Source organism: Hemitrygon akajei, chromosome 1, assembly GCF_048418815.1.
Source record: "Hemitrygon akajei chromosome 1, sHemAka1.3, whole genome shotgun sequence".
Taxonomy (NCBI): Eukaryota; Metazoa; Chordata; class Chondrichthyes; order Myliobatiformes; family Dasyatidae; genus Hemitrygon; species Hemitrygon akajei.
This window is the reverse complement of record NC_133124.1, coordinates 82788586-82914583: the sequence shown is the minus strand read 5'-3', so window position 1 is coordinate 82914583 and position 125998 is coordinate 82788586. Positions and strand designations below refer to the sequence as shown.

Sequence of the window (125998 nt, the reverse complement as noted above, 5' to 3'; positions counted from 1 at the left end):
CAGCAGGTCGGGCAGCATCCGTGGAAACGAAAAGTCAACGTTTCGGGCCGAGACCCTTCGTCAGTCTTTGTGTGCAGAGGGGAGCGGGTACTGGAAAACAAACCAAAACCGCTCAGAGAGTAAGCACAGGGGTTGACACTCAGTGATGCACTACCCACAATAAGGAAGTTCTAAGTCGAAGAAAGTACCTTTGATCCTTTATTAATAAACCAGCAAAGACGAACAAATGATAACAAACTAATGAAACTAAAACTAGCGATATAACAAAATAAGCGATAGCGTCAGCGATCTTGATCTATTTAAGCATCTTTAAGGGGTTAACAAAAATATAATTCCGGCTGCCTCTCTGGTTCTACCTAGACTAAACTGAACTTAGACAAAGCGTAAAAATGTAACTATACTCATTCGCTTCTACCGTGCCCCAACCCACGTGACAAATTACCCATAATAAACATGCCACACAAAAAAACAATACAATACAGACACACAACAAACAGGGCCCTACACTGTGTTTGGGTCATCTTTACCTCGTTCGTACTTGTAGCTTAGGTAAATCTTTGTAGAATTCGCTGTCTTTCAATAGAGTTATAGAGAACTACAGCACAGAAGCAAGTCCTTCGGCTCTTCTAGTCTGAGCCAAACTTTTTCTGCCTAGTCCCATTGACCTGTACCAGAACAATAGCTCGCCACCTACTCATCCAAATTTCTCTTAAATGCTGAAATTAAACCGCATCCACCACTTCTGCTGGCAACTAGTTCCATACTTGCACCACCCTCAGAGTCAGTTCCCCCTCCCGCTCCCCTCAAATATTTCGCCTTTGACCTCTAGTTCCAGTCTCATCCAGCCTTGGTGGAAAAAGTCTGCTCACCTTCTCTCAACTCTGACTTCACCAATAAGATCTGCAGGAAGCTTATGTCTGATATCCTGAGTTGGACACAGAGAAGGATGCAGAAGGTGCAGGGCGATATTAACAAGTAAGTTAGAAATACAGAATGCATGAGGAAAATACCGGCACCACATAAGCATACATGTAATTGCTAAGACAATAGCATACTTAAAGGCCATATCTAGGCCCACAACACAGGTTATTCCCAGCAGAATATTGTATTCATTTGGTGTAGTGTAGCTCACAGACCATTAACACAGGTACACTTCAGGCTGTGTGCTTAGCTCCCTGCTCTGTGCCCTCTACACATATAACTGTGTGGCTAAGAACGGCTACAATGCCATTTTCAAATCCCCCCAGACTCTGCTGTATCACAGATGGTGGTGGTGAGATAGGTCTGGTTGAGTGATGCTACAACACCAAGGTCTCACTCTACATCAGCAAAACTAAAGGGCTGGTTGTTAACTTCTGGAAGTGGAAGGTGGGCAAACATACACCAGTCTACATAGGGGAATCAGCAATGAAAGGGTCAGCAGCTTCAAATTCCTGGGTGTTAACATATTGGATGACCTGTCCTTGACCCAGCACTAAGACACAATCATAAGGCAAATACATTAGTGTCTTCTTTCCTTGCTTAAAACATTAAGGAGGCTTTTACCAATACTCTAACAAACTTCTACAGATGAACTATTGAAAGAGTCCTAACTGGATGCATTACAGTTGCATTTTCCCTATAACTCAGGTTTTCAAGTTCTAGCAACATCCTTGTAAAATTTCTTTGTGCTCTTTCAAGCTCCTTGCTATCTTTTCTGTAGGTACTGCACACTTTTCTCCAAATTCAGCCTCACCAACATCTTATACAACTTCAACATAACATCCCAATTCCTGTACTCAGTGCTCTGATTTATGAAGGCAAATTCCAGAGTCAGAATCAGCTTTATTATCACCAGCATGTGATGTGAAATTTGATTGTACAATGCAATGCAGTACAATGCAATGCATAACATAAAAGAAAAAAACAAAATAATAATAATAAAAAAAAATAACTAAATCAATTACAGTATACATATATTGAATAGATTAAAACTAGTGCAAAAAACAGAAATACTATATATTTAAAAAGTGTGTAGTGTCCAAGGGTTCAATGTCCATTTAGGAATCGGATGGCAGAAGGGAAGAAGCTGTTCCTGAATTGCTGAGTGTGTGCCTTCAGGCTTCTGTACCTCCTATCTGACTGATGGTAACAGTAAGAAAAGGGCATGCTCTGGGTGCTGGAGGTCCTTAATAATGAATGCTGCCTTTCAGAGTAACTGCTCCTTGAAGATGTCCTGGGTACCTTGTAGGCTAGTATCCAAGATGGAGCCAACTATATTTACAACCCTCTTCAGCTTCTTTCAGTCCTGTTCAGTAGCCCCCTCCCCATACCAGACAGTGATACAGCTTGTCAGAATGCTCTCCACGGTACATCTATAGAAGTTTTTGAGTGTATTTGTTGCCATGCCAAATCTCTTCAAACTCCTTATAAAGTATAGCTGCTGTCTTGCCTTCTTTATAACTGCATCAATATGCTGGGATCAGGTTAGATCCTCAGAGATCTTGACACCCAGGAACTTGAAACTGCTCACTCTCTTCACTTCTGATCCTTCTATGAGGATTGGTATGTGTTCCTTCGTCTTACCCTTCCTGAAGTCCACAATCAGCTCTTTCATCTTACTGACATTGAGTGCAAGGTTGTGCTGTGACACCACTCCACTAGTTGGTATATCTCGTTCCTGTACGCCCTCTTGTCACCATCTGAGAGTCTACCAACAATGGTTGTATCATCAGCACATTTGTAGATGGTATTTGAGCTATGTCTAGCCACACAGTCATGGTATATTGAGAGTAGAGCAGTGGGCTGAACACACACCCACACCTCTGAGATGCACCAGTGTTGATTGTCAGCAAGGAGGAGATGTCAAAAGCTCTTCGTCGGGACGAAGGGTCTCGGCCTGAAACGTTGACTGCTCATTTTAACGGATGCTGCCCAACCTGCTGAGTTCATCCTGCTTGTTCGTACGTGTTGATTTGACCACAGCATCTGCAGTGTACTTTGTGGTTAGATGTCAAAAGCTGTCTTTATGACCCTATCTACCAGTGACTTATATCCTTCAGGAAAGGAAATCTGTTACCCTGACCTATATGAAACTACAAATGTACTCAATGCGGTTAACTATTAAATTCCCTCATGAGTATGACACTTCAATGTATACAGACTGCTATATCCTTCACACGGACTGTTGCAATTCAAGAAGGTGGCTCAACAGTGCCCTTTCAAGGGCATTCAGAGTCTGGGCCTGGACAATATCACTCACAGCCCATGAGTGAATAATAAAAAGCAAGAGCTGTACCTATCTGAAATGATCTCTTTCGCACAGAGTGGGCTTGTCATATCGTTGCTTCCCCATTTTACTTCCATTTATAACAGGTGGTAATTGAAGTACTGGCTGTCATACAGAAAGCCTACTGAGCAAAGTGATCCCTAGATTATGGTGGGGTTGTGTTCCCAAAGAAAGGTCTGTGTATTGATTTTCTGCAATATAAAGCTATTTTATTTGTGTCAAGAAATGTGAGTGTATTTTTTTACACTAATTCCATGAGAACAACTTTAGTCTGTACTTTAAATCTTTGGATTGTAAATTGTGAACTTTGTAAGAGTGAATTTCTGTAACCCAATTCTCATAACACGGGGTCACCTATAAATAACAATAGTCTGAAATAGTTTTATTCAAGGCTGAGAGATGACAATAGTCTAATCTGACAGCTGACAGGGAGAGATGCCTTTCCTTTCCTCTGGATCCTCAGAAACATCAGCTTAAATCTAAAAACAATTTGATGAGGTCAACCTTCCCCAACTGCTCTGCCCTCTTGCTCAGAAGTCTTAGATTTTTTAGGTGAAATTACATCGGCTAGTAGCATTGAAAATTGCAAGGGAATGTGACTGCTGGGATAGCTCTGCTCGGAGTCAGTGTGAACCTGTGGGCTGAGTGGCCTCATTCTGTGTCCTGCTGAAGGGTTTCGGCCCGAAACATCACCTGCTCTGCTGAGCTCCTCCAGCATTTTGTGTGTGTTGCTTGAATTTCTCATGTTTGTCATTCTATGTTATGTTAATGAACATCTTAGTTTTAAAACTACCAAAGAGTTAAACAAAAAATGAATCCGTAATTGATGAGTTTTCTAATGTGTTTATAAACAGAATGGTTACTAGTCATTTGCATCTGATATTTGAGATATACTATCCCTTCTTTTGCTATAGAACATGTTAGCAAATCCAACATTTAATAGGATATAAGCAGAAACAGCTTTTTCCCCTCCGACATCAGATTTCAAGAACTAATGAACACTGCCTCATTATTTCTTTATTTTTGAACTATTTATTTTGTAATTTTATATTTTTATACTATACTGCTGCCCCAGAACAATAAATTGATATTGTATCTGATAATGATAGTGTATCTGATTTGGGTTTTTATTCAGCATTGGAACAGGCCCTTTGGGTCACCTTGTCTTTGCTGACCATGATGTCAAAAGACCCTTTAAGTCTTTGATGATGATCAGCTGCCTCTCTGAACCATTGTAGTGAAGGTAATCCCACTGTAGGGAGACTCAGATTTTGTCTCGTCAACATTGAATCAGGATCTAAGTTCTGTACCAGATCAGAATGGTATATGATTTAGAGGTGTGTCACCAAAATGGTGGAGAGGCTTTATGCTTCCAACTTTTGTCCTTCCAAGAGGTAATGGCTTTGGAAAGGTGAAGTTGTTGCAGTGCATTTGTCAATGATGCATGTTGGTGTTTGAATATGGTGCCAATCAAATGGGCTGCTTTACCCTTACCTTCTTGAATGTAATTGGAGTTGTACCCATCTGGAGACATGGAGATTCATTATCTTCCTGTCTCGGGCCTTGAGGTGGTAGAGGGAGAGTCAGGACCCAAGTTCCTAGGTTGGTTATGTTTCTAGTCAGTGATGACTTCAGGGTGTAGATTGTACTCTATTGTTGGAAATGGTCATTGCTTGGCAGTAAAATGACAGTAACATTTGCATCATACAACACCTTATACCCGAACCTTGTTCAGGAAGCACTGCATGCAAAGAATGGTTCAGTGTAGAATTCTGTTATTAACTTGATGCGGATGAGATTCCGAGTTAAAGAGAACTGGTGCAACTCCACATAACTTCCCTTCCACGTTCAAGGGCATTGGAAAAGCCTATATGGAACACTGTTGCAGTAAAGCAGTATCCATCATCAGGGACCCCCACCACTCAGGACATGCTCTCTTTTTGTTGCTGCTGACAGGAAGAAGATTGAGGAGCCTCAGGACTCAAACCACCAGGTTCAGGAACAGTTACTACCCTTCAACCATTAGGCTCTTGAACCAAAGGGGATAACTTCATTTGCCCCATCATTGAAATGTTCCCACAACCAATGGGCTCACTTTCAAGGACTCTTCATCTCATGTTCTTTTATTTAATGCTTATTTATTATATCTTTCTTTTTGTATTTGCAGAGTTTGTTCTCTTCTGTACTTTGATTGAACACCCATGTTGGGTGGTCTTTCATTGATTTTGTTCTGGTTATTATTCTACAGATTTGAGTATGCCCACAAGGAAATGAATCTTAAATATGGTGACATATACGTACTTTGATAATAAATTTACTTTGAACTTTCCTCAAAAGTTAACATGGGTGGTTAGATTTTATTTCAAGCAGAGTTTGCATTTCAATGCATGTAGATTGTTAAAATACACACTTATTTACAACAGTTATCTTCAACTGAATGAGCAAATGAATAAATAGATCACACCTTACACTAGCCGCTCCAGCCATGTCAAAGCCATTTTGAAAGTCTGCATATTTCTATAATGTAATGAAGATATAATGAAGACAAACCAGAATTTGAGTGTTTTGGCAACTGATCAGTGACAATCAATTTTTGCACTTCTCACAGAACTTGTTTTTGGCAATGTTAGGATTTGTCTTTTACTACATAATGCATGTTTATTTCTATTAAAGTGGAATAGTGTTCTTTTTAAAACAATCATTGGTACAGATCAACTTAATCATTTGATTGTAAAATGAGGTGTATCAGATATGTTTGGACTGATTACAAAGACTTGAGTTTGAATAATTAACACGAAGATCATGTAATTATTTAAACTTTTAAAAAATGTCAGTTTTTGGGATCACTGGAAACTCTGTATTTATTACCCAAACCCAATGGTTAAGGAAAGGGTGACAGTGAGCCAATTTTCTTGAATCATTGCCTAGTGAACATTGGCTGGGGAATTCCAGAATGTATTGACAGTAAAGAACTGACAATTCCAAACTCGCAAAGTGTGTGACTTCGATGGGAATCTGCAGATAGTGGTGTTCCCAGGTGCCTTAGTACCCTGGACCTTCTTGGTGGTAGAGTTTGTGGGTTTTGGAGGAACTGTTGGAATAACTGATTGCTGGTACAAACTGTCGTCACTTTGCACTGACATCAGAGTGAATGAATATCTCGTGTTGATAATAAAAGGGCTGATTAAGTGGGCAGCTTTATCCTGCTGTTGAGCTGCTTCTGAGTTGGTGAATCTGGTATTCATGTAGGCAAGGAGAAAGTATGTCATCACACTGGAGACTTGTGCCTTGCAGATGGTGGGAAGGCTTGGGGTGCGTGGAGGTGAACCATTCACACGAGATAGGCAGCCTTTGATCTGCTCCTCTTGCCATCATATTGATAGAGCTAGTCCAGTTGAGGTTCTGGTGAATGGTGACCCCCACCCCCCCCCCCCAATTTATTGATGGTGGGTGAGGGGACTCAGTGATAGTAAAGCCATTGAAGATCAAAGGGAGGTGATTAGATATTCCCCTACTAGAGAAAGGCATTTTCTAAAACATTTTATGATAAATGTTTCTTGCCACTCCTCAGCCTATTATTGGAAGCAATCTGGGTATTAGTGCATGTAGACGTGGACTACATCATTTGCTTACGAGCTGTAAATGTAATTCAACATTGAGCAAGCAGCCCCACCTCCAAGCTTATGATAAGAGAGTCATTAGTGAAGCAGCATCAAGATGATTAGCCCAAGGGCACTGCCCTTAGGAACTTATATAATAGCCTCAGACTAGGAAAATGGACCAGGAACAATCAAAACTTTATACCTTCTTGTGAGCTATAACCCTAATCACTGGAGACAGAGTTACGCTTATGTTCATTGCCTAATTTTTGGTAGTGTTGTAATGGCAAAGGCAATTACTTTCACCTCAGCTAATCAGATCATAGTATTTAAATTTCTTAGCTATGTTTGGTCCAAAGCTCTGATGACAGATGGACAGTGATCCAAGCAAAATGCAAACTGAGATCTATGAGCAGGTTACTTTTAAGTGCCTATCAAACATCTGCAGATGCTGAAAATCTGAAATAAAAACTTGAACTGTTAGAAACACTCAGCATGCTAGAAATAGTAATTCTGCATCTGTCCACAGATGTTGCCTGACCTGCTGAATGTTTCTGGCCTTTCATGTTTACATAACTATTTGCTGCTGGATAGCACTGATATACTGCACTTCATATTACAAGTGTTTGCATTTTATTTAGCTTGAAGGTGTCACAATACACAAAGTTTCAGCTAAAACATATGATAATCAGTGACTAAAACTCAAGTCTTGAAATAGTTAATGTAAACCATTCCTTTTATAACCACTACAAAACTCAAGAATTTTGTTTACACCACTGAATGTAGGACTATTTGTTGAACCATTTGGCAACTTCTCCACATAAGTTATTAAAAAAAGAAAAAAACCCAAAAATCGCACTGCAGAAAAGTACTCGACTATTTGGAAATGGTTTCAGAAATACCATTGGCATTCTTCAATAGCAGCAGTTTTCAGAGTTTGTCACAAAATATAGAGCATTTTTACTTTACAGGAGACGATGGAAGTTCTTAGATTATTTAATACAATTAAAAGTTTTTAGTGTGTCCTCTACATTTTTATTCTTTTTTCTTCCTAAAAGAGACCATGTCTTTGGTTTCCTGGATTTTCTCGGATAGCAGTTCCTTTGTTTCTTCCATTTTTTCAGAGAATCGCTCTCTGGTTTCCTCCATTCTGTCCTGTATATAAACCCTCATCGGAGGTGGTGTCGACAAGTAACCATGAGAGCGAAGATACTTAACAGCGAGGGAGGTTCCTCCGAGGGTCACTGTGTACCTAGCTGGTGTGGCAAGCTATGAAACAGAAAAGTAAAAGTAATCAGTTTGAAGAATGATAAAATTTATAATGTAAGATATCATCGCAGCCTCTACACCCAACAAATGCTGCTTTCACTGTCAACTGATCTACAATGTAGCAGTGTTTGTTAAGATACACATTACTCCTATTAAGCACTCTCAGGATTGCTCTCCAAGTCGAGGTTACTGTCACACGAACAAGGTCATGTATGTATAGCTGCAATTAAAAACCTACTTGCAGCAGCATCACAGAAACATACCAGATACACAACATTCACAAGAAAAACAAATTGTACACAATTTTTAAAAGAGAGAACACAATTAGAACAAAAGTTGTCCATTGTAGTATACAAAGTGATCAAAATATTGCTATGCTGAGGTAGTGATTAGGAAAGGCAGGATGGGTTAGGGATCTCTAAGTCCATTGAAAACATCTTCAAAAGGTGGTGCCTCAAGAAGGTTCACTCATCAATAAGGGCCTTCACCATCCAGGACATTACTACCATCAGGGAAAAGGTACAGGAGCCTGGAAACACACCCAACATTTTAGAAAGAGCTCCTCCGCCATCAGATTTCTGAATGGTCCATGAACACTATCTCACTATTTTGCTCTCTTTTTGTACTTTTTAAAAATATATACAGTGGATTCTGGTTAATTGGGACACATCAGGATCAGTACATTTTGGACCAATTAAGCGGCTATTCATGGAAATAGTTAAAAAGGTATAAAAAGAAACTACTGGTTAACTAAGTAACACGTGAATGAAATACTTATTATAACACTACCAATGCTACTATAGTACCATAAAACTATATTTGCACCTAATAGTTTTCCACAGAGAAATTCATCTCGTGTATGCTGCCGTGTATAGGGTGGTATCATGGAGGGGGAATCACCTCCGGTGAATGGGCTTGTGCTCATTCTGGGGCAGTTCACTCACCTTTGGTCCAGCCCACCTGAGGCTCTTAGTAGCTACTTGCAGGCAACTGTAACCACATACCGGTACACACTTTGATAGGCAGGCTAAATCAAGTGAGGGTAGCCGGTGAGTCTCATACACTGGTGAGATAGAGACATGCCTGTCCTAACATGTGAAGTCACTGAGATGCAACAGCCAAGAAGGCAGTTCTGCAACGCTTCATGGAGAGTAAAGTCACGATTAGGCACAGAAGTTATCATAGTTGTCCACTACAAACTTGGGAGACTCCAGCTGTGATGACTACTCATACTACTGGATCCAGACATCCAAAGTCAAGAGAGTGGACTGTCCCGGTGCATCAGCTCCCACCCAGTTTCACTGTCATTGTCAGATACGACAGACAACTAACATACTGTGTTCTTTTGATTGACTGCAAATGAACAAAATTAGCGCGAACACTTCATGCAGATAATCAACTGGCTTTTATACAATGCTTTTGATGATTGCATCCTCCAAATCCTCATTTTCATAAACATTCAAGATGACTGTTGACACCTTCAAATTCTTCGTAGTTCCTATCTTGTTTAGGTAGTGAAATAGTTTCATTTTTATTCCTGGCCATTTCTGGCATCCCCAAGCCCGAATGCTTAAAACTGCAGTGAGCAAAACAGTTTGGCGTTGTCTTAACGCTTATTTCTTGTCAACTACTAGTGACAAAAGTCACTGCTTTTTGAACACAAACACATGCAACTGTCACTATTTAAATATTGTTCACTCTAACCATGTCTAATGGCCATACTTGTTCAGGTGACTGATGCTAGTTGGAAACTATTCGGTAACCTGTCCCAAGTAAGTGGCATGTTTTCCCAAATAAATGAAGGGAATCCGAGCCGCCTTCTTGACTAGTTTTTGTTCTCAAATTTGTCCCAGGTAAGTGGCTGCCCTGGTCAACTGATGGAGCAATTAACCACAATCCACTGTATTTCTTACTATGTGTAGTTTTTATGTATTGCACTGTACTGATATTGCAAAACAGTATACAGTATGTCAATGAAAATGGACGATACTGATTTTGATCTTGAGAAGACATTATCAAAGGGATGCCACAGTAGCACAGTGTTTAGCGCACTGCTATCACAGCTTGAGGCATCAGAGTCTGAAGTTCAAATCCAGCACTGTTTGTAAGGAGTTTGTTCTTCCTGTGAACAGGTGGGTTTCCTGAGTGCTCCAGATTCCTCCCACACTTCAAAGACATACCAGTTAGTACGCTAATTAGTCATTGTACATTTTTTTAAGATTAGGCTAAGATTAAATAGGCTCATTAGCCTGGAAGGGCCTATTCCATGCTGTATCTCTAAAAAAAGACTCCTTTTCCCTACAAAAACAATTTGGCAACAAAAATAGACAACCTTATCTGGCAAACGACAATGTACTTTAATAAACAGATTCATAACTGAGGAAGGTACCTGTGCATATAAATTCAAACCTCTGGAGAACTGGTTAGCTGTTGTGTACACCCTGGGGCACTTTGGATTTAAACAGTATCTTAATGGACTTATTGCACTATGGCAGACAAGGGTCAATGAACAGGTGTAGTAATGTCAACCTCAAGCTGGAAGCTGGTCTGTGATACACAAAAGAGTGCAAGGTTACAGGGAGAGGGGTTGGGAAAAGTGGAAGGGAGAGGGGAATAGGAAGCATTAGAGAGATATTCTGTAATGATCAATAAACCAATTGTTGGCAATCAAATGACCTTTGCCTGGTGTCTCAGGGCTGGCTGGCATCCTCACCACACCCACTCTGGCACTCCTTCTCTGCTACCTGTCCCACACACCTCCCATAGCATTCCACTCGCCATTCCCAACATCCCTTGCTCCCACCGGATATACAACTCGCTTTCCACCCCACGTTGCCGAATACAGAACAGTGCAAAAGTCTTAGGCACCCTAGCTCTATACATGTGCTGAAGACTTTTGCACAGTACTGTAATTACATGGGCAAGAGAGATTTAGAGAGCTCTGGATCAAATGTAGGCAGATGGGACAACACATGGACGAGCTGGACTGAAGAGCCTGCTTCTATGTTGTATGACTCTGATTCTGGTCCCAGATTGGTCACAATCTGGTTGCCCTTCTCTGCACTGGATTTTGAAACTAACAACATTTCTAAGAATCTCTGATACTCTTCATGTTTTTGTACATTGGTTTCTTACAACAATACACTTGCTGCAATTATACAGCGTGCTGGTGAAACCACACCGATTTTTATCTCCTTAATTAAGAGTACACTATCCTATAGGGAGTTCAGAACAGGTCCACCAAGTAGATTCCTGAACGGAAGGGCTTCTCCATGAGGAACAATCCACCAGGCAAATCTCTACCCATCGGAGTGACAGATAATGTAATTGAAACCAAATTAAATTCAGAGGGTCGATTCCCCTGGAGAGATTATATTGAATTAAAAAGGGAGCTTCATTCATTTAAAACAACAATAAGGAAGAATCTCATCACAGAGGATCATGGATCTTTGACATTCTCCGCTGCAATGAACTGCCAGGAAAAGTGGTTGAGGCTGATAAAGTAAAGTTAGACAGGGACAGGGATAGGAAATATTTAGAGGGATATGGGCCAAATATAAGCAATAGGGACTAGCTTAGGTGGATACCTTGATCAACATGGACGAGTTGGGCTGAGGCGCATATTTTCATGCAGCATTGCTCTAAGACTATATAAGGTTGATATTGATAGTTTGGTTCAAAAGTGAGTCTTGGATTCTGAGGAACAAGCAAGAACTTGGGGCCAAGGTCCAGTTTAGATCAGCACAGCAGACATGAGATGATTCAGATCTTCCTGCTTCTGCTTATGTTCTTGCATGAGATGTAATATCCACCAGAGAAGGCTGAACAAATTAGGAATGGACTCATGTCTCTTAATATGAAAGATTTGAGAAAAAATTCTTTTTTGACAAGAATTTATGGCCAGAAAAATTATATACATTAATAAATCCATGCAAGAATTCAAAATAAATTTGCTTACCCTTGATATATACAAAGGAACTGAGGTGAATAACTTGGAGGCTTTTTAGGACAAGATCAGGAGACTCAAACTCACAAAAACAATGTATCAATGTTAACTTCCAATAGTCCCATGGTGAAACTGGTACCTGTACCTGGTTACTTTGGGCTTGACTCCTAATTAAAATCACATTATAACCAATTCAACCTGACTAATATAGTGTATATCCTAACTCAATCACTTTTTATTGAATTTGTATTATGGTAGCATAGTTTAGCAGAACCACTTGCACTTGTATAATAATGGAAACACTGATCAATGCAACACTTAACTCACCTTATACAATGCATAAGCAGTGAGTGCATTTCCACCTGTAGAATGGTTCAGAATTTGTATTATTCCTTTAGGTGCTCCTATATACTCAAGAAACGGGACCACGTTAACACCTCTGAAAGTAAAATGAAAATCAGCATTTAGTGTTTTTATCAAAAGCTGTTTTACCAATGCTTTCACTAATTAGGGTTGGAAGATTCTGTATTTTACCTTTACTATAATTATGTACGAGTTAAAAAAACTTAAGGCAACTGCTTAAGTTTTTAGTTTCTACGGCAATTTACAACTAAGATACTGACGCCAATAAATAAACACCCATGCATTGCAAGTCTTGCACAGATGCCTCAGGTTGAATGTTACAGAAATTGAAGAGAAAATTTTGTCCTAGTTAGGAAAATGGCTGAGTCTATAAACATGGATAATGGCAGGCTCACAAACTGGCTTTTAATGGCATCTCACAAGGATGTGTTTGAGGTCTTGACTATTAACTGTATTTATAACAATTCACACATTGGGGTCAAAAGTCAGGGAACTGTTTTCTGATGACACAACAGGAGAGTAGATGGAAGCACTAAATTAGAAGGAGAGAGGACCATATCAAGTGGACAGATTAAAATGTGGTAAATGCAATACATACAACCAAGGTTAACAAGACAACCATATTTTGCAAATTCTGAAAAACAAAGCAACTAAAGCTCTAAAGAAAACTTGTGATTCTTTCATATGGATCATTAAACCTTTGTGGACACAGAAATAATTTACAAATCTTATTAACCTTTTTTAATACATCAAGCGAAGCAGGATATAATCAGAGTACCAGTTTTGCTACAGTAATAAAAGAATAAATTAACCATATTGGGAACACACTTTAAGATACTGACTTTGAAAGGTATGCAGAAAAGATTGCCAATAAGGAGAGATTATACAAAAAAGGGTTGTATTCCCTGGAGTTTAGGGAGTCATGATTCAAGTTTACAGGACTCTAGACACAGAACTTCAACTATCCCTTTGCCTCCACAGATGCTGCCACTCTTGCCGAGTTCCTCCAACAACCTGATTTTTTGCTCCAGATTCTAACATCTGCAGTCTCATGGCTGGTGTGCCTTTAAACTGATAAATCCTAAGAAACTGACCATCCGCACCTGAGATTTGTAAGAGATGGCTATAAGGATAGTGAACACTTTGGTTATCATCTTCCAGATTAGAGAGGGAGCTGATGTAACTAAACTGTTTAAGGAAAGAAGAACAGAGAAAAGATGGTATTACTCTGCTTGTTCTGATAATTGTTAGATGAGCAACTGTGCGCTATATAAATGAAGGATGTGATATGAAGACACTTTGAAAAGAATATGATTGAGCAGAGTCAATCCAGATTTATAAACTGGAAAATGCTATTGACTATTTGAAGACTGAGTCTTGGAGGATGGAATCAGGCTCTTTGGTTCAATGTTAGGCCCATACCCCTCTAAACCTCTCCTGTCTAGAAGGCTTTTCAATCAAATTCAAAGTAAAATTTATCATCACAGGTACACAATTACCATATACTACATTGAGATTCATTTTCTTGCAGGAATTTACAAGAAAATAAATACAATAAATTTTATGAAAAGCTATACAAAACAAAGACTAAATCAATGTGCAAAAGACAACAAATTGTGCAAATAAAAAAAAAGAACTTGAGTTGTAAGGAGTCCTTGAAAGTGAGTCTGTAGGTTGTAAAATCAGTTCAGAATTGTGGTGAGTGAAGTTAGTCATGTTGGTTTAATAGTCTGATAGTTGTAGGGTAATAACTGTTCCTCAAAATTGGGAGCTTTCCAGTGGTCCAATCGAATTGGCAGAGGTGGCTCCACATAAGTAAGGGTGAAAGATTTAAAAAGCATCATTCACAGGCTTTTGACTTTTTCTGGCAACCCAATCAAATCTAAAAATAAGGCAGCGACAAGCAGAGCAACTATTGTTGGCGGGGACCAGTGTTAAGAGTGGAGAGGCTTTGACTCAACAGGGTTTGACAAGAACAGAGTTGGGCAAGGAAAATTTGTTGTAAGTTTCTTCTTCATTCTTCATCTGTTAGTGCTGTGAGATTGGTTCCAGGGGCTGTGTTGTGTTCTGTTTGTGGAGGAGGGTTTAAACTAATCTGGTAGAGCGGATGGGAACCAGAATGATAGGGCTAAGGATGGGGCAGTTGGTATACAAGCAGATGCAGAATGCAGTGAGACTGCCAAGAAGGACAGGCAGATGATAGGGCAAAATTGCAGTCAGTGGGACGAGTTGCAGTGTATCATGGGGATAAAATTGAAAAGAGTAAAGAATGCAGACCTGAAGGTCTTGTATTTGAACACACACAGTATATGGAATAAGGTAGATGATCTAGTAGTGCAGTTAGATAATGGCAAGTATGACTTTGTGAGTATCACTGAGTGGAGGCTGAAAGAGATTATAGTTGGATACACATTGTATTAAAAGGACAGACAGGTAAGTAGAGGGGGTGGTGTGGCTCTGTTGGTAAAAAATGAAACAAATCCTTAGAAAGAGGTGACATAGGATCAAAAGTTGTAGAATCCTTTAGAAGTTATAGAAATTGCAAGGATAAGACCCTGATGGGAGGTATATACCAGCTCTTGATCAGTAGTCAGGATGTGGGCCACAAATTGATTGGAAAGGGACACTAGCAGGGATGACGGCAGAGCAGTAATGGCTGGAGTTTCTGGGAGCAATCAGAAGGTGCAGGATATCCTTAAGAAATAGTATTCTAAAGACAGGATGACGTAACCATGGCTGGCAAAGAAATTCAAAGACAACATAAAAGCAAGAGAGAGGGCATATCATACAGTAAAAGTTAGTGGGAGGTTAGAGGATTGGGAAGCTTTTAAAAACCAACAGAAACAAGAGAAAATCTACAGTTGCTGGAAATCCAAGCAACACAAAATGCTGGAGGAACTCAGCAGGTCAGGGAGCATCTATGGAAAAGAGTACTGTCGATGTTTCAGGCCAAGACCCTTCAGCAGAGCCAACAGAAGGCAAGTAAAAAAGCCCTAAGGAGGGCAAAGAGGAAATATGAAGGCAAGAGGATACCAAAGGTTTTTCATTATATAAAAGAGTCATTCAGGTACCTGCTTCCTGCAACTTGTGTGTGACTACCTGCCTGTAATTCCTGTCTCACCTCATTCTCCCGTATCAGCCAAAGGTCAGAGTTGTAACTCTAGTTCTTTATCACATTCTCTGAAGAGCTGCACCTCAGTGCACCTGGTGTAGTTATGGTTATCCAGGAGGCTGGAGGTCCCCCAGAATTCCCAAATCTCACAAACAGAATGCAACATAGTCCCTGGAACCTATGCTGTGTCAATTAAAGTTGGTGAGGGTCAAAGGGACATGTCAAATTTCTCTAGCCTCTGAAGAAGTAGAGACACCAGGAAGCTTTCTTGTTCATGGCATCAATGTGGTTGGCAGTATTCACTCCTAGGAAATTGAAACTCTGAATCGTTTTGACCTGAGCACCATTGATGTAAACAGGACTGTGTGCACCACTCCTTTTCCTGAAGTCAATGACCAGCATTTTTGTTTTGATGACACCTCAATCATTATTTCTGGCAGCTCACTCCAAATGTGCACTATGCTTTGCATGAAGGGACTGCCTCTGATGTCTCTTGAATTTCTTGCCTCTAATCTTAACCTATGCCCTGATGAAAAGGCTATGTGTCCTTTCACCTCATGTCCCTCAACATCTTATACAACTTTATTTACTTAGTAGATTAAATGAGGAAAAAGCAAGTGGATGTGTGCATTTTACTTTTGGAAGGCTTTTGAAAAGGTGCTGCACAGGTGGGTAGTGACCAAGGTTAGAGCACATGGAGTTATGGGTAATCTACTAACGTGCCTTGAAAATTGGTTAACATGGCATGTCGCTACAGTAAGGTAGATTCTTCTCAAGTTGCCAGGCTGTTACCAATGTGCTCAGGCCCAATTATATTTATTTAAATCAATGATTTTTCCAAATTCCAAAATTAAAATGAATCTCCTTACCAATATACTTGCTATAGAAGGAACACATTGAAGAATCACTGACTGCTATTTGGAAAGGCCGTTCTGTCATACAAGGAGAAATTAAAAAGGCTGGGCCTCTTATTCTCTGGAATTTAGAATTAGAGGTAACCTCACTGAAAAATAAAAGATTCAGAGAGGGCTTGACAGGGTGGATTTTCCTCTGAGGAATCTGAAGAATCTAAAGAATCTAAAATTAGATTAAAGTTGCTTTACTGAGATTAATAAACATTTGGAATTCTGTGTCCTGGACCTCAATCAGGCTGTGTCACTAACTGCATTCAAAATTGAGATTAACAGTTTTCTGGACATCGAAGCAATATACAATTTGGGAATAGGACATAATAATGGTACTTAATAGAGAAGACTGGTCATGATCTTTGAATGGTGGAGTAGACTTGGAAGGAGAAGAGAAACCAGCCTATTCTAGCTTCCATTTTTTGTGCATCCTGTCACGAATCAACAACCAGTGGAAAATCTTTGTTTTCCATTGAAAATACTGGGAAGCAAGGTTGGGGGTGTAGAAAGTAAAGTACATGCAACTTAAGCCTTTTTTGGTACCTGGGATGGCCTTTTATTCATAGGGATCAGCATGAAGAGGTGGAACACTATTCAGAATGGCTTTGACAATCAGTGGGGCCCCATCTCTAGTTGTTGATGCTGCTAAAGTGACTATAGCTTGTGCATCTCTTCAGAATCACAAACATTATGAATTTCACAAAAGAACAACCTCACTGAACCACGATGCTGTTTATATTAAGAGTATTATGTTTCTTTGTTAAGTAATATTTCTCTATGGTAAACTAAAATGCTGGAAGCATGACATGCAACAGAAAATTCTATATGGTTACATCAGGAGCATTGTATTCCATTTTAAACTTTATAGCAAACTGAACATCAGTAGAATTAAAACAGCTCTGTAGCCAGTAGGATAAGTGAATTATGAATTTAATGCTCAACACCAATGAAAGATCTTTTGCAAATATTCAGGGTTTGCTTGGCCTTCAATTGATTGCTGAATTAAATTTGCCATTAAATCTGATAGATGCTCAGTAGAAATTGCATTATATTTGATTTTCAGAATAAATCAGTTTTGGGTTTTCAGACAGTAATACATGTTGCAATCTAATAGCTCATCAAATTGTTTTGCACTCCTATTTTTAGTTACATGGACTTTTAATTGATGATTGATTTAGGTCAGTCACAGTACAAATAATGACTGGGACCACTACGATAACACCAGGTAGTATGTGGACAGGTCAGTCAGCTCGGAAAGCTGTATCAGTCTATGTAACTCATTTGGATTCTATAAAGTGCTCACCAGTACAGGTTAGGTGTTTACGTAGCCAGGACTTAACTCTAAAGGGAAGGCTGCAATTCAGACTGATGAGGAACATCCCAGCTGCCTGCCCAGTGAGGTCTGAGGCAGATGATATACATCATTGAACTACTACTGTGGGATGATAAGACTAGAAAGAAGTGAGGTAGAGCTAAGGCTTGAGTTTTGAAATGATGAAATGTTTCAGTCATAGTGTTAAGTGTTTGGAATTCTACTTCACAAACTAAAAAGGAACAGGTGGTCAGGATTTAACTTTGAATCTGAGGTAAGGATTTTTATTCTAAGACGGTAAAGGGAAGCAAGCCAAAAGTTGGTATTAGGAGTTATGTCACAGATCAGCTGTGATCTCACAAAGAGCTAAATAGTTTCATTCTCAATTCAGTGCCCCTTCATAGTGGATGCTAATTTTATTGCTGTCAGTTACATAGTAGAACATATTACAATTCTGTCTGATACAGTGGAAAACGAAGGAAGAAGATTTCAAAATCAATTTATATCCCACTGTTAATTTTAACTTGATTTGGTAGCCTATATATGTATTTTAATGATCTTTGGCATGGAATAGGTATCCCCGTAACAAAACTAATTTATGGTCACACAAGCAAGTTTTCAAAGTATAATTACTGCTATTTTATTTTTAGTTGCCAATATTCAACGTCACATTTGCTGGACTTGTCAAATTAATGAATTTTAAATAAAATCAAAAATAAGGCTTTAATTTAAAGAAGCCATAATAATTGGAATCTAAGTAACATTCTTCACGTTCTTCAGTACTTACTCTTGGACTGCATCAAGTCTTAAAACTTAGGCATGTTCTGACCATTTTGAATCCAATATTTCATTCAGCTAAAGCATAAAGACTTGCCCAGCACATAACCTGTGCATTAATACAAGCTAAAGCGTAGCAGACATGCATTACTTAAAATCCTCAGCAGATGAGGAGCTATGTTTTATTTACAAACAAAATCACAAATCTAAACTGGAGATTGAGTGTCATACATTACTTAGAATGACTCCTTGCTATAATCACCTTAAGTAGTGGCAGAATATGACAATTCAGAATAATTTGTTTTGACTTCATAACTCAGTAACTGTGGTATAAAAATGGGAAGCCCATATAAATTTGAAGAAGGCGGCACATTACTAGAGGTAGAAAGTATAAGAGCTTGGAAGACTTGCTAAACTTTTAATAAAATACTAGTGAGACCTCAAGTGGAATTTGGTAGCCAATTCTGGCACCATATTTATAAAAGGCTCAGATTTAGTCCACAAGACACAGGAACAGAATTAGGCTATTCGGCCCACCAAGTCTGCTCCATCATTTGATCATGGCTGATCCATTTCTCTCTCAATCCCATTCTCCTGCCTTCTCCTCACAATCCCTGACATCCACCTGGTCTCAGAGGCATCAAAATACATCATCCTACTAGAGGTGACAGTGCCTTTGGAGGAGCATATGGAAGCTTGCCAGATACGAGAATTGGTCAGTGACAGTTGGAGGCGGGGATGGAAGACAAAGTGCATCCCTATTGAAGGCTGCTTTGGCTTCACTGGACAGTGACCTCACAGAGCCCTCAGCACATTGGGCATTGCTAGTTGAAGGAGGCAGAGCACCATTGGCAACAACACTGAGGCAGCAGAGAAAGCCTCAACACAAAGTACACTGCAGATGCTGTGGTCAAATCAACACGTACAAACACGCTGGATGAACTCAGCAGGTCGGGCAGCATCCGTTGAAATGAGCAGTCAATGTTTCGGGCTGAGACCCTTCGTCAGGACATGTCCTCAAGATGGCTCTGGATGAAGAGAGCAAGTCCATGGGGATCTGCAGCACATGCTATATGAATACAAGTCGCCTGGGTGACGGTGTCTGATGTTGAAAGACCTGAAACACCCAATGACCCCAGACTACATCACTGATGATGTGTTCAGAGCATAGTGAAGTGTATTCTTCAAAACAAGAATCTATCAATCTCTGCCTTAAATATACTCATGACCTGGCCTCCACAGCTGCTTGTGGCAATGAATTCCAGATGCACCACCCTCTGGATAAAGAAATTCCTCCTCATCTCTGTTCTAAATGGATGACCCTCTATACTGAGGTTCTACACTCTGCTCCTAGACTCTCTCACTATTGGAAACATCCTCTCCACATCCACATTTTCCAAAATGGTTCAAAGTTTCAAAAAGAAAAGATTTATTATCAAAGTATACAACTCTGAAATTCTTCTTCTCCTAAAGCTTTCAACATTTGATAGGTTTTGATGAGATCACCCCACTCATTCTTTTGAATTCCAGTGAGTAGAGGCCCAGAGCCATCAAACACCCTTAACATACAAGGCCTCTGAATTCCAAAATCATTTTCGTGAACCTCTCTTGAACCTTCTCCAATGTCAACACATCCTTTCTTATATAAGGGGCCCAAGACTGCTCACAATACTCCAAGTGAGGCCTCACAAGTGCTTTACAAATTATCAGCATTACATCCTTGTTTTTATATTCTAGTTCTCTCAAAATGAACGCTAACATTGCATTTGCCTTCAACACCACCAAGTCAACCTGCAAGTTGACCTTTAGGGAATCCTGCACAATGACTCATAAGTCCTTTTGCGCCTCGTATTTTGGAATTTTATCTCTGTTTAGAAAATACTCTATGCTTTTATTCCTTCAACTGAAGTGCATGACCATATACCTCCCTGCACCGCATTCCATCTGCCACTTCTTTGCCCATTCTTGTAACCCAAGTCCTTCTGCAGCCTCCCTGCTTCAACACTACCTGCCCCTCAACCTATCTTCAATTTACATCAATGGTACCAGGGATGAGTGGCTTCCACTGTGAAACAAGGCATGTTTTCCTTTAAATTTGAAGGACATCTTCATTCTGATAAAGGCAGGTGAAGTTATTTCTGTTAAAAGTAGCTAACTACAAATCACGTATAGCACAGAAGAAGTGGGATTAGGAAGCTAACTCTTTGGAAGAGTTTGTACGGGCATCATTAGACATGCATCCTTGCTGTACCATTCACTCTATGGTTAAAATCATTATCCTACGGTGCAGATATATGTATCACTATTCTATCTGCTCCTCAATCGACTTCTTTACCAGGCAGCTTGGCCAAGAAAACATGCGCCCCAATATCTCTTTTCAGAGATGCAGTCTTGTACAAACCTGGCTATTGCACTGAAGCCAATTTTGGAACGATTTAGGCTTCACTGAAGAGTGTTTACCATTGTGACTTTGGCCAAAGAAAATGTAACTTTTTAAACAGCTTTGAAAAAAAAACTCAGCAATGATGCAAAATTTTAAATTTAGATTTAGTAGCAATGTTCTACAAAGGAGGATTCAACTTAAGTTTTGTTACCTTAAGACATGTTATTGTAAGCACATGACATACTTACTTTAACGCTGCATAATAAAATGTACCAAACCATATGCTTGATGTCAACAAATGCACTGGGATCATCACCTTCCCATATTGCTTGAATGTCTTTTTGAATCGTTGATATAGACCAATTGAGTGGTCGTGGAGAGGATCCTTTTCCACATCTGCTACTTCTCGATTTGGGGTCGTCTCAGAAAAGTATGTTTCTTGAACTGAATCTGACAAAGTGTCTTGATCAGGATCACTTCTTGGTATAGACTTAGGGTCATCTGACTTGGCTTTCTCAGTGTCCTTGTGCTTTGCGGATGATGGTTCTGCTTGGAAATTTGGCTTTCGCTGTTCCAAGGCAACAACTGGGCGAGATGTGTGTAGGAGCTGTCCCTGATGAGGGATAAGAAAAGGCATCTTCCCACATGTAGCTGGAAGTATGCGAGAGACACACTGTCGGACATTACAAGCTTGCTTTGAGTGCAGTTTGAGGATAGTTTGAAGGAAATAACTCTGCATGTTTAAGTTTCCAGTTTGATGATTTCTAATCTAATGACAGAAGAACTGGAAGGAAAACAAAATGTTACAAATGCAGTTTCCAATCAGTTTAATCATTGCACATAATAAGACTCATTTTGCCCTTAAAATGCCAGACGATTTTACAATTGCTATCTCTTCAATATAACCTTTAACATTGAATTTACTGCCAATGATCAATTCTGAAATGGAATCATTGTTTCATGGTTATCTGTGGCAGCCAACTTGTGCTGCTATTTTTGTGAGACTTAAGCTAAGCAATCAGTCCATCCACTGTGTTGTTCTTCCAAAGGTGAATGGGGAGGGGGTCTTCCCAGAAAGGGACATTTTAAATTAGGTTATCGTAACTCCTGCTTGCACCTTATAATAGTTTAATATTTTGCCAGCAAGATGAAATCTGTGTGAATATTTTCTTAAGACTTAAATCACTTATACAAATTGAACCAGTGGCATTGATCAGAATGCAAGATTTTATTTTGGAAAGCTGGTACTTTTTATCTTGGTTGCTATTAATTTTCTCTCCTTACACTATTTTTTTAATCCATTTCTCAGTTTGCTGTGTTCTCATTATTTTCAGTTTCTTCTCTCCAGTCTTGCTATCTACCTGGCTTCACCATTTTATAAACAAGAAACAAAAAATCTGCAGATGCTGGAAATCCAAGCAACACACACAAAATGCTGGAGGAACTCAGCAGGCCAGACAACATTTACAGAAAAGAGTACAGTTGATGTTTCAGGCTGAAACCTGAAACATCGACTATACTCTTCTCCACAGATGCTGCCTGCACTGCTGAGTTCCTCCAGCATTTTGTGTGTGTTCCACCGTTTTATGAGTTTTTTCCCCACTTCACTATTAACAATGCTGATATACTTTCAATATGGGAATTGTTCTGTTAAACTGGCAGATTATGCATGTTACTCTGTTGCTTGAGAAAGATGTGATAGGTAACCTAGAGAAGAAAACTGACTGGATATCATGAAAATTTTCAGCTAAACAGACAGCAAGCATGGATTGTAAACTGTAGGTTATGCTTAAGTAGCCTGAATGAAATTTAAGGATGGATGTTTTGTAGGCAGTATTGATATGTACTTCCAAATGTATCTGAAAATCTCTAAGCCAAAGTTTTAAAAAAAAAATCACAGAATTAATGGCAAATTTCTGATTTACTGGAAGTGTAGGCTAGTAACAGGAGAGTAAGATGAGAAATATGGCCAGGTATTCAAACTAACAAGATGTAACCTGTGGCAGAGTCCAAAGAAATGTTAGGGTATTAGCTGCTCTCCTTAATTCTAAATAATTTACACAGTGGATTAGAAATCCAGATATCCAAATCTGGATATGCCAATTGATGCATTTCCAGTTTAGCTGGAAGAGTTACATTGCCAATACACATTAATAGATTCAAAGTACTGCTATTACACTTTAAACTCACCCTACATGGTTGCTACTTAACAGGTGAAGTAACTTTTTATTTGGAGGCATATGTTTGAGCCTGACTAAATTACTTGAGCCAAGCAAATGATATTTATCAAATTCAGATCAAGTTGGCTGTTTTTTTTAAAAGAACATTTGGTTAAGGTCTGGTTGGCTGAGCTGGCTTGGCTCTGTATTTTATTCATGCCAGTTCTTGATCAAAAACAATCCATTTTGCAGCATAACAATGCCTTTCTTTTTGTTTTTATACATACCCCTGGGTCAGGTCATAGGATGAAAAAAAATGAGGTTCAGGCTTGGAGTGGCCATGATCTCCTTAATTTCAGATAGATTTTAATTTGAATCCAAGCAAACTGCAAATTTGTCTCCTGTCTCAGTGCCCAGAAAACAAATAATTAAAAATTTCAATCTTTTTATTTAAAGTTTCCTATAATCACATTTTCTTATAATTTAATGTTTCTTCTCAATGCGTTAGTTTGGATTTTAATGCATCCTGTTTCTTTTATCATTCCTTTCTCAATTCTGAAATCTCAAAGCTAGGCTACTGATCTCATTTCAAAGTTCAAAGTCAGATTTATTATCAAAGTATATATATGTTACCGTACACTTCCCTGAGATTCATTTTCTTGCAGGCATTTACAGGAAAAAAATACAATAGAACTTTATGAAGAACTTTTCATGAACAAACAACCAGAGCACAAAAGACAAGTTGTGTAAATAAAAATAATATTGATAACCAGTTGCAAAGAGTCCTTGAAAGTGAGTCTGTAGGTCATATAATCAGTTCAGAGCAGTGGTGTGTGAAGTTATCCACATCAGTTCAGGAGCCTGATAGTTATAGGGTAATGGGTGCACCTGAACTTGGTGGTGTGGGACCCAAGGCTTCTGTGATGGTATTACCAAAAGAGGGCATAGCCTTGCTAGTGAGCATCTTTGATGATGGATACTGTTTTCTCATGGCAGCATTCCATGTAAGTGTTCTCAGTGGTGAGGTGGGCGTTGCCAGTGATAAAAACTGGGCTGTTTTGTCACCATTTTCTGTAGTCTTGTCCATAACAAACTGTGACACAACCAATTAGGGTACTCTCTAATGTGCATCTATAGAAGTTTGTCAGTCTTTGGTGACATGCTATATCTGTGCAAACCTCTAAAACAGCATTGCCTTCTTTGTGAAGACTGGTTCTAGGCCAGATCCTCTGATTTATTAACACCAAGGAACTTTATACGACTGACACTCTCCACCGCCATTTCTCTAATGAGGACCGGTTCATTTGGCACCAAAGTCCCAGTTAACAATTTGATTTTGTTTGAAGTTGCATTTTCAGCAAACTGTAGGACATGTTTTGTTTTCAAGGTAAAGATCTGCTGGAAGAACTTTGGAGGTGGGGGTGGGAAGACGGCATCGACGACTTTCCGAGTCGAAACGCTACCTCAGGACCTTGAAAAGGTTCTTCCAGCAGACTAACTGCTGCATAAGATTATAGCACCTGCAGAATCTTGTATTCCCTCTGGGGTTTATAACCTGATTGCTTCAATGGTCTCTATCACTACGACCCTTTAATCCAACTTAATTACTTTAAATTCCTCCGACTGAAGTGAATGAAGGAGGTCGGTATTTGGGCAGAAAAGCTCGGACTGCAGCCTCTTGCCACCTCAGGAGGGGACATACCACCCCTACCCTGGATCCCCTTTAAAAGCCCTTCAAAGGCCGCAGCCACAGTACCACAGCCATCGCATCCCTCAGGCCTTCGCCTCCTATTTGGGCGCTACCGCCTGACCACAGGCAGTTTCCCCCCTCCTCCCTTCCCCACTGCTAATTAACGCCACCTTACCTTCCACGGGGCAGTTTTCCTTGTTATTTTGTTTGCTTTCCCCCACAACCGCCTGTCTTCCACTCACTGCGCTCGCCAGCAGGTTTACTGTTAGCTACCGCGCATGTGCCGGCTGTGAGTTACGGAACTCTGGTTATTGTAGTCTTCTCGCCAGGGAGGCTGCCAGGATTGCTGTAAACGGACTGCAAGTTCCAGGATGCACCACGCCTGCTCTCATCAACGCGTTGCCCCCGACTGGGTGCACGTGTTTGCAGGATGGGAGATGTATCGCGGACCGTAGTAGAAGGAAGTGGGGAGGGCGGAACTCACGGAGATAAAACAATCTAATTCTTCAGTTAAAACTAAACGAAAGCAAGGTTTAAGAGTGACTGCAGATACTGGAAATCTGGAGTAAAACACAAATTCTGGAGGAACTCAGTAGTACATGTAGATCAGGCACCATCAATGGAGGAGCAGTTGGGCCGAGACCTTTTATCGGGATTGGAAAGGAAGAAAATAGAAGCTAAAATAAAGGGGGCGGGGGAAGGGGGAAAGAGTAAACACAAAGTACACTGCAAAAGCTGGGGTCAAAGCAACACGTACAACAAGTTGAAGGAACTCAGCAGGTCGGGCAGCATCCGTGGAAACGAGTAGTCAACGTTTCGGGCCGAGACCCTTCATCAGGACTGAAGAGGGAGGGGGCAGGGGTCCTATAAACCACCCTTGATCTTTCCTCTTACTGGTTTTTCACCTGGCACCTACCAGCCTTCTCCTTCCCCTCTTCTTTTTAGGGTCCCTGCCCCCTCCCTCTTTAGTCCTGTCGAAGGGTCTCGGCCCAAAACGTTGACTGCTGTTTCTACGGATGATATCTGACCTGCTGAGTTCCTCCAGCTCGTTGTAGGGGGGTAGAGAGTTGGCAGGAGTCAGGCGAGAGGCAGATTTGGTGCTGTTTGTTAATACAGTGGTAGTTTACGCAGGCGAGTTTTGGACTAGTCAGTCATTGCAGACATTTAAATGTTTATGTGTGATACCTGTTCTAGACCTGGAATTTTGTTGTAATCTAGTTGAATTCGATCCATAAATCTGGGACAGTCCAAATGTGTATTTCCATGTACTAACTTATGCCAGCACCCATACATGCTGATATGCAGTGGGTCCTAGTTCAGCTAAAATTTTGATCTTTGAATTTTCAGTCATTTTAAACTCCATCTCACCCATTCTCAGTAATCTCTTCAGCTTCACAACCTTTCATAATGTGGTTATCCACATCCCAGGGAATCTATCCTGAATCCAACATATTGATGTAATCATGAAGAAGGCACGCCATTGGTTCTACTTTGAGGAATTTGAGGAGATTTGGTACATCACTAAAGGCTAGCAAATTTCGACAGAGGTATTGTGGAGAGCATTCTGACTGGTATGGAACCTCCAATGCACAAGATGACAAGAGGCTGCAGAGGGTTGTAGGCTCAGACAGCTACATTAAAGCATCACCCTCTCTTCTGTCGAGGACATCTTCAAAAGGTGGTTCCTCGAGAAGATGGCATCCATCATTAAGGACCCTTACCATCTGGAGTATGCCCTTTTCCAATTATTACCATCAGGGAGGAAATATAGGAGCATGAAGGTGGACACATAATATTTTAGGAACAGCTTCTTTCCTCCGCCATCAAATATCTGAACAGTCTAAACACTATCTCATTATTAATTTTTTGCACTATTTATTTGTTTTATTTCTTATAAATTATAATGTTTTATGCCTTGCACTGTACTGCTGCCACAAAACAAATTTCATGACATATGTCAGTGACAATGTACTTAATTCTAATGTCTATGAGTCCTTGTTATTTGATCATCTTAAATCTCTATCCTTCAACTGTCATAGATCTTAATAGAAATTACTATTACTTAAAAACTTGTCGATCATCTCTTCTAATTTATAAACTCCCATTTGAGCAACTGCTGTGGTTGGTGTACCATCCAATGTAAGGTTATATAATACGCTCCCTGCTAATTATAAAAATAAGTGATATATTCCTAAATGGTTTTGCATAAATAGTTTGTTATATTGGAAATTGAACAATTCAGTTTAAATTGTATGAAAAGGCTTTGAATAGTAATTTGAGATTAGCTAAATTGAACTGAAGTGTTTCTGTCTACTTAAATTTAATTCCAGATGCCTCAACAAAACAAACTTAATTGTTAAAAGATAATTTTAAATATTTATTGAATATTAACTGCTCTGTAATTTTGTGGTACATAAACATCAAGGAAAATGGCAAGGTTAAAATTTGGTTTGAAAGTTTTAACTAGATTACTAAGTGATTTACTCAATGGTTGCTTGTGTAATTAATCTGAATTCAACTGAGCTGTGGTGGTAGTAGGAACTTTATATTAGAAGTTCAGTGCTTTTTGATATTTGTCTCAGGGATTCATTTTGCATTAGATTTAAGCTTCCTTACTATTGTTTGTGAACATTGGATTGAATTATTACAAGAAAAATATTTAAAGTAAAATTTTATCTGACAAATTTAGACGATTTTAATATTTGTAATCTCAATGAGCTGTGAAGAGTGGGATGAACTCTGGAGAGCTTCTGGCAGGGTGTCAATGGAAGTTTTAAGATCTTAGAAGTTTTAAGATAATGGAAACTTAGAAGTTTTAAGATCTTAAAATGATAAGCTGGAATAAAGTAATAGATAAACTGCAATAACATTTCTTATATAAAGTAAGATTCAGAATGATTTCATTTTCAGTGTTAATGATGTTGTTTTGGCTTAATGTATCCTTTTCCCTTTCTCCTTACCTTTATCGTTCATTAACAGAATCAGAATCAGGTTTATTATCACTGGCATGTCTCGTGAAATTTGTTATCTTACTAGCAGCAGCAGTTCAATGCAATACATAATGTAGAAGAAAGAAAAAAAGATAAAATAATAATACTAATAAATAACTAAGTAAATCAATTACAGTATATGCATATTGAATAGATTAAAAATCATGCAAAAAAACAAATAATATATATTTAAAAAGTGAAGTAGTGTTCAAGGGTTCAATGTCTGGGAATCAGATGGCAGGGGGCAAGAAGCTGTTCCTGAATCGCTGAGTGTGTGCCTTCAGGCTTCTGTACCTCCTATCTGATGGTAACAGTGAGAAGAGGGCATGCCCTGCATGCTGCTGGTGCTTAATAATATTTCTTGTCTTCTGGCCTTTCCCTTTTGTCCTTTCTTCCCCCTCCTCCAGATATCAATGGCACTCTGTGTGTGGGGGGAAAAAGATACTTCCCCTCAGATCTCCTTCCTGTCATCATGTTTTCCTTTGCACATTAGTTTTTAGTCAGTCTCTGTTTTATATAGAGTTTTTCATAAATCTATTGTGTTTCTTTTCTTTCCCATAAATGCCTGCAGGTAAATGAATCCTAAGGTAGTATATAATAACATACGAGTACTTCGATAATACTTTTACTTTGAATTTTGATGGAGTTGTTGATAGTGTAAAGGGTGGAACAAGATACAGATCAGTTACAGATATTGACAGAATGGCAGATGAAGATTTACCTGAGCAAGTATGAAGTGTTGCACGTTGACAGCCCAATTGCAAGGGGAAAGTTTGTACGCAGCTAATGTTATAGCCCTCATCAGCAATAAGGTACATATGATATTTGAAAGTGGCTACCCAAGGTGATAGGGTGGTAAATATGGCAAATGGCATGATTGCCTTCATTATGTTGCAGCCATAACTTTGGTGAGCCTGCATATGGAGTATAATGTGCAATTCAAGTCACTCCATTACAGGAAGAATATGGAGGCTTGGGAAAAGCTGCAGAAGAGGTTTACCAGGCTGCTTCCTGGATTAGAGAATGTTAGCCATAAGGAGAGGTTGAATGAACTTGCATTGTTTTCTCTGGACTGTCAGAGGCTGATGGAAGATGTGATGGAAATTTGTAAAATTAGGTATAGATAGGATAGACTGAATCCTTTCCCATTGTATGATTGTCACATACTTAACAACATGCGTTTAAGGTGAAAAGGAGAAAGTTTTTTACATATGGAAGGGTGGGTGCCTGGAATGCACTGCTAGGAGTTGTGGTGAAGACAGATACGGTAGTGAAGTTTAATGACCTTTTAGATAGACGTGTGAACATGCAGGAATATGGATCATGTGTTGGTAAAAGAGATTTATTTTAATTTGTCGCCTTTTTTCAAAATTAAACTTTATATACAATAAAAATATATAAAGGAACAAAGGAACAAACAATGCATTCATAGTTGCTATATTCAGTCGTGTAAACTTAAAAAAAAAATCAAATGAACATTAATCCCTGCCACTCATTGGTTTCCCTGAGATGTCTTGCCCTTTACATCGTTCATTGTTCGAGGGGATGCCCCACTCAACTCTGCCCTTCCACGTACAGTGGTGGAAGGAACCTAGATGTCCTTCCGCACAGAGACTTGGCAATATTCCCTTTCAGACATCTTGTTCTGCTGGAAGACTGACAAGTTTCGGGCAGATCAAACAAGTTGATAAAGGTTACAGCAACACTTGATGTCTGTCTCAATGGTAATAGCCCATAGAACAGATGGTGCTGTGGTACACAGCTGCTGGGGATGAATTGGGACATTGGCCCTGGTGTCCGTCTCCACACCCTCTTTGTAAATCCAGTCTGTGAAGAAGTGGGTGACTTCTCTCACCACATCATGTTCAGCAGAGACATTGTGGGCTGAAGGGCCTGTTCCTGTGCAGCACTCTTCTATGTTCTCTGTTCCTTTTTGTCACTGCATCTTAGAATGTCTTCTGCATTTCTCAGTTCAGTTCAGTAACCTGAAACATCAAGTGAGCAACTCTCTCCTCATGCCTGACCTGCTGAGTATTTCTAATGTTTTCTGTTTCAGAATCAGGTTTATTATCACTGATATAGGTTATAATGTTTGTTGTTTTGCAGCAGCAGTACAATTCAATATGTAAAAAAATCACCACAAGTTACAATAGAAAAAATAAATAAGTTGTGCAAAAAGAGAGCAAAACAGTGAAGTAGTGTTCATGGGTTCCTGGACTGTTCATAAATCTGATGGTGGAGGGGATGAAGCTGTTTCTAAAATGTTGAGTGTGTGTCTTTAGGCTTCTGTACCTCCTGTCTGATGGTAGCAATAAGAAAAAGGCATGTCCTGGATTGTAAAGGTCCTGAATAATGGATGCCACATTTTTGAGGTATTGTCTTTTGAAGCTAGTGCCCATGAAGAAGTTGGCCAAGTCAACAACCCTTTGCAGCTCTTTTTGATCCTGTGTCAGATCTGATTACTACAGTATAAAAATGACTTGAGGCTTTGACAGAGGGAAGTGTTCAACAGGAGAAATAGATGGGTTTAATGATTTGTCATTAAGTTTTCTTGCTGAAAATGTGTAAAATCTCGTTGGCCTAGTTTTCTGAAGCAACACACTCAAAATGTTGGAGGAACTCAGCAGGCTAGGCAGCACCATCAGCAGGTCACGATGAAGGGTCTTGGCCTTGTTATGTACCCCGTAACTGGGTCACTTACCAGCAAAGATAGAGAGGTCCATTGAAGTCTGATGGTACTATTTTTAAAAGTCTTTATTTATAAAGGGGCACAAAAATAAGATTAATACAAACATTCAGATAATATATGTCGTCAATACTCAATCTAAAAGCGCAGGTACAGTAATAATCATCAATAAGAAATAGCTCTATTGTTTGTCTAGTGGATAATACATTGTCTGATGGAAATATAAAAGTCACTCAGTTCCTGTAGGCTTCAGCCTTTGGGGACCGCTGGGTTTTCACTTGTTGGAGAGAGAGAGAGTTTGTGAGAAAAGAAACTTGCCCGGGTCTTTTGACGAGGCCAATCCATTGAGTCGGGGGAGTTGGTTCCCCATTGTTAGTTCAAGAAAATCGTTTCTGTGGTACCCGCCACCGGATCCCAGGCAAGGGAATCGAACGCACGTGGCTTCCTTCACATGGCTTCCCGCTATTACGGGATTGCTAGCGTTTCTTCTGGAGCGTCTGAGGGGCCGTCTCTACAGCCCCTCTTTTATCTTGACTCGCAGGGTAGTAGATGTCAATCAGGATAGGGGTGATGCAATCTCTCTCTCAACCAGCCCACTTTGCCCGAGGGCTTGCACGTAGCCTAGTCCCCAATCCACAAATGTGTCTCCAAGAGACAATGGCCAATGTCGCGTTATTTTGCATCGCCGGGGAACGAGGCATCCTGCACGTCTCTCTCCCATTTCCTGGGTCCTCTGACCCAACCCACTAGTGCTCTTGCGATTCTCACAAAGGAGGGGGCTGCGGGCATAACAGCCTGAAAAGTCAACTATTTAATCTTTTCCATTGATGCTGCCTGGCCTGCTGAGTTCCTCCAGCATTTTGTGTGTGTTGCTCTGGATTTCCAACATCTCTAGATTTTCCTTTGTGGACTAGATTTCTGATTGGCTGCTTAAGTGTGGACATACAGTTTGGCCAATTGTCACAACAGAGCTTCTGTGGTGAACTAATTTCACTGTTGCTAAGCAGGAAAATGGCTGTCTTGACACCGGCAATCATATACCTATGCTGTGAAGCCTGGAAAATAATTGGAAAGGAGACTCTTAGGAAAGTAGTATATGGGATTTTAAGCTTAAATTGTTTAAAAATAATTAGCAAGCTCCAATCTGGAATCTAGGATCCAACCAAGTACAGGCATGGGGGAGGTGAATAAGCTCAAAGCCTGTGCCCCCCAGCTATGTGGAGCACTTCACCATGTCTTCAACGTGAGCCTGAGTCTCCAGAGGGTTCCTGTGCTGTGAAAGATGTCCTGCCTCGTCCCTGTACCGAAGACGCTGCGCCCCAATGGCTCCAATGACTACGGACTGGTGGCACTGACCTCCCACATCATGAAGACCCTGGAGAGATTTGTTCTAGAGCAGCTCCGGCCTGTGGTTAGGCCACACTTAGACCCCCTCCAGTTCGCCTACCAGCCCCGACTAGGAGTTGAGGATGCCATCGTCTACCTGCTGAACCGTGTCTACGCCCACCTGGACAAGCCGGTGAGCACTGTGAGGATCATGTTTTTTGACTTCTCCAGTGCGTTCAACATCAACCGCCCTGCTCTGCTGGGTGAGAAGCTGACAGTGATGCAGGTGGATGCTTCCCTGGTGTTATGGATTATTGATTACCTGACTGGCAGACCACAGTACGTGCGCTTGTAACACTGTGTGTCAGACAGAGTGGTCAGCAGCACTGGAGCTCCACAGGGGACTGTCCTGTCTCCCTTTCTCTTCACCATCTACACCTCGGACTTCAACTACAACACAGAGTCTTGCCATCTTCAGAAGTTTTCTGATGACTCTGCCATAGTTGGATGCATCAGCAAGGGAGATGAGGCTGAGTACAGGGCTATGGTGGGAAACTTTGTCACATAGTGTGAGCAGAATCATCTGCAGCTTAATGTGAAAAAGACTAAGGAGCTGGTGGTGGACATGAGGAGGGCTAAGGCACCGGTGTCCCCTGTTTCCATCCAAGGAGTCAGTGTGGACATGGTGGAGGATTACAAATACCTGGGGATACGAATTGACAATAAACTGGACTGGTCAAAGAACTCTGAGGTTGTCTACAAGAAGGGTCAGAGCCGTCTCTATTTTCTGAGGAGACTGAGGTCCTTTAACATCTGCCGGACGATGCTGAGAATGTTCTACGAGTCTGTGGTGGCCAGTGCTATCATGTTTGCTGTTGTGTGATGGGGCAGCAGACACCAACAGAATCAACAAACTTATTCATAAGGCCAGTGATGTTGTGGGGGTGGAACTGAACTCTCTGGCGGTGGTGTCTGAAAAGAGGATGCTGTCCAAGTTGCATGCCATCTTGGACAATGACTCCCATCCACTCCATAATGTACTGGTTAGGCACAGGGGTACATTCAGCCAGAGACTCATTCCACTGAGATGCAATACTGAATGTCATAGGAAGTCATTCCTGCCTGTGGCCATCAAACTTTACAACTCCTCCCTCGGAGTGTCAGACACCCCGAGCCAATAGGCTGGTCCTGGACTTATTTCCACTTGGCATAATTAACTTATTATTATTTAATTATTTATGGTTTTATATTGCTATCTTTCTACACTGTTCTTGGTTGGTGTGACTGTAACAAAACTCAATTTCCCTTGGGATCAATAAAGTATGTCTGTCTGTCTGTATTGGAATTGGGTGGTAAAGGAAACACAAGTATATCACCTAGGAGTATGTGGAAATGTTATGGTTAGTGAGCAGTAAATCTGCCTTGCCCCTAATGCTCTCATTCCCACTGCATCCCTCTCTAAATCTCTCTCTCTCTTAGGTAACATAGGCAGCACAGTCGCGTAGCAGTTAGCATAATGCTTTACACTGCCAGCAATCCGAGTTCAAATCCCACCACTGTCAGTAAGGAGTTTGTGCATTTTTCCGTAACCTTGTGGATCTTCTTTGGGTGCTCTGATATCCTTAGCACCTTCCAAAGACGTATGGGTTAGCAAGTTGTTGGTGCCATAAATGTGACAACACTTCTGGGCTGCCCTTAGAACATCTGGTTTGTGTAGGCTGTTGATGCAAATGATGCATTTCACTGTATGTTTTGATGTACATGTGACAAATAAATCTTTAATCTTTTGTCCATGTCTTTGTGTACAGGAGGACAAGCTACACTGTCTGCATTCCTAATGCCTTACTGAACTCTGTTATAACAAGTTAAGTCAAATTTATTGTCATATGCACAATGGGGGTGAGGATGAGTTACAAGGAAAATCTTGCTTGCAGCAGCATGTTGATTTAGACAATGCAGACTATAAATTATACAAGACTGTGCAAAACCAGACATTAGTGCAAACAAAAATACACAACCAGAGAAACGTCCATTGCAGTGCAAGAGGTGGTTACGGTAGGTTACGGTGGTACAGGTCAGTTCAAGAACTTGATTGCTCTAGAAAAGCAGTTGCTCTTGGACCTAGTGGTGTAGGACTTGAGGCTTCTGTACCCCCTGTCTCATCAAAGCAGTGACAAGAGGGCATGACCCAGATTGTAGGATCCTTGATGACAGATGCTGCCCTCTTGAGGAAGTACCTCCTGTATATCGGGACAGTTGTGCCCATGATGGGCCACAACTCTCCACAACCTCGTGTCTTTGTGAATTACAATTGCTGTACCAAGCTATGATGCGACCAGTCAGGATGCTTTCAACTGTGCATCTGTAGAAATTTGTTAGAGTATTTGGCGACAAGCCTAATCCTCTTTAACCTTTTAAGAAATTGGAAATGCTGGCCCATCTCCTTGGTAATTACAGCTATTTGTTGGTCCCAGGACAGGTAATCTAAGAAGTTAATGTTAAGGAATTTGAAGCTGATAATTCCAGGGAGACAGGATGCTTTTAACGCCTTCTTAAAAGTATATAAAAAGACTCATTCATGGGGGTTCCTGGTTTAAGGCTTCTCAAACAGTCAAAAACTGCTTAGGAAAAGATGCATCTGGGAAGGTGCAAAGCACAGTCTCTCTGTAGGGAGCACAGGCAGGCCAAGATTAAATATCAGAAGGAATTCACAGCAACTCAATTAACCACCCCATCATAGTGTGATCACTCGAATCAAGTAAGATGTTCTGCTGGATGCTGTCTGTTGGAGAGTCCTCAGGTGACTGTAGAGGCTGATCTGGGATCCACATTTTCTGGTGCAGTGTAGACAGAAGTAAGGTCGCTTGGTTGGTTGTTCGCTCCTTTCGCAGCTGCCTCTTGTTCTATGCAGCATAGTGGAAGTCACTTTCATGTAGCGCAGCTCGCTCTTGAACAGATTTCTTTCAGGCACATCTGTAGAGTACAATGTCTTCCTAGTTTTTAGACGTAATATTGGATTTTTTTTTCAGGTTGACATCATCTTTGAAGCATTTCCATTTCTTACCGGGGTTGGCTCACCATCCTTCAACTGGGAGTAAAGATTCTGTTTGGGGAGATTTGAGTTAGGCATCTGTATGACATGACTTATCCATCTGAGTTGGTGTTGCTTTATCATGGTGGAAATATTATTCACATTGGCCTCCTCCAGTACACTGGTGTTAGTGTTCTCTCCTTCCAGCTGATCCTCATGATCTTTTGTAAGGTTCTTTGATGATGTTGTTCCAGGGCTTCCAGGTTTCTATTGTAGGTGGTCTATGATATAGCTTCATAAAGCAATGTAGAACAGACGACTGCTCTACGACCAAAAGTTCTGTTTGGGACTGTAAGGCATGATCTTCAAAGACTCTTTTCCTTAAGCTTGCATAGGGTCCACTAGCACAACTCAGGTGGTGGATGATCTCTGTGTCGATGTCTGTCTTTGCTGCCAAGATAGGGAAAGTGCTTTATCATGGTGGAAATACCATTCACGTTGGCCTCCTCCAGTACACTGGTGTTAGTGTGACTGTCCTTCCATTTGATCCTCAAAATCTTTTGTAAGATTCTTTGACAATATTATTCCAGGGCTTCCAGCTGTCTATCATAAAACAAGAATTTGTATGCCTTGGCAAAGTCATTCAGGATAAATTGTGGAGGGCTTCTTCAGACTGTGCTATGATGGCGTTGCAATTTTCATACTGAAGTTGCATGATAGTGGTTGTGCTGACCTTGTTCTTTGCTTTGAACTACTTTGGGTTGAAAAGCCCATTGTCCATTCTATACACAATTGGGATTCCCTGTGGCAGGTCTTCTCAATGAGATGAAGGATGTCAGCAATAATGCAGCCCTGTTCAACCCCTGTCTTGACAGTGAAAGGTTCTGATTCAGCATCACTGTTGCTGAGTACTGTGGCTGACATGTTATCATTCAGTAGCCTCAGTGTTCATAAGTACTTGTCCATAAAGACCATAAGATATAGATGCAGAATTAGGCCATTTGGCCCATTGAATCTGCTCCGTCATTTCATCACGGCTGATCCAATTTTCCTCTCAGCCCCAATTCTCCTCACATCCCTTCATGCTTGACCAATCAAGAATCTATCAACCTTTACTTTAAATATATGCAAAGTCTTGGCCTCCACAGCTGCCTATGGCAAAGAATTCCACATTCACCACTCACTGGCTAAAGAAATTCCTCCTCATCTCCATTCTAAAAGGACACCCCCCTCTATTCTGAGGCTGTCCCCTCTTGTCTTAGACTCTCCCACCATAGGAAACATCCTTTCCACATTCACTCTATCAAGGCCTTTCACCATTTGATAGGTATCAATGAAGTCACCCCTCATTCTTCTGAATTATATTGAATAAAGGCTCAGAACCATCAAATTCTCTTCCTCTGACAAACTGTTCAATCCTGTAATCATTTTTGTGAACCTCCTTTGAATCCTCTTTAGTTTCAGCACATCCTTCCTAAGATAAGGGGCCCAAACCTGCTCACAATACTCCAAGTGAGACCTCACCAGTGGTTTATAAAATTTCAACATTACATCCTTGCTTTTATATTCTAATCCTCTTGAAATGAATGCCAACTTTGCATTTGCCTGCCTCACCACAGATTCAACCTGTAAATTAACTTTTAGGGAATCCTGCACACACACCCCAAGTCCCTTTGCACCTCAGCTTTTTGTATTTTCTTTCTATTTAGAAAATAGTCAACCCTTTTATTTCTTCTACCAAAGTGCAGGACCATGCACTTCCTGACACTGTATTCCACCTGCCATTTCTTTGCCTATTCCCCTAATCTGTCTAGGTCCTTCTGTAGCCTCTCTACTTCCTCAAAACTACCTGCCCCTCCACCTATCTTCATATCACCTGCAAACTTCACAACAAAGCCATCTATTCCATCATCCAAATCATTGGATTTGGACTAGATCACCAATAGTCACCGGCAGCCAGCCAGAAAAGGCTCCTTTTATTCCCACTCTTTGCCTCTTGGCAATCAGCTACTGCTTTATCCATGCTGGAATCCTTCCTGTTATACTATGGGCTTGTCACTTGTGTCAGGGGTCAGCCTAGTTTGAAAAGGGGTCCAGAATAGACCCTATGAACTGTGCTGCTATTAAGAGAGAGAGAGAGAGAGAGAGAGAGAGGGAGGTGTCCAGTGCAAGGAGAGAGAGAGAGACAGAAACTGCTCGAAAGATTAGTGTTATGGTTTCTCTGAAAGTTGTTTACCTTTCCGCAAGGACACTTGCTAAAGTTCCTGCAGAAAGCAGAGGGCGGAGCAGGTTGATGGACAGCTGGTGTCCAACATGTGGAGATAAAAAGCAGATCCGCTGGGACACAGACAGACACACCACAAGACACGCACACTTTCTGACACTGAGTGAGACTTGTGCACCCACATGAAGGTGGATTTTTGGAGGATCGATACAGGGAAATTGATCAGTGGCTCACAGTGTGAAAAGATGCGACCAGTGGGGAATTATTTGCGAGTCCATCCTTGCCTGGGTGATAATTCCACCACTGAAGAATGGTCGTACGTGTCATGGTCATAGTTGGTGACTACAACAGGATTTCGGAAGACAACGGGAAGATCGACGGCATCACCTCTCACCTCTCTCTCTCTCTCTCTCTCCAATGTTACTCAACTAACTACCTCAAACTGAACTGAACTCTCTTCATCATATCGTAAGACTGTACCCATTTACCCCTAGATTTGAAAGACCTAGTTTTGTTCCTATTTCCACACTTATGTATATATATATATCATTGCTAACCTGTTTAATATATTTGCATTTATATTACTGTATTGCTTAGTTACTAATAAACACTATTAGTTTATAACAATACCAGACTCCAGAGTGTTTTCCATTTCTGCTGGTTTGTTAACCCGGTCACAGGGTACATGACACTTGTTAAGCAGCCTCTTATGTGGCACCTTGTGTTAGGTACCCAACATCAACTGATTCTCCTTTGTCTATCCTTTTTGTTATTTCTTCAAAGAATTTCAAAAGATTTTTTCAGGCAAATTTTTCCCTTTAGTAAACAATGCTGTCTAAGGCCAATTTTATCATGTGCCTCCAAGTATCCTGAAATCTCATCCTTAACAATCAACTCCAACCACTGAAGTCAGACTGACTAACTAGCCTATAATTTCCTTTCTTCAGCCTCTCTTCCTTCTTGAAGAGTGGAGTGGCATTTGCAATTTTCCAGTCTTGCTGAACCATTCCAGAATCTAGTGATTCTTGAAAGATAATTGCTAATGCCTCCACAATCTCTTCATCTACCTCTTTCAGAACTCTGGTGTGTACACCATCTGGTCCAGGTGACTTATCTACTTTTGAACCTTTTAGTTCCCTATGAACCTTCTCTCTAGTTCTGGTAACTTTACACACTTCAAGATCCCTGACACCTGGTCACTATTACGGCATCCCTGAGCTCTTAGGGCAGTTGTTCCATGTTCCTTTTCCAAGACCTTCAGAAGCAAGGCATGTGTGTGGTTCAGAAGTGCTAGTCCACATGTAAGGATCTCTGCTGGAATTCTGTCAGGACCAGATACTTTGTTGCTTTTTAAGCTCCTGATGGCATCATGGACCTCTTTCAGGCTTTCCTCTTCTTGGAGATGAGTTGTTCTATCTCCATATTGTTGCCATCTAACCAATCCTGATGTTTTCTAGACTTGTCCCCAAGGATGTTTTTGCAGGTATTGTGGATGATGAATTTAAGCAGACCCAAATGTTCTTCAGTATCCTCCAGATATCCCTGTTGGAGGTTCCCCCCTCCCCCCAACAAGGCCTGAAGGTGCTGTTGGATGGCAGGATCAAGCAGGTTCTTGAGTTTTAGTGATGGCCTGGACCGCTTCTTATGAGTCCTCCTCTTTTATTTGAATCTGATGGACGTGGTGGAGTGGATCAGGCGATGATCTGTCCAGTAGTCATCTGTGCCCTTATGATATTCATATCACAGTGATCCCTAGCTTAGATTATGACATAGTCAATGTGATACCACTGTTTAGATTGGGGGTGCCGCCAAACGTTTTCTGGCAGAAGAGAATGCTTAAAATGATAAGACTGCACTCAGCATATATAGTGAGAAACGGTCCTCCAACTGTGCTCGACAGTGTCGCATCTAGGCAAGCGTAGAAGACCACTTTTTCATCCTCAAGTGAGTCAAGAGTTGGTGCTTAAGCACTCATGACGGTTGCCATCTGGTTGTTGGCAATCACCAAACGGATGATCATGAGACATTTACGGATCCCCATGAAAGCCAACTAACGGAGGAGAAGAGTGATTACACCTTCTTCGGGAAAGGGAAGGTAACTGACAAGCCCAGGATCCATGGTGCTGGGTTTGCAATAAAAGCCACCCTATCAAGATCAACCTGACCCACTTGAGGGTGTGGGGATCCCACAATGGACTTAGCAGACCTGTTAAACTGTGGTTGAAGCTAGTTATCCTCAACTCTTAAAAGGCTTGCATATGAAATAAGACGTGACTGAAAATACAAAGCATTTTACATAGCACACCAGGCAGCATCTATTGAGGGAAAATAAGCAGTTGGTATTTCATGCTGAGCCCTTCATAGCCCCAATCAGTCCTGATGAAGGGTCTCAGCTCAAAATGTCGACTATTTATTCCTCTCCATAGATCCTGCCTGACATGTTGAGTTCCTCCAGCATTTTGTGTATATTGCTCAAGATTTCTAACATCTACAGAATCTCTTGAGTTTACATAAGGCATTTTACTTGTCTATATTGTGCATGCAATCTACCAAATAATGCATTAAGTTTAGATAAGCAAGTGTAAGTACAGAATAAAATTAAGACAGACTTTTTCTATGTAAATCTATATGTAGCTTTAAAGATACAGAGCTGGATGTCTGCAGGCTATAATCTCTGACAGTAATTTACGGTGAATTATTTAAATGTTCCCAAGGACTGAATGCCTATCATCCCACAAATAGCAGTAGATATATTCAAGGACTCTGGTTCGATCTGAGCTAATACTGTAGGTAAACGCCCTTCCAACAAAATATATCAGAATGCAGGCAGAGAGAAGAGGGTTAAAGGGGATCTGAAAGATAAAATTTTCACACCAAGAGTAGTTGGTGTCCAGAATGAGCTGCCAGAGGATGTGGTGGAAGCAGGAACAGTAATAGCATTTAAGAAGCATCTGCACAGTTACCTGAATGATTAGGGTATGGAGGATGTGGAATTGCCCCTATGCAGATGTGTGAGTAGCACAGATAGGCTTGATGGTCACCATAGATATGGTGGGCTGAAGGGCCTGTTTCTATGCTGTACGGTAAGAATATATTGAATATTTCAAGGTGAATCAATACACTTGAATTTGTCATCTTAGACTGTGTAATGCTATCAAGTGTTAGACGAACATAATCAATTCTATTGAATGGGAGTCTCCAGTCACTTAGCCAATCGCAATTTTAAGTGATACTCCGTTTAATTTTGTTGACTCCCTCTGGAGATGCAACCGATGATGAGCCATGTATCCCTGCAACTTACTTCCTCTTCATTTATTTCCCTGAGGACCAGCATGTTCCATTTCATCGCAAAGGGTCCATCCGGATATTTTGCCAACACAAAAATGTATAAAGCAATTAAAGAACAGACTTCCCAGCTTCGATAAAGGAAAAGCAGAAATGAGGAATTAAAATGCAAATTAAAAAAGTATTTACGGTTCTGCATTGCCACCGCGAACAATTTATTGGGCTAAGATGAAATGGAAGGAGACGAGGCACCGAGGAGCTTTGCAGCACCAGTGAACACAGTTCAGTTGCAGTTCCACTGTGCTGTTAAGCAGGAGAGAGTTTCAGCTTCAGACAAGAAGGGGGTTACGGCTCAAACCAGTTCATGAGCTGGGATATCATTTGGCGCGATTGCCATCAAGTGTGTATAGAAGAATGGGAAATCGAAATAGAAACGCAAAATGGTGTTCCTTGCTCCTGTGGATGATCTACTTATGGCTCTTAATTGAAGCAAAGAAGGCGGTAAAATGTCCTGCAGGATGCACTTGCTCGAAGGACAATGCTTTGTGTGAAAATAGAAAATCTATTCCCCGCAGTTTTCCCTCTGGTGTGGTCTCCTTGTGAGTATTCTATCTATGGTATGCAATGTAACTGTTATTTAACAGTAATGGAAGCGGAAACGCCTTGAGATGCTGGTTATATAATGGTGCATGAACACTGTACGGTAAGGTACGGAACCAATAAATAGACACAAGGATGTTACCTATGTTGCAGCTCAGTCACTCATTAGCTAAAAATAGACTATCGTGAATACTGATAGCCTGATTTACAAAATACTTAGGTTTTGTGGCCAAATTGGAGTGTATGCGTTTGCCAACAATGTCCGCTGATTGAAGCATTCGCAATTCTGGCATTTTAATGCATTTATTTTGTTTACAGATCATTTGTGAAGTCTGGATTCAGTGAAATCCCAGAAGGCAGCTTCTTACTCATGCCGTCTCTGCAGCTGCTGTAAGATTCCACTGTTTATTCGCGTAGGCTACCGTGTCCTTAGTGTTTTTTTTAAACATAATTTCCCTTCGTATTTTGCGTGGAAGCGACGAATATGTTGACCCAGAACATTTATGATTGCAGCGGTCATGGTGTATGCTAAAATTAGCAGTCAACAAGTCTGTCTTAAATCATCAGGCTATTATGACAGTGAGGAAAAATTATCGTTTTATGAAATCTCTAACGCAACGCGGGTCATTTGCCATGTTTCTGAACCAAATTATTCAGGATTTTCTCAAAACCTTGTTTATTATTCTTCGCACTGGGTTCTGTAACAACAGAGGTTTGGACTTAGATGTAGATACAGCGGAGAAATGAATCCTTTCCAATAATAGGAAGGAAATTAACCATTTAAAAAGCGCTTGCCGCATCTAAACTCGAGAAAGGAATCAGATATTTTTGGCACCTCAGCCCTACGGAACTGCAAAGGCATTGACTGCAGCAAAATTTCTAAAGGGGTAAAATTATAATTTATTTTAAATTATGTTAAACTTCTTACTGGGGAAGAGGATAAAGCACATTGTATACACTCAAATTATTTTAAAGCGTTAAACCTCATCAGGCAGCTTTTAAATAGATTTGTGCATAGCAGCATTTCAAAGTTCAAAGTAAATTTATTATCAAAGTACATATATTTCACTATATACAACCCCGAGATTCGTTTTCTTGCAAGCATACACAGTAAATCCAAGAAACACTATAGAATAACTGAAAGACCACACCCAACAGGACAATGTGCAAAAGGGAGCAAACAGTGCAAATACAAAAAAACCCATATAATTAAATAAATAAATAATATATATTGAGAATTTGAGATGAAGAGTCTTTGAAAGTGATTCCATAGGTTGAGGAAACAGTTCAGTAATGGGATGAGTGAAGTTGAGTGAAGTTATCCACCCCCCCCCCCCCCCACAAGAGCCCAATGGTTGAGGAATAGTAAATTTCCTGGCCTGGTGGGGTGGGTACTCAGGCTCCTTTACTACCCTCCTGGTGGCAGCAGCAAGAAAAGAGCAGGGCCTGGCTGGTGGGGTCCTTGATGGATGCTGCTTTCCTGCAACAGCACTCTCAATGTGTTCAATGCTTGAGAGGGCTTTATCTGTGATGGACTGGGCTGTATCCACTACTTTTTGTAGGATTTTTCGTTCAAGGGCATTGATATTTCCATACCTGGCTGTGAAGCAACCAGTCAATATACTCTCCCCCACACATTAACAGAAATTTGTCAAAGCTCAAGATAAGATGCTGAATCTTTGCAGACTTCAAAGAAAGTAGAGGCAATGCAGTGCTCTCTTCATAATGACACTTACACGCTGAGCACAGGAGAGAGCCTCTGAAATGATAACACTGAGGAATTTAAAGTTGCTGACTCTCTTCACCTCCAATCTCCCAATGAGGACTGGCTTATGGACCTCCGGTTTCCTATCCTGAAGTCAATGAGCTGAAGCCAGCTCCTTGGTCTTACTGACATTGAGTGGGAGATTTTTTTTATGGCATTGCTCAGACACATTGTCGGTTTCCCTCCTATATGCTGATTCGTCACTGCCTTTGATCTGGTTAATGATAGTGGTGGTGTCAACAAACTTAAATATGGCACTGGAGCTATGCTTCGCCTCACAATCATAAGTGTAAAGTGAGTAGAGCAGGGGGTTAGGTACACAGCCCTGTGGTGTAGCTGTGCTGTTGGAGATTATTGAGGAGATGTTCTTGCCAATATGAACTAACTGGGGTCTTCCAGTGAGGAAATAGAAGATCCAGTTGCACAAGGAGGTAGTGAGGCTAAGATCTTGAAGTTTATTGATTAGTTCAGAGGAGATTATAGTATTGAATGCTGAGCTGTAATCAATGAAGAGCATCCTTATTGTATGCATCTTCGCTTTACAGATGTTCCATGACTGAATGAGGAGCCAATGAAATGACATTTGCTGGTGACCTGTTGTGATGGTAGGAAAATTGGAATGGACTAAAATTGCTTCTCAGGCAGGGGTTGATGTGTTTCATTATCAACCTCTCAAAGCACTTCATTACTGTGGATGGAAGTGCTACTGGCTGATAGTCACAGAGGCAGGTTACCACATTCTTCTTAAGTACAGGTATAATTGAAGCCTACTTGAGGCAGAGGTTAAACTTATCAGTGAACACTCCAGCCAGTTGATCAGTATAGGTCTTTAGTACTCGGCCAGGTGCCCTGTCCGGTCAAGATGCTTTTCATGGGTTCATTCTCCTGAAGGATGTTCTCTCATCAGCCTCAGAGACTGAAATCACAGGGTCATTGGGGGCTGTGGGAGTTTGTGAAGGTGCCTCCTTGCTTTCATGGTCAAAGTGAGCATAAAAGGCATTGAGCTCATTTGGGAGCAAAGCTTTGTTGTCACCTATGTCTCTTGGTTTCACTTTGTGGGAGGTGATGGCATTCAAGTCCTGCCACAACTGTTGAACATCTTTCAGTGATTTAAGTTTGGGCTGAATTGCTACTTTGCATGAGATGGCTTTCCGGAGATCATACCTGGACCTCTTGTATTTAACTTGGTCACCAGACCTCAATGCCACTGAGCTGGCCCTCAGAAGATTGTGGATCTAGTGGTTCATCCAGGGCTTCTGGTTGGGGAAGACTGGATGATTTTGTAGGGGCACATTGGTCTATGACTGTTTTTATAAAATCTGTGACAATCATGGTGTATTTCCTCTATGAACACAATCAAGTCTACCAACTCAAAGCAATCCTGTAGCCACTCCTCTGCACCCGCAACCACCTCTTTGATGTCCTTTTCTCTAAAGTCTTGCTCTTTAGCCTCTGCCTGTATGTAGGTCGGAGGAGGTCAGCTAAGTGATCAGATTTCCTGAAACGTGGTCTAGGCATAGAATGGTAGGTATTTCTAATCATGGTGTAACAGTGGTCAAGAGTGCTGCAGGTGATATGTTGATGATAATTGGCCAGAGATTTCTTCAAGCAAACCTGATGAAGTCCCTAACTATGGTTTGAAAAGCATCAGGTTAGGCTGTTTCTTGTTTGCTAATCGTGGCATTCATTTAACATCTGCTTCTGGTGGTATGTAAAATGCGATCAGGATCATGGAGGAGAATTCTTTTGGTAAGTAGAATGGTCAGAACTTCATCATTAGATGTTCTAGGTTGCTGCGACTGAGCACCACAGAGAGTTTATCATGAAGCACAACCCCCCCCCCCCCCCCACCATCTTTTGCCTTCTCTGAATCAGCAGTCCAGGTCAGCCAGTGTATTGAGAAGCCCATGATTCTTTACCCATGCATTTGGCATGTCTGGAGTGAGCCACGTTTCTGTGAAACACAGAACACAGCAATTCCTCATTTCCCACCAATAGAGCAATCTTGCCCTTAGGTCCTCAATCTTGTTCTCCAGTGACTGTACACTTGTTAACAAGATGCTGGAGTTTCATTCCTTTGCTTTTCATCCTAGTTTCATCCTAGTTTTCACTCCTCCCTTTCTTCCAGCCATGGCAATACACCTTTGTTCACTTAAAAGGTGCCATTTCTGCATGTTAGAGAGTTAAATCTGCCGAGACCTTCAGAAGATTGTGAAATTGCTAGTTCATGAAGATGGTTCAAAAGTAATGTTGTTTAAAGGGAAATTACAGGCTGCAGATCGCAGGAAGAATAATTCAGAAATATATGTAGAAGTTTTGTAAGCAGCCTGTAACACATTGCAGTGATTCACCCGCGCCATCTTGGAAAGAGCCATAAGGGCGTTGACTTGAATACCAATGTGCAAAAGACAACCTGTGCAAATAAAAGTAATCGTGAGAACATGAGATGTAAAGAGTCCTGGAAAGTAAATCAATTCAGAATAGTGGTGAATGAAGTTGTGGTGAATAAAGATTTTTTTGATGGTTCAGGAGTCTGACAGTTGTGGGGTAATAACTGTTACTGGACCTGGTGATATTGGTGGTCTCCTTCTTTGCCTAACAGTTCTGTCATTCTACATGAAAGGGTTATTCAGTGAGTTTTTCCATTTATCTACTGTTAAACTGTTTTGACCCTGATGCTAATGGAAAGGTTCTAAATTTCTTTTGCCTTTCACAATATCAGTATCTTCCAAAGTGCTTGTAGACAGGAGACTAGAGATAACTCTAGGTGGAAGATGGGACTTCAGTGTAACATGTCTGGAAAGAACCTCCAATACACCCCTAATGGGCCATATTTATTCCTTACTATTGTAAACTCCTTGGACTGATTTCTATTGTCTTATAAGTAAAAGGGAACATCTGTAAAAATATAAAATATAGAAATAATCTTACAATTGTGGTATCACTACAGCCACATGAAGGAAGTGAAGGTCCCTACTGCAGCTACAAATCCATAACACAGGAACACAAGAAAATAGGATCAGGAGTAGGCCACTCTGCCCCTCAAGCCTCCCCATCATTCCACACATCATGGCTGATCTATGCTAGCCTCAACTTTTCTTCACTGATAGATGCCCATGGCTTCAATCCCCCAGTTTTTCAATAATGCATTTTTCTCCATTTTAAATATGTTTAAATTACAATCTTTGATTAGGGTTGCTTTGAAGTTTGCTCTCTAAAGGGAGCATGGAAGCACTTAGTTTACCTTAATGCTTGCAGGGTGTTTAATGACCTGTGGTGGCCAAGTTACTTTTAAATTGAATTTGCCTGAGCTGGCAATATTAGGCAAATAACCATTCCTTCTTCCAAGTCTACTGTTTAGGGGAGAGAAAACAGAATATTCATTAACTTGGCACCAGCTAGGCAGCACCATCTTGACCCAGGAAATGGCAAGTGTTCAGTAAGAATGGACAGCTAATGTTACTTTAGAGTGAAATTATGTCAAAAGATAGAGACTTTTAGGTGTCTGTTTTAAACAGAGCATATTACCTTGACCTACATGAATATTGTCGGCAACAATAATGATGTAATATACCACCTGAAAAGAAAAATGCTCTCCTTTTATTTTCCTAACAGCTTGTTCACTTCCAACTCATTTGATACTGTTGGTGATGATGCCTTCCTTGGTCTCTCTCAGCTTGAGTATTTGTAAGTAGATGACAACTGTGGACACATTCTCACTGAATAGTAATCGGGTGCTACCAAAATGATACTGAAATGCTCATCTTTCTTTTAGGTTTGTAGAAAACAATAAAATCCAGTTCATCTCCAGGTATGCTTTTAGAGGACTTAAATCTCTTATTCACCTGTAAGTATATCTCTTCTCATTCAGTACAATCTTTACGTTATATTTTGTGCCATTATTATAAATGTTTGAGAAAGTGAAGCAATCCTTGTGCATTAATAACAGGAAATAATGTGCTGTTCAGTTAGAGTGAAATCAATGTATTACTTCCACATCTCTTTGAATAGTTGGTTTATTGCTGTAATACAGGCAAAGTACAAAATAGAAATACTGTAATCCATTATCATGTAACATGCTATCTAAGTGTATTTAGAAATAAATACACAAATAGCATAATAATAGTCCATTTGGTTAAAATAATCAATTCCACTGTTCGTGCTTCATTCCATTTCACCCCACTCTGAGCTCAAGTTCCAAGTTCAAGTTTGTTGTTCTCTTCTAGTTCATCTGTTGATTATTAAAGCTGTTCATCTGGAATTTTCTCTGTGGTCAGATCAGTGGAACATGTGGTGAGATGACATCGTGGGTGAAAGACATCAGTTTCTCTGAAACTTCTGTTAGCTTGCAGTCTAACACAATATGACAGTAAACATAAACAGTACAGTACATGAATAGGCCCTTTGGCCCACAATGTCAGTGCCAACCATGGTGCCAATCCGAATTAATCCCATCTTCCTGCACACGGTCTATATTCCTTCATCTCCAGCTATAGTATCTGATTCTGCCATTTCCTGGTAAGATGTCCCAGCACCTACTACTCTCTGTGTTTAAAAAAATACTAGCCTCATATATCTCCTTTAAACCTCCCCCTCTCACATTAAACCTGTGTCCTCTAGGGGAAAAGTCTGACTGCCTACCCTATTTATGGTTTTCATAATTTTGGGCTTCTCTGTGTCCAAAGCTCCAGAGAAAACAATCCAAGTTTGTCCAAATGCTCTTTATAGCTCATACACTCCAATTCAAGTCACATTCACATGGAGACACAAGGGACTGCCGCTGCTGGAATCTGGAGCAAAAGAAAAATTCCTGGAACAAGTCAATGGTTCAACAGTATTTGTGGAAGCAAAGGAATGGTTGACATTTTGGGCTAATACCTGCAACAGTGTTAGAGTGGCGTTTTTGAGGCTTTAGCTCTTTCGAGGCTTCAGCGAGAAGTTTGAGTGAGAGAAGGCAAAAAACATCAGATAGATTTTTTTTCAGTTATTTATTGTTTCCTTCTTTAGGGGGAGGGGGTTTCAGGGTTCTGATAGTTTTTATCATTCATTCTTTGAGGTAGCTAGGAAGAGGCAACACACAGAAAATGCTAGAAGAACTCAGCAGGCCAGGCAGCATCTATGGAAAAGAGTACAGTTGACGTTTCGGGCTGAGACACTTCAGCAGGACCAGACCAGACCAGATTTTCAGCATCTGCAGATTTTCTCATTTGTGGTTAGGTAGGAAGAGGGACAAGATTTTGCAAAGTGAGTTCAGGGAGTTAGGTACTAAGCTAAAGGACAGAACGTCCAGGGTTGTGTTCTCAGGCCACAGGCTAGTGAGGCCAGGGATAGGAAGATCATACAGTTTAATACATGGCTAAGGAGTTGATCTTGGAGGGAGGGTTTCAGAGTTTTGGATCACTGGGCTTTCTTCCAGGCAAGGTGGAATCTGTACAGATGTTGGTTTGCACTTAAACTGGAGGGGTACTAATATCCTAGCAGGAATGTTTGCTAGTACTGCACGGGGGGGGGGGGGGGGAGGTGGTGTTGAACTAGATTTGTATAGGGATGGGAACCAGAGTGCCAGAACAGGTAGTGGAGTGGTTGTGGAGACAGTTGTTGTTAAGACCTCAGACAAGGACAAGGATCAAAAGATTGAGCACGGTGGGACTAAAGTTCTGAGTTGTGTATATTTCAATGAAAGAAGTATTATAGGAAAGGCAGATGAGCTCAGGGCTTGGATCAACATATGGTGTTATAATTTTATAGCCATTAATGAGACTTGGTTGCAGGAGAGGCAGGACTGGTCGCTTAATATACGTGATAGAGTAGGAGGAGAGGTGTTACTAGTCAGGGAAAATATGATGGCAGTGCTCAGTTAGGACATACTGGAGAACTCATCTAGTGAGGTTTTATGGGTGGAACTGAGAATTAAGAAAGATATGGCCATGTTAATGGGATTATGTTACAGACCACCTGTGGGATTTAGAGGAAGAAATTTGTAGAGAGATTGCAGGCTGTTGCAAGAAACATAAGGTTGTTATAGTAGGTGATTTTAACTTTCCACATATTGACTGGGACTCCCATGGTGTAAGAGAACAAGATGGGATAGAATTTGTCAAACGCGTTCAGGAAAGATTCCATAATCATATGCAAGAGTCCCAATGAGAGATTGTGCGGTACTTGATCTGCTATTAGGGAATGAGGCTGGGTAGATGACAGAAGTTTGAGTAGGGGTACACTTTCCATTTTGTGATCATAATGCCATTAGTTTGAAGGTAATTATGGAAAAGGATAGGTCTGGTCCTTGGGTTGAAATTTTGATCTTATCAGAAAGGATATGGCAGCTGTAGATTGGGACAGGTTGTTTTCTGGCAAAGGTGTACTTGGTAAGTGGGAGGCCTTCAAAAGTGAAATTTTGAGAGTACAAAGCTTGTATGTGCCTGTCAGAGTAAAAGGTAAAGATAACAGGTTTAGATACCACTTGGTGTTCAGGAAATATTGAGGCCCTGGTTAAGAAAAAAAGAGGAGGTGCATTGCAGCTATAGACAGGTAGGAACTAATGAGGTACTTGAGGAGTATAAGAAATGCAAGAGAACACTTAAGGATATCAGGAGGATTAAAAGAAGGCATGAGATTGCTCTACCAGACAAAGTGAAGGAGAACCCTAAGGGCTTCTACAGATAAGTTAAGAGCAGAAGGATTGCAAAGGACAAAATTGATCCTCTGGAAGACCAGAATGGTAATCTATGCATGGAGCCAAAAGAGATGGGGGAGATTTCAAAATGATTTTTTTTTTGCATCTGTATTTACTTGGGAGACAGACACAGAGTCTATAGAAGTGAGGCAAAGCAGCAGAGAGGTCATGGACCTTATACAGAGAAGGAGGTGTTTGCTGTCTTAAGGCAAATTAGGTTGGATAAATCCCCAGGGCCTGACAAGGTGTTCCCTCAGACCCTGTGGAAGGCTAGTGCAGAAATTGCAGGAGCCCTAACAGAGATATTTAAAACATCCTTAGCCACAGGTGAGGTGCCAGAGAACTGGATTATAACTAATGTTGTTGCACTGTTTGACAAAGTCTCCAAGAATAAGCCAGAAAATTATAGACAGGTGAGCCTGTCATCAGTAGTGGGAAAGTTAGTGGAAGTTCTAAGGCACTGGATATATATGTATTTGAATCTCAGAGTCACTGCTTTATTTGAATGTGACCTTCTCAAATTTAGTGTGAGACTCTCAGCCTAATTTTAAAATGGATGTGAGTCCGTTTGCAAAGTAAAACAACCACAGTCTGCCAGTCTTAGTCAAAAATGAGGCTGGGGCACAAAGAAAATTAAACATTGCTTAAGCGGATGGAGTGAGGAGTGATAACCTTTATAGAAAGTCTTCTCTGCAGGAATGTGACAATTTAAAATATTAGCTTGTGGTTTTCCAAGTAGAATTTTTATGACTTACATCAAAGGCTTGCCAAATGTTTCTCTAGCTGTTTTTGTTTCTATCTCGTGCTTCTTCTTGCTTTTGGCTTTTAAAAACATCTGCTTGATCCTTTGGGAAAATACTCTGTTTAAGGAATGAAATTTTTAAGGTGACTTAGTTTTAAAGGAGCCAGACCTTGGAGCAGCAATGTATCATCATGCAGCAATTTTTTTTTAGTTGGGTTTCTGGTTTCTGCATTAATAGGATGTATGACAAAGAATTTCTAATTTGTTACAGCTTCCCTGGGGTAAATCTTCACATTTGTCATTAAGGCCTGGCATAGCTGGTGATCAGCTGCCTTTTATACAGGCTTCCTGACATCTAAGCTCTGTTGATTACATGTTGACTCCAATGGTGTTTTTGTAAAAATTTTAAATCAATAATAGAAGGAAATTTATCAAGTATTAAAAAAAGAGAAAAAGGATTAAAGAGAAAATTTTAAACAGCCCTGATAAACAGTGATTTTTTGATAGAGTGCAATGCATGACTAGATGTAAATGATTCTTAAACCACTTACTGGGTTTTAAAAAAAATGTCAAAATATAACAGAAAACTTCAAAAGATAAAATTCTTCACTTACTAAAAATGTGGACCCTTAATACTTTAAAGCCATCTCATCAAATTACAGCAATCTGTTTGTAACTAATTGACAGCATGGGCTGTAATGGAGCCTACTTACTAAACCTTATTAATATAATGTGTTATTTAACAAAACATTACAGGGAAATTAGAAGTTTGAAGAAGGGAGAAAGGCACAGAAAGTATTTGTGGTGAGATGAGATGTAGATTCAGTGGAATTTCATGTAGAGTAAGTGGTTCAAAGTAAATACTGAGTGAGCAGTCATTAACAGTGGTGAAAGTGTGGCCCAAGCCAGCAAACCCGGCACTTGTGTCTCTTAATTGTTTTTTTGGCCCTTTATGGTCTTGTCCTAATTGATAGCTCCATTTGTAGGGAAATGAAGGCACAAATCAATACTTTCTATAGGACAAAGGATAGACAAGAAAAACTGAAAAGATCTTTCCCTCATGGGTAACCTTTGTAATACAATCTTTAGGTCTAAATGACCATGGTTCACACAATCAGATATTTGCTGCTTGAGACAAGGACACATCCTCTTAATGAAGAATTGTAAATGAACTGGAACACGTTTTCATTGTCAAATGGGATTTACATTACCATTTCTTTTTTATTATTTATTCAAAAAGTAACAGTATAGCCAGTGGAATTAATCATTGTGCCTTTGTGGTCACAGCAGAATAGTATGAGATAGGAAGGACTGAATGAATAGATTTAAACTTGCTCATGAGTTGTGGTGCTGATGTCCCTGGGCTGTACTGAAGACATCAGGAATTGAGATTGATCTGGTCACAGACAACCCAGGAGAAAAATCATAGACACATTAAATTTAATAAATTGATTTCAATTTGTTTAACTGTTATTATTGATTAAATTTAAAAGTGCTAAAGCTGTTTGACTAAGCAGTGCAGTTGTAATTTCTTGGAATACATGTAATTAGAGCTGGCATTCCTGCTCTTAAATTTCAAATACATTCCATCAAACCTTACTACTTTGTAGAGCTTGTACTTAAACAGAGAAATAGGTTGTTTTCATTCATTTCTGCTATCTATTATTTTTATTGATAGACAATAGTACTTTATGTTTTAGTATTTGCTAATGTGGTTCTTCTGAATAAATGAATAATGGTATGTAAACATTCTATGTTTTGAAGTATTGGTTTTACTTTTTCCCTCTTGAAGTTGTGCTCATGTTGTTTTCATTCACTATTGAAAGTAATCAGTAAATGTTTACATTTGTTGCACCCGATGAGATCGTCATTTTATCGGACGAGTTTGTTAGGACATGGTGAAACTGACAGTCAGATTTAGAAATGGTGCCAGTCCGATGTTGCCTGAACTTCCTGTTCAACCCTCTCAGCAGGATTTGTGGATGTGGCTTATAAAAGAAGTAGGATTGTAACATTATTCAGGATTTAAGATAATTTTACAGTGTTAACTTTGGGTGATGTTCCAATGAGATCATGCAAACTGTCTCAGTCAGTGGCAATAAATTGTGCCGATCTCATATAGTGTCTACAACACTTGCCCTCTTACTGCCATGATGACTGGTATAATGATGTTTAAACGATATGCTTAACATTTATAAGTACGGGTAGTAATCCAATCAAGAACTTTAAAAGGATTTGCAAACTATAAAGGTTATGTAGAGTAAGCATAATTTTCTGATTGGGCAAACTGCATATGGGCCAACGTTGAAAAGACTTTGACAGCAAACAAGTTGAATCAAGAAATTGCAATTAGATGATGCTAACATTTCTGTTGGATTGATGGGGGAACATAAGACTTAGAGTCATAGAACACTAAAGCATAGAACTAGCCTCTTTGGCACATCTAGTCTGTGCCAAACTAATAACCTGCCTAGTCCAAATCAACCTGCACCCCGGACCATAGCCCTCCATACCCCTCCCATCCATGTACTTAAACAAATTTCTCTTTTGAAATCGAACCTGTATCCACCACTTGTGCTGGCAGCTTGTTCCACACTCTCACCACCTTCTGAGTGAAGAAGATCCCCATCGTGTTCCCTTTATACATTTCACATTTCATCCTTAACCCATTACTTGGTAAGTAAAGGGTTATGAAATAGAGACATGAAGGAAAACAAATTAGAAAAAAAACCCCTTGAAATTCCATTGCACAATGCAGTTATTTTAAAATGATAGTTATAAAAATGAAACTAATCCTCTGTCTATCCATCAACCACTGATACATTTTTTCTACTCCCCACACTCTCATCAACTCCTCAGATTCTACCACTCACTGACACTAGTGGCAAGTTGTGATGGCCAGTTAACCTACTAAGCTGCACATCATGGAATGTGGGAGGAAAACAGAGCACCTGGAAGAAAGCCTTGCTGTCCCTGGGAGAATGTGCAAACTCTATACAGACAACACAGGAGGCTGGGATTAAACCTGGGTCTCTGCCAGAGTAAATTAGTGGTAATGATCTGGAACCTCATTGCCCCCAGCAGCAGGAGCTTATTCTCTCTGACTGATTACAAGACCGAGACCGAGATCTGGTCATGCCCAGAACAACCAACACAATGGGCCAAAGTCAGTGTGGATTTCTTAAGGGAACATCTCATCTAACAAATTTGTTGGAATTCTTTGAGGAAGTAACAAGCAGGATAGACAAAGCAGAATCGGTGGATGTTGTGTACTTGGATTTTCAGAAGGTGACGAGGTGTCACACATGAGGCTGCTTAGCAAGATAAGAGTCATAGTATTACAGGAAAGATACTGGCATGGATAGAAGATTGGCTGACTGACAGGATGCAACATGTGAGAATAAAAGGTGCCTCTTCTGATTGGCTTCTGGTGATTAGTGGTGTTCTGCAGGGGTTAGTGGTGGGACTGATTCTTTTATGTCAATGATTTAATGGCCAGGTTTGTGGACGATACAAAGATAGGTGGAGGGGCAGATAATGCTGATGAAGCAGGGAGGCTGTGGAAGCACTTAGACAGATTAGGAGAATGGGCAAAGAAGTAGCAGATGAAATACAGTCAGGAAGTATATGGCCATGAACTTTGGTAGAAAACAATAAATCGGTAGAATATTTTATAAACAAGCTAGAGTCTTTGAGTCTTAGAGTGTTAGAGTCTTTGTGCAGGATTCCCTAGAAGTTAACTTGCAGGTTGAGTCGGTGGTGAGGAAGGCAAATGCCATGGTAGCATTCATTTTGAGAGGACAAGAATATAAAAACAAGGATATAAGGCACTGGTGAGGCCTCACTTGGAGTATCATGAGCAGATTTGGCCCCTTATCCAAGAAGGGATGTGCTGACATTGGAGAGGGTTACAAGGAAGTTCACAAAAATGATTCTAGGATTGAAAGGCTTATCATATGAGGAGCATTTGATGGCTCGGGGCCTGTAGTCGCTGGAACTTAGAAGAATGGGGGGGGGGGGGGAATCTCATTGAAACCTGTTGAATGTTGAAAGGTCTGGATAGAGTACATATGGAGAGGATGTTTCCAACAGTGCAGGAGTCTAGGACCAGAGGTTATAACCTCACTAAAGATGGATGTCCATTTAGAACGGAAATGAGGAACGATTTCTATAGCCAGAGAGTGTGAATCTGAGGAAGTCACTGCCACAGACAGCTGTGGAGGCCAGGTCATTAAGTGTATTTAAGGCAAAAGTTGGTAGATTCTTGATAAGTCAGGGCATGGAAGGTTATGGGGAGAAGGCAGGAGAATGGGATTGAGAAAGAAATGGATCAGCCATGATCAAATGGTGGAGCAGACACGATGGGACAAATGGCCTAATTCTGCTTCAATGTCTTATGCTCTTGTGTCTTATATTGTGATGCTTTCTCTACTTCCTTCACCAGTTCCCAGTATCTCCTGTAACTTGTCCCAAAAATCTTAAGTCACGCACCTTTGTATCCACTAAAATTATGCCAACCTTTGAGCCACATCAATTCTACATGTCAGGGTCTCTGCTGAACCCGTCAATATCATGCCAATTTCTTGCCTATACTCCCAACACCAGGTTGTTCCTTCCTGTACCCTTCAATACCAAGTGCTAGCCTCTCCCTCAGTCAACACCAGTATAATGCTAGTCTGTTCACTGTGCCCCCATACTAAATTCAACCTCTACTTGTACTCCCCCAATACCAAATGCTGGTCTCTCTCCCAAACACTTCAGAGTCACGTAGTACTCTCCTCTAAACTCTCCAACACAGTGTTGATTTATCCTAAAGCGCCAACAATCTATCCTTTGCTGTTCCAACACCAAGTGCTTCACAACTTATCTTGTTTTGACCTTTTTGTTTTATTTTTTAGACATGTTTGTCTACCTGCACTGCATTTTCTCTGTAACTGCTAATTTTATTCTGCACCATATTCTACTTCAATGTACTGTGTAGTGATCTGTATGAATAGAATGCAAGATAAGTTTTTCACTAAATGTTTGTACATGTGATAATAATAAAACAATGGCCAGTCCAAGCCTTGGGAAGTTTTTGTGGAATTGTTTCTTACTGGAGCTGGTAGGCATGCATGAGGGAATAGGTTTTTGGAATTAAGTAGGGAAATGGGATTGCTGTGAAGGCTTTCTATGTCATAAGAAAATATGAGAACTGATCTAGGACCAATGATGAAAATGATGTGCATATCCAATGCATTCTAGGGGTACAACTAAAGTTTCTAAGCAGACAATGCAGCAAGTTGCAAGGCTGTGGAAGAAATAATGAGATGCTGCAGCCACTGCAGTCGCATTTCTTTTTTTCTCAAAGCAATGTGTTGTATGTGTCTCAAAACTGGTCTCCCAGTTTCGTCAGCCAGTACCCCACATCATAGTTCAATATAATGTTCAAAATGATTAGCATTAACTGAGTTTTACAATTTTATTTTGACAGAAGCTTGGCAAATAACAACCTTCAAACACTTCCAAAGGATGTATTCAAAGGGCTGGATGCTTTGACTAACGTGTAAGAATTATCTGTAATTATGATTTTTCTTAGTGATAATGTAAGATCCTTGATCCTTTAAATGACTAAACTACAATGCCAAGTAGCAGGTTCAGTGGAGAGCTTTCTTACTAGAACTTCTTAGTTCTGATGAAAGGTAATCAAATAGAAACATTTGCGCTGCTTTTACCCTCATTGATGCTGCCTGACCTGCTGAGAATTTCAAACATGTTTGATGCTTTTATTTCCGATTTCCAGCAACTGCAGCATTTTGCTTTTGCACAAGTTATTGGATGTATTTCATTTTTTAATAGAATGGGATTGCAACTGCTGGTAGAATAGGGGTGAGAGTGAAAGGGCAACCCACATTACACACTGCCAAGTTTCTTTTATTGTTATATTAAATGTCTATCTAGCCCTAAGATGAAGTGTAATTGTAGATTTTACCAACTGTGTCTGGATCCCATTTGCTGAGACTTATCATTTTATCAAAATAATCATTTTCTGCTAATTGAAGACGTGAATAGATGATTGGATGGCCTTCAGTTACTTTTGGATCTTGGTGGTAAACTCTCCATTGATTCAGATATTGGTGATCACTGTAATTTTTTATGATATCTTTGTTCTTCTTTATATAGTTTAACTTATTAAGGTTTGTGTCCATGTTTGTATAAGTTTGACTGTGATTGTGGTAAACAATTGATTCACATCTTTCTTGACCTACCACAGCTTTCAAAAACACCTCTTCCATGCATTTCCATGACTTCCCACTGGCTTTAGTGCCTTTCTCTTCTATTGAGTCACAACGATAGTATCTTCAATGGTGTCTCTTTCTACTATTGATCGTTCACCTCTGAATTTTATCCTTGGAGCCATCTTATTTTGCATCTATAAATTTTAAACTCTGGCAAATATCACTTCAATTGATCACTCCACTGCTGTTATTTTGCCATATCTCTTGCCTGAAATCTTATATTGGGTGACCTGAAATTTTCTGCTACTAAAGTCTCACCCGTTTTTTATCTGTGAAATATTCTCTAATCCATCAACTCTTTGAAATTTCTTCTATCTTCCTGTGCTCTTACACAATTCCTATTATAAGTACACTAACATTTGTTTCAGTCACCTCGGCCCAAAACTTTGAACCTATCATTTTCAGTCTTGATTCTCTAGAATTTGACCAAGGCCAATTGCATTTGTTTGATCGATCTCTGTTTAGTTGAGATTCTGATTCACTTGGACACTGTCTCAGATTCTAGTAGAATGCATTTAGTCATCTAAAAGTGTGAAAAGTATTTTAAGTTTAGTTAACCTGTAGATATGCAAGGATTAGCTTAGTTGACTTACAGCTACTGACTTTCGAGTGTTCCCATTTACAAATGAACTATGTATCCACTTCCGAGTGCAGGGATAGGGTGTTGCTTCATTAACTATGAATCTCTAAAGAAAATTTCTTATTAGGAATTATTTTTAATTGCAGAGATCTTAGAGGGAATTCTTTTCACTGTGACTGCAAACTGAAGTGGCTGGTGGAATGGTTAAGCAGCACAAATGCAACGGTTGATCAGATCTACTGTGCCAGTCCGGTGGAGTATCAGGGTCGTAAAATTAATAACCTTTCACTGAAGGAATTTGACTGCATAACAACAGGTGATTGCAACAAACCACTTTATCATACTGAAGTGGTAGAACCCTGATTGATGCATTAACTTACTCCATTGTTATCTTTCCCCTTTTGTCTTATAGAGTTTGCTGTGGATCAAATTTTACAATTTCAGTCTCTTTCGATAGAAGCCTTTACCTTCATGAATGATGCCAATGTCGTCATTGCACAGCCTGCTGTGGGAAAGTGTAGCTTTTTTGAATGGGATCACGTGGAGATGGTTTTCAGAAACTATGACAACATTATTGGTATGGACAGGAAATAGTAATCAGTGTTGTCATCTGGTCTGTTTGTGGCCAGATTGTCCAATTTCTCTGTTCCTGGACTTCAAAAATGCTCCACTTTTAACTGCTATGTTGACAGCTCCCTGTCCTTATGTCTGAAATTCCCCTGCAATTCATCTGTATCTTTGTCTTCTCATTTAAGCTGTTCCAGAGTGTTTCCTTCTTTGGCCAAGCTTTTGGTCCCATTATCTCTTTACGTGCTTCAGTATTGAGTTTTGTCTGATCAGGTTTCTTGGTTGACAGTTTACTACATTAGAGGTACTGTATAACTGTCTGTTGCTCTTTTTAATATGATATTATAGTCTTCACCTCCCTATACACTTTCTAGAAACCTCATAAAAAATTAGTGACATAGCAGAGAATTCAGCTTATTACGTCAGTTGTTGGCTGTAACAGAGCTAGATTTGCCATTGGAGTTCTGATGCAGGGCCTTCACCCTAAATGTCAACTATCCCTTTGCTTCTGCACTTAGTTTCTCTGCTAGCCTGTTGTTTGCTATTGATGCCAATTGTGTTTTCTGTATTTCACCCTATAACTTTTTGGGTCATAACTTAACCAAGTTCTTCTGAAATGCGGTAAGGGTGTCTGTCTTTGCCAGCCTTTCTTGCAGTAAGTTCCAGAGAATCCCCATGTATTGGGTAAGAAAAACTGATCTTAATTCTTCTGCCTTAAATTCTGTGCCAGTTAATTATCAGGAGTAACCCACTGCTTCATCATTCAACAAATCTTAGCCGATCTCAACACCACTTACCTTCTCTCTCCTCATGCACCCTGACTCCTTAATAGTTCGAATGTGTTTGACAATTCTCCTTTGAATACATTCAATTACTCCACACCTACAGCTTGCTGGAGTGGAAGATCCAATTGAAGAAGCATCCTTCTCATCCTAAAGCTAGTTATTTATTAGGCCCTCCTGTTCATCCATTTAAGGCCTCCATTGGTTTTCTGTACCTTCATGAAATCTTCTGTATGCCTCCTCTGGTTCAAAGTAAACAAGTCCAGCCATACCAATCTTTACTAATAACTAAATATCTTCATTGTAGGCAGGAGTAGGATAGCACCAGTGAGCATTCGGTGTTGTTGTCTATGATGAACCCTACCTCATTTAATTCTTCTATCTTTAAATTTATGTCACTTAATAGTATTAAAATTTATGACCTGAAGTGTATGTTGTATCTCTGTCCATTTAAACAGAATTTTTATAAAATGTAAATTTAAATCTAATATAAAATATCAATATTTTATATTTGCATTAAAATATAATTATGTTTATATTATATTTAAGTTAAATTTAATTTATATTTAGATTAAAATATAAAAGAGGGTCATGGTAGTGTAGCAGTTACTGTAAAGCTTTGCATTGCCAGCGATCGGTAGATTGGTTTTCATTTCCTGCTGCTGACTGTAAGGTATTAGTACATTCTTCCCATCTCTGTGTGAGTTTCCTCTGGGCACTCTGGTTTCTCCACTCTTCTAAAAAGATGTATGGGTTAGTGTTTGTAAGTTGTGGGCATGTTATATTGGTGCTGGATGCATAGTGACACTTACGGGCTGGCCCCAGCACAATTCTTGGACTGCGTTGGTCTTTGACACAAATCACACATTTCATTGTATGTTTTGATGTATATTTGACACTTAATCTTTATCTTTGATCTTTCCTTAAGATTTAACAGCTTAAGGTATGACAGAGGTGTTAGATTATGCCTTGATTGATGACTAACATTATTTTCTTGGTGCAGGGAGCTCCACTGTGTTCTGCAAGCCACTGATTATTGATGACCAACTATTTATTATTATGGCCCAGTTATTTGGTGGCTCTCACATCTATAAGAGGGATAGTTTTGCCAACAAGTTCATCAAGATGCAAGATGTAGACAACATTAAAATCAGGAAACCGAATGACATTGAGACATTCAAAATAGAAGGAGAATGGTACTTTGTTATAGCAGACACATCAAAGGCTGGATCAACGACAGTGTATAAGTGGAATGGAAATGGATTCTACTCTCATCAAAGTCTGCATTCATGGTTCAGAGACACTGATGTGGAGTACCTTGAAATAGCTAATAAGCCACACTTAATCTTGTCAAGTAGCTCCCAGCGTCCTGTCATATTCCAGTGGAACAAAAACCAGAAGCAGTTTGTGTGGCGCACAGATATTCCAGAGATGGAGGACGTGTATGCAGTGAAACATTTTGTAATCAAGGATGATCTCTACATTTGCCTTACCAGGTTCATAGGAGACTCCAAGCTGATGAAATGGGAAGCCTCCAGATTTGTGGAAAAGCAGACCTTTCCGTCTCGTGGTGCCATGGTCTTTCAGCCTCTCCAAATAAGTGGCTGGCAGTATGCCATTCTTGGCAGTGATTACTCCTTCACCCAAGTCTACCGCTGGGAAACCAAGAAAAACAAATTTGTGAAATTCCAGGAACTTAACATACAAGCTCCACGGTCATTTACATTTGTGTTGACAGACAATCGTGAGTTCATGTTCAGTTCAAGTTTCAAAGGAAACACACTAATATATAAACATGTCACTATTGACTTAAGCACAATATGAGAAAACACAAATATATTTAAAGATTATTAAAATGACATCTTAAAGTTTGTTTTGGGTAATAATATGTACATGAACATGATGATGCATGATTTCTCATTGTTCTGCGATGAATGCCATCAGGTTCTGGTTTCCTAGGAAAGATATTTCTATTCCATGTTCACTTTCCCCATTTTGATCATATTAGACATAGTGGTTTCTGAACTCTATGATATGGTAAGCAATTAACTGCTGTACTTTGCTGACACAAGCTGTAAATATTAATCATATCTGTTCTTACAACAAATATTGAGATGCACATTCTCATTTATTTATTCTACTGAATGAACAATCTGCCAAATAAAACCTTTACATTTTTGTGCTGTTTTTAATGAAATTTATTTTCAACAATTAATTCCTTAAAGAACATTCTTTTTATCCTCACAATTTAGATGAGGATTTTGACAGTTCTTGATTGTATTCAAATAAATAGTCTTATTTCCTGAGAAGTATGTAAATTATTGGACTTGTCTATGAAGAACATATTTATTATTATTTTTACAAGCCAAAAAATTCTGTTTTTGATGAAAGTAAACTTGTGATATCTTATTCTCTATACAAAATTATCTAACAATTTAGTAATTTATCATGCCAATGTTATGTAGAATTTTATACTAGTGAAGACGTAAAATAGTATGCTGACTCTTGCTGGAGTAGACCCTTGCAGGACCTCCTGCAATAGCTTCTCATCTTATCCCTGTACCTTGTTGCTAAGCTTGGCCCCTTTCCTATTTCTTATTTCCATATTATTTCTTGACAACATCAGTATACATCTGACAAGACATTATTTCAATATATTGGAGTACTTGGAGTTTTGGGCTCTTTATTTTAGGAAGGATATACTGACATTGGAGAAGGGCAGAGAAGATTCATGAGAATGATTCCAGGAATGAAAGGGTTACTGTATGAGGAACATCAGGCAGCTCTTGGGCTGTATTCCCTGGAGTTCAGGAGAATGAGGGGGGATCTCATAGAAACATTCCGAATGTTAAAAGGTCTGAACAGATTAGATATGGCAAAGTTATTTCCCATTATATGGGAGTCCAGGACAAGAGGGTACGACTTCAGGATTGAAGGACGTCCTTTCAGAACTGAGATATGGAGAAATTACTTTAGTCAGAGGATGGTAAATCTGTGGAATTTGTTGCCACAAGCGGCTGTGGAGGCTAAGTCATTGGGTTCATTTAAGGCAAAGGTAGATAGGTTTTTGATTAGCCAGGGCATCAAAGGGTATGGGGCGATGGCAGGGGAGTGGGGATGACTGGATCAGCCCATGAATGAATGGCAGAGGATACTCGATGTACCAAACGGCCTACTTCTGCTCCTATGCCTTATGGTCTGATATTGGTTGAGACACTTGTTTCTAACTTGTCATCTCTGTTGAATCTTTGAATGCTTATAGGCTGACAACCTGCTTTTACATCACCCTGTTATACAGTACTTTTCTCACAAAGCTTTATGAAAGTATGAGGAGTATTGCACCGCCTTTTAACTAGGCAAGTTGCAGGCCTTGGAACTCAACTGTGAGCTCAACAATTTTAGGCAACCAGCCTTCCAGCTTGTGTCAGAATTGACTTGTTCTTCTGAAAAATCATCACCCTGTAACATTAACTATGCTCTTTTTAAAAAATCTCTCCACAGATGCAGTCTAACTAGTTGGGTATTTCTAGTAACACACACAAAATGCTGGAGGAACTCAGCAGGCCAGGCAGCATCTATGGGGAAAAAGTACAGTCGACATCTTGGGCTGAGTTCCTCCAGCACTTTGTGTCTGTTGCTTTTCTGCAGATTTTCTCTTGTTTGTGATTTAAAGTTACAAGTTGATGAACTTTCAACAGAAAATTGTGCCTCACACTTTCGAGACCTTTCTCTCTTGTCTATCTTTATTCACCACCTCTTTTTAATCTACATCACCTCCAGGCAGATCATATGCAATTAACAAGCTTTCACCACCATCATAGATGTCATTCAGTCTCTACTGGACAATCTCTCTGTTCTTTGCACCTTCTGTAACCTAAAACTTGTTTAATTCTAACTTTACCTGTGTCTGATGAAAGCTCATCCATTTACAGCGCTAACTCTGTTCCTCTTTCCACAGATAATTGCCTGGACTGCTGACCATTTCCTGCATTTTCAAAAAAAAACTTCCTTCTATCTCATAACATTGCTCTTCTTTGCTCTTGCTTTAGTCAACCTATTGCTTTATTCTCTGATTTCTAGACAATTTTCAGCCTTTCAATTAAAATTCCCAATGCAATGGTTCTCACTGACTTAGGTGATCCATCAATTCTTCAAGATTTAAAGCAACACATTAAGGAATTGGAGCAGCTCAGGGTGTCAAGCAGCATCTGTAGAGGGAAATGGATAGTTAATGTTTTGGGTTGACACCCTTCCAGATTTAATCTGCAATGGATAGAGAGTATTACACAGGTACATCTATCAATTTACTCTGTGAGTTTTGTATGATTAAAGAGTTTCATTGCAACCTGTTGTATATTAGAATAAATAAATCAAAATATGAATCTATCAGAAGCATCTTACCATAATGGCTTTGCTACATTTCACACAGCTTGGTTTCCCTTTCTTTTTCACAAACCAGAGAAAATTGGCAGATGCTGGAAATCCAAGCAACACACAAAAGTGCTGGAGGAACTCAGCAGGCCAGGAAGCATCTAGAAAAGAGCACAGTCAATGTTTTAGCCCAAAATGTCGATTGTACTCGTTTCCTAGATGCTGCCTGGCCTGCTGAGTTCTTCCAGCATTTTGCATGTGTTGCTTCCCTTTCTCTTTACATGGTAGCAACATAACATATGACAAGACACAAAGAATCAAGAGAAAAGTGGCCTATTAAAAGTATCAATCTCATATCCCAGTATATAAACTTTCACTGTAGGAAATCACATATAGAGTACTAGTGAGCATGCGGCAGCAGCAAAGTATAAATGAAGAAACAACCTAGAAAGTGTAATCCATAAGATCATGAGAAACAGGAGCAGAATTAGCCTATTCGGTCCATCGGGCCTGCCCTGCCATTCAATCATGGCTGATTTATCATCCCTCTTTTTCCCATTTTTCAGCCTTCTCTCCATAACCTTTGACACCCTTACTAATCAAGAACCCATCAACCTCCGCTTTAAATATACCCAATGACTTGGCCTCAACAGCCATCTGTGGCAATGAATTCCACAGATTCACCACCCTTTGGCTAAAGAATTTCCTCCACATCACTCTTCTAAAGGGATGTCCTTGTATTCTGAAGCTGTGTCTTCTGGTCCTAGAATCTAATCTTTACAGTAGAAGTGTACATTATGAGTGGTGTATTCTAGAGGGACATTTTGTTACAGAAGAGTACTCGTACTTTAGGAATTTTTAAAGTCACCTGTATAGTGTTTTACAGCACTATTGAAATTGCTGAAAATCTTTCCCAAGATTTGCTGACCTTTGACCTCTGACCCCAGGATTCGCAGACCTCGGGCCTCCATCGTTGGGAATCCTTGGTCTCCTACCTCGGAGCACTCTGACTTCTGTTTATTCCCCTAACTCTTCATTTACTACCCTGACCTCTATCTTTACCCCCCTAACAATGAACTGGTCTTCAGGAAAAAAGGAAAATAGGACTAGTACAGGTAGGCAGCTTTGTCAGAACGTATGAATTGGGCTGAAGGGCCTGTTTCTGTGCTGTATGACTCTATAATCAGCATTTCAGTTCTTAATCTATATAATTTAGCTAATGGACTATTGCCACCATGTGGTGATGTAGGAATAAGAATTCTTTACTGAACTGAAATCTATCTAGTCTTGAAGAGTGAATAACAAAGCAATATTTAGCCAATTTAATTGAGGAGCCTGATTAAAAAGATTAAGACATCATGGCCGAGCACAGAGGATGAACTGGTGTTCAACGCACTACTCCATGTATTACTCACTTTCCCACCCTTTGATAATGTCCTGGATGGTGGAAAAAATTGTGCCCACACTGGAGCTGTCTGAGTAACCTTTTGCAATCCTGTACATTGGAGCTTCCATACCAGGCCATGATCCAACTACTCAGAATGCTCCCCACTGTGCATCCATAGAAATTAGTAAGATTCTTTGGAGACATACAAAATCTCCTCAAAGTACTTACAAACTAGAACAGCTGGCTTGCCTTCTTCATGACTGCATCAATATGCTGGGCCCAAGATAGACCCTCCGAGACATTGACACCCAGGAACTTGAAGCAGCTCACCCTTCCCACTGCTGACCCCTCAATGAACACTGGTGTGTGTCCTTCCAAGTTCCCCTTCATGAATTCCATAATAAATTCTTTGGTCTTGCCAATGCTGAGTCTAAGGTTGTTGCTGTGACACCACTCAACCAGCTGATCTATCTCTCTCCTTTATGCCTCTACGTTGCCACGTGAGCTTCTATCAATATTTATAAATGGTGAGTGAGCTGTGTTTAGCCATGCATGTAGAGACAGTAGAGCAGTGGGGTAAGTACTTATTCTAGAAGTGTTGCTTGTCAGCAAGAAGGAGATATGCTCATTGATCCTCACTGTAGTCTCCTGATAACAAAATAGAGGATACTTTTAATAGTAAAACAAAGTTCAAAGTATGTATATGTCACCATTTGTTATCATGAGATTCATTTTCTTGCAGGAATTCACAGTAGACAGCAAGAAACAAAATAGAATCAATGAAAAACTACAAGACAAACAACCCATGTGCTTAAAACAAATTGTGTGATTACAAAATTAAATAAATAAAAGTAATATTGAGAACGCGAGTTGTAGAGTGCTTGAAAGTGAGTCCATATGTTGTGGAATAGTTCAGTGTTATCCATGCTAGTTCAAGAGCCTGATGGTTGAAAGGTAATAACTGTTCCTGAACCTGGTGGCGTGGGATCTAGGGCTCCTGTACCACCTCCCTGATGGCAGCAGTGAGAAGAAAGTTTGGCCTGGATGGTGCAGTGCCCTTGATAATGCTGCTTTCTTGTGACAGTGCTCCTTGTAGATATGCTCAATGGTGGGGAGGGCTTTCCTGCAATGGGCTTTATTCACTACTTCTTGTGGCTTTTCCATTTTTGGGCAATGGTGTTTCCATCCCAGACCATGATGCTTCAGGTGAGGATACTCTCCACAATACAAGTATAGAAGTTTGTCAAAGTTTTAGATGATATGCCGAATCTGTGCAAACTTGTAAGAAAGTAGAGCCACTGCTGGGTAATGGCATTTACGTGTTGGTCTCAGGACAGATTTTCTGAAATGATGAACGCCATGGAATTTAAAATTGCTGACCCTGTCCCTGTTCATCTCTGATCACCTGATGAAGAGTGGTTCATTGTTCTCCAGTTTCCTCCTCCTGTAGTCGATAATCCACTCTTTGATTTTGCTGACTTTGAGTGAGAGGTTGTTGTTGTGGCACTGTTCAGCCAGATTTTCAATCTCCCTCCTTTATTCCAATTCTACACCACCTTTGATTTGGCCGACAACAATAGTGTCATCAGCAAACTTGAATACAGCATTGGAGCTGTGCTTAGCCTCACAATAAGTATGATGAGAGTAGAGCTGAAAGCTAAGCACACAGCCTTGTGGTGCAAGTGTGTTGATGGTGATTGTAGAGGGGATGTTGTTACAAATCTGAACTAGCTGGGGTACGCAAGTGAGGAAATCAAGAATCCAATTGCTCAAAGTGCTATCAAGGCGTAGGCCTTGGGGCTTATTTGTTAGGTTTGAGGGGATGATAATGTTGAAAGTAGAGCTGGAATCAATGAAGAGAATCTTGATGTATGCAGACACTGTCCAGATGTTCCAAGAATGAGTGAAGAGCCAATGAAATAGCATTTGCTGTCATGGTAGGCAATTTGTAGTAGATCCAAGTCATCCTCAGGCAGGAATTGATATGTTTCGTGACCATCCTCTCAAAGCACTTCATCGCAATGGATATAAGTGCTACTGGATGACCGTCATTGAGGCAGGTTATTATGTTCTTCTAGGACACTGGTATGGTTGATGCCTGCTTGAAGCAGGTGGATAACTCAGAGTGCTGAAGCAAGAGGTTAAGGATGTCAGAAAACATTCTAGACAGTTGATTAGCACAGGCCTTCAAAACTCGGCCAGGTTCATCATCTGGACCAGATGCTTTTTCCATGGGTTCACCCTGCTGAAGGATGCCCTCACGTTAACCTTGGATACATAGCAAGAAAAGTTTTTCGGTGTATCTCGGTACAGGTCAGAGTTGGTGATTTAAAACGTGAGTTTCACGGCCGTTAGTCCACTGGGTAGGGCCTATCAGTGGCGGCAACTGAGCTCGACGAACTACATAAAAATACAGAAGGGATAAGCAGATGTTGGGAGTAGACCAGTGGCGAGAGTAGAAGCAACAGGCTTTTGCTCATTCAGGCTTCGGCGAGGTAAGTGGGTAAGTGGACTTCGTTCTTGGTTTTTTTCTTTGCATTTTTTTGAGGAATAGAGAACATGTCGGTAGGGTTAGTACTTTGCTCTGGGTGTCGGATGTGGGAATCCTGGGAATCTTCCAGTCTCCCAGATGACCACATCTGCACCGGTGCACTGAAATGCAGCTCCTGAGAGACCGTGTTATGGATCTGGAGCTGCGGCTTGATTACCTACAGCTTACGAGGGAGAGTGAACAGGAGATACTGAGGAACTACAGGGAGTTAGTCACCCCAAAGCTGCAGTAGTTAGATAAGTGGGCGATGGTCGGGGAAGCGAGAGAAAGAGCTCAGATAGTAGAGAGCACCTTTGTGGCCATCGCCTTCAGTAATCGTTATCTCGTTTTGAATGCGGTTGAGGGGGATGACCTGACAGAGGATGACCATGGCGATTGGGTCTCTGGCACTGAGTCTGGTTCCGTGGTGCAGAAGGGAAAGAGGAAGATGAGGAATGCAGTAGTCATAGGGAATTCCATAGTGAGGGGAGCAGGCAGGAGGTTCTGTCAGCCTGATAGAGCTACCCGCATGGTGTGTTGCCTCCCAGGTCCCAGGGTACAGGATGTCTCGGATCAGGTGCAGAGTATTCTGAAGGGAGAGGGCCAACAGCCAGAAGTCTTGGTACATGTTGGTACCAATGACATAGGTAGAAAAAGGAAGGACGTCCTGAAGACAGATTTTGGGGAGTTGGGTAGGAAGCTGAAAGGCAGGACCTTTAAGGTAGTAATCTCAGGATTGCTGCCTGTGCCACATGCTAGCGAGTGCAAGAATAGCATGATCAGGCTTATTAATGTGTGGCTGAGAGACTGGTGTAGGGGGCAGGAATTCAGATTCCTAATCATTGGGGCCTCTTCTGGGGGAGGTATGACTTGTACAAAAATGACGGGATACACCTAAACCCAAAGGGGTCCAATATCCTAGTGGGCAGGTTTAATAGAGCGGTTAGGGAGGGTTTAAACTAATTTGGCAGGGGGATGGGAACCGGAGTGATAGGGCTGAGGAAGGGGAAAACAGAAATAAAACAAAGATGGTGTGCAGCAGTGATTATAGAAAGAACAGGCAGGAGATGAGGCTTAATCAAAGCCAGTGGTATGAGTTACAGGGCAAAAGAGGCATGGTGCAGTTAAAACAAAATGAAACAAATACTGGACTGAGAGTGTTGTATTTGAATGCATGTAGCATGAGGAATAAAATGGACGATCTTGAAATTCAGCTACAGCTTGGCAAACATGACCTTGTGGCCATCTCTGAAATTTGGCTAAAGCATGGCTGCCATTGGGAGCTGAACGTCCAAGGACATACGGTATATCGGAAAGATAGGTTAGTAGGCAGAGGGGGTGTTGTGGCTCTGTGTATAAGAAATAACACTAAATCACTGGAAAGAGATGACATAGGATTGGAAGGTGTAGAGTGTCTATGGGTTGAGTTAAGAAATGGCAAGGGTAAAAGGACCTTAATAGCAGTTGCATACAAGCTTCCAATCAGCAGTCGGGATGTGGATTACAAATTACAGCAGGAGATAGAAAAGGCTTGTCAGAAAGGCAATGTCATGATAATCGTTGGGGATTTTAACATGAAAGTGGATTGGGAAAACCAGATCAGCACTGGACTTCAAGGGAGAGAATTTGTAGAATGTCTAAGGGATGGCTTTTTAGAACAGTTTGTTGTTGAGCCCACTAGGGGACTGGCTGTGCTGGATTGGGTGTTGTGCAATGTTAAGAGTGATAAGAGAACTTAAAGTTAAGGAATCCTTAGGGAACAGTGATCACAATATGATCAAGTTCACATTGAAATTTGAGAGGGAAAAAATAAAATCCAATGTGTCAGTATTTTAGTGGAATAAAAGAAATTACAATGGCATGAGAGGGGAATTGGCTGAAGTTGACTGGAAAGGAACATTTGCAGGAAAGACAGAAGAGCAGCAATGGCTGGAGTTTCTGCAAAAAATGAGGTGAGTGCAAGATAGAAGAAATTTTCAAAGGGAAGAAGGACACTACCGTGGCTGACAAGTGAAGTCATAGCCAAAGTAAATGCAAAAGAGAGGGCAACAAGGAAGCCAGAGCTAATGGGAAGATAGAGGACTGGGGAGCTTTTACAAACTTGCGGAAGAAAACTAAGAAGGTCATTCAGAAGGAAAAGATGAATTATGATAGGAAGCTGGTGACTAATATCAAAGAAGATACTAAAAGCATTTTTAAGTATTTAAAGGTTAAAAGAGAGTTGAGGGTAGATACAGGACCAATACAAAATGATGCTGGAAATATTGTAATGAGAGATACAGAGATGGCAGAGGAACTGAATGTGTATTTTGCATCAGTCTTCACAGTGGAAGACATCTGCAGTATACCGGCCATTCAAGAGTGTCAGGGAAGTGAAGTTTGTGCAGTGAACATTACGACTGAGAAGGTGCTCAGGAAGCTTAATGGTCTGAGGTTGGATAAAACTCCTGGACCTGATGGAATGCACCCTCGGGTTCTGAAGGAAGTAGCTGGATTGATTGTGGAGGCATTAACGATGATCTTTCAAGAATCAATAGATTCTGGCATTGAGATTACAGAGTATCTGGAGGCACATGACAAGATAGGCCAAAGCCAGCATGGTTTCCTGAAAGGAAAATCCCACCTGACAAACCTACTGCAATTCTTAGTGGAAATTACAAGCAGGATAGACAAAGAAGATGCAGTAGATGTGGTGTACTTGGATTTTCAAAAGGCCTTTGACAAGGTGCCACACATGAGGCTGTTTAGCAAGATAAGAGCCCATGGAATTACAGGGAAGTTACTAGTGTGGGTGGCTGTCAGTTACCAGTGGAGTTCCACAGGGGTTGGTGTTGGAACCGCTGCTTTTTACGATGTATGTCAATGATTTGGAGTATGGTATTAATGGATTGGTGGCTAAATTTGCTGATAATACAAAGATAGGTGGAGGAACGGGTAGTGTTGAGGAAACAGAGAGCCTGCAGAAAGACTCAGATAGTTTAGGGGAGCGGGCACAGAAGTGGCAAATGAAATACAATGTTGGAAAGTGTATGGTCATGCACTTTGGTGGAAGAAATAAACAGGCAGAATATTATTTAGGTGGGGAGAGAATTCAAAATGCAGAGATGCCAAGGGACTTGGGAGTCCTTGTGTAGGACACCCTAAAGATTAACCTCCAGGTTGAGTCAGTGGTAAAGAAGGCAAATGCAATGTTGGCATTCACTTCTAGAGGTATAGAATAAGAGCAGGGATGTGATGTTGAGGCTCTACGGGGCACTCATGAGACCACACTTGGAGTATTGTGTGTAGTTTTGGGCTCCTTATTTTAGAAAGGATATACTGACATCAGAGAGGGTTCAGAGAAGATTCATGAGAATGATTCCAGGAATGAAAGGGTTACTGTATGAGGAACGTCTGGCAGCTCTTGGGCTGTATTCCCTGGAGTTCAGGAGAATGAGGGGTAATATCATAGAAATATTCCAAATGTTAAGAGGCCTGAACAGATTAGATATGGCAAAGTTATTTTCCATGGTAGGGGAGTCTAGGACAAGTGATCTAGGACTTCAGGATCGAAGGATGTCCTTTTAGAACTGAGATACGGAGAAATTACTTTAGTCAGAGGGTGGTAAATCTGTGGAATTTGTTGCCAGGAGCGGCCGTGGAGGCCAAGTCACTGGGTGTATTTAGGGCAGAGATAGATAGGTTCTTGATTAGCCAGGGCATCAAAGGGTATGGGGAGAAGGCAGGGGAATGGGGATGACTTGAAGAATTGGATCAGCCCATAATTGAATGGCACTGCAGACTCGATGGACCGAATGGCTTACTTCTGCTCCTATATTTTATGGTCTAAGTAAAAATGATAATCCAATTCCAATTTAAAGCTGCTTACTCTCTCCGCCGCCGATCCCACAGTGTAGACTGGTGCACGTCCGCCCTCCTTCCCCTTTCCACGGGGCCAAAAGCCACTGGCAAAGACTGAACGATAACATCAGGGTTCTGCCCGCAGCTAGGAGCATTCTGAAGGCATTTTGCTGTGGCCCACGGGCGTCGCTCCGGCTGATTGGTGGTCATGGCAACCGTCTGAACCGGATGGAAAGATACTTTACAGGAAGTTGGTGGGCAGGTCGGGCAAAGGTCAAAGATTACCTGTAAGCCGGACGTCGCGGGAGGTTTCTCCCACTCGCAAGGCGCTTGTGAATGCAGTCGGCGGCGGACGTGGGGCGAGGGATGAGTGGTTCAGCGGGGGAGCAGTGCTGCCCGGCCTCGGCGGATGGCGACAGGGAGAGGCCCAGGAAGCGCAAGCACAGCGAGGAGAGGGAAGAGAAGGAAGACGAACAAGTGGACCGAAAGTACCAGGTGAGACGAGGGCCTGAAATTACAGCCCGGCTACTCTGACCCAAATCCCCCCTGACCGCCAGACTCCTCTCTCCACCCTTTAACGTTACCCCCCACCCCCATGCACACACACGTTGACCTAATCTTCCTACCCCCTCAAACCTGGGCTCAACCCTCGCCCCACAACTCCCGGCCTCAACGCCCCCCGCCCCCCGCACCACTCCCGATCCCCCGCCCCCCGCACCACTCCCGATCCCCAGCCCCCCCGCACCACTCCCGATCCCCAGCCCCCCCGCATCACTCCCGATCCCCAGCCCCCCCCCGCACCACTCCCGATCCCCAGCCCCCCCCCCGCACCACTCCCGATCCCCAGCCCCCCCCCCCGCACCACTCCCGATCCCCAGCCCCCCCCGCATCACTCCCGATCCCCAGCCCCCCCGCATCACTCCCGATCCCCAGCCCCCCCGCACCACTCCCGATCCCCAGCCCCCCCGCACCACTCCCGATCCCCAGCCCCCCCCGCATCACTCCCGATCCCCAGCCCCCCCCCGCACCACTCCCGATCCCCAGCCCCCCCGCACCACTCCCGATCCCCAGCCCCCCCGCACCACTCCCGATCCCCAGCCCCCCCGCACCACTCCCGATCCCCAGCCCCCCCGCACCACTCCCGATCCCCAGCCCCCCCGCATCACTCCCGATCCCCAGCCCCCCCGCATCACTCCCGATCCCCAGCCCCCCCCCGCACCACTCCCGATCCCCAGCCCCCCCCCCCCGCACCACTCCCGATCCCCAGCCCCCCCCCGCACCACTCCCGATCCCCAGCCCCCCCCGCATCACTCCCGATCCCCAGCCCCCCCGCATCACTCCCGATCCCCAGCCCCCCCGCACCACTCCCGATCCCCAGCCCCCCCCCCCGCACCACTCCCGATCCCCAGCCCCCCCCGCATCACTCCCGATCCCCAGCCCCCCCGCATCACTCCCGATCCCCAGCCCCCCCGCATCACTCCCGATCCCCAGCCCCCCCCCGCATCACTCCCGATCCCCAGCCCCCCCGCATCACTCCCGATCCCCAGCCCCCCCGCACCACTCCCGATCCCCAGCCCCCCCGCACCACTCCCGATCCCCAGCCCCCCCGCATCACTCCCGATCCCCCCCCCCGCACCACTCCCGATCCCCAGCCCCCCCCCCGCACCACTCCCGATCCCCCGCACCACTCCCAACATCAGCCCCTTCCCCCAGCACTCCCAACATCAGCCCCTTCCCCCAGCACTCCCAACATCAGCCCCTTCCCCCACCACTCCCAGCATCAGCCCCTTCCCCCAGCACTCCCAACATCAGCCCCTTCCCCCCAACACACCCAGCATCAGCCCCTTCCCCCACCACTCCCAACATCAGCCCCTTCCCCCAGCACTCCCAACATCAGCCCCTTCCCCCCAACACGCCCAGCATCAGCCCCTTCCCCCAGCACTCCCAACATCAGCCCCTTCCCCCCAACACGCCCAGCATCAGCCCCTTCCCCCACCACTCCCAACATCAGCCCCTTCCCCCAGCACTCCCAACATCAGCCCCTTTCCCCCAACACGCCCAGCATCAGCCCCTTCCCCCAGCACTCCCAACATCAGCCCCTTCCCCCCAACACGCCCAGCATCAGCCCCTTCCCCCCACCACGCCCAGCATCAGCCCCTTCCCCCCAGCACTCCCAACATCAGCCCCTTACCCCCAACACGCCCAGCATCAGCCCCTTCCCCCCACCACTCCCAGCATCAGCCCCTTCCTCCCCCACCACTCCCAGCATCAGCCCCTTCCCCCCACCACTCCCAGCATCAGCCCCTTCCTCCCCCACCACTCCCAGCATCAGCCCCTTCTCCACCCAGCACTTCTTGCCCCAACCGCCTCTGCATACTCCCCAATCAATTTTGGTTTACTCCACTTTGTTCCCATCCCAGGACATTCACTTCCTTCTGCTCCGAACCCCCCCCCATTAGATGAACTAGCTAAAATATTGCCTACATAATTTGGAAGCTGAAGTTGGAATTTATTATCAGGAGAGCCAGATGCGTTGACAGGCATGGCATTTTACCGATAACACTAAGCCTTTGTTGTTTTTTGTACAAACCCTTGAGGCAGCATTGAAGCTTACTGTTAAAATAAGGATTTGCGTTCCTAAGTGTGAGATCATTTATGCACAATTTCGGTATACTGTGTCTCTTGGTTGTTTGTATGTTGACTGTTGTGTTCATGCTTGTCAGCTTCCTCTATCACACTGCATTTCGTTTTGGTTTTCCCTTATGCCGATCAAGTTTTACTTTCTTCTTAAAGGTGTACACTTGGTGTTCTGCCACAGCTGTTTCTGCTGAATTATCTTATCGATGTTATAATATCACTGAAAACTAGAGCATGAAAAGAGGACACCAAGTCCATCAAGCTCTGTTCCCTTTCTCCAAACTGTGCCATGTTTTATTTAAATCATACAATTTCCCTTGAAAGAATTGAATATGTATCCACTGGCTTTTCAAGCAGTGGGTTCTAGATTGAATAACTTTATTCTGTGGCAAAGTCTTTCTCTCATGTTGCCACCGGTTCTTTTGCCAATTGCTTTAAATCTCCTTCCTGCTTCTTATTGACTTGGCCATTCAAAGCCATTTTCCTTTATTACCTTCTAGATCCCTTATGACTTCAAAGGTCTCAAATCAAATTGCCTCTCAACCTGCATTTCATTAGAACCTGCTTCTCCAACCAATGAACTGGTTTGTCCACCCTGTCACATTCTATCAAATCTTTTCTGCATTGTCCTTTAAATATTCATGTCCTTTCTCAACCACAGTGACCAGAACTTGGAGTAATCAGATCCAAGTTATATAGAGGTTCAACGTGATGTCCCTCATTTGTGCTCTTTTCATTTTATGTTGTCCAAGTTCATGTGCGTTGTTTTAAATTTAGTTTTCAATAGGTATTAACGGCCTCAAAAGATTTGTATATCTACATGTCAAAGTTTTATTTCTTACAGTGCTTTTAGAATTGAACCCTTTATTTTATCTTCCAGGTAAAAATGAGTCATTTTACAATTTTCTGTGTGAAGTTTTATGTTCCATGTGTCTGCCCATGTCAGCATCCTGTCTATGCTCACTTTTGATATTTCATTTGGAAATCTTGTGCTCCAAGTCATTCATTATAAGTTTAGAAAGGCAAGTAGCTCTGGTGTCAGCCTTGGAACAGGCTATACCAGAAAATCAGCCATTAACCGTGATCTGGTCCCTAAGATTATTTTTGATTGATGCTGTCACTACCTCCTATATTCCAGGGTTTCAACTTTGTTGTAGAATCTTAAGAGTTATACAGCATGCTAAGAAGCCCTTTGCCTCACCATGTCTGTGCCGCCCAGTATACCACTCTGTATGAACCCCATGGTTGCAGTAATTCCCTATCTCTCTATGCTCATCTTAGTACCAGTTCATATGCCTCTTAAATGTTCTTGCCTCCAATGCCTCTTCTGACAGCTCATTCCAGATACCTTTGTGTGTGAAAAACCTATCCCTCAGGTCCCCCCTCTCACATTAAACCTATGCCTTTTTGTTTTAGAGATCCTTACAATGGGAAACAGTCATTGCCTATCTACTGTCTTTGCCTCTTATTATGTGGACAAGCATATTCCATGGCATATTTGCAAGTGTTAGTGGCACTGTTATTTTTTTAATTGCTTTTGATGTTTTGGTGCAGGAGGTTCAATGATTTAGTCCACTAGAAATGATTAATCTTTTAATTCTGTTTCTTAAATCAGAAAGTAGATGGGGGTCACTGCAGTAAAGTGGCTGCACACTATAATGAGCTCCAAGAAAGTGGATTGGCAGTTCGCAATCAGAGTAGAATCTTTTACTTACGCAATTTCAACAACTGGATCAAGAGCGTCCTTATTGGTAGGTTTGAAAGTTCATTTGCATTGCATGTCTATTGTAAAGAAATCAAAACACTTTGCTCTTGTGTATACTATATACTTGAGACTTCCCAAAGAAAGGAAGAAATTTACCCACTTTAATAATTTAGCAATGACTTGCCCTTTTTCTGGATACAATTTTTAAATGTTATTTCAATCACAGAAGGTTTGATTTCTATGTCCTTCGAGAATTTGAACTTTCTGTTGACGTGAGCATAATCAGGAGGAAGCTTAAAATGAAATGTGCACAGGTTGAATATGTTGGATTGATGCAGGAGGCATCCAAAATCATGAGCTATCCCAGGATTGGACTTTAATAGAACCTTGAAATTGGTGACGTTATTTGCATTGGATTATCTGCAATCATTAAAGGTAGTTCAGAAGATAATTCTCAATACACAAATGAAAGTGATGTTCATTCCCATTTTCTGAATGTAGGAGTGCTTCAACATCTCTGTTGTGTATCATCATGTATCTATTTTCTATAACAATGTGGACATTTTTGTCCTTGGTGCCGTTGATTATTAAAATATACATCTAAGCTTGAGTGATGTATGATCTAAGGTAGCCAGGCAATGCTATTTATTGGTTTAATATTGCCATGTGTATTGAGATACAGTGAAAAGCTTTTGTTTTGTATGCCAACTGTACATATCAGGCCAGATGTAATTACATTGACAATATAAACCGAATGTAGAATAGAGTGTTATTGTTAGAGTAAGTGTAGGTAAACGGATAAAAAATAAAACTACGATGAAGTATTTAGGAAATCAAGAGTTCATCTTTTGGCACATGAGGAATCCATTCAGAAGTCCGATAATAGCAAGGTACAAGCTGTTCTTGAGTCTGATTTGTGTTCTCCGGAAGTTATTATCAAGTGGATTGTTCACACCATTAAACAGTAGAAATCTGACTGTGTGCTACGATTTTTGATTAAAATGCAAGGATCGGAAAGCATTAATGTGTAAATAAACATACAAATTTCTAGCATCCTAACATTTCTTCAGTCAAGATGGTGCCAGTAAACAACGATTCCTCGGGCAACATCTTCCAGACAGCAGATCTTTCCAATTATTTCACTTCTCCACCTTCTGCTTGTACTTCTTGTCTCATTTGTGCTATGGAGTCTGTTGGAGCCCAGCCCGTGATGTACAGTTTGGAACTTGATAAAAGGATCCAGCGTGAGGCTGTGTCCAGAGACCTTTCTTGTGGAGATTAGAGACAGGGTGGTGGTGATGGCAGAAAAGACGGAGAGTACAAGCTGACTCATGGAAAAGATCAGAGACGAGGTGCGGGGTCATGAGTGACTCCATCTCGAAGCAGCAAGGAAGATTGAAGTATCGAGGTGAAAGCGGAGTGGGTCAGCAGCTGGATTAGTGATTTCGGACCTGGATCAACATCATTCTGAGTTCGTGCAGCTGCTCTCGTTGTATGCAGACAAAAAGTTTCTGATTATACTGAGATTTATGTGATTATTGGACCGTACTTTTTATTGGTTTCCTTCAATTTTTTTGGTGTTTTCTTTCTTGTGACAGATTGGCGAATGGGTGATCTGTTAGTTTTTTTTGTGTGTTGGGGTTTGATGTTACTGGCGCTGTTCTTTTCTGTGAATGACGGATTTGGGACTGTTATTGTCGTTTTTTTAAAAGTGGGTGATGGGGTCGAGGGACTGCTTTTGTCTCTGTTTATTTTGCTGGGTGTGAGGGGGGATTCTTGGGGTCTGCAAGTTTTGTTTCTTTTTCATGCCGGTGGGTGAGGAGTTGATGTCTTTTCTTTCAATACTCCCATGGTCTTACTGTATTTGATAGCTATCTTGAGTAGACAAATAATCAGAGTTGTACTGAACATGCATACTTTGACAATAAATGAACCTTTTGTAAGTGCTTTAATTCCAGCAAGATCAAGTTAACCCAACTTTCTGCTGTGTTTCAAAGGTTAATTTTATCATCAAAGTATATATGCAGAAGTGTCTTCTCCAGATAACCATAAAATACAGAAAAACCATGGAAATTGTTGAGGCCCACTTCCTGCATGAAAAAGAAACAGAATTCACAAACCCCAAGCCCCCTAACCACTCCCTCACACAGAAACTAATGGATTGCCCACCCAGACACGGCAGCTAAAACATCAAACCCCTAAACCTCCAACCCCTTCCCATGCAAAAAACAGCGATAATACCATCAAACACCAAACCCTTCCCTCACCCAAAGAAGTGACTTATCACCCACTCGCCAATCGGCAGCAAGAAAGAGAACACAATAACTGAGTAAGATCAATATAAGCTGCGGTCCACACCGATAATCACATCTCAGAATTCCAAAAACATCCCCCATCAGCATTGATGGAGAGCAGCAGCTCAAACTCAGTCCTTCTGTGGGGCCTTCGTCCGCTGAGAAGCGGCCTCCCGTGGCCTCTCGATCCCCAGCCTGATCCATAAAGACTGTGCGCCGACCTGACCTCTGCATTCGCCTCGATATTTCAATCTTCCTTGGTGCTTTGATCTAAAGGCTTCTATCATGTCACAGCCTTCTTCACTTTGTAGATGATAGGGAAATTATTCAAATATATAAGAACTGTTAGAGAAATTACTCAAATACACCACTTGGACAGCTTCAGACTTTGAAGTAAAGAGCGCTTTATCCATGATATTGTGGCGAGTGGAACTGCTAACAGTGGTTTTGAACTCCAAATCATACTGAGAGCACAGTTCCTTTTATACAAATTGATTGCAGAAGCAGAGTCTGTCTGATGCCCTTTTGAATTACAAAAGATAAGCTAGGTTCACATGCAGTTCTCTTGGGATAACCCATAACAACAGCTAAAATTTTAAAAAAATCGTGGGATTTAGTTTAGCAGCCGAGAGGTAATGTTGCAGCTATATAGGACCCTGGTCAGACCCCACTTGGAGTACTGTGCTCAGTTCTGGTCGCTTCACTATAGGAAAGATGTGGAAACCATAGAAAGGGTGCAGAGGAGATTTACAAAGGTGTTGCCTGGATTGGGGAGCATGCCTTATGAGAATCGGTTGAGTGAACTCTGCCTTTTTTCCCTTGGAACAATGGAGGATGAGAGGTGACCTGATAGAGGTACAGTCGGCCCTCCTTATCCGCGAGTTCCGCATGTGCAAATTCAACCAACTGCAAAGCGAGAAAACCTAGAAGTGCTCTTCCAGCACCTGTTGTTCGAGCATGTACAGACTTTTTTTTCTTGTTATTATTCCCTAAACAATACAGTATAACAACTATTTTACATAGCATTTACATTGTATTAGGTATTCTAAGTAATCTAGAGATGATTTAAAGTATATGGGAGGATGTGCGTGGGTTATCGTGGATTGAGATTAAAAAAAAATCGGAAGTTCTCTTACTAGGTAAGTCGGAACAGGTACATCTGGCATTATTTAGCATCAGTTAGACAAATTTTTGTCTTAGTATATAGTATATATTTTACCTTTCTATGCATAAAAAAATGCTTAAGATCGTATGTTTCAGTGCCGGGCTCGGGAACATAAGTTCCCGAGTTCAATCCAGTGACAAACCACTCCCGAGTGCGCTCTCCATCCGTGCCAGGTTAATGTGGAGGATCAAAAACCCAAAACCCAAAAATTAAACCACTGAGTTGCTTAGTAATAATTGTAGCTTTCATCGAGGCAAAGCATTTCTCACTTTATCCTTTAAAATTGTTCCGATCATTGACCGATGTAGCCTAACGCTTTTCCAATGACCGATGGCGTTTCACCTCTTTCCGATCGCTTTATTATTTCCACTTTATTTTCAATCATGATCATGATTATTTTCGTGAACAGAAACACTGCGGATTCAGAACTTGGCTGCCAGGTCCTAATGTCCACCGCACTGAGACAGGTTATATAAGGTCTGGGGTTCCGCTGGGTCCTAAGGTCTACAGCATTGAGACAGGTTGAATAAGGGACTTGAGCATCTGCGTTTTTTGGTATCCGCGAGGGGTCCCAGAACCAATCCCTCATGGATAAGGAGGGCCGACTGTATATAAGATATTGATCATGTGGATAGTCAGAGGCTTTTTCCCAGGGCTAGAATGGCTAGCACAAGAGGGCACAGTTTTAAGGTGCTTGGAAGTAGTTACAGAGGAGATGCCAGGGGTACGTTTTTTACGCAGAGAGTGGTGAATGTGTGGAATGGGTTGCCGGCAATGGTGGTGGAGGTGGATATGATAGGGTCTTTTAGAGACTCCTGGACAGGTACATGGAGCTCAGAAAAATAGAGGGCTATGAGTAACCCTAGGTAATTTCTAAAGTAAGGACGTGTTTAACACAGCTTTGTGTGCTGAAGGGCCTGTATTGTACTGTAGGTTTTCTATGCTTTCTATGTTTCTAAAATCAGTCCTGTGTATCAGTCTGTTTGTCCCATATCCTTGAAGCTAATTCTAACAAGATAAGCTACTGCAAATAGTTTTTCCAAGAATTTGTGTCTTCTGAAAGCCAAGGCCATATCTATAACTAAGTTGCAAACTGGCTTCCATACTCAACAAGCCAATATTAACCCTCTGTCTATCAAAATCTTTAACTCACAATATTTTCCTCCACATTAGATAAAAATGCGATTTTTTTTTTGGGGTTTTTTGAAGCAGTTATGAAGTTTAAATTCCGAAGCTTTCGACTGATTGCTGACATCTTGCCTTTTTACTTAGGAGAGTTCCTTGAATTGGTGCGACAGAAGAATAGGCATAACATCTCTGTCTTGGATTTGGGTTGTGGGAAAGGTGGTGATTTGCTGAAGTGGAAGAAAGGGCAAATTAACAAGCTGGTTTGTGTTGGTAAGTAATTTGCTGGAGAGGCAACATGGTTTTTGTTAAGGAACTGGAAGAGTTTAAGAGTTATTGATTTGTATCCATATGCTTTTTGAATTGGTATACATTGATGTTCAAAGGGTTTAATGTGTAATGAAAATATAGCTTAATGAATAAACTCTTCTCAGGCTTCCAGCCAGGTACAGGTATCAATTATAACCAATGTTTCAATGACAGACTCTGCCATCTTCATCACGGATGATGCCTGGGTAAATCTAGTCCAGTGTATTTATACCTCTGTAGTCCATCCCTCCCAATTGGTTAGTCTTCATCCAATCAGGAAGGAAGGACTACGAGGGTATAAGTACCACAGGACTAGACTTACCCAGGCATCATCCCCAAAGTAGATGGTAGAGTTTGTCTTCGGAACTTCAGTTATGATCGATACCTGTATCTGCTTGAAGCCTGAGAAGAGTTTATTCATCATATACACCGAGAAAGTACTAGATCTTTTTTCAAAATATGGCTTGTTTGAGTAAATTCCAAGTGATATATTTACTGATCTAACCCTAATAAATTTTCAGAAAAGTAATTTGATCAGTTCTTTCCTTTTTGTGTTGAATCAAGGCAATTACACTTGAACTTTATCAGGACTGAAACCTTTTGGGAGTTGCCAAAACTAGTGGATTTAAATTAGCCCACTATTTATTTGGTTGCTGGATAATGACTTACTATTTTCTGAAGATTCGTTACTTGGGTTCCATTAAGCAGTTTCTTGAACTGAGTTTCAGATATTCAATATAGAGCATTTCTTCGTTCATTCATTACCTTCTTTGTTAAGGGTTTGTTTACTCTTTCTAAATATTAGTGTAACCCTTAGGCTCGGCCAGCTCGTGTTCATCTAGGGGAAAACAGTCCCTGGCCCTGCCAAACTGAGAAATCATGTTTTTGTGGATGCTCTGTAATGTACCGCACAGTTACAAACCCACAACGCAAAATATCAGACAGTACACCATATGCAATTAAATGATTGAACTTTATGAATATTAATCTGAATATAGAGTTAGTAATGAAAATAAAAAAGGGCCCAATTCAACGAAAAGTCAAAAGTGCACGTTGGAGCTCACTCATTTGCCTTTGTTCCACCATCGATCTCCTTCAGAGATGTGCAGGGTAAGATTTTTATGCAGTGTGATGGGTGTATGGAACTCGATACTCTTAGTGAAAGCCTTTACGGTAATGGCGCTCTGGAGGCATTTAGACAGGCATATGATCAGACTGGAATGGAGGGATAGGGACCATATGCAAACAGACAGGATTATTGTAATTTTGCAGCATGGTCGACACAGATATCTTGGGCTGAAGAGCCTGTTTGTGTGCTGTATTGTTCTGTGAAGCATATGTTTTCGAGTCAGCATGGTGTGTGACTTAGTGGAGGACCTGTGTCTGTTGTATTCTTGGTAGATGAGTTTATGGTTTTGTTCCTTGCTGATGAAACAACCATTATAGATGGTGCAAGCCACAACTCTATTGCTTTGGAATGGCAAGAGTAAATGGTTAGGGATGTGGCTTGTGTGTTGATCAAGGAGGTTTCTTTACCCTGGATTGTATTGAACTTGATTGCCTTGTAAAGAAGAACTTCTTTGTGATTTACCATTCCTGTTGAAGATCTGCAATTGTCCGTTGCCCAAAGACTGGGATTAGGCATTGGTCGATTGTCCCTGAAAGATGGTGTCTCTAGCACTGAATTTCTTGAGAAATTTGAAGAAAGATGAGATGTATGAGTTAATGTTCAAAATTCATTGAATGTTATACACAAATTTGTGGATAATTGTTTGAATTATTTACATCCTTTCACCTCCACCAGATATTGCTGATGTTTCTTTGGAACAGTGCATTCAGCGCTATGGTTTCATGAAAAACAGAAACTACTCCAATGAACCTCTTTTTGCTGCAGAGTTTATAAGAGCGGACTGCACCAAGGTATGATGCTTTGGGTATTGCAATATCTGTTCATGTGGTTTAGTTTCAAAGGCTCTGGCATCTCATGGAAAGCTTTGTAACTGTAGGTCTTTCAAAGTAAGACATTTAGCTGATTTTTGTAAAACATAAAATAGTGATGATAATAGTAGCATGACCTGTGAAAGAATCGAGTTTTGTTTAGATAACAAGACTGGCAATCAATGACCTGGCCTATAATTTATACATTTGGCTTCTAAGTCACATTTCAATCCTTCAGCCAATAATTTGAAGAAGCTAAGTTGGAATATAGTTTTTAAAACTTTTTTATTTTTGTAAAAACTTCAAAGTGAATGGAGTAAACACTGTGTAGACCCCTGAGTGAATTGGATTCTGCATTGATTTTAAAATAAAGACAGTCCCACTGCCCTGTATTTATGTTGCTTTCCTCCTACAGAGAGCTAAAATTTGATATAAATAGACTGAATAGCCTAGTGGAATAGAATAGTACAGCGCATGTCCAGACTGTTCAGCCCACGATAAGACCTAACACATCTGTGCTTCTAAAAGATTTTTGCAGTACATTAGTTCATCAGAGTATCAATGTTACTTCAACAGCTATGCAGATGTTGGCAGCCATACAGCTGTGCTGCCTTCTGCATCGAGCGCATTTAGTTTCCACTGGGCAGGCCAAATTAGTTATTTTGTTGGATTGTTTTAATCTTGTGTCAGGGACATTAGATCTTGCTAACTGCACTGAATAAACCAGAATCTATCTTTAATAGAAGAAATACAATATACGATAAAATGTAATTACATGATAGAACAGCTGGTTCTTCCTGCCTCCTTGTGACATTGTTCTCCTTTGTTCTTGTGGTCCTGCAAGGTTTTCCCTTTTAAGTATTAATCTAATTTCCTATCAAATCTGCTTCCACTACAACTTCAGGTGGAGTAGTCACAATCACATGTTTTTTCCGGGGAGGAGGTGGGGTGGATGATAGTTGATCATAGTCTGATGTATTGAAATAGAAGGTGAATGAGTGCTGTACAGAAAAACAAAAACAAATTAGAAACTGTGAAATGTGGAATATAGATTGCTGGAAATCAAATAAAAGAGAATGTTGGAGTGCTCAATTTCAGAATCAGGTTTAATATCACTGATATTTGTGAAAGTTTTTGTTTTGTGGCAGCAGTACAGTGCAAGACATAAAAAATTAAAAGTTACAATAAAAAAATGGTACGAAAGACAAATAATGAAATTATGTTTATTGATCATTTGGAGATTTGATGGCAGAGATAAAGAAGCTGTTCCTAAAACATTGAGTGTCAGTCTTTAGGCTCCTCTACGACCTTAATATGTATATTTAATGTCAGAGAAATGTATACAATATGCATTCTGAAATTCTTTTTCTTCACAAACATCCACGAAAACAGGAGTGCCCCAAAGAATGAATGACAGTTAGAATGCCTACCACCCCACCCTGTGCATAAGCAGCAGCAAAGCAACGACCCCCCCCCCCCCACCAGCAAAATAGCATTGGTACCTTCCACTGAGCACTCAAGCATGCAGCAAAGCATTGATAAAGACACAGACCTGCAGTACCCCGAAGACTACTCATTCACCTGGTAATTCGACACATCACAGACTCTCTCTATCCCTAATAAGGTGTCCCCATATCACAGTGAGAGTGGAGACATATCAAAACAACTTGCTGATTTATCGTGTTAAAAGTCTGTTACGTTTTTTCTGAGCTCTGTGCCCAAAGAACTCAGGTCTCTGGGCACACAACCAGCAGCCAGCTCGCTGCTTTTGATCTTCCATCTCGCTTGACTCACCAGGCGGCAGCACTGACCTCTAGTCTGCCCACCTCCAGAGCCACGAAAATCTGGCACCCTGAAGGTGCACTAGTCTTCCAGGTCGTGTCCTTGGCATATTGAAAAGTGGCCAGTTGTGAGACCCCGAGAGCAGTTCCCTTTTCCGCAAAGAAACAAATTTAATGTGCAACTCCAGGTCAAGATCTTCAGAAGAAGCCTGAAAAGGGAAAAAAAGAGATATTAAAGATAGAAATAGAGCTGTTTCCGAAGATGCAAGCAAAGGAGTTGTCATTAGGCGCCACTGTCCTCTTAAGCTCTGCCCAGTCCTGGATGGTATTAATGAGAAGAGTGCGTGTTCTGGCTGTTCAGAGTCCTAATGGTGGATGTTGTCTTTTTCAGGCACTGCCTTTTTTCTACTCTCATTCATTCGTCCCTATTAGTATTACTTGAGACAATAAGCTCTAATTAAGGAATGGCCATTTCCCTCTTGGACAGTATCAAAAGCAATTGCCACCTGAATCTTGGTCTCCACCATATCTCTGATATTAGCTTTGTTTTCTCCACCCTTCAGAAATGCATTAAATGATTATTGGATCAGGTAGCACTGGTGGTGGAAGAGTGTAAGTGTCAGGTTGATGAGATTTCATTAAAATTGTAAAAATCTAAAGGAAAAACAAGTATAAAAACACAAAGAAAATGGATGTTAGTGAAACAGATACAAAAAGTTAACGGCAAAAATTAAGATCCTGCTATTTTCTTTACCGGTTTGGATGGAAGGTCATTGACTTGAAACATTAACTCTTATTTCTCTTGCCATTGTTCCTGCCTGACCTGCTGAGCATCTCTGCCAAATGTTTCCACTTTAGAACAGTAAAACATTACAGCACAGAAACAGGCCTTCTGGTCCTTCTTGGCTGTGCTGAACCATTCTTCTGCCTAGTCCCACTGACCTGCACCTGGACCATATCCCTCCAAACCCCTCTCGTCCATGTACCTGTCCAAGTTTTTCTTAAATGTTAAAAGTGAGCCTGCATTCACCACTTCAACTGGCAGCTCATTCCACACTCCCACCACTCTGTCTGAGAGCAGTATTTTCTTATTTACTCTTATCAAAGCTCTAAACAATTTTGAGTTGGGTATATGAAATCTCCTGGATCTTCCCTGTGGGGAGAATATACTCTGGTTAGTCTCCATATGATTCGTCTTTCTTATTTTTCAATGAAAAATCCCATTTCAATCCTTAAGAGCTTGACAGCCTTCCCTAATGTTTTCCTTTAAACAAAATTGGCAACTGGCTTTTGTTAACAGGATAGATAGATAGATACTTGATGATAGATGAAGGTTAAGGTAGATAGATTTACTTGACATAGCTGGAATATTACAGAAAGGAGGAATTTTGGGAAGAAGTAGCACTTGGATTAACAAATATATTGCTCTTGTTTTCGTAATGTGGTGTTTGGGTCCAGTTTAGCTTCATTTCAAATGCACTTTTAATGCATTTGCTGCATGTTTTCCAGGAGTTGCTGACTCAGAAATATAAGGATCCAAACGCTGTCTTTGATATTTGCAGCTGTCAGTTTGTCTACCACTATTCCTTTGAGTCACTGGAACAGGCAGACACCATGCTAAGGAATGCCTGCAATCACCTAAGACCGGGAGGATATTTCATCGGAACCACACCAAATGCTTTTGAGCTTGTGTAAGTGAATTTGTCTAAGTGCAAACCATTTTGACAATGTCAAATCTTGCTTGTGTGGGAAGGAGGAGGAGCATTAAAACTTAAGATGTATGAAACTGGTTGTGTGCTAAACTTAGTTATACTGTTGCTTCAGGTTTTCTATGCTCATCTTCCCTGTTCAAAACAAAATTGCTCTGCTACGTGTTTTTCTCAGGAGTCCACTGGTATGAGTGTTTGCTTTTTTGAATGAACTGCATTCATTCTCTTGTGTTCTCTATGGTATCCTCTGAATTGCTCAGTTCCTGATATTTCTTAAATTTCCTCCACTATTTGCTGGTGTGTAATAGAATAAGTTACTATGCATTTATAACTGCAATAATAAATTATTAACAAGAACATGTATTTACTCAAAGGAACTATTCCTTCACTGTCAAATATTACTTCAGTCTAGACAATACTACATAAGAACTTGTCAAGTTCAGCACCATTCAGAAAGACAGATGTATGGAGACACCATCCCTTTCATGTTTTCTTCCAAGGCACATATCACCCTGACTTGGATTCCTAAATTTGGATAAAAATCTTAAAGTTCCACCTCAGTCTACTTAATACACACAGAAGTGAGTCAGAGGTTACTTGCATTAAGTAAGTTCAAGCAACAGTAGATGTCTCTGCTTGAAGTATCCATGTTCTGAGATTGCTTCCCTTCGATGTGATTTGATTGAAAATATTTTATTTTGCATTTAATTCTATGCCCCATCTACTTACTGCTTCTTTTAAAGTCTTTTTCTTTGTAACTTAGCCTCTATCATTGACATTCCAATAGATTCTCTTCTCTCCTTCCCACTTTGTATTTTAGTACTTTTTCTTCTTTTCAATCTTTTTATTAATTTTCCAGTAAAGAATATACAAATCAGAGGAGAAGTTTAGCAAACAGATAATACAAAAAAAAAACAGTAGTAAAAAAAGAAAGTATATATTATCAAAATTAGATAGGTAAAATGTTATGCTGTTATATATACAATATAATCAAAAGAAAACCACAACTCCTCTTGACAATCGTAAAAGAAAAAAGATTGGAAATTTTATTTAATAAAGGAAAAAAAAAACCCATTAACTTAACAGAACAAACAAAAAAAAAGAAAGATTGGGCAGTCCATTTGAGGATAAAATTAGAAAAAAAAAAGAGAAAGCAAGAGAAAAAAAAACATCCTTCCAGTCATCTCCGAACCTTCAAGGATAAGGATTTTCCCTAAAGAGAGTAAAGGTAAATAAATAAATTTATTACTTTCTTTATATTTTTTAAATTTCATTCGGCTAAATCTCATCATTTTGAAACTTACTTTCTTCCACCACAGATGTTACCTAACAGGATGACAATTTCTATATTTTGTTGTGTTAATATATACACATTACTGAATTTGTCTGTTATTAATTCTGCTGTTTTTGCAAAACTGCTGTTGTTGAAGCACTTTTTTTCTTAAAAAATTGCCAAATCTTCCATTATTGACCCCAAGTGAGCCAGTCTGTAATCTTTTTCAAACCTGAAAATTTTGTGTTTATTTGCTATTGTTTGTTTGGTCAGTTTTCCATCAAATAGCATACTTTGCCTTTACTCCTTGATTCCTAGCCCTTAGTTTCTGATATGGACCACTTTTTTTCTATCAGTTGGTACAGCACAAAAACAAGTCCTTCTGCCCACAATGTTGTGCTGAACCAGCTAAAAAGTAAATCAAGAACTCCCAAAAATGAATCACTTTTATCTGCACAATGTCCATATACCTCCATCTTCCTCAAATTCATGTGCCTATCTCTAATTTTTTTTGCCTCAACCACCATACAAGGCAGCACATTCCAGGCATCCGCCACTGAGTAAAAAACTTACCCCTCACATCCCCTTTGAATCTACCCCTTCTCAACTTCAATGCCTGCCCTCTGGATTAGAGATTTCAACCCCGGGGGGAAAAAGATACTCACTGTCTACTCTGTCTATGCCTCTCATAATCTAATAAACCTCTATCAGATCTCCCCTCAGCCTCAGCTGTTCCAATTACAGCAGCCCAAGTTTGTCCAGCTTCTCAAAGCTGGCACCAGCAAACTCATCTCTTGCCTCCTTCAGTAACCTGGGGTAAATCCCATCAGACTCTGGGAACTTACTCATCTCAATACTCATTAGGAGGCCCAACACTTCCTCCTCCTTGACCTCCAAATGCCCTAATATATACACTCTGTATTGATCTCCTGGTCCTCCATGCAAAGTAATCATTAAGTACCTCACTCCCACTCTCTGCATCCAAGCAAATGCCCCCCTTTTTATCCTTGAGTGGTCCTACCCTCTCCCTAGTTATCATCTTGCTCTTCATTTATGTATAAAATGCCTTGGGATTCACCTTAATCCTACTTGCCAAGGTCTTCTCATGACCCTTCCTGGCTTCTCTAATGTCCTCCTTTAGTACTTTTCTGGCTACTTTGTAATCCTCATGCTCTGTTTGATTCTAACTTCTGAAGATTTATATTTTCTTCCCTTTTTTTTGACTAAATTTATCACTTCTCTGGAGATTCAAAGTTCTCTAATCTTTCCATCCTTGTTCTTCCTTCTAACAGGAACATACCTTTCCTGTACTCTATGCAATTGATCTTTACACACCCTCCACATATCTGATGTGGACTTGCCAGAGAAAATGTGTTTCCAATTACTCTTATTTCCTGCCTAATAGAAACATAGAACATAGAAAACCTACAGCACAATACAGGCCCTTTGGCCCACAATACTGTGCCGAACATGTACTTACTTTAGAAATTACCTAGGGTTACCCATAGCCTTCTATTTTTCTGAGCTCCATGTACCTATCCAGGAGTCTCTTAAGATACCCTATCATATCTGCCTCCACCACAGTCGCTGGCAACCCATTCCACGGACTCACCACTCTCTGCGTTTTAAAAAAAAATTACCCCTGACATCCCCTCTGTACCTACTTCCAAGCACCGTAAAAGTGTGCCCCCCTGTGTTAGCCATTTCAGCCCTGGTAATTTGCTTGATCTGTCAAATATGATTCTTGTTTTGAATGTCCCTAGTAATTGGGTTATTCTTCTAGCCAAGCCACTGAGATCTTATTTAAAAAAAATATCAAATGACTTGAGGAACTCACAGGATGGAAATAGGCAGTTAATGCCTTAAGCAAGACCCATTGTCTGACCCCAGGCTGAGTCCAGCTGAAGAGTGTTGACTGGACTGAGACTTCGATTCTCTGTTTTCCTTCACAGATGCTGCCACACGTTCTGAGTTCCTTCAGCTGTTTGTCTTTTTGCTTCAGATTCCAGCATTCAGTACCTTGTGTTCACTTGATCCTAAATCTAACGTGTCCATCTGAGCTTTATTATATTAACATAATTCTGCAGCATTGAAAAATGTATAAACCATTCAATTTAAAGCATTGTGATTTGTTTCTATAATCTGCATGTTATTTATAAACAACAGTTTGTCATAATTTGATGTTTCTTTAACTTATTTTCTTCAGCAAACGCCTGGAAGCCTCAGAAACAAACTCCTTTGGAAATGAATTGTACAGTGTAACTTTTCAAAAGAAGGGTGAATACCCACTCTTTGGCTGCCAGTATGATTTTAACTTGGAAGGAGTTGTTAATGTTCCTGAATTCCTTGTTTACTTTCCGTTGTTTGAAGAGTAAGTTCTCTGATTGTATTATATTGTCAATAGAATAGTTCTAATTCAAGATCAGCAGTCACAAATTACTACTCTTTACTGCTTTTTAAATTTCTATAAATTTCATAGAGGTGATGTATCATCATGAAGCTGCAATCATTGGAGGTGAATGAGGGGAGGTGAACAATAAATTTGGACAAGTATTTTTTTGTGAGAAAAGTACTTTTGGGTTAAATTTCACTTTCTAACCAGAAGGTACAGGGTATTGCAATGTGATGTTATTAGGAGATGCATCCAGACAACTGTTGTTTTCAAAATGGTGTTACGCGGTGATATACTCAGAGGAGACTTATCTACTGATGAGGTTGGTGCAATTAAGAGCAACTTCAACATAAGGCTTATTGCAAGATAGGGAGGTGTCAGGTTACTTGTCTCATTCACTATCAACTGAAATTGACATTGAGCTCTAAAATTTTGGGGATCTTGCAGCAATTACATTTTGAGCCGTGCAACTGCAGGTTATGTTTTGACTTTTTCTACTAAAAAATAGTTCCTCTTCATAGAATCATAAAAATGGGCCCCTTCAGTCCACCTTGTCTGTGCTGACCATGAACATCTGCAGTCACCCCTCAGCCTTTTACGTTCTGTTGTAGTTTGATAGTTTGGCTCTTAAACCAATGTTTATTTTGAGAAGCTGAACTTTTATTTGCATTAACCTTCAGTTGTTCAAAGAATGGCTAATTATTTAAATATAGTATAAAACATAATTGCAATAGATTTCTAAATGTTTTGTTATGTTTTACCCTATGCCTTGCATGAGGTTTTCAAGTTTTGCAGAGCTGCTTTTATGAAGTAATTGAACACTACAAAATCTGAAGCAGATTGCAGTCCTCTAATATTATTGATGTGCGTGTGCACGCACACACATGCCTACAATCTAGTTTTCACCTTGCTAAAGATGACTACTTCCATATATAAGTGAATCAGAATAAATAATGAGATAACAATCTGTAGAAATTGAGGGATTTGATCAGTGTTTAAAGTTTCTTATCTTCTGGTGCTCATTACATGTTTGCCTTTCCTAGGATGGCTAAAAGGCACAAGATGAAGCTGGTTTTAAAAAAGACTTTTGCAGATTTTTTCAAAGACAAAGTCCAGAATCCAGAGCATAAAATGCTGTTGAAGAAGATGAAGTCATTAGAGGTAACATGAAAACATATTGGTGGCATCCGTCGGTCTCGAGAGACCATGGATCTGCGCCTGGAGTTTCCAGGGCGCAGGCCTGGGCAGGGTTGTATGGGAGACCGGCAGTTGCCCAAGCTGCAGGCCTTCCCCTCTCCACGCCACCAATGTTGTCCAAGGGAAGGGCACTAGGACCCATGCAGTTTGGCACCAGTGACGTCGCAGAGCAATGTGTTGTTAAGTGCCTTGCTCAAGGACACAAACACGCTGCCTCAGCTGAGGCTCGAACCAGTGACCTTCAGGTTACTATTCTGATGCCTTGCCCACTAGGCCACGAGCCAACATAACCTTTGTTGTTTTGGACATAATTTAGTGAAGTATAAGTTTGAATTTCCCATTCCACTTTCCCAAAAATACTTTTAGGATGTCTTGATTATATAAAACCATAAGATACAGGAGCAGCAACACACACAAAATGCTGGTAGAACACAGCAGGTTAGGCAGCATCTATAGGGAGAAGCGCTGTCGACATTTCGGGCCGAGACCCTTCGTCAGGATATAGGAGCAGAATTAGGCTATTTGGCCCATTGAGTCTGCTACACCATTTCATCATGGCTGATCCAATTTTCCTCTCTGCCCCAATCTCCTGCCTTCTTCCCACGTCCCTTCATGCTTTGACCAATCAAAAATTTATCAGCCTCGACTTTAAATATACATTAAGATTTGGCCTCTACAGCTGCCTGAGGCAAAGAATTCCACAGATTCACCGCTCTCTGGCTAAAGAAGTTCCTCCTCATCTCCATTCCAAAAGGACTCGTCTCTATTCTGAGGCTGTGTCCTCTGGTCTTAGACTCTCCCACCATAGGAAACATCCTCTCCACATCCATTCTATAAAGACCTTTCACTATTTGATAGTTTTCAATGAGGTCACCCCTCATTCTTCTGAATTCTGGTGAATACAGGCCCAGAGCCATCAAATGCTTTTCATATGACAAGCCTTTTAGTCCTGGAATCAATTTCGTGAATCTCTTTCGAACCCTCTCCTGTTTTAGCACGCCCTTTCTAAGATGAAGGGCCCAAAACTGCTCACGATACTTCAGGTGAAGCCTCACCAGTGCTTTATAAAGTCTCAACATTACATCCTTGTTTTTATATTCTAGTCTTCTTGAAATGAATGCTAACATCGCATTTGTATTCCTCACCACAGACTCAGCCTGTAAATTAAACTTTAGGGAATCCTGCAGAAAGACTCTCAAGTCCCTTTGCACTTCAGTTTTTTTTTTGTATTTTCTCTCCATTCAGAAAATAGTTAACACTTTCATTTCTTTGCCAAAGTGCATGATCATATTCTTCTCGGCACTGTACTCCATCTGCCATTTCTTTGCCCGCTCTCCTCATCTAAGTCCTTCTGTAGCCTCTGTACTTCCTCAACACTATCTGCCCCTCCACCTATCTTCATATCATCTGTAAACTTTGCAACAAAGCCATCAATTCCATCTTCCAAATACTGATACATAACGTAAAAAGAATTGGTCCCAGCACACACCCCTGTGGATCACCACTAGTCTTCGGCAGCCAACCAGAAAATGCTCCCTTTATTCCCTCTCTTTGCCTCCTGCCAATCAGGTACTGCTTTATCCATGCTAGAATCTTAAAACCTTGTGTTGTAGCTTGTTAAGCAGCCTCATGTGTGGCCCTTGTCAAAGGCCTTCTGAAAATCCAAGCACACAACAGCAACTGATTCTTGTTATTTCTTCAAAGAATTTCAACAGATTTGTCAGGCAAGATTTTCCCTTGAGGAAACCATGCTGACTATGGCCTGTCTTATCAAGTGCCTCCAAGTACCCTGAGACCTCATCCTTAATAATTGACTCCAACATTTTTCAACCACTGAGGTCAGACCAACTGGCCTATAGTTTCCTTTTTTCTGCCCCTCTCTCTTCTTGAAGAGTGGAATGACATTTGCAATTTTCCAGTCTTCCGGAACCATTCCAGGATCTAGTGATTTTTGAAAGATCATTACTAATACCTTCACAATCTCTTCAGCCACCTCTTTCAGAACCTTGGGGTGTACACTATCTGGTCCAGGTCGCTTATCTACCTTCAGACCTTTCGGTTTCCCAAGAACCTTCTCTCTAGTTGTGGTAACTTCACACACTTCATGCCCCCTAACACCTGGAACTTCCACCATATTGCTGGTGTCTTCCATAGTGAGGACTGATGCAAAATAGTTATTCAGTTCGTCTGCCATTTCCTTGTCCCCCATTACTACCACTTCAGCATCGTTTTCTAGCGGTCCAATATCTACTCTCTCCTCCCTCATATACTTTATGTATCTGAAGAAACTTTTAGTATCCTCTTCAATATTATATTTCGAATTCCATGAAAGATGCAATGTAATTTCATATCCTTTTTTTTACTGTGGTGGCGGGTAGATATTTCCACGATCTTTAAAAACAACATTAGAATATAAGTAAATACAGGAGCATTTACTCCAGACCCAGACCCTCCAGCCAGCCCCGCCATTCAATATGATAATGAATGTTTGGAATTTGTTGACAGAGAACTCTAGAGGCCAAGTCACTGTGTATATAAGGCAGAGATTGATAGTTCTTGATTGGTAAGGGAGTTCAAGGTTACAGGGAAGGCAGGAGAATGTGATTGAGAAATAAAAATCAGCCTTGAATGAATGGCAGAGAGCAGACTTGATGAGTTGAATGGCCCAATTCTACTCTTCTATAATTTGATAACTGACCTGTCTAAAGCCTCAACTCCTCTTCTGTGCCAGATCCCCATAGCCCTCAGTTCTCTGATGTCTCAGAGGATTATCCACTTTCTCTGTAGATACTACAGTGATCTCACCTCTAACTTTCTGTGGTCAGGGGCTTCCAGAGATTCACCAGAAATCTACAGGAAGTTTCCACACCTAGTATGACCATCCCCGATTGTGTAATTTTCCCCCTTTGTTCAAGACACTATCACTGGTTGAAATGTCTCAACATCTGTCATGTCAAAACCCCTAAGGATCTTGTATCTTTTCATACAATCAAACCGCCATTATTAAAACTTCAAAGTATATAGATCAAATTTCTTTACCATCATTCTTTCCTTTTGATATTAGAGGTCTCATTTCTTTATACTGAATTTTGTCGAATCAGTTTCAAAGTGGATTTTTAAGAGAGTTGTAGAATCATTGTCGGTATGTGGAAGCATAGATGAGCCATGTCTAATTGATTTCACATATTCTTCTTGTTCCTTATGACAGGGAAGAGATCATTCAGCCTTTCAAGCCTGTGCTAGCACTCAGAGCAATCCATTTCTCCTGCTTATTTCTCTGCAATCTGTTCTCTCACACATGCCCATTACCATGCCTGTTTCATTGACCATCCACTTACAGCAGGGGCAATTTACTGTAACCAATTAGCTAAGAGCCAGAACAAATTTGAGGTATGTGGAGGAAAGCAGAGCTTCAAGGGGAAAGCAGGTGGTCACGGAGGGTGTGCAAACTCCACACTGCTGGCACTGGAGATCAGAATCAAGCCTGGGTTACTGTAGCTGGGAGACAGCAGGTCTACATTCTGTGCCACTAGAATAACTGTGGATGTTATATTTTATGCTACAGTAGTTGGTTTGGAGTTTTCAATGATGTCCCATTACTCATAATGTTGACATATCACTGAGAGCACTTCCAAACACTTGTTGTCACAAGTTAGCACTTAGTGAGACTTCAAAGCTCCATATGGTATTCAGTTTTGATAGCATACGTGTTTCCTCAATTTAATCTGAAGTGAGACTCCTCTACTATTCTAAACGCGTTTAAATTGTTTATTTAAAGAGTGCTATGAGAGTGCAAAATTGCAGTGATTATTAGAAAAAATGATGACTGAATTGCCTTTAAATTTCTCTTTAATTTTTAAACATCTTTCTGTAAGTGGCCTTAATACTTGTTTCTGGTATATGTTTTGCAGCAATATCCCATCCCAGAGTACAGTGGCAGTGTTGTATCTAATAAGAATGATTATGAACACGCAGAAGATTTCCTGAAGAATCCGCAAGCAAAGGCACCAATTGTAAGCTGAAACTTGGTCATTTTTAGTTTGAGTAGTTTAATAAACATCTTTTTAATGGCTTTTGATTTGGACCTTGCAAATCGTTTTGCAGCAAAAAGCAGAGATTTGTTTTGTGCTAATAAGAAGTTTAGTTGAGATTAACAGTGGCTAGTAGGTTATGTGTAAAAAAAAAGTACAAAATGGAAAGAATGCAGGTACTTAATTTTCTGACATTAAGGAGAATTGCAAAAGTTAGATATTGTTTTAAATTGATACATTTGTAATACCTGTAGAAGGACAGGAGGAAAAGAATTGGGGTGGGGTCATATTATTAGTAAAGAATGAACTCGGTATGGTAGTTAGGTGTGGTCCTGATTCAGAAGATTACAATATGGGATGAATTTGGTTCAGATAAGAAGTTGTACAGAATATCATACTTGAGTGGGAATAATATTTTATGGGTCTCCTAAAATTAACTGCAGTGTAGGACAGTATAAATTAAAAAATGGGGGCTGCAATAATCTGTAGTAATTGTGAGCAACTTTCATCTTGTAGATGGGCTAAATCAGATCAGGAAAGATAATCTTGTGGGTGTGTTCTCAGTGTGTATTTGGGTGAAAACATATTGCTTGAAATACTCAGGTGGATAGACAACACTGGAGAGGGAAATCGAGTGAAATGTGGAATCCATTGTCAAGGAAGTAGTAGTGGGACATTTAGCAAGGCAGAATTCATGGTTGGATGAAAGTGAGTTCATGTTTGACAGACTTAACTTTTTGAGGTTGTAACAAGCCAAGTTGATTGAGAGAACCAATAAATGTACAGTATTTGTATATCCAGAAGAAAAATCAGTAATGCAGTAGTGTGCCACATAGATTGTAGCGCATGGTAGGAGATTGTGGAATTAGGGAAATATATTAGTATGGACAAAGGATTAGCAATCAAAAAAGCATAGTAATGATCCCAAAGAGGCTAAACTATGTGGAATCATCTACACAGAGCTAATGAATCCACTGAGTTTGAAAAGTTATTAACTGCAAGACATTTGTAATATTTCAGAACGCTTATATGAATGGTGGGTTTCCCCACCATCCAAGATCTATACAGTTTTTGAGGCAGCATTTCCATATAACATATAACCATATAACAATTACAGCACGGAAACAGGCCACCTTGGCCCTTTCTAGTCCGTGCCAAACGCTTAATCTCACCTAGTCCCACCGACCTGCACTCAGCCCATAACCCTCCATTCCTTACCTGTCCATTTATCTGTCCAATTTTACTTTAAATGACAATACCGAACCTGCCTCTACCATTTCTACTGGAAGCTCGTTCCACACAGCTACCACTCTGAGTAAAGAAATTCCACCTCGTGTTACCTCTAAACTTTTGCCCCCTAACTCACAGCTCATGTCCTCTGTTTGAATCTCCCCTACTCTCAATGGAAAAAGTCTATCCACGTCAACTCTATCTATCCCCCTCATAATTTTAAATACCTCTATCAAGTCCCCCCTCAACCTTCTATGCTCCAAAGAATAAAGACCTAACTTGTTCAACCTTTCTCTGTAACTTAGGTGCTGAAACCCAGGTAACATTCTAGTAAATCTTCTCTGTACTCTCTCTATTTTGTTGACATCTTTCCTATAATTTAGTGACCAGAACTGTACACAATACAACAAACTCGGCCTTACCAATGCCTTGTACAATTTGAACATTACATCCCAACTCCTATACTCAATGCTCTGATTTATAAAGGCCAGCATACCAAAAGCTTTCTTCACCACCCTATCCAGATGAGATTCCACCTTCAGGGAACTATGCACCATTATTCCTAGATCACTCTGTTCTACTGCATTCTTCAGTGCCCTACCATTTACCATGTATGTCCTATTTTGATTATTCCTACCAAAATGTAGCACCTCACACTTATCAGCATTAAACTCCATCTGCCATCTTTCAGCCCACTCTTCTAACTGGCCTAAATCTCTCTGCAAGCTTTGAAAACCTACTTCATTATCCACAACACCACCTATCTTAGTATCATCTGCATACTTACTAATCCAGTTTACCACCCCATCATCCAGATCATTAATGTATATGACAAACAACATTGGACCCAGTACAGATCCCTGAGGCACACCACTAGTCACTGGCCTCCAACCTGACAAACAGTTATCCACCTCTACTTTCTGGCATCTCCCATCCAGCCACTGTTGAATCCATTTTACTACTTCAATATTAATACCTAAAGATTGAACCTTCCTAACTAACCTTACGTGTGGAACCTTGTCAAAGGCCTTACTGAAGTCCATATAGACAACATCCACTGATTTCACTAATGCTTCCCCTTGAGTCCCTCCATTGGTTGGGGTCAACCATTTATGTTGTGTCCCAGCGGTCTTTGTGATATGCAAGCCAGGGCTGTACGATATGTAAAGCAAGCTGTTACCAAATTAGCAGACACCCCCTCTCCATGCAGCTGATTAATCCGAAGGAGTAGCAAAAACTAACAGTTTGGCATCAGCAGCGATGTAGAAATTGCCAGTCAGCATTCAACTCAACATGAGTCTGTTTGAGTGACTCCAACTCCAGGTCTCTGCTCAGGATTTACTCCCATAACCTTCCCCATGAGTGGGTATAGCTGCAAGGCAGCATAGGTTTGAATTCAGAGTTTTTCTTCTAGATGAGCTGCCAACCATGGTTGACCAGCTCCATCTGCCCTAAGTGACTGCTTTTAAGGTGCTTGTAACCTGCCTTTGCCCCTTCTCCTGTCAGTATGAATGACTATGCTAGGTTATGTGTGCAAACAGATTTGATGGACAGAGCTCAAGCAGTGTGCTTTAGGGCTACCCCACATCTTGAACATTTAAATGTTGGGAAAGTTAATAGTTAAACTTGCCCTCTTTTAATTTGGCTGTGGGACAAAGTGGCTGCAGCAACTAGAAATGAGCAGAGTAACAAATGTGGTAGTGTGAAATGGAACAAGTAATCCCAGTGAGCTTGAGTTTGACGGGCCTGTTTGTGCTGCATTACTCTGATCCTAACATTAGAATTAGTTCTAATTTCATATTTAAATAGTTGAAATTACTCACAAAGATGCAAACCTGTGGGGAGTATAAAAAACTACATATTGGATACTATTCTGTGATGCCTGGAATATGATTATGAATTTTTCATTTGGCTTTTGTCGTTACAAAAATGGTTTTGTGTTATTTGTTTTACAGGGAACATTAAGCAAATCTGAATGGGAGGCTACAAGTAAGTATAACAATTTAAAATTGGCTGATATGAAGTTGTAAAGGAAAAATCATTCATTTTTATCAGTTAAATTTGTATTGATATTCCTGATTGTTTTCATACATCTAATTATAAAAGAGGATTGATCTTGGATTTTCACTTAACTTAATTTAGAACTTCACTATAATAGATGTGTTATCATTATTGTTTATCTACGTCTTTGCATGTCATGACTGAAACTTTGCTATAGCGGCCACTAGATGGCACAGGTTCTGTGCACTTGCTAGAACATTACAAAATTTACTTGCCTCACAGGCCAATATTATTTTCCCTACATATATTTGGTGTAGTCTGCTTAGGACTTTGAATATTACAAAGTTAACTATTGCAGGTACTGAAAATCTGAAGTAATAACCATGCTGGAATTTATTAACACTATTAGCAGTACATGGAGCAGAATCTATGTATCATCTCTTATGGCATGAAATCTGTTGCAGCAGTACAGCACAGAGACATAAAAATTGCTACAAATTACTTAAATAGTGCAAAAGAAAAGGAATAATAACATATGAACCACTCAGAAACCTGATGGCAGAGGGGAGGAGCTGTTCCTAAAATGATTGAGGGTTTTCAGGTCAGTCCCAATGGGAATGAGCATGTCTTAGATGAAGACCCTTAGTGATGGATGACGACTTCTTAAGACACCACTTTTTGAAGATAATTTTGAAAGTGACCCGGGCTGAGGCTTTGATGGAGTTGGCTGAGTCAAAACTCTCTGCTGCTTCTTGCAATCTGTGCATTGGAGCTTCCATTCCAAGCTGTGAAGGCATACCAGGCAGAGAAACAGATAAAAGTGTTTGTAACCTCCTTTCATCAGAATTACAACTTTTTCATTGCATAAAACTACTGATCAATTCAGTGTTGGTTAGAGCATGCATAAAGGTTGTTCCTAAATTATTGTAGGGTTCCATTCCTGTGACTTGTTTGTAACCAAGACAGCAATCCCCTCCCTCTCTCCCCCCTGCACCTGATAAATCCACTCTGTAGTTCTCCAAATGTTAGTTCATGTGGAGGGGCTGAACATGTGTCAGATTTCATAATCTGAGGAGAGCCTGCACTCCAAACTAGCTTAGTTAAAATAGAACAGTACAGCACAGAACAGGTTGCTCAGCCCACAGTGTTGTGCTGAACCAGCTTAAGTAAATCAAAAACACCCCAACGTTAATCCCTCCTACCTAGACCACGCCCATATCCCTTCAATATCCATATCAATCCTTCCTTGCATTATTGTGCCTGTCCAAGCTCCTCTAATGTATTTGCATCTACCACCATACCAGGCAGCACATTCCAGACATCCACGACTTTCTAAAAACTTGCTCCTCACACCCCCTTTGAACCTACCATCTCTCAGCTTCAATGCATGCCTTCTGGTATTGGACATTTCAACCCTGGGAAACAGATGCTCTCTGTCCACTTCATCTATGCCTTTCTTAATCTTATAAACCTCAATCAGATCATCCCTCAGCCTCTGGCGCTCCAGAGAAAATAACCCAAGTTCATCCAGCCTCTTGTGATAGCACATGCTCTCTAAACTAGACAGCATCCTGGTAAACATTTTCTGCACCCTCTCCAGAGCCTCAACATTTTCCCTATAGTGGGGTGACCAGATGTTACCAAAAGTCCAGATGTGTCCTAACCAGAGTTTTATAAAGTTGCAACATGACCTCTTGACTTTTGGACTCAATGCCTGGACTTTTAAAGTCGAGCATTCCATACACCTTTACCACCTTATCGACCTGTGTAGCCACTTTCAAGGAACTATAAACTGGGATCCCAAGATCTCTGCTCAGCAACACTGTAAAGGATCTTGTACTCTCTCTTGTACAGTGTACTCTCTCCTTGTATTTGCCCCTCCAAGGTGCAACACCTCACATTTATCTGGGTTTAAACTCCACCTGCCATTTCTCAGTCCATATCTGCAACTGATCTACATCATGCTGTATTGTTTGCCAGTCGTGGAGAAAGAGTTAGAATGACTGCTGAGGTAGTTTTGATACCTTCACTGTGAAACAGGTTACTGTAGTCTTAGACAAGAAAATGACAATTGGAAGCAATGTTTGTATCTATGCTCTATTGCTCTGACTCTGATTGCATTTTATTGAACAAACTGCAGTTAAGTGGCCTCTTGGAGGGCACTCATTAAACAGTTTTGAGTAGAGATAGTTATACTCTGTATTACCTCTGCTTGTGCTGTTGTTCTTACTCCTACTCCTACCCCTTCCCCCAACCACTCACTCTGATCTCCTGTGCATATATATTGTAAAGTTTGAATTGGTGTAGCATCTTTCCAAGTTCAGTGCACTCCATTGTATTGGAGATGAGGAACAGAGTCAAAGGTTTGTGGAAATACTGCCATCCACTGGCTGTGCGATCATTGTTTTATTAGAACCAGAGTAAAATCCTTATACTTTCTTCCCAGGTATATACTTGGTGTTTGCATTTGAGAAACAACCATAAGCAAATCCTTTTTTGCTGGGAACTTCGCTGGAACCTGAAGGAGATAACGATAGAAGTTGATCGTTTAGAAGACAGTATTTTAAGAATGCCAGTTATGCCTATTGGGTGCAGATGCTGTTTTAGATTGTGGATTCAAACTGAAGTCCCTGATGATCAGCGCACAGTTATTTGCTGCACAGGATGCAATGTCCTGATGGAATGTGTCATTTAAAAAAAAATCTTTGTACTATACTTATTGTTTTAGTTGCAAGCATATATTTTTGTTAAAAAATTTTGAATACTGAGCTTTTTACATTTTACTTTTTATGTAGGATGGTCCTTCTGGAAACATTAGAAAACTAGGTCAGTTGGTGATTTCATCATCATCATCATCATCATCATTATGTGCCGTGTCAGTTGGTGATTACAAACTCTAAAATAAAAATCTCACTGCTGTTTGAGTTTTTGAACATGCGTACTGGGATAGGGTAGTGTAGATACTTCCTGTCTGCATTTTGTAGGAAAAATTATTTGTTGGCACAATTTAAATTATTTACTTGTCATCTTGTTACTGAGATCATGAAGTAGTTTGGGCTCTATGCCCTGCCTGTTTATACTTTTATGGTGTTATCTACTTTTATTATTTCTCCCCAACCCCTTTCCTTTGTAAGAATGACCTTTTTATTTGACTCTTCCTCAAAACTTACTGTGTAGCTTTTGAAAGATTAATGTAATCTTCATGGACAGTGGTTCCAATCTTGGGCATCATAGGTCAGTGTCTGATGTAGCAATAATGGAAGCTGTTGTTTTATTGGCTCCATGCCATTAAGCATTTGATTCATTTCTTGGATGTTCTTTTTGTAGACAGTTTTATAAACTGCTGACTTTTAGGTTTTATTTCCCAATCCTGCCTTTAGAATGCTGAACAAATATGAACTTCGTGGAGCATACGCATGCTCACCAGTTTTAACTGGGTAAACTCTTCGGTGACTTCCCTGTTTCCTATAGAATATTTTATTCTCCACTGCCACGTTGCCATCTATAAACTATGGCTTCTCTAAAGTAAATTCTTGTTAAAAATATTTAAGATATAAATGTGGTATCTTTTGTTTTCCTTGTAGAACATAAAAGCAGTTAAATGTAATGCAGAAAATCAATTGTGGTAGTGTCTGAATAAATTTTGAACTCTCACTATGAATGTTCCAAAGACATTGTGCAGTTCTTTTGCTGGAACAAATCAATATTATGATGCATAGATATATTTTACAGATTTATAAGCTGTTACATTTCTTTTGTCACTTAAATTATTTCCTCATGAATAAATTTTGTAGTTGGCATCAGATCATTGGCCTACAGTCTATAGTATCAGGCTCTTTTCAAATCATCTAGTGCTTATTGTTCTTGATCACCCTGCATTTCCTTTTATTAAAACCCAATCAATTAATGTAAAACATTTACTCAGCATGAATTATCCAGTTAAAATGAATGACCACAAGCTCTATATCTGTTCCTCACCTCCTTGAGTCTTGTCAAGGATAACAGTTTACATCAGCTGATTGGGTTCCACCTTGGGGTGGTATACCATTTTACCTGTGGGGGAGATGGTCACACTGATGTAATCAGGTAATGTTAGATTGACTCTCTGCATTGGAAAGATGTGAATGCTGCATCATTCCAACTTATCTTCCTTTTGTTTCTCTGGGCTTTTTCATTATGATAACCGCACATGATTCCCAATTTCCTATCAATTTGTTCAGCTTTACAGCCATCTTAAGTTTGCTTGTTATCAAGTTATGTACATCAGTATCTTCTTCAAGGGGACAGTGGGAGGATCAAAACCATTGATTCTGACCATCTCATCTCCCTGTCCCTAGCTCCTTACAAGTTACTTGAAAGAAGTAACATGAAACCTTGCTTCAGGGTGTCAATTTGCAATGGGTGCTGATTTACTAATCTGCAACTTCTGTATTTGCAGGTTCCCAGGGTTTCTTTACTAATGTATTCCACTGAAGCTCACCTCTGTAAGCAAAGCCCCAGCCACAAAATAAGCTTTAAGTAAAACCAGAACTTATGTGCTGAACATGAGAAATTCTGCAGATGTTGGAAAGCCAAAGCAATACACAAAATGATGGAGGAACTCAGCAGGCTGGGCAACATCTATAGAAATGAATAAACAGTTGATGTTTTGGGCTGAGAACCTTCAGGACTGGAAAGGAAGGGGGAAACACCAGAATAAAAAGATGGGGGAGTGGAAGGAGGATATAAAATGGTAAGTGAGCTAGGTGGATAGGAAAGGTAAAGGGCTGAGAGGAAGGAATCTGGTGGGAGATAAAAGTAGGCCATAGGAAAAAGGGAAGGAGGAGGGGTCCCAGCAAGAGATGACAGGCAGCTGAGAAGAGGAAAGAAGCCAGAGTGGTGAATAGAAGATGGGGGAGGGAATTTTCTTTTACCAGGAGGAGAAATCAATATTCATGCCAACAGGTTGAAGGCTACCCAGATGGAATATAAGGTGTTGCTCCTCCACCCCGAGGATGGCCTCATCGTAGCACAAGAGGAGGCCGTGGACCGTCATGTTGGAACAAGAATGGGAATCGGGCCGGGAAGTTCCGTGTTTGCCGAGTGGAGCGGAGGTGCTCTCTGAAGCAGTCCCCCAATTTAAGACGGTTCTTATCAATGTAAAGGAGGTTGCCTTGCCTCTTGGGGTAGTCAAGGGTCCCAGATGAGCCTGCCTTTTTGTTGGCTACACAGAACAGTTTCTTCGTCTGCTGTATTGACTGCATTTGTGCTGCTTCATGCACCCATGCTGAGCTTGTCAATTTCATCAGCTTTGCTTCCAACTTCTACCCTGCCCTTAAATTCACTTGGCCCATTTCTGATACCTCCCTTCCCTTGATCTCTCTGTCTCCGTCTCTGGAGACAAACTGTTGACTGATATCTTTAATAAACCTAATAATTCCTACAATTATTTTGTCTATATCTTTTCCCATCCTGTCTCTTGTAAAACTACTATTCCTTTTTCTCAGTTCCTTTGTCTCCGCCTCATCTGTTCTGAGGATGTGACTTTCTATTTGTGGACTTCAGAAATGTTCTTCAAAGAACAGGGTTTCCCTTCCTCACTGTTGGCGCTGTCCTCACCTGCATGTCCTCCATTACCTGAACACCGCGCTCACCCTATCTTCCTCCCTCCTGAACGGTGATAAAGATTTTCTTATCCTTACCTACCACCCCATCAGCCTCCACATCCAACACAATTCTCTGCAACATCTGCCATCTCTAAAAGGATCCTACCACCAAACATACCTTTACCTCGCCTCCTCTTTCCGCAGGGATCACTCCCTCTGATTCTGTTGTCCATTCATCCCTCCTCTCTAACTTCCCTCTCGGCTCGTACCCTGCTAGCGGTCAGAGTGCTGCACCTGTCCACTCACTCCTCCCTTTCCTCCATTCAGGGCCCCAAACAGAACTACCAGGTGAGGCAACACTTCACATGGGAATCTGCTGGGATCGTCTATTGTGTCTGATGCTTTTGATGCAGCTCCTCTACATTGGTGAGACCTGTCATCAATTGGGGGACTGCTTTGTCGAGATCCAGCGCTCTATCCACCAAAAGTGGAATTTCCCGGTGGCCAAACGTTTTAATTCTGATTCACCGTCCTGTTTGGACATGCTGGTGCATGGCCTCCTCCCGTGTTATGAAGAGGCCACCCTCGGTGGGGGAGCAACACCCTATATTCAGTCTGAGTAGCCTCCAAACTAATAGCATGAATATTGATATCTTCCAAAGAGAAAAATTTCCTTCCCCCCCTTCTCTCCTTTTCTATTCCTCTGGCCTCCTATCTCTTCTAAATGCCTATCACCTCGCTCCGGGTCTCTGGTTCTCTTCTTCCCCCCCCCCACATTCCCTTTCTCCTGTGGTTCACTCCTATCAGATTCTTCCTCTAGCCTTTTACCTTTCCTACACATCTGGCTTCACCTATCACCTTCTAGCTATCACCTTTTTATTCTGGCATCTTTCCCATTCCTTTCCACTCCTGATGAAGCGTCTCAGCCTGAAATATCAACTGTTCATTTCCATAGATGCTGCCTGACCTGCTGAGATCCTCCAGCGTTCTGTGTGTGTTGATATAAATCGTGAAACCTAATTTGCTCTTGTATGAGTTCTAAAGTCCAATGTCAAATTATACTTATTATTTTTATTTCAGAATCTGGTTTATTGTTACTAACACATGTTTTGTGGCAGTATTTCTGTGCAAAGCATAAACAATTTCTATAGGTACAATAAAAAAGCAGTGCAAAAGAGAAATAGCGAGGTAGTGCTCATGGATTCGTGGACCATTCAGAGTTATGATGTGGAGGAGAAAAAGCTGTTCCTCTAACATTAAATGTAGGTCTTCAGGCTCCTGTACCTCCTGCCTCATGGCAGTAATGAGAAGAGGGTGGTGAGGATCCTTAATGATGGATGCTGCCTTCTCGAGGCACTGCCTTTGAATGATGTCCTTGTTGTCACAGATTAACAGAACTCTGAAAACTTGCACTCATTCCTCAATCACACTTTATTTACTTGTGCACAAAGTGACTCCTGTCACCAAACTTTTCTAATGCTTGAACAAATAAAATGAAATTTTTACACAGAAATTAACTGTGATCTTGTACATGTTCAAATTCCTTATTTGCATACTCAATTATCAATCATATTACAGTAATACAGGTATTAATCAATAGAAACTGTGAGCTAATAATATTTGATACCCTAGAGTTGGTAAAGTAATTGTCCTATAGTTATCGTATGTATCCTTTGTTCATCTTTACCTTGTCTGGATATGCCAAACGGCTTCAGCCCAATGCTGTGCAAAGGGAAGCTACGGTCTCAATGTCCTTTCTTGCCTTGGTTCACAGAATACTATCTGTAAACTATGTTTGCCTGCAGATTGGCTCACTTCCTCAAACCTTAGATACAACACTGAGTCATGTCGCCTGCAGAAACTCTGATGACTCAGCAATAATTGGGTGTGTAAAGGGAGGACAGGAGGATGAAGACCGGGCATTGTTGGAGGACTTTGTCAAATGCTCCAAGCTAAATCATTTGCAGTTCAACAACAGTGAGACAAAGGAGATGATGATGGACTTTATGAAGACTAAGTCTGTTCTGCTCCTTGCTACTGTCGATGATGAGGGCATGGCTGTGGTAAAGACCTACAAGTACCTGGGGGTGACCTTGCATGACAGACTTGAATGGAGCACCAACACACAGGCTATGTATACAAGAAGGGCCAAAGGCACCTCTACTTCCTGAGGAGACTGAAGTCCTTTGGAGTATGCAGGCCTCTCCTTTACATGTTCTACCAGTCTGTTGTCACCAGTATGATCTATGTGGTGGTGTGCTGGGTCAATGGCATCAACAAACTGATTAGAAAGACTGGGTCTTTTATAGGAGTCAAACTGGACACACTGAAGGCTGTGGTAGAACAAAGGACCCTACGGAAAACCCTGGCAGTTCTGGACAATGTTTCTCAGCCTCTGCAGGCCACCTTGGCTGAACAGAGGAGCACTAGTAAAAAAAAGACAACTGTGCTGCTCCAAAGAGCGCTATATGAGGTCATTCTTACCCTTGGCCATTAGGCTCTGTAATGAGTCAACCTATAACTGGGGAAGTGATGACCCCCTCCTGTTAGACTGTTTGTGGTAACTTATTTATCGATTGGCATCTCCCTAGAGCGAGGGGTTTAGATGGGGTGGAGTTTGCTAGGTGTGTTCAGGAAGGTTTCTTGACACAATATGTAGATAAGCCTACAAGAGGAGAGGCAGTACTTGTTTTGGTATTGGGCAATGAACCTGGTCAGGTGTCAGATCTCTCAGTGGGAGCATTTTGGAAATAGTGATCATAATTCTATCTCCTTTACCACAGCATTGGAGAGAGATAGGAATAGACAAGTTACGCAAGAGTTTAATTGGAGTAAGGGGAATCATGAGACTATCAGGCAGGAAATTGGAAGCTTAAATTGGAAACAGATCTCAGGGAAAAGTACAGAAGAAATGTGGCAAATGTTCAGGGAATATTTGTGTGGAGTTCTGCATAGGTACGTTCCAATGAGACAGGGAAGTTATGGTAGGGTACAGAAACCATGGTGTACAAAGGCTGTAATCTAGTCAAGAAGAAAAGAAAAGCTTACAAAAGGTTCAGAGAGCTAGGTAATGTTAGAGATCTAGAAGATTATAAGGCTAATATGAAGGAGTTTAAGAAGGAAATTAGGAAAACCAGAAGGGTCATGAGAAATCCTTTGCAAGCAGGATTAAGGAAAACCCCAAGGCATACTATAAGTATGTGAAGAGCAAGAGGATAAGACATGAAAGAATGGGACCTATCAAGTGTGACAGTGGGAAAGTGTGTATGCAACCGGAGGAAATAGCAGAGGTACTTAATGAATACTTTACTTCAGTATTCACTGTGGAAAAGGATCTTGGTGACTGTAGTGATGACTTGCAGCAGACTGAAAAGCTTGAGCATGTAGATATTAAGAAAGAGGATGTGCTGGAGCGTTTGAAAGCATCAAATTGAATAAGTCGCCGGGACTGGATGAGATGTACCCCAGGCTACTGTAGGAGGCAAGGGAGGAGATTGCTGAGCCTCTGGTGATGATCTTTGCATCATCAATGAGGACGGGAGAGGTTCCAGAGGATTGGAGGGTTTTGAATGTTGTTCCTTTATTCAATAAAGGGAGTAGAGATAGCCCAGGAAATTATAGACCAGTGAGTCTTATTTCAGTGGTTGGTAAGTTGATGGAGAAGATCCTGAGTGGCAGGATTTATGAACATTTGGAGAGGTATAATATGATTAGGAGTAGTCAGCATGGCTTTGTCAAAGGCAGGTCATGCTTTACGAGCCTGATTGAATTTTTTGAGGATGTGACTAAACATATTGATGGAGGAAGAGCAGTAGATATAGTGTATATGGATTTCAGCAAGGCACTTGATACCCCATGCAAGGCCTATTAAGAAAGTAAGGAGGCATGGGATCCAAGTGGACATTGTTTTGTGGATCCAGAACTGGCTTGCCCACAGAAGGCAAAGAGTGGGTGTAGACGGGTCATATTCTGCATGGAGGTCAGTCACCAGGGGAGTGCATCATGGATCTGTTCTGGGACTTTTACTCTTGGTGATTTTTTACAAATGACCTGGATGAGGAAGTGGAGGGATGGGTTAGTAAGTTTGCTGATGACACAAAGGTTGGAGGTATTGTGGATATGTGGAGTGCTGTCAGAGGTTACAGCGGGACACTGATAGGATGCAAAACTGGGCTGAGATGTGGCAGATGGAGTTCAACCCAGATACGTGTGATGTGGTTCATTTTCGTAGGTCAAATATGATGGCAGATTAAAGTATTAATGGTAAGACTCTTGGCAGTGTGGAAGATCAGAGGGATCTTGGGGTCGAGTCCATAGGATGCTCAAAGCAGCTGCGCAGTTTGTCTCTGTGGTTAAGAAGGCGTATGGTGTATTGGCCTTCATCAATCGTGGAATTGAATTTAGGAGCCGAGAGGTAATGTTGCAGCTATATAGGATCCTGGTCAGACCCCATTTGGAATACTGTGCTCAGTTCTGGTCGCCTCACTACAGGGAGGATGTGGAAGCCATAGAAAGGGTGCAGAGGAGACTTACAAGGATGTTGCTTGGATTGGGGAGCATGCCTTATGAGAGTAGGTTGAGTGAACTCAGCCTTTTCTCCTTGGAGCGACAGAGGATGAGAGGTGACCTGAAAGAGGTGTATCTGTGAGAGGCATTGATCATGTGGATAGTTAGAGGCTTTTTCTCAGGGCTGGAATGGTTGCCACAAGAGGACACAGGTTTAAGGTGCTTGGGAGTAGGTACAGAGAAGATGTCGGGTAAGTTTTTTACTCAGAGTGGTGAGTGTGTGGAATGGGCTGCTGGCAACGGTGGAGATGGATACGATAGGGTCTTTTAAGAGACTCTTGGATAGGTATGTGGAGCTTAGAAAAATAGAGGGCTATAGGTAAGCCTAGTAATTTCTAAGGTAGGGACATGTTTAGCACAACTTTGTGGGCCGAAGGGCCTGTATTGTGCTGTAGGTTTTCTATGTTCCTTTGTTATTTTTTTATTTCTATTTCTCTTCTAATACTTATATCTGTGCACTTGTAATGCTACTGTGACACTGTAATTTGCTTTGGGATCAACAAAGTATTTATCTTTTATCTTTGCCCTTGCCTTGACACAACATCTGCACCCTTGATGGTAGGGTGGGTTGTGCCTGTAATGGAGCTGCCTGAGTCGAAAAACCTCTGCAGCCTCTTTCAATCCTGTGCATTGGAGCTGCAATACCCAGTGGAGATGCATTCATGTCAGAGTGCTCTCCATGGTAGATCTGTGGAAATTTGCTTGACTTTGAGGATGTACAAAATCTTTTCAAACTCTTAATGAATTATATCTGCTTGGCATGTCTTCTTCGTGATTGCATCAATGTGTTGGGCTCAGGATAGATCCTCTGTGATAGATACTTCATTGATCCCAAAGGAAATTACAGTGTCACAGTAGCATTACAAGTGCAGATATACAAGAGAAGTCAAATAATAAAAAAGTTACCTCAAACACGAAAAAATCTGCAGATGCTGGAAATCCAAGCAACACACTCAAAATGCTGGAGGAACTCAGTAGGCCAGGCAGCATCTATGGGGAGAAAGTACAGCCGATTCCTTGGCCATGCCTACTTCCTTGGCAAGGATTCTCCACCCCACACCGATGACGCCCTTCTCCCGTCTACAACCCTCCTCTCTTCCTGGATGTCTCCAGACTGAGACCCCTCCAGCCTTGACTGTCGGCACCTCCGGGCCGGATCCATGTGCTGTCACTGGAACCCTCATCTCTCCTTCCTCCGCTAGCACTCTGAAATCCCATGTCTCTCAAGTCCCACCGCCAACTCTTTGGTCCTCGGAAACTCCATCTTCCTGTTCCCCACCTTTCCTGAACACTCCAGCCCTCCCCTCTACCAACACCCACCCCCCCTCTGATCCCAGCTCATCTCCATCCCCTCCAACCTTCCCCTTACTGAGGCAGAATGTTCTGTCATCAGTAAGAGCCTCACCTTTGTCCCCCTGTGCCCACACCTCACTGAGTTCTGTGCCCGCCATGAAGCTGAGCTCTTCTTCTGCCGCCGTCTCCAAGCCTACTTCTTTGGCAAGGACTCCCCACCCCCGTTCTGATGACTCCTTCTCCTGTCTTCAACTTTCCTCCTCTTCCTGGACACCCGGCTCTGGTCTTCTGCCTGCTCTGGATCTTTTCATTACCAAAAGCTGACAAGAAGTCAACTGTCTCGACTTCACCACTCCTCTCTCCAATTCCAACCTTACTCCTTCTGAACACATTACTCTCCACTCTCTTTGCACCTCATCATCAAACCTGCAGATGGGGGGGGGGGGTGTTGCTGTGGTAGTCTGGCAGACCTCTACCTTGCTGAGGCCCAGCAACAACTGTCAGACACCTCCTCTTATTTACCCCTCAAACAGAATCCCTCTAAGGAACACCAGGCCATTGTCTCCCATACTGACTTTATTAGCTCTGGGCACTTCCCATCCTCTGTCACCAACCTCATCGTTCCCTTACCCCACACCTTCTGTTTCTACTTCCTACCCAAGATCCACAAACCTGCCTGTCCAGGTAGACCCATTGTTTCAGCTCATTCCTGCCCCGCTGAACTTTTATCTGCGTACCTCGACTGTTTTATCCCCCCGGTTCAGTCCCTTCCTACCTTATACATGACACTTCACACAATCCTGATCTTTTCAATGATTTCAATTTCCCTGGCCTCCATCTTCTTATTTTCACAATGGATATCCAGTCCCTATTTACCTCCATACCCCACCAGGAAGGCCTCAAAGCTCTCCCCTGTCTAGCAGAACATGTCCTCGCATTTAATAATTTCTCTTTTGGTTCCTCCCGCTTCCTTCAAATGAGGTGTAGCCATGGGCACTCGCATGGGTTCTAACTATGTCTGCCTTTTTGTTGGCTAACGGAACAGTCTATGTTCCAAGCCTACACTGGTGTCACTCTCCCACCTTTCCTATGCTATGTTGATGACTACATTGGTGCTGCTTTATGCACCCATGCCAAGCCTGTCAACTTCATCCATTTTGCCTCCAACTTCCACCCTGCCTTCGAATTTAACTGGTCCATTTCTGACACCTCCCTCCCCCTTTTCAATCTCTCTGTCTCTATCTCTGGAGACAGCTTATCCATCAATATTGATTACAAACCCACTAACTCTCACAGCTACCTGGTCTGGTCTATAACTCTTCCCACCCGGTTACCATCCCCTTCTCTCAATTCACCCATCTCCACCACATCTGCTCTCAGGAGGAGATATCCTCCTTCTTCAAAGAAGGGCTTCCCTTCCTCTACCATCAACACTGCCCTCAACTGCATCTCTTCCATTTCACACATGTCTACTCTCACCCCATCCTCTCGCCACCACGCCAGGGATAGGGTTCCTCTTGTCCTCACCTACCACCTCACCAGCCTCCGTGTCCAGCACATAATTTGTCATAACTTTTACCATCTCCAGTGGGATCCCACCACCAAGCACATCTTTCCCTCCCCCCCTCACTTTCTGCCTTCCGTAGGGATCAATCCCTACACAACTCCCTTGTCCAGTTATCCCTGCTGGCTCTTATCCTTGCAAGTGGAACAAGTTCTACATCTGTTCCTACATCTTCTCCTTCTCTACCATTCAGGGCCCCAAACAGTCCTTCCAGGTGAGGTGACACTTCACCTGTGAGTCTTTGGGGTTATACACTGTGTCCGGTGTTCCTGGTGTGGCCTCCAGTATATAGATGGGACCCAATGTAGATTGAGAGACTGCTTTGCCAAATGCCCACGCTCCATCCACCAGAAAAAGTGGGATCTCCCAGTGGCCTCCTCTACTGTTGTGATGAGGTTGCACTCAGGTTGGTGGAGGAACACCTTATTCCATCTGGGTAGCCTCCAATGTGATTGCATGAACATTGATTTCTCAAACTTGTGGTAACGTGCCCCACCCCCTCTATTCCCCACCTCCTTTTCTCCCTTTCCCCGTATCTCCTTCCCTGCCCATCACCTCCCTCCGGTGCTCCTCCCCCTTTTTCTTTCTTCCATGGCCTTCTGTCCTCTCCTATCAGATTCCCTCTTCTCCGGCCCTGTATCTCTTTCACCAATCAACTTCCCAGCTCTTTACTTCACCCCACCCCTTCTCCCAGTTTCATCTAGTAATTCTTCTTCCCCTCCCTTCTAACTCATCTTTTATTTTCCAGTTCTGCTGAAGGGTCTCGGCCCAAAACGTCGACTGTGTACTCTTTTCCATTAGATGCTGCCTGGCCTGCTGAGTTCATCCAGCATTTTGTGTGTGTTACCTTAAACTGTCTAACAGGAGGGGGTCATCACTTCCCCGGGCCGAGGGTAAGAATGGCCTCATATAGTGCTCTTTGGAGCAGCACAGTTGTCTTAGTCTATTACTAAAAGTGCTCATCTGTTTAGTCAAGGTGGGTTGCAGAGGGAGAGAAACATTGTTCAGAACTGCCAGGATTTTCTGTAGACCCCCATGTTCTACCACAGCCTCCAGTGTGACTCCTATAACAGAGCCAGCCTTTCTAATCAGTTTATTGAGCCTTTTGGCATTCTAGAATCAATAGTCAGAGTCTTTATCAATTCCTGCCTGAGAAGTAACTTGGATCTGCTCCAATTTGCCTACTGTCACAACAGGTCCACATCAGATGCCATTTCATTGGGTCTTCACTCAACCCTGGTGTATCTAGACAGCAAAGGTGGATATGTCAAGATTGTCTTTATCAACTACAGCTCGGCATTCAATGTCATTGTCCCCTCGAAACTAATCAATAAGTTTCACAACCTTGGCCTCAATATCTCTGTGGAATTGCATACTCAATTCCCTTCCTGTGAGGCTGAATGCTTTCTATGCATAATTTAACAAATTGAATGATGTGACATGGACAAAGCTCCCTCTCTTCCTGAGAAATAGGCACTTTGTCTGGCTGCAGCCAAGGTGAGGAGAACTCTAGCCAGCACCTACACGCACAAAGCAGCAGGGCTTGACAACGTACCTTGTCAAGTGCTGAGGGACTGTATGGCCCAGCTAACAGATGTCTTAACAGATATCTTTAATATCTCTGAAACAGTCCACTGTCCCTGCGGGCTTCAAGACATCCATCGTCATTCCAGTGCCCAAGGGAGCAATGGTAACTGGTCTAAATGATTACTGCTCAGTGGCACTGACTTCGACAATCATGAAGTGCTTTGAGTGGCTGATAATGGATCTTATAAAATCCAGTCTCCCAGCTACTGTACATTGGACCCTTTCCAGTTGGCCTACCACTCAAACCGGTTCACAGCAGCGTCTACACTTTCTGAGGAGATTGAGATGTGTAAGGCTCCTTGCATTGGAGCTCTCAACTGCATATATTTGTAGCATGTCTGCTCTCATTCCTACTCGCCAGGACAGAACAAAGATAGAGTTCCCGTGGAGCTCATTTTCCATCCCACTAGCCTTCACAATTAATGTATTCAGTGCATTCAACATCATCCGCCCTGCTCTGCTGGGTGAGAAGCTGACAGTGATGCAGGTGGATGCTTCCCTGGTGTCATGGATTATTGATTACCTGACTGGCAGACCACAGTACGTGCGCTTGTAACACTGTGTGTCAGACAGAGTGGTCAGTAGCACTGGGGTTCCACAGGGGACTGTCCTGTCTCCCTTTCTCTTCACCATCTACACCTCGGACTTCAACTACAACACAGAGTCTTGCCATCTTCAGAAGTTTTCTGATGACTCTGCCATAGTTGGATGCATCAGCAAGGGAGATGAGGCTGAATACAGGGCTACGGTGGGAAACTTTGTCACATGGTGTGAGCAGAATCATCTGCAGCTTAATGTGAAAAAGACTAAGGAGCTGGTGGTGGACCTGAGGAGGGCTAAGGTACCAGTGTCCCCTGTTTCCATCCAAGGGGTCAGTGTGGACATGGTGGAGGATTACAACTACCTGGGGATACGAATTGTCAATAAACTGGACTGTTCAAAGAACACCGAGGCTGTCTACAAGAAGGGTCAGAGCAGTCTCTATTTCCTGAGGAGACTGAGGTCCTTTAACATCTGCTGGAAGTTGCTGAGGATGTTCTATGAGTCTGTGGTGGCCAGTGCTATCATGTTTGCTGTTGTGTGCTGGGGCAGCAGGCTGAGGGTAGCAGACACCAACAGAATCAACAAACTCATTCATAAGGCCAGTGATGTTGTGGGGGTGGAACTGGACTCTCTGACGGTGGTGTCTGAAAAGAGGATGCTGTCCAAGTTGCATGCCATCTTAGGCAATGACTCCCATCTACTCCATAATGTACTGGTTAGGCACAGGAGTACATTCAGCCAGAGACTCATTCCACTGAGATGTAACACCGAGCAGCATAGGAAGTCATTCCTACCTGTGGCCATCAAACTTTACAACTCCTCCCTCGGAGTGTCAGACACCTTGAGCCAATAGGCTGGTCCTGGACTTATTTCCACTTGGCATGATTAACTTATTATTATTTAATTATTTATGGTTTTATATTGCTATATTTCTTCAATATTCTTGGTGCGGTTGTAATGAAACCCAATTTCCCTCGGGATCAATAAAGTATGTCTGTCTGTCTGTTATCCTTTGTATTTTCAGCCATTTCCAAAATTAAACTCCCACTTTCCTCTCTCTTTTCCATTCCTTGTTTCATAAGTCAGCGCTCACTTTGTGATTCCCTGATATACTCTTCCTACCCCATCCACCACTTCCTGACCCTTAGAGCCTGCTGCTGAAACAGCAGATACAACTGCAGTTCATTGTGCTCTTCCCACCATCCAGGGACCCAAACATTCCAAGTGAAGCAGCTAGATTACTCTTGCAAAGAACTTCTATATACTCATCTCCTTCTATACCTAGAACAGAAGGCTGTTGTTAAAAGTAGAGATTGGCTAATTGGGCTTATTCACACTAGAATGTGGAAGGCTGCTGAGTGACCTTACAGAAGGTTATAAAAATATGAGACGCAAATTCTAGAATCCTTACTCAGAGTCCTTATCCCAAGGCAGGGAGTCTTGAACTGCAGCAAACAAGTTTATGGTGTGAAGAAGAAATATAAGGGGTAAGTAAATTTTTCACACAATTGATGGCATGCTAGCAGCTATACTTCATTAAGAGTTTGAGGAGATTTGGTAATGCCACCAATATCTCTAACAAATATCCACCAATGAATTCTGACTAGTTGCATCACCGGTTGGTATGGAGGCTCCAATGCACAGGATTGATAGAGGTTGTAGAGTGTTGTAGAGTGTTGTAGACTATGGAGGGCATCTTCAAAGAGTGGTGTCTCAAGAAGGATCATCCGTCACTAAGGATCCTCACCATCTTGCACATGCCCTCTTTCTCATGACTCTCACAGGGACAAGGTACAGGATCCTGAAGAGCCACATGCAATGTTTCAGAAACAGCTTCTGCTTCTCTGCCATCAGATTTCTGAATAGCCCATGAACCCATGAACACTACCCTGTTATACATCTTTCAAACTGTTTGTTTGTTTATTTATTAAGTTATGGTAATGTTTATATTTTGCACTGTTCTGCTACCACAAAATGACAAATTTCATGACATATGTCAGTGGTAATTAACCTGATTCGGATTCTGACTTTGATTAATGGTTGTAATGAGAGGGTGTCAGGGTAGAGATACGTCTCTACCAAAGGAGGTTTAAAGTACTTCTTCCCCACTCTAGCCTGCAGGTTACCCTTGGGCAAGGTGTAGCATCTTGATCAGGGTCATGTGAAGCCACGGGAGCAGGTGGTGCATATCACAAGTCCTGGCCAAGTGACCAATAATGCCAGGCAGACAATCTCTGAATGGCAGAGATGTGCTGTATTGTAAAGACACTGCCCAGAAGAAGACAATGCCAAACCACTTCTGTAGAAAAATTAGCAAAGAAAAATCATGGTCATGGAAAGATCATGATCACCCATGTCACACAACACAGCACATAATGAATGAACAATTGTAACTAGGTGCTGGAGGAGGTGGTGGAGACAGATATATTTACAATATTTAAAAGGTGCTTTAATTTAGCTAATTGGATAGTGAAGGTATAGATGGACACAGACCAAATGGAAGCAAAAGGGATTATCAGATAGCCATCATACTCAGCACAGACAAGGAGGACTAAGATGACCTGTTTCTATGCTGTAATTTGTGTGATTTTCATAGCTCTTTTGTATTACTTTTGTGTTGGGCACCAACCATTGAATATTAGAGACACAAGGAACTGCAGGTGCTGAAAATCTCATTCAGTAAATTTGCATATGATATGCTGTTGACACCAAAATTGGAGGCAGAGTGGACAGCGAGGAAGAATATCTATTTTGTTGCTCTTTTATCTCTATATTTATCAAATAAATTTTTTCATCAGATATCCTTTCATTCTAAAACATTAATTCAGTTCCTCTCTACCTGACCAGTTGATTCTTTCCAGTATTTTCTTATTGTTTAAAACTTTAGGGCAGACTTCATAGAAACAGGTTTCTGTTAGCTTTGTCTGTGCAGGGCATGTTGATCAACCTAGAGAATGATTCTGCTGGATAGAGATCCCAACACTCAGGGACATTTAAAAATAGAGTTGGTTACTAACAAACTCAAAAGTGAAAACTAGATAAAGTACTTTCTTCAGTTAGAATATTGAACTTGAAAGAAGCAATTGAGACAAATGATTAGTGCTTTCATATTTCCTTTGAGAAAGAGGCCATTTGGCCCATTAAGATCTAAATAAGGTTGAAGGAGTAGAGAGAAGATTTACAAGGATGTTTCTGGGACTGGAAGACCTGAGTTACAAGGAAAGATTGAGTAGGTTAGGAAGGACTTTATTCTGTAACATACCCCGTAACTGGGTGTCTTACCAGCAAAAATAGAAGTATCCGTTGGAGTCTGGTACTATTTTCAAAACAGTGTTTATTAGTAAAATATACAAATCAATATCAACAATGCAAATATACAGATAATACATGTTAGCAATACTAAACCTAAAAGTGTGGGTATAATAATAATCAATAATAAACAAGCTCTATCGATGTCTAGGGGATAATGAAGTATCATGGGAAAGTATAAAGTTCAGTTCAGTTCATACAGGCTGAGGTAGTTGTTGGTCGATGTGTTGTAATTGTTGGAGAGAGAGCGAGCAAACAGTGACAGCTACAGTCATTCAAACCTCCCTTTACTTTCTTGATCCGTCGATGTGTTGTTGTGGCCATTCAGGCATGACCCCTCTGTCCTTTAGCTAGACCGTTCTTCTATGGTGGACTCGTCACCCAGGCAAGGGTGGACACACACACAAGCCCCCACTGGCCTCGCTATAAACACTGTGAGTTAAAATTGACAGATCCTTCATTCGGTCTCCGATGCCCCACACTTTTCTCGTGGGTTCCAACACTTAAACAGTGCTCACTAGTGTGTCTCTTGGTGCGTCTGAGGGGTGTCTCCCCATACCTCACTTTTATCCCTACTCACGGGGTCTCAGGTGTCAATCAGTTTTGAATGGCTTAGTCCATCAAACCAGCCCACTCCAGCTGTCCACTGAGGAATTTTATTGAACAGAATAGTACCAAGTAAACAGCCCTCTCCGGAGCCGTGAGTTTTACTGGAGTCATAATATGGTCTCTCTCCCCCGGTGTTATCTCGCCCTTGTCTGAAGCAAATGTTCCAGTCCCAGTATGTTTTGTTCCATCCCTTTCTTTCTCATTAACAGCCTGGCAACAGTAACGGTTTGTAATTCTCCCAGGGGAGGGGGACATGGGCAATCTTGCACCCTTCTGCCCATCAGGGCTGTTCATCCTTCGTAACAATTCCTTGGAATGTAAAAGACTGAAGTGAGATTTGATTGAGATATACAAAATTATGAGGGTATATAGATAGGGTAAATGCAAACAGGTTTTTTCCACTGAGGTTGGGTGGGACTATAACTAGAGGTTATGGGTGAAAGGTGGAAAGTTTAAAGGGAGCATGAGGGGAAAATTCCTCACTCAGTGGGTTGTGAGAGTTTGGCACGAGCTGCCAGTGGAAGTGGTGCAGGCGAGCTCAATTTCAATGTTTTAGAGAAGATTGGATAGGAACATGGATGGCGAGGTATGGAGGGCTGTGGTCCCGATGCAGGTCGATGAGAGTAGACAGTTTAAATGACAGTTTCCTTTTCAATATTCTGTTTATGCTGGGATCCAGAGGAATTCCTTCAGTCCTATTCCCTCACATTTCTCTGTAACCTATTCTCTTTCATATCACTATTAACATGTCCACTTCTCCTCCTTCCCAGCTAACCTACTGTAGCTGCAATAGTAAACTTACCTTAAGACCAGTGTGTCTTTGGGATGTGGGAAGATACAGGAGCACTCGGGGAAAATCTGTGCAGTCACAGAGAGAATGTGCAGATGACTTACTTGCAAAACTAGAGGTTCAAAACCAATCCCAGGTTACTGAAGCTGTGAGGCAGCTGCATTAATAGCTGTGACATTGTGGAGGAGACCATTCAGCCCATCAAGTTTAAACTAGCTTTTGAATCTGATCCAGCAGTCTCACTTATTTCCCTGTAATGTCAATAAATTCTACCCAATTATCTTGCCCACTAGAGATAACTTGCAGTCACCAATTAACCTACCAGCATGTCTTTGGGCTACGGAAGAAAATGGGAGCATCCAAGAGAAATTTGCAGGGAGAATGGTAAATTCCTTATAGGTAGCACCTAAGATCAGGACTGGATGATGGGACAGTGGGGCAGCAGCTGTAAACTTCTACAATAATAGGGAAAATATTTGGAAAATCCCAGGAGGTTTTTTCTACTATGCTAAGACTGTCAATCAAAAAACCAATTTAAAAGATCTGATGTGGGGAGTGATTGGAAGTTTGCTTTCCTTGCTCTGGAAAGGATGGGGGTCACCATCTAGTTGCAGAATTAAGTGGAAACCTTTCTCTTCAGCAATTCAAAATCCATTGAAATATTCTAGAGCTGAGCCAGGGGGAAATTTCAGCTAATAAAGTAATTGCTTGTGTATTTCAGATAGCTTTAATTCCAGTTTTCTCTGAATGTACTGGATTTGCTATAATTATACCACAAAATATAAGTGCTATTTTCTTTCAGGAATTGGCATTGAAGCACCACAGGGGTCGAAATGAAAGGTAGACTTGTAGTTTCAGGAAATCACGTAACTGTTGCCCTGTTACTTGGCAACCTACACTGAGTCATTGGTCTTAAGTAGCAGACAAATATTTTCAAATGAATTAAAAGAACACAATTACCAAGATGTTGCTAAGGAAGTGTAAATTGAAGTGATTCCATCAATGCTTTCATAGCTGGGAATTTACAAAAATAAGTTAGAAATTTAATTTAAAGATTAAATATGTTATTTTAATAATATTCTTGTGAGAAAAGTATGAAATGAACCAGTTTATTATCAATGTTGAATGCAAACAGTAATTGAAAGATTGATAGATATTCTGGTTTGCTCATTTTCTTGCTGTAGCATAGAATTGTAGCTGCATTTGATATTCAATTAGGAAAGTTAATTAAATACTTTTAAAATTCATTCTTTCAATAAGGATGCTACACACAAGGCAAACATTTAATTTGATTCCCTAATTGCCCTTTAGAGTGCGGAGCTGACTCACCTTCTTGAATTCCTGATATTCCTTTAGTAAAGGCTGTCACACATGTTGTTGGGGGAACCTTGACCCGGCAATGCGACTCTGGATGGGCACGTGTGCGAATCAGATGGAAACTTGTTCCATTGCCCATGACCTTTGTTCTTCTCGGAGATAAAGTTCATAGGCTGTGATGTTGTGGCAGGTAAGTATAGTGGGTTTTGCTAATGTTGCATACTGCAATCACACAGCACAGTCTGGTATGGCTATCCGAATGTGGGGGTGAGTGGACTCTGTCCAGTACATCATGGCACATCACTCCCCACCATTGAAAATACCTGCATGAGACTCAGCTTCAGGAGGGAAACTCAAGGATCTCCACCATCGTGGCCATACCATCCTTTTGCAGCTGTTATTGGGCAGGAGGTACAGAAACCCCAAGTCTCATACCACCAGGTTCAAGAACTGCTACTTCTGGTCATGAACTAACCGGCAAAACATTAATCACAACAATTCAGTGACACCATAACCACTTCAATCATGGAACGAAAATTGACTCTTTTGTTCTAATTGTGTTTTTTCTTGTAAAAATTGTGCATAATTTATGGTTTCCTTCTGACTATTGCTAATATGATGCTACGTACCTGTGATCCTGCAGCAAGGAAGGTTTTCACTGCACTGTGCATACATGTGCTTGTGCACGTGACAGTAAACTTGATCTTGACTTTGCTATTGTGTCTGGCCTGCTCTGTAATTGTGGGTTGCTCTGGATCTGGTTGCGTTGGAAAGGGCACAGAAGAGATTCACCAGGATTTTGCCTGGGTTGGAGTGTTTCAGTTACAGGGAGAGACGGCAAAGGCTGGATTTGTTTCCTTTGGTGCAGAGGAGCGTAAGCGGTGGGGGAGGGGGGACCAGATAGAGATACACAGGCTGAAACTTATTATCTGGCATTCTTGTGATTTCACTGGTGCCAGGTGACAGAAATTGATGTCTCCCCCTACCTGATCACTTTCCTCTGAGCTTCACACTGTTGTTTTTACTTTCTAATATTATGTAAGATTCCCAAGAACTGGCTCAGCAACCCAAAGTTTCTGTAAGTTAAAAATGCTGTTGACTGAGATCAAAACAAGTTGCACTGGTAGTTAATTCCATCAGGTTGTAGGTTCTCAGTTAACTGTAGATCTAAAGTTTATTGTCATGAGCACAAGTACGGTGAGGTACAGGAACAGTGCAAAACTTACTGGCAACAGCGTCACAGGCACCTGGCTACAGATTAATCTCTGCAGCAGCTTGTGTTCTTATGCACTGAAATAGCCGTACCTGGTTATGATACAAGCAGTCAGGATACTTCCAACAGTGCTTCCCTTTTGCTTACACAGTGTCTATATTTTTCCATTCCCTGCACATTCTTGTGCCTATCTAAGAGCTTCTTAAGTGCCTCTATCGTATTTGTCTGCCATACCACACCTGAGCAGTACATTCCAGGTACCCACCACTCTGTATAAGAAACTTGTCCCACGTGTCTCTTTTGAACTTACTCCCTCTCATCTTAAATACGTGCCTTCTAGTAATCCCATTGACATTTCAATCCTGCAAAAAGGATACCAGCTGTCTATTCTATTCATGCTCACATGATCTTATAAACCTCTATCGGGCCTCCACTCAGCCTTCACCAGAGGGAAAAAGCCCATGTTTGTTCAACCTCTCCTTTTCGAACACATGCTCTGATTCAGGCAGTATCCTGTGTTCTAGTCAAGTTGAATTTATTGTTGTGTGCATAAATTATATATAATGTTGATGGTGGCAAAAACTGTTGAATGTCAGGGATGGGTGAGTAGACTTTTTTATTGGACATGGTCATTGCCTTAGATTTATGAGGTATGTATTTTACTTGGCACTTATCTGTCCTTGCCTATGTGATGCATTTGTGTGGCTATAGGTGTGGTGATCTTCATTATCTGAAGGGTTGTGATTACAGCAACCATACAATTGTGAGAAAAATGAGATTTTTAAATGTACTTCGTGGACTGACATGCTCTCTTCACTCTACACTGAATCCGTTTCCTGTCACTCCATGAGGTACACTCGGTTTGACGCTGAGGAAACGGCTGGGCCATTAACTTATGTACTACAGTGAAGTATACTTCTGCTGGTACTATTTACAGTGTGTTGTGGAGTTCCATTTCTAAATTGTGCTTTGGATTTAGTGTTGAAAGTGTTGAACTCAGCAGTTCAAATTTTTCTCTGGATGGAAACTATTGTTGACATTTTGGGAAAACAAGATGCCACAAACAAGCCATAGAGTCATAGATTCATACATCACATAAATGGGTCTTTGGCCTAACATGTCCATGCTGATCATTATATTTATCTACAGTAGTTCCATTTACTTGCGTTTGCAGACTTAAGAATACATCTTCCTCGCTACCATTAACCTCATGAACTCCTTCACATTCCCTTCCCAGTGGTGCTGCTGTTCTCAGACTCTTAATTCTTCCTCCATTATTAATTTTGATATTATCATTTTAGCATTTCTCTTTTTTGCACCGTCTTTGCAGCATTCTGTTGTTTTGTGCCTGTCTCAGCTCTTATTATTACCATACAGGCTGTTTACTCTCTGAGCTGCAAGTGAGCAAGTGACTTCAGTGCACCCTGGTGTTTGTGACAGTAAAATAACCTGAATCTGAGGCCTGAAGCCTTGTATTCCTTGGCGATTCACATACCTGCCTTTATGCCTGTTACGTGTCATGAGAGTACCGGCCTACTCCACTGCTTCAGGTGGCATGTTCCAGACTGCAAGCATCTTGTGTGACAAAACACCCCTCAGATCCCTTTTTATTTTAGTTCTCTGCCCTCTTGTCTTCAGGAAAAGGATCATTAGTGTTCATCCTAACTATCATAATTTTACATAACTCTCTCAAGTTTTCCTCTCAACAATTTCCATTCCATGTAAAATAAACACATCTTCTGCTATCGTTTCTTAGAGAGTGGGACTGGTAAATCTAATACCCCTGGATGACAAAGTTAAAAAGGGAATCTGCCAGATATTCTTATCTTAACAATCTTAAAAGCCTAGACAAATATAGAAAACAAGGGGGTGAAATTAAAGAGACTAGGAATTCAAAGAAAGGTCATGAAAAAAATTAAAATAAAATCAAGAGAAGTCTAGAGACACCTTATAAGGACACAAGGGTATAACTAAGGAGAGGTTGCTGGCTTGCAAGTAGGACAGAGGGATGTTTTAAGAAAGACTTTTACAGTAAAGATATTTATACTTGCAGTTATTACACTGGCTGAATTGACATCAAGGACATTCAGTACTCATGCAGGTTTTGTGGTGTGCATTAGTACAGTGGTTCCTGGGGTGATGGGAGTTCCTAAGGAGGCGATGGGGGGGGGGGGGGAAGCTGAGGGATTCCAGGCTTAATTTAAGAAATTAATTAGTTATTATAAGAATTGATCCTCTGCCTCATAATTGATTACAATGATTGCGCAATCACCTCATTTCTTGTTAACCAAAAAATGAGGTGATTTGCTTGAAGCACATTGAAATGCAATGCAACACTTTTGTATTTGGCACATCATGAGAAATCTGGACTGAAGAAATCGTGTTATTTCCAGGCCCAGCCTGTGCATTATTTCTGTTCACTACTGTAGTACAGTGTTAGTATGATCCCCATAGTCTAATCACATAGTGACACATATCCTGTGAAGTAGGGGATGGAGTTCAATGGGGTAAAGTTCAGAATCTGCCCTTTCAAATAGTCTTGACATTTCTCTAGCCAACCAAGATATTGCCACCCCACTTTATGTACCTTCAGGGAGAGAGTTAGGTTTTGCCTGAGCTATGATGATGTCATAACTTGTGTGAAAAAGTTTTATCAAATGAGGCAATGAAACTGCTCAGCTCCTTGAACATTTGAAGAAAATGCTCTCTGATAAAGCAAACAAGAATTTTTCTTATTTTCAGTCACGGTGAAAACTCAGAAACAGAAACCACTTCAAAGCATGTTTGCCAGCACTTCGCAACAAAACGGTGATGGTTTGCAGCTTCATATAACATTTCGTCATTGATTGCCAAATCTGGAAAGCCCTATACAATTGAAAAAGAACTGATTCTGCAAGCAGTGAGGGAGGCTCTAAGTACAATTTGCATAAGACTCCAGTTCAAATAATTAAAGTGATTCCACTCAGCAACAACTCTTTTCAAAGACAAATAGATGAAATGTCTGAGAACGTGGAAGACAAATTGTGCAACATACTTTAGACAACAGACTTTGCTCTGCAGTAGGATGAGTCAAATTTCCATACAATGAACCTTTGCTTCTTGGTTATGTCTGTTTCATGAAAGATGAAAGCATGGTTCAAGAATTGTAATTAGCAAGGGACTAGAAACAGGTATGAAGGAGAAGTCAATATTTTGGGTTGTTGAGCAATTTTTCAAAGAGGACATTCTGCTCACTGACATTCTTGCTTGACATTAATACCATGGGGTTATTACTTTCTTGAAAAAAGCTGTACCTAACATATTTACTATTCACAGTGTAATTCACATACAACATCTTGTTGCAAAAAACCTGTGTTCAGCTGCACAAATCATTAACTGCTGTTATCACAGCAGTAAAAAAAAAACAAGTCCCATGCTCCCAATTCCCAACTATTTCAAGAACTTTGTATTTAGAATGATGAACAGCTTGACTGTTTGCTAGTGCAAATAAAATGGCTCTCGAAAGGAAACTACCAGAGATGATTTAATGAGTTTTTGAAACTGTGATAACATTTTTTGAAGACTTGAATGCTTTATTCAGTAACCTAGTCAAGAATATTAGGCATAGCATTCTTTATTTGTCAGAATTATTCTCAAAGTTTAATGAAATCAATCTTCAATTGTAAGGAAATGTGAATCTTATCAAAATCAAATCAGTTGACTCTACATTTAGAGTAACGGTCACAGAAAAGTACAGTACAGTACAGAAACAGGCCATTGAAACTGCTTACTCCCATCGGCCTACACCCGCCATATCCCTACTATCCTTCTTCTTCTTCGGCTGTCCATCAATTTCGATGTTGACTGAGGCCTGGGCAAGGTTGTATGGAAGACCAGCAGTTGCCCAAGCTGCAAGTCTCCCCTCTCCATGTCACCCATGTTGTCCAAGGGAAGGGCCTAGGCCGATACAGCTTGACACCAGTGCTGTCGCAGAGCAATGTGTGGTTAAGTGCCTTGTTCAAGGATACAACACGCTGCCTCAGCTGAGGGTCGAACTAGTGACCTTCAGATCACTAGACCAACGCCTTAGCCACTTGGCCACGCGCCAACATGTACCTATCCAGACTTTCCTTAAACTTTGAAATCAAGCTCACATGCACAATTTCTGTCCAAGTTAACTATTTAAGTGTAACATTGGCTGTTGCGATCTTTTCCAGTTTGTGAGCCTTTCTTTCAAAGCAATGAGACAGACTGCAAATGACAGAACATAGGGGTCTGAGATGCCTTCTGACATTCAGCTTGATATTGAGAAGCTGATATCACTGCACCAAGCTCATCCATCTCACTGAATGGTAAAAAAGCAACCAAATAGTGAATTGTTGGACTACGAATATATGCCCTAAAATTGTTGATGAAAATTACTTTCACTCTAATTAAATAAATTATATTATTTGCAGGCTTAGTAAATTTGAAGAACTTTGCAATTATTTGTCATTGCTTCGAATTTGTAGTTTGGATATTTCACTGTGCACCATAAATCAAAATTCCCTATAGTTTTTATGTAATGGCTCGAAAGGGAGATGGAGAGCTAGGGATGTGGTCTGGAAGTGAGGATGTGGAAGGAGGAGGTAACCCAAGAAAACTTTAGCAGATGTGGTGCATAAGATGTAACATTTCCTCCTCTCTTAACACTTAGGGTGAACTTGGGTAAAAATTCGCACTGAGCATTATTAATGGCTTCTCGTTACTTAATCCCGGCGACTTCATGGAAGAGAGGAGCAGCAGAATGTAGAACACTGGAGCATACAGTACAGGGATGGGTCCTTTGACCTGCAATGTCATGCCACTCAAATTAAGCAAATGACACCTCATCTCCTGCATGCTCATGACCCATAATCCTCCATTCTCTGCAAATCCATGTGCCTTTCTAAGAGCCTGTATCATACCTGCTTCCACCACCCCTGGAGGTGCTTTCCGGGCATCCACCGCTCTCTATGTAAAAAAATTGCTTAAGGTGACCCCCACCCCCACCCCCACATGTATATCCCCTAATAGTAGATGTTTTGTCTGTAGGAAAAGGACACTGTCTGTCCCCCTCTATCTCTCCTCATATAATTTTATAACTTTAGCTGAACAAGATCCAGTCAGAACTTGAAGCATAGAATAGAACAGGCTCTTTTAACCCTTGATGTCTATGCCAGCCATGATGCCCAGTCCGAATTAACCCATCAGCCTAACGTTCCTCCATTCCCTGCCTGTTCGCGTCTTTCTAAAAGCCTCTTAAGAACTGCTGTCGTATGTTTCCACACTTCCCCAGGCGCCCCCACTCTAAAAACTTGCCTCATGAATGTCCTTTAAACTTTCCGCCCCGCTGCCTTCAGAAACGCGCCGGCTGAATTGTCCCTGAGTAAGTGCTTGTGATCGACCAGGTACCTGGCTGTGCCCACTCTGGCGTGCATTCAGACGGAGTGGGAGGCACTACCAGTTCAGTTTAAGTTGCTGCCGTTTCCAGGGCTCGTGAAGGCGCAGACAGCCTCCGGACCTCACGAGATCCGTCAGAGCAGAGCTGAGGTACCTCTCTTCCCGTTGAAGTCGGTCTCATTGCGAGCTGGAATGGTAGGTGATGCAGTGGGCTCGCAGGTCTTTCAGTAAGTAACTTTCGGATGTCTTGTGCGCTTATTTAAGACCTTAAGCAATCATTAAACCGACATTTTACCATTTACAATTGAAATGTTGATGTCTGCGCTGAAGCATTTGATTCTTCTCCACTGGATATTTGAATTTTATTTTTAATCTATTTCACTGGATTGTTAGGAAAGCTGGTATTTATCACCTATATATAAATGCGAAGGGCGATTTCATTCGAGGTTGTATCCAAATCATACGGGGTAGGGACTGCAGATTTCATTTCCCCCATTATCAGGAGGGGTCTTAACGACAGTCCCGTGAGTTATATAGTCATAATTTGATGATAGCTCTTTAGACAAGGCTTATTCGTGGGTTGCACTTGATGGTTAAACGTCTATGCTGTGGGCACTTGTCCAGGAACCAATCAGTTAACTCTGAAGCTATAGTGTGTTTTTAAGCTAATCTCTTATTAGTAAATGATAATAAATATTGTGACTATATGAAAACAGGTAAAAAAGGACAGAGTGAAACCATCCTCAGAACTGGAAAGGCCACGTGGTAATTAGTAAATTATTATTGGTCTCATGTATGGGAGATTCAATGAGAAGCTTGTTTCACGTCATCCGTACGAATCATTTCACCACATCAGTACAAGGAGGTAGAACAAGGGAAAATCTACAACAGAATGTAGAATAAAGTATCCCCCAAATCCCAGGGACTTTCTACAGGGGCACAACTGAGAACATCCTGACTGGCTTGCATCACTCTGCCTGGGAATGGGAACT

General features: G+C 41.3%; 4 protein-coding genes and 1 long non-coding RNA gene across 8 annotated transcripts in view; 3 read left to right on the top strand and 2 right to left on the bottom strand.

The window, feature by feature from the left end:
* Positions 1-7477: 7477 nt before the first annotated feature.
* On the bottom strand, positions 7478-25067 carry fam210aa (family with sequence similarity 210 member Aa). Its single transcript, XM_073046569.1, has 4 exons — positions 24959-25067; positions 21183-21718; positions 12410-12521; positions 7478-8136 (listed from the first exon to the last, which is right to left on the bottom strand). Exons 2-4 carry the CDS (start codon positions 21671-21673, stop codon positions 7903-7905), a joined length of 837 nt encoding a protein of 278 aa, XP_072902670.1. The 5' UTR covers positions 21674-21718; positions 24959-25067; the 3' UTR covers positions 7478-7902.
* A 15299-nt stretch (positions 25068-40366) lies between these two features.
* On the top strand, positions 40367-60494 carry LOC140728180 (leucine-rich glioma-inactivated protein 1-like). The gene is made up of 8 exons (XM_073046523.1): positions 40367-40924; positions 41244-41315; positions 46306-46377; positions 46466-46537; positions 55582-55653; positions 57113-57282; positions 57379-57543; positions 59319-60494. Exons 1-8 carry the CDS (start codon positions 40740-40742, stop codon positions 60137-60139), a joined length of 1629 nt encoding a protein of 542 aa, XP_072902624.1. The 5' UTR covers positions 40367-40739; the 3' UTR covers positions 60140-60494.
* Positions 46682-70656, bottom strand: LOC140728192 (uncharacterized). 3 transcript variants are annotated; one of them, XR_012099011.1, is made up of 4 exons: positions 70472-70656; positions 59809-59970; positions 50122-50226; positions 46682-47043 (listed from the first exon to the last, which is right to left on the bottom strand). It is a non-coding gene; the product is annotated as an uncharacterized lncRNA (long non-coding RNA). The 3 variants fall into 3 exon arrangements; XR_012099009.1 differs by lacking the exon at positions 50122-50226; XR_012099010.1 differs by lacking the exon at positions 50122-50226 and having other exon boundaries at positions 46682-46957.
* Positions 70657-70699: 43 nt separating this feature from the next.
* Positions 70700-100887, top strand: rnmt (RNA (guanine-7-) methyltransferase). Its single transcript, XM_073046536.1, has 10 exons — positions 70700-70938; positions 74696-74831; positions 79517-79642; positions 81483-81598; positions 84907-85088; positions 88586-88750; positions 89815-89932; positions 93880-93981; positions 97185-97218; positions 99677-100887. The coding sequence occupies exons 1-10, from the start codon at positions 70780-70782 to the stop codon at positions 99712-99714; spliced, it is 1176 nt and encodes a 391-aa protein (XP_072902637.1). The 5' UTR covers positions 70700-70779; the 3' UTR covers positions 99715-100887.
* A 24143-nt stretch (positions 100888-125030) lies between these two features.
* Positions 125031-125998, top strand: part of LOC140728174 (melanocortin receptor 5-like) — a 9829-nt gene continuing 8861 nt past the window's right edge. For both annotated transcript variants that reach the window (XM_073046487.1, XM_073046508.1), the window contains exon 1: positions 125031-125233. The gene's annotated coding sequence lies outside the window, so the exon portion shown is untranslated. The remainder of the gene's footprint in view (positions 125234-125998) is intronic.

Coding starts and splice junctions, on each gene's coding strand:
- fam210aa (XM_073046569.1), bottom strand. CDS start 21,673: ATGCAGAGTTATTTCCTTCAAACTATCCTCAAACTGCACTCAAAGCAA. Junction 12,522..21,182: donor TTTTATTATGCAGCGTTAAA/GTAAGTATGTCA, acceptor TTTTACTTTCAG/AGGTGTTAACGTGGTCCCGT. Junction 8,137..12,409: donor CTGCTTATGCATTGTATAAG/GTGAGTTAAGTG, acceptor TCTGTTTCATAG/CTTGCCACACCAGCTAGGTA.
- LOC140728180 (XM_073046523.1), top strand. CDS start 40,740: ATGGGAAATCGAAATAGAAACGCAAAATGGTGTTCCTTGCTCCTGTGG. Junction 41,316..46,305: donor ATGCCGTCTCTGCAGCTGCT/GTAAGATTCCAC, acceptor TTTTCCTAACAG/CTTGTTCACTTCCAACTCAT. Junction 57,283..57,378: donor ATTTGACTGCATAACAACAG/GTGATTGCAACA, acceptor TTTGTCTTATAG/AGTTTGCTGTGGATCAAATT.
- rnmt (XM_073046536.1), top strand. CDS start 70,780: ATGCAGTCGGCGGCGGACGTGGGGCGAGGGATGAGTGGTTCAGCGGGG. Junction 74,832..79,516: donor GATCAAGAGCGTCCTTATTG/GTAGGTTTGAAA, acceptor CTTTTTACTTAG/GAGAGTTCCTTGAATTGGTG. Junction 79,643..81,482: donor TAACAAGCTGGTTTGTGTTG/GTAAGTAATTTG, acceptor CACCTCCACCAG/ATATTGCTGATGTTTCTTTG.